The following is a 134,303-nucleotide window of genomic DNA, read 5'->3' on the forward strand; positions in this document are numbered from 1 at the left end:
GCACGATACTGCTTTGTGTATGCAGATCGGCCAATGCTAGTGAGTTGTAAAAACCCAAACAGGTGAGTATAGAGCGTCCCTTTCTGTCCTGAGGCACATGAGGCGCAGGTTCTGACACGATATGTGATCTTCTTCGTGTACTCACGACAACGTGGTCTGCCGCAGGGAATCCCTCCAAGCGGCTGCCGCGTCCGGAGAGCTAGCAGGCTGTCGCGTGTCAGGGTCAACGGCCAGCCCCACTTTCGCTTGTGGCGGGGCGAGGGTCCCGTGTAATCCCTCAGGTAAGCAGCCGGGTGACTGTCAGCGTGTAGGACGGGACGCTCGCCCTTTAGCAGGTAGCCGAAGACCTCTTGTTTTTGCGCTGGCTGGCCTCTGCATTGCCACGTTCCTCGTCATCTGTACAATTCTTACAAAAGTCTTATGCCTAACTTTTTCCCATGACCTTCTATGTTATAATAAATTTACCTAATGAAACATTGATGGTCTGTCATTTCAGACACTCTTATTTTACTTTTATAGTTATTAATCTATGGCAATCATTATAACATCTAATCTAGACATGGAAATAATTTATTTTGATATACGTGTAGAGACCGATCTCAGTAAGTACATGGTGTGTGATAACTGATGCTTTGTAATGGATGAACAACTAAATGTGCGGGCCCGCACTAATATTACTATTAATTATATAGATCGACAGTAGACATGCTACAAGAATTAACTACCATATCCCAACGATCTACATTCTACGTCTTTTAATTAAATTATGTTGTTATGCAGGTCTAAGTTTTACTGTGCTATAAAGAACATGCTACTACGCTACTTTCGCTCGCCTGTCGTCCCTCCATCTCGGGTCTGTGGTTTGGTGACCTGAAAAATAGCAACTCAACAGGCGCGCGCCACACTTGTGGTAGAAAACCCCCACAATATTAATCTAGTTATTGTTAAATCCTACAGTTTAACTTATCCTAGTATCGTACTTTCCCTTTTATTTATTTATTTATTTATTTTATTTATTTATTTATTTATTTATTTATTTATTTATTTTTTTATTTACCTTATACAATACCCTTACATAGTTCCTGTTACGCTGAGATGTCTTGCTGCTCGCCGCTATTGACGACAGTGATGTGCGCGCCGTACGACATGACCTCCGAGTTTTCATTACGCCTCACTGAAACTCCAGAGACTGGGTTAGCCATGGCTATACACGACAATAAATTTATAGTTGCAACTTCCTTCTCTATGTGAAGCGGTTTTCGCGATCGAAGTACACCTTTCCAGAAGCAATGTAATATGACCAAGCCAGGACTGGTTCCTGTTGAGGATTCAGACACCCAACACACGCCAGCTACACAGTATGTCACGAATATCCAAGTACAATTCCTTGGTGATTCATCTGTGACAAAAACGAGCAGCACGCTAAATCCCCAACCAGCACATTAGCATGGTACGCTTTTATGCCCTCATTTCTCTCGTCTAGGGCACCATTAGAGTCAAATGCTCACAGGTTCACCCCGACTTGCAAGACAACGATACCGGCGCAGCTCTGCAAAAACTATACTGCCCATATTCACCCTCGAAATCGCGCAATATACCACAATCGTGCAGTGCACTGACGCGTGCCTGCAAGCATTGGTATGAACGTCTCACGAACTGGTTGTGGCCGCTATGGAGCGTATCACGACCTCTCAGAACGCTTCTAAGAGCACGTTCTTGTATGCGCCCGTTTGTGCGACGTCTCGTCACTCATCCTTATCCCTTAACATGGACACCAGATAGGAAAGGACAAAAACATTGCTCATGAAAAGGTAGTGTCTCCTACTCCATCGACATTGGAGATCGCAAACATAAACAAAAAGAGGATAGCAGCAGTAAATTCTTATGCAAGACAACGCAGCGTGTTAACACTTTAGCAATCTTAATCTATTAATGCAACGGTTATTGTTCCCCGAAAAAAGGTTCATATCTTTGCCTATTCTACTATGTACATTTCTTACACTACTACTATTCTACGAACTCCTTTGTGTGAGAGAAGTGGTGGAGTCCTATGGACTAGCGTCAATCCCTTCTTAGACTCCCCCTCCTCTGACGTGCATTAGGATTTGGAGGTCTAATTTCAATCTCCTGGTTCTCCTGTTGTCCTTGATTTCGCTCCCTCCAATTACGGTCGCTTTGCCGTTCGTCATTCCTCCTGTCCCAGATTGCTTGTCTGGATTGACCCTGTTCCCTGACGTTCTGGTTTCCGTGTCTCTGGTTTCCATAACCTTGAATAGCGTAACCTTGATCTCGGTAACCCTGGTTTCCTAACTGACCAGTGCGATTATGCGATCTGTTGTCGTCTTCCCTTGCTGGCCCGTGGTATTTGTTATTTTGCGCCTTCTTCCTGTCCTTTGCGTCTTGTTTATCGAAGACTACTTCGAGTTCGCGCAGTAGACTCTTGAATGCATCTATGTCAGATCCACACTTCCCGACAAGTGTCTGTTGATACCTAACTGGCAATTTCGAAAAGCAAAATTTAATAATTTCTCCGTTGCTGTATGGACTATCTAAAAACTGATTCTTCTTGAGTAAGTCATCAAAAAAATTTGGTTGCGCTCTTATGCCCGGACACTTCCAGTTCAGGACAAAATATTATTTCCTCTTTAATCCTGTCTTGCGTTTCCTTTGACCAGTAGGTCCGCAGGAATGCACCAACAAATTCCTGATAAGTCCGACACGTCGCTGCCACGCCCCGCATCTTTTCCGCGGCTTGGCCTTCGATGTGTCCACACATGAATTCTAATTTGGCCTGGGTTGGCCATGACGGCGGTAATGAATTAGTAAATTGCATCACCCAGCTCTTCGGATGCATCGAAAAGTATCGATATATATCGAATAGTATCGATATATATCGAAAAGTATCGATATATATCGAAAAGTATCTATATATATAAGGAAAAGTATCGATATATAATGAAATGTATCGATATATAATGAAAAGTATCGATATATAATGAAAAGTATCGATATATAATGATAAGTATGGATATATAATGATAAGTATCGATATATAATGATAAGTATCGATATATAATGATAAGTATCGATATATAATGATAAGTATCGATATATAATGAAAGGTATCGATATATAATAAAAAGTATCGATATATAATGAATAGTATCGAAAAGATATCGAAAAGTATCGAAAAGATATCGAAAAGTATCGAAAAGATCGAAGAAAAGATATCGAAACGTATCGATATATCGAAAAGTATCGATATATCGAAAAGTATCGATATATCGATAGGTATCGATATATCGATAGGTATCGATATATCGATACTTTTCGATATATCGATAAGTATCGATATATCGATAAGTATCGATATATTGATAAGTATCGATATATCGCAAAGTATCGATATATCGAAAAGTATCGATATATCGAAAAGTACCGATACATCGATAAGTACCGATATATCGAAAAGTACCGAAAAGATATCGAAAAGTATCGAAAAGATATCGAAAAGTATCGAAAAGATATCGAAAAGTAGCGAAATAATATCGAAAAGTATCGAAAAGATATCGAAAAGTATCGAAAAGATATCGAAAAGTATCGAAAAGATATCGAAAAGTGTCTATATATAATGAAAAGTATCTATATATAATAAAAAGTATCGATATATAATGAAAAGTATCGATATATAATGTGAAAAGTATCGAAAAGATATCGATAAGTATCGAAAAGATATCGATAAGTATCGAAAAGATATCGATAAGTATCGAAAAGATATCGATAAGTATCGAAAAGATATAGATAAGTTTCGAAAAGATATCGAAAAGTATCGAAAAGACATCGAAAAGTATCGAAAAGTTATCGAAAAGTATCGAAAAGATATCGAAAAGTATCGAAAAGTTATCGAAAAGTATCGAAAAGATATCGAAAAGTATCGAAAAGATATCGAAAAGTATCGAAAAGATATCGAAAAGTATCGAAAAGATATCGAAAAGTATCGAAAAGATATCGAAAAGTATCTATATATATCGAAAAGTATCTATATATATCGAAAAGTATCTATATATATCGAAAAGTATATATAATGAAAAGTATCGATATATAATTAAAAGTATCGATATATAATGAAAAGTATCGATATATAATGATAAGTATCGATATATAATGATAAGTATCGATATATAAGTACCGAAAAGATATCGAAAAGTACCGAAAAGATATCGAAAAGTACCGAAAAGATATCGGAAAGTATCGAAAAGATATCGAAAAGTATCGAAAATATATCGAAAAGTATCGAAAAGATATCAAAAAGTATCGATATATCGATAAGTATCGAAAAGATATCGAAAAGTATCGATATATCGATAAGTATCGATATATCGAAAAGTATCGATATATCGAAAAGTATCGATATAACGAAAAGTATCGATATATCGAAAAGTATCGATATATCGATAAGTATCGATATATCGAAAAGTATCGATATATCGATAAGTATCGATATATCGAAAAGTATCGATATATCGATAAGTATCCATATATCGATAAGTATCGATATATCGATAAGTATCGATATATCGATTGATAAGTATCGATATATCGAAAAGTATCGATATATCGATAAGTATCCATATATCAATAAGTATCGATATATCGATATATCGATAAGTATCGATAAATCGATAAGTATCGATATATCGAAAAGTATCGATATATCGAGAAGTATCGATTTATCGAAAAGTATCGATATATAGAAAAGTATCGATATATCGAAAAGTATCGATATATCCGATATATCGGTAAGAATCGATACATCGAAAACTATCGATATATCGAAAAGTATCGATATATCGAAAAGTATCGATATATCGAAAAGTATCGATATATCGAAAAGTATCGATATATCGATAAGTATCGATAAGATATCGAAAAGTACCGATAAGATATCGAAAAGTACCGAAAAGATATCGAAAAGTATAGAGATATATCGAATAGTATCGATATATATCGAAAAGTATTGATATATATCGAAAAGTATCTATATATAAGGAAAAGTATCGATATATAAGGAAAACTATCGATATATAATGAAAAGTATCGATATATAATGAAAAGTATCGATATATACTGATAAGTATGGATATATAATGATAAGTATCGATATATAATGATAAGTATCGATATATAATGATAAGTATCGATATATAAAGATAAGTATCGATATATAATAAAATGTATCGATATATAATGAAAAGTATCGAAAAGATATCGAAAAGTTTCGAAAAGATATCGAAAAGTATCGAAAAGATATCGAAAAGTATCATAAAGATCGAAAAGTATCGAAAAGATATCGAAAAGTATCGATATATCGAAAAGTATCGATATATCGAAAAGTATCGATATATCGATAAGTATCGATATATCCGATATATCGATAAGTATCGATATATCGAAAACTATCGATATATCGAAAAGTATTGATATATCGAAAAGTATCGATATATCGAAAAGTATCGATATATCGAAAAGTATCGATATATCGGTAAGTATCGATATATCGATAAGTATCGATATATCGAAAAGTATCGATATATCGAAAAGTATCGATATATCGATAAGTATCGATATATCGATAAGTATCGATATATCGAAAAGTATCGATATATCGATAAGTATCGATATATCGCAAAGTATCGATATATCGATAAGTATCGATACATCGATAAGTAACGATATGTCGATAAGTATCTATATATCGATAAGTACAGAAAAGGTATCGAAAAGTACCGAAAAGATATCGAAAAGTACCGGAAAGATATCGAAAAGTACCGAAAAGATATCGAAAAGTGCCGAAAAGATATCGAAAAGTACCGAAAAGATATCGAAAAGTATCGAAAAGATATCGAAAAGTATCGAAAAGATATCGAAAAGTATCGAAATGATATCGAAAAGTATCGAAAAGATATCGAAATGTATATATATATATAATAGTATCGATATATCGAATAGTATCATTATATCGTTAAGTATCGATATATCGAAAAGTACCGATATATCGAAAAGTACCGATATATCGATAAGTATCGATATATCGTTAAGTATCGATAAGTATCGATATATCGATATGTATCGATATTTCGATAAGTATCGATATATCGATAAGTATCGATATATCGATAAGAATCGATATGTCGATAAGTATCGATATATCGATAAGTATCGATATATCGAAAAGTATCGATATATCGAAAAGTATCGATATATCGTAAAGAATCGATATATCGAAAAGTACCGATATATCGAAAAGTACCGAAAAGATATCGAAAAGTACCGAAAAGATATCGAAAAGTACCGAAAAGATATCCAAAAGTACCGAAAAGATATCGAAAAGTACCGAAAAGATATCGAAAAGTACCGAAAAGATATCGAAAAGTACCGAAAAATTTTCGAAAAGTATCGAAAAGATATCGATAAGTATCGAAAAGATATCGATAAGTATTTATATATAATGGAAAGTATCTATATATAATAAAAAGTATCGATATATAATGAAAAGTATCGATATATAATGAAAAGTATCGAAAAGATATCGAAAAGTATCGAAAAGATATCGAAAAGTATCGATATATCGATAAGTATCGATATATCGATAAGTATCGACATATCGATAAGTATCGATATATCGATAAGTATCGACATATCGATAAGTATCGATATATCGATAAGTATCGATGTATCGAAAAGAAGCGTCTGCGCAGAAGCGGCTGCGCAGAAGCGGCTGCGCAGGAGCGGCTGCGCAGGAGCGGCTGCGCAGGAGCGGCTGCGCAGGAGCGGCTGCGCAGGAGCGGCTGCGCAGGAGCGGCTGCGCAGGAGCGTCTGCGCAGGAGCGGCTGCGCAGGAGCGGCTGCGCAGGAGCGGCTGCGCAGGAGCGGCTGCGCAGGAGCGGCTGCGCAGGAGCGGCTGCGCAGGAGCGGCTGCGCAGGAGCGGCTGCGCAGGAGCGGCTGCGCAGGAGCGGCTGCGCAGAAGCGGCTGCGCACAAACGGCTGCGCACAAACGGCTGCGCACAAACGGCTGCGCACAAACGGCTGCGCACAAACGGCTGCGCACAAACGGCTGCGCAGAAACGGCTGCGCAGGAACGGCTGCGCAGGAACGGCTGCGCAGGAACGGCTGCGCAGGAACGGCTGCGCAGGAACGGCTGCGCAGGAACGGCTGCGCATGAACAGCTGCGCCGAAACGGCTGCGCCGAAACGGCTGCGCCGAAACGGCTGCGCCGAAACAGCTGCGCCGAAACGGCTGCGCCGAAACAGCTGCGCAGAAACAGCTGCGCCGAAACAGCTGCGCAGAAACAGCTGCGCCGAAACAGCTGCGCCGAAACAGCTGCGCAGAAACAGTTGCGCCGAAACAGCTGCGCCTAAACAGCTGCGCAGAAACAGCTAGGCAGAAACGGCTGCGCAGAAGCGGCTGCGCAGCAGCGGCTGCGCAGAAGCGGCTGCGCAGAAACGTCTGCGCCGAAACGTCTGCGCCGAAACGGCTGCGCCGAAACGGCTGCGCCGAAACGGCTGCGCCGAAACGGCTGCGCCGAAACGGCTGCGCCGAAACGGCTGCGCAGGAACAGCTGCGCAGAAACAGCTGCGCAGAAACAGCTAGGCAGAAACAGCTGCGCAGAAACAGCTGCGCAGAAACAGCTGCGCAGAAGCAGCTTCGCAGAAGCAGCTTCGCAGAAGCAGCTGCGCAGAAGCAGCTGCGCAGAAGCAGCTGCGCAGAAGCAGCTGCGCAGGAACAGCTGCGCAGGAACAGCTGCGCAGAAGCGGCTGCGCAGGAACGGCTGCGCAGGAACGGCTGCGCAGGAACGGCTGCGCAGGAACGGCTGCGCAGGAACGGCTGCGCAGGAACGGCTGCGCAGGAACGGCTGCGCAGAAACGGCTGCGCAGAAACGGCTGCGCAGAAACGGCTGCGCAGAAACGGCTGCGCCGAAACGGCTGCGCAGAAACGGCTGCGCCGAAACGGCTGCGCCGAAACGGCTGCGCAGAAACGGCTGCGCCGAAACGGCTGCGCCGAAACGGCTGCGCAGAAACGGCTGCGCCGAAACGGCTGCGCCGAAACGGCTGCGCAGAAACGGCTGCGCCGAAACGGCTGCGCCGAAACGGCTGCGCCGAAACGGCTGCGCCGAAACGGCTGCGCCGAAACGGCTGCGCAGAAACGGCTGCGCCGAAACGGCTGCGCAGGAACGGCTGCGCAGAAACAGCTAGGCAGAAACGGCTGCGCAGAAACGGCTGCGCAGAAACGGCTGCGCAGAAACAGCTGCGCAGAAGCAGCTGCGCAGAAACAGCTGCGCAGAAGCAGCTGCGCAGAAGCAGCTGCGCAGAAGCAGCTGCGCAGAAGCAGCTGCGCAGGAACTGCTGCGCAGGAACGGCTGCGCAGGAACGGCTGCGCAGGAACGGCTGCGCAGGAACGGCTGCGCAGGAACGGCTGCGCAGGAACGGCTGCGCAGGAACGGCTGCGCAGGAACGGCTGCGCAGGAACGGCTGCGCAGGAACGGCTGCGCAGCAACGGCTGCGCAGCAACGGCTGCGCAGCAACGGCTGCGCAGCAACGGCTGCGCAGCAACGGCTGCGCAGGAACGGCTGCGCAGGAACGGCTGCGCAGGAACGGCTGCGCAGGAACGGCTGCGCAGAAACGTCTGAGCAGAAACGGCTGCGCAGAAGCGGCTGCGCAGAAGCGGCTGCGCAGAAGCGTCTGCGCAGAAGCGTCTGCGCAGAAGCGGCTGCGCAGAAGCGGCTGCGCAGAAGCGGCTGCGCAGAAGCGGCTGCGCAGAAGCGGCTGCGCAGAAGCGGCTGCGCAGAAGCGGCTGCGCAGATGCGGCTGCGCAGAAGCGGCTGCGCAGAAGCGGCTGCGCAGAAGCGGCTGCGCAGAAGCGGCTGCGCAGAAGCGGCTGCGCAGAAGCGGCTGCGCAGAAGCGGCTGCGCAGAAGCGGCTGCGCAGAAGCGGCTGCGCAGAAACGGCTGCGCAGAAACGGCTGCGCACAAACGGCTGCGCACAAACGGCTGCGCACAAACGGCTGCGCACAAACGGCTGCGCACAAACGGCTGCGCACAAACGGCGGCGCAGAAACGGCTGCGCAGGAACGGCTGCGCAGGAACGGCTGCGCAGGAACGGCTGCGCAGGAACGGCTGCGCAGGAACGGCTGCGCAGGAACGGCTGCGCATGAACGGCTGCGCCGAAACGGCTGCGCCGAAACGGCTGCGCCGAAACGGCTGCGCCGAAACGGCTGCGCAGGAACAGCTGCGCAGAAACGGCTGCGCAGAAACAGCTAGGCAGAAACAGCTGCGCAGAAACAGCTGCGCAGAAACAGCTGCGCAGAAGCAGCTGCGCAGAAGCAGCTGCGCAGAAGCAGCTGCGCAGAAGCAGCTGCGCAGAAGCAGCTGCGCAGGAACAGCTGCGCAGGAACAGCTGCGCAGAAGCAGCTGCGCAGGAACAGCTGCGCAGAAGCGGCTGCGCAGGAACGGCTGCGCAGGAACGGCTGCGCAGGAACGGCTGCGCAGGAACGGCTGCGCAGGAACGGCTGCGCAGGAACGGCTGCGCAGGAACGGCTGCGCAGAAACGGCTGCGCAGAAACGGCTGCGCCGAAACGGCTGCGCAGAAACGGCTGCGCCGAAACGGCTGCGCCGAAACGGCTGCGCCGAAACGGCTGCGCCGAAACGGCTGCGCCGAAACGGCTGCGCAGAAACGGCTGCGCCGAAACGGCTGCGCCGAAACGGCTGCGCCGAAACGGCTGCGCAGAAACGGCTGCGCAGGAACGGCTGCGCAGGAACGGCTGCGCAGAAACAGCTAGGCAGAAACAGCTGCGCAGAAACAGCTGCGCAGAAGCAGCTGCGCAGAAGCAGCTGCGCAGAAACAGCTGCGCAGAAGCAGCTGCGCAGAAGCAGCTGCGCAGAAGCAGCTGCGCAGAAGCAGCTGCGCAGAAGCAGCTGCGCAGGAACTGCTGCGCAGGAACGGCTGCGCAGGAACGGCTGCGCAGGAACGGCTGCGCAGGAACGGCTGCGCAGGAACGGCTGCGCAGGAACGGCTGCGCAGGAACGGCTGCGCAGGAACGGCTGCGCAGCAACGGCTGCGCAGGAACGGCTGCGCAGGAACGGCTGCGCAGGAACGGCTGTGCAGAAACGTCTGAGCAGAAACGGCTGCGCAGAAGCGTCTGCGCAGAAGCGTCTGCGCAGAAGCGTCTGCGCAGAAGCGTCTGCGCAGAAGCGTCTGCGCAGAAGCGTCTGCGCAGAAGCGTCTGCGCAGAAGCGTCTGCGCAGAAGCGGCTGCGCAGAAGCGGCTGCGCAGAAGCGGCTGCGCACAAACGGCTGCGCACAAACGGCGGCGCACAAACGGCTGCGCAGGAACGGCTGCGCAGGAACGGCTGCGCAGGAACGGCTGCGCAGGAACGGCTGCGCAGGAACGGCTGCGCATGAACGGCTGCGCCGAAACAGCTGCGCCGAAACAGCTGCGCCGAAACAGCTGCGCCGAAACAGTTGCGCCTAAACAGCTGCGCAGAAACAGCTAGGCAGAAACGGCTGCGCAGAAGCGGCTGCGCAGAAGCGGCTGCGCAGAAGCGGCTGCGCAGAAGCGGCTGCGCAGGAACGGCTGCGCAGGAACGGCTGCGCAGGAACGGCTGCGCAGGAACGGCTGCGCAGGAACGGCTGCGCAGGAACGGCTGCGCAGGAACGGCTGCGCAGAAGCGGCTGCGCAGAAGCGGCTGCGCAGAAGCGGCTGCGCAGAAGCGGCTGCGCAGAAGCGGCTGCGCAGAAGCGGCTGCGCAGAAGCGGCTGCGCAGAAGCGGCTGCGCAGAAGCGGCTGCGCAGAAGCGGCTGCGCAGAAGCGGCTGCGCAGAAGCGGCTGCGCAGAAGCGGCTGCGCAGAAGCGGCTGCGCAGAAGCGGCTGCGCAGAAGCGGCTGCGCAGAAGCGGCTGCGCAGAAGCGGCTGCGCAGAAGCGGCTGCGCAGAAGCGGCTGCGCAGAAGCGGCTGCGCAGAAGCGGCTGCGCAGAAGCGGCTGCGCAGAAGCGGCTGCGCAGGAACGGCTGCGCAGGAACGGCTGCGCAGGAACGGCTGCGCAGGAACGGCTGCGCAGGAACGGCTGCGCAGGAACGGCTGCGCAGGAACGGCTGCGCAGGAACGGCTGCGCAGGAACGGCTGCGCAGGAACGGCTGCGCAGGAACGGCTGCGCAGGAACGGCTGCGCAGGAACGGCTGCGCAGGAACGGCTGCGCAGTAACGGCTGCGCAGGAACGGCTGCGCAGGAACGGCAGCGCAGGAACGGCTGCGCAGGAACGGCTGCGCAGGAACGGCTGCGCAGGAACGGCTGCGCAGGAACGGCTGCGCAGAAACGGCTGCGCAGAAACGGCTGCGCAGAAGCGGCTGCGCAGAAGCGGCTGCGCAGAAGCGGCTGCGCAGAAGCGGCTGCGCAGGAACAGCTGCGCAGGAACAGCTGCGAAGAAGCGGCTGCGCAGAAGCGGCTGCGCAGGAACGGCTGCGCAGGAACGGCTGCGCAGGAACGGCTGCGCAGGAACGGCTGCGCAGGAACGGCTGCGCAGAAACGGCTGCGCCGAAACGGCTGCGCAGAAACGGCTGCGCAGAAACGGCTGCGCCGAAACGGCTGCGCCGAAACGGCTGCGCCGAAACGGCTGCGCCGAAACGGCTGCGCAGAAACGGCTGCGCCGAAACGGCTGCGCCGAAACGGCTGCGCCGAAAAGGCTGCGCCGAAACGGCTGCGCAGAAACGGCTGCGCCGAAACGGCTGCGCCGAAACGGCTGCGCCGAAACGGCTGCGCCGAAACGGCTGCGCCGAAACGGCTGCGCAGGAACAGCTGCGCAGGAACAGCTGCGCAGAAACAGCTGCGCAGAAACAGCTGCGCAGAAGCAGCTGCGCAGAAGCAGCTGCGCAGAAACAGCTGCGCAGAAACAGCTGCGCAGAAGCAGCTGCGCAGAAGCAGCTGCGCAGAAGCAGCTGCGCAGAAGCAGCTGCGCAGGAACTGCTGCGCAGGAACGGCTGCGCAGGAACGGCTGCGCAGGAACGGCTGCGCAGGAACGGCTGCGCAGGAACGGCTGCGCAGGAACGGCTGCGGAGGAACGGCTGCGCAGCAACGGCTGCGCAGCAACGGCTGCGCAGGAACGGCTGCGCAGGAACGGCTGCGCAGGAACGGCTGCGCAGGAACGGCTGCGCAGAAACGTCTGAGCAGAAGCGGCTGCGCAGAAGCGGCTGCGCAGAAGCGTCTGCGCAGAAGCGTCTGCGCAGAAGCGTCTGCGCAGAAGCGTCTGCGCAGAAGCGGCTGCGCAGAAGCGGCTGCGCAGATGCGGCTGCGCAGAAGCGGCTGCGCAGAAGCGGCTGCGCAGAAGCGGCTGCGCAGAAGCGGCTGCGCAGAAGCGGCTGCGCAGAAGCGGCTGCGCAGAAGCGGCTGCGCAGAAGCGGCTGCGCAGAAGCGGCTGCGCAGAAGCGGCTGCGCAGAAGCGGCTGCGCACAAACGGCTGCGCACAAACGGCTGCGCACAAACGGCTGCGCACAAACGGCTGCGCAGAAACGGCTGCGCACAAACGGCGGCGCAGGAACGGCGGCGCAGGAACGGCTGCGCAGGAACGGCTGCGCCGAAACGGCTGCGCCGAAACGGCTGCGCCGAAACGGCTGCGCCGAAACGGCTGCGCCGAAACGGCTGCGCCGAAACGGCTGCGCCGAAACGGCTGCGCAGAAACAGTTGCGCCTAAACAGCTGCGCAGAAACAGCTAGGCAGAAACGGCTGCGCAGAAGCGGCTGCGCAGAAGCGGCTGCGCAGGAACGGCTGCGCAGGAACGGCTGCGCAGGAACGGCTGCGCAGGAACGGCTGCGCAGAAGCGGCTGCGCAGAAGCGGCTGCGCAGAAGCGGCTGCGCAGAAACGGCTGCGCAGAAACGGCTGCGCAGAAACGGCTGCGCAGAAGCGGCTGCGCAGAAACGGCTGCGCAGAAGCGGCTGCGCAGAATCGGCTGCGCAGAATCGGCTGCGCAGAATCGGCTGCGCAGAAGCGGCTGCGCAGAAGCGGCTGCGCAGAAGCGGCTGCGCAGAAGCGGCTGCGCAGAAGCGGCTGCGCAGTAGCGGCTGCGCAGAAGCGGCTGCGCAGGAACGGCTGCGCAGGAACGGCTGCGCAGTAACGGCTGCGCAGTAACGGCTGCGCAGTAACGGCTGCGCAGTAACGGCTGCGCAGTAACGGCTGCGCAGTAACGGCTGCGCAGTAACGGCTGCGCAGTAACGGCTGCGCAGGAACGGCTGCGCAGGAACGGCTGCGCAGTAACGGCTGCGCAGTAACGGCTGCGCAGTAACGGCTGCGCAGGAACGGCTGCGCAGGAGCGGCTGCGCAGGAGCGGCTGCGCAGGAGCGGCTGCGCAGGAGCGGCTGCGCAGGAGCGGCTGCGCAGGAGCGGCTGCGCAGGAACGGCTGCGCAGGAACGGCTGCGCAGGAACGGCTGCGCAGAAGCGGCTGCGCAGAAGCGGCTGCGCAGAAGCGGCTGCGCAGAAGCGGCTGCGCAGAAACGGCTGCGCAGAAACGGCTGCGCAGAAACGGCTGCGCAGGAGCGGCTGCGCAGGAGCGGCTGCGCAGGAGCGGCTGCGCAGGAGCGGCTGCGCAGGAACGGCTGCGCAGGAACGGCTGCGCAGGAACGGCTGCGCAGGAACGGCTGCGCAGGAACGGCTGCGCAGGAACGGCTGCGCAGGAACGGCTGCGCAGTAACGGCTGCGCAGGAACGGCTGCGCAGGAACGGCTGCGCAGGAACGGCTGCGCAGAAGCGGGTGCGCAGAAGCGGGTGCGCAGAAGCGGGTGCGCAGAAGCGGGTGCGCAGAAGCGGGTGCGCAGAAGCGGGTGCGCAGAAGCGGGTGCGCAGAAGCGGGTGCGCAGAAGCGGGTGCGCAGAAGCGGGTGCGCAGAAGCGGGTGCGCAGAAGCGGGTGCGCAGAAGCGGGTGCGCAGAAGCGGGTGCGCAGAAGCGGGTGCGCAGAAGCGGGTGCGCAGAAGCGGCTGCGCAGAAGCGGCTGCGCAGAAGCGGCTGCGCAGAAGCGGCTGCGCAGAAGCGGCTGCGCAGAAGCGGCTGCGCAGAAGCGGCTGCGCAGAAGCGGCTGCGCAGGAACGGCTGCGCAGGAACGGCTGCGCAGGAACGGCTGCGCAGGAACGGCTGCGCAGGAACGGCTGCGCAGGAACGGCTGCGCAGGAACGGCTGCGCAGGAACGGCTGCGCAGGAACGGCTGCGCAGGAACGGCTGCGCAGGAACGGCTGCGCAGGAACGGCTGCGCAGGAACGGCTGCGCAGGAACGGCTGCGCAGGAACGGCTGCGCAGGAACGGCTGCGCAGGAACGGCTGCGCAGGAACGGCAGCGCAGGAACGGCTGCGCAGGAACGGCTGCGCAGGAACGGCTGCGCAGAAACGGCTGCGCAGAAACGGCTGCGCAGAAACGGCTGCGCAGAAGCGGCTGCGCAGAAGCGGCTGCGCAGAAGCGGCTGCGCAGGAACAGCTGCGCAGGAACAGCTGCGCAGAAGCGGCTGCGCAGAAGCGGCTGCGCAGGAACGGCTGCGCAGGAACGGCTGCGCAGGAACGGCTGCGCAGGAACGGCTGCACAGGAACGGCTGCGCAGGAACGGCTGCGCAGGAACGGCTGCGCAGGAACGGCTGCGCAGGAACGGCTGCGCAGAAACGGCTGCGCAGAAACGGCTGCGCCGAAACGGCTGCGCAGAAACGGCTGCGCAGAAACGGCTGCGCCGAAACGGCTGCGCCGAAACGGCTGCGCCGAAACGGCTGCGCCGAAACGGCTGCGCCGAAACGGCTGCGCAGAAACGGCTGCGCCGAAACGGCTGCGCCGAAACGGCTGCGCCGAAACGGCTGCGCAGAAACGGCTGCGCCGAAACGGCTGCGCCGAAACGGCTGCGCAGAAACGGCTGCGCCGAAACGGCTGCGCCGAAACGGCTGCGCCGAAACGGCTGCGCCGAAACGGCTGCGCCGAAACGGCTGCGCAGAAACGGCTGCGCCGAAACGGCTGCGCAGGAACGGCTGCGCAGGAACGGCTGCGCAGAAACGGCTGCGCAGAAACAGCTGCGCAGAAGCAGCTGCGCAGAAGCAGCTGCGCAGAAACAGCTGCGCAGAAACAGCTGCGCAGAAGCAGCTGCGCAGAAGCAGCTGCGCAGAAGCAGCTGCGCAGGAACTGCTGCGCAGGAACGGCTGCGCAGGAACGGCTGCGCAGGAACGGCTGCGCAGGAACGGCTGCGCAGGACGGCTGCGCAGCAACGGCTGCGCAGCAACGGCTGCGCAGCAACGGCTGCGCAGGAACGGCTGCGCAGGAACGGCTGCGCAGGAACTGCTGCGCAGGAACGGCTGCGCGGAAACGTCTGAGCGGAAGCGGCTGCGCGGGAGCGGCTGCGCGGGAGCGGCTGCGCGGGAGCGGCTGCGCGGGAGCGGCTGCGCGGGAGCGGCTGCGCGGGAGCGGCTGCGCGGGAGCGGCTGCGCGGGAGCGGCTGCGCGGGAGCGGCTGCGCGGGAGCGGCTGCGCGGGAGCGGCTGCGCGGGAGCGGCTGCGCGGGAGCGGCTGCGCGGGAGCGGCTGCGCGGGAGCGGCTGCGCGGGAGCGGCTGCGCGGGAGCGGCTGCGCGGGAGCGGCTGCGCGGGAGCGGCTGCGCGGGAGCGGCTGCGCGGGAGCGGCTGCGCGGGAGCGGCTGCGCGGGAGCGGCTGCGCGGGAACGGCTGCGCGGGAACGGCTGCGCGGGAGCGGCTGCGCGGGAACGGCTGCGCGGGAACGGCTGCGCGGGAACGGCTGCGCGGGAACGGCTGCGCGGGAACGGCTGCGCGGTAACGGCTGCGCGGTAACGGCTGCGCGGTAACGGCTGCGCGGTAACGGCTGCGCGGTAACGGCTGCGCGGTAACGGCTGCGCGGGAACGGCTGCGCGGGAACGGCTGCGCGGGAACGGCTGCGCGGGAACGGCTGCGCGGTAACGGCTGCGCAGGAACGGCTGCGCAGGAACGGCTGCGCAGGAACGGCTGCGCAGGAACGGCTGCGCGGAAGCGGCTGCGCGGAAGCGGCTGCGCGGAAGCGGCTGCGCGGAAGCGGCTGCGCGGAAGCGGCTGCGCGGAAGCGGCTGCGCGGAAGCGGCTGCGCGGAAGCGGCTGCGCGGAAGCGGCTGCGCAGTAACGGCTGCGCAGTAACGGCTGCGCAGTAACGGCTGCGCAGTAAGGGCTGCGCAGGAACGGCTGCGCAGGAACGGCTGCGCAGGAACTGCTGCGCAGGAACTGCTGCGCAGGAACTGCTGCGCAGGAACGGCTGCGCAGGAACGGCTGCGCAGGAACGGCTGCGCAGGAACGGCTGCGCAGGAACGGCTGCGCAGGAACGGCTGCGCAGGAACGGCTGCGCAGTAACGGCTGCGCAGTAACGGCTGCGCAGTAACGGCTGCGCAGTAACGGCTGCGCAGTAACGGCTGCGCAGGAACGGCTGCGCAGGAACGGCTGCGCAGAAGCGGCTGCGCAGAAGCGGCTGCGCAGAAGCGTCTGCGCAGAAGCGGCTGCGCAGAAGCGGCTGCGCAGAAGCGGCTGCGCAGAAGCGGCTGCGCAGAAGCGGCTGCGCAGAAGCGGCTGCGCAGAAGCGGCTGCGCAGAAGCGGCTGCGCAGAAGCGGCTGCGCAGAAGCGGCTGCGCAGGAACGGCTGCGCAGGAACGGCTGCGCAGGAACGGCTGCGCAGGTACGGCTGCGCAGGAACGGCTGCGCAGTAACGGCTGCGCAGTAACGGCTGCGCAGTAACGGCTGCGCAGTAACGGCTGCGCAGTAACGGCTGCGCAGGAACGGCTGCGCAGGAACGGCTGCGCAGGAACGGCTGCGCAGGAACGGCTGCGCAGGAACGGCTGCGCAGGAACGGCTGCGCAGGAACGGCTGCGCAGGAACGGCTGCGCAGGAACGGCTGCGCAGAAGCGGCTGCGCAGAAGCGGCTGCGCAGAAGCGGCTGCGCAGGAACGGCTGCGCAGGAACGGCTGCGCAGGAACGGCTGCGCAGGAACGGCTGCGCAGTAACGGCTGCGCAGGAACGGCTGCGCAGGAACGGCTGCGCAGGAACGGCTGCGCAGGAACGGCTGCGCAGGAACGGCTGCGCAGGAACGGCTGCGCAGGAACGGCTGCGCCGAAACGGCTGCGCCGAAACGGCTGCGCCGAAACGGCTGCGCCGAAACGGCTGCGCAGAAACGGCTGCGCCGAAACGGCTGCGCCGAAACGGCTGCGCCGAAACGGCTGCGCCGAAACGGCTGCGCAGAAACGGCTGCGCCGAAACGGCTGCGCCGAAACGGCTGCGCCGAAACGGCTGCGCCGAAACGGCTGCGCAGAAACGGCTGCGCAGGAACAGCTGCGCAGGAACAGCTGCGCAGGAACAGCTGCGCAGAAACAGCTGCGCAGAAGCAGCTGCGCAGAAGCAGCTGCGCAGAAACAGCTGCGCAGAAACAGCTGCGCAGAAGCAGCTGCGCAGAAGCAGCTGCGCAGAAGCAGCTGCGCAGGAACTGCTGCGCAGGAACGGCTGCGCAGGAACGGCTGCGCAGGAACGGCTGCGCAGGAACGGCTGCGCAGGAACGGCTGCGCGGTAACGGCTGCGCGGTAACGGCTGCGCGGTAACGGCTGCGCGGTAACGGCTGCGCGGTAACGGCTGCGCAGTAACGGCTGCGCAGTAACTGCTGCGCAGTAACGGCTGCGCAGGAACGGCTGCGCAGGAACGGCTGCGCAGGAACGGCTGCGCAGGAACGGCTGCGCAGGAACGGCTGCGCAGGAACGGCTGCGCAGGAACGGCTGCGCAGGAACGGCTGCGCAGGAACGGCTGCGCAGGAGCGGCTGCGCAGGAGCGGCTGCGCAGGAGCGGCTGCGCAGGAACGGCTGCGCAGGAACGGCTGCGCAGGAACGGCTGCGCAGGAACGGCTGCGCAGGAACGGCTGCGCAGGAACGGCTGCGCAGGAACGGCTGCGCAGGAACGGCTGCGCAGGAACGGCTGCGCAGGAACGGCTGCGCAGGAACGGCTGCGCAGGAACGGCTGCGCAGGAACGGCTGCGCAGTAACGGCTGCGCAGTAACGGCTGCGCAGTAACGGCTGCGCAGGAACGGCTGCGCAGGAACGGCTGCGCAGGAACGGCTGCGCAGGAACGGCTGCGCAGTAACGGCTGCGCAGTAACGGCTGCGCAGTAACGGCTGCGCAGTAACGGCTGCGCAGTAACGGCTGCGCAGTAACGGCTGCGCAGTAACGGCTGCGCAGTAACGGCTGCGCAGTAACGGCTGCGCAGTAACGGCTGCGCAGGAACGGCTGCGCAGGAACGGCTGCGCAGGAACGGCTGCGCGGAAGCGGCTGCGCGGAAGCGGCTGCGCGGAAGCGGCTGCGCGGAAGCGGCTGCGCGGAAGCGGCTGCGCGGAAGCGGCTGCGCGGAAGCGGCTGCGCGGAAGCGGCTGCGCGGAAGCGGCTGCGCGGAAGCGGCTGCGCGGAAGCGGCTGCGCAGGAACGGCTGCGCAGGAACGGCTGCGCAGGAACGGCTGCGCAGGAACGGCTGCGCAGGAACGGCTGCGCAGGAACGGCTGCGCAGGAACGGCTGCGCAGGAACGGCTGCGCAGTAACGGCTGCGCAGTAACGGCTGCGCAGTAACGGCTGCGCAGTAACGGCTGCGCAGTAACGGCTGCGCAGGAACGGCTGCGCAGGAACGGCTGCGCAGGAACGGCTGCGCAGGAACGGCTGCGCAGGAACGGCTGCGCAGGAACGGCTGCGCAGGAACGGCTGCGCAGTAACGGCTGCGCAGTAACGGCTGCGCAGTAACGGCTGCGCAGGAACGGCTGCGCAGGAACGGCTGCGCAGGAACGGCTGCGCAGGAACGGCTGCGCAGGAACGGCTGCGCAGGAACGGCTGCGCAGGAACGGCTGCGCAGGAACGGCTGCGCAGGAACGGCTGCGCAGAAGCGTCTGAGCAGAAGCGTCTGCGCAGAAGCGTCTGCGCAGAAGCGTCTGCGCAGAAGCGTCTGCGCAGAAGCGTCTGCGCAGAAGCGTCTGCGCAGAAGCGTCTGCGCAGAAGCGTCTGCGCAGAAGCGTCTGCGCAGAAGCGTCTGCGCAGAAGCGTCTGCGCAAAGCGGCTGCGCAGAAGCGGCTGCGCAGAAACGGCTGCGCATAAACGGCTGCGCATAAACGGCTGCGCAGAAACGGCTGCGCAGAAACGGCTGCGCACAAACGGCTGCGCACAAACGGCTGCGCACAAACGGCGGCGCAGAAACGGCTGCGCAGGAACGGCTGCGCAGGAACGGCTGCGCAGGAACGGCTGCGCCGAAACGGCTGCGCCGAAACGGCTGCGCCGAAACGGCTGCGCCGAAACGGCTGCGCCGAAACGGCTGCGCCGAAACGGCTGCGCAGAAACGGCTGCGCCGAAACGGCTGCGCAGAAACAGCTAGGCAGAAACGGCTGCGCAGAAGCGGCTGCGCAGAAGCGGCTGCGCAGAAGCGGCTGCGCAGAAACGGCTGCGCAGAAGCGGCTGCGCAGAAGCGGCTGCGCAGAAGCGGCTGCGCAGGAACGGCTGCGCAGGAACGGCTGCGCAGGAACGGCTGCGCAGGAACGGCTGCGCAGGAACGGCTGCGCAGGAACGGCTGCGCAGGAACGGCTGCGCAGGAACGGCTGCGCAGGAACGGCTGCGCAGGAACGGCTGCGCAGGAACGGCTGCGCAGGAACGGCTGCGCAGGAACGGCTGCGCAGCAACGGCTGCGCAGTAACGGCTGCGCAGGAACGGCTGCGCAGGAACGGCTGCGCAGGAACGGCTGCGCAGGAACGGCTGCGCAGAAGCGGCTGCGCAGAAGCGGCTGCGCAGAAGCGGCTGCGCAGAAGCGGCTGCGCAGAAACGGCTGCGCAGAAGCGGCTGCGCAGAAGCGGCTGCGCAGAAGCGGCTGCGCAGAAGCGGCTGCGCAGAAGCTGCTGCGCAGAAGCGGCTGCGCAGAAGCGGCTGCGCAGAAGCGGCTGCGCAGAAGCGGCTGCGCAGAAGCGGCTGCGCAGAAGCGGCTGCGCAGAAGCGGCTGCGCAGAAGCGGCTGCGCAGAAGCGGCTGCGCAGAAGCGGCTGCGCAGAAGCGGCTGCGCAGAAGCGGCTGCGCAGAAGCGGCTGCGCAGAAGCGGCTGCGCAGAAGCGGCTGCGCCGAAACGGCTGCGCCGAAACGGCTGCGCCGAAACGGCTGCGCCGAAACGGCTGCGCAGAAACGGCTGCGCCGAAACGGCTGCGCCGAAACGGCTGCGCCGAAACGGCTGCGCAGGAACAGCTGCGCAGGAACAGCTGCGCAGAAACAGCTGCGCAGAAACAGCTAGGCAGAAACAGCTGCGCAGAAACAGCTGCGCAGAAACAGCTGCGCAGAAGCAGCTGCGCAGAAGCAGCTGCGCAGAAGCAGCTGCGCAGAAGCAGCTGCCCAGAAACAGCTAGGCAGAAACGGCTGCGCAGAAGCGGCTGTGCAGAAGCGGCTGCGCAGAAGCGGCTGCGCAGAAACGGCTGCGCAGAAGCGGCTGCGCAGAAGCGGCTGCGCAGAAGCGGCTGCGGAGAAGCGGCTGCGCAGAAGCGGCTGCGCAGGAACGGCTGCGCAGGAACGGCTGCGCAGGAACGGCTGCGCAGGAACGGCTGCGCAGGAACGGCTGCGCAGGAACGGCTGCGCAGCAACGGCTGCGCAGGAACGGCTGCGCAGGAACGGCTGCGCAGGAACGGCTGCGCAGGAACGGCTGCGCAGGAACGGCTGCGCAGGAACGGCTGCGCAGGAACGGCTGCGCAGGAACGGCTGCGCAGAAACGGCTGCGCAGAAACGGCTGCGCAGAAGCGGCTGCGCAGAAGCGGCTGCGCAGAAACGGCTGCGCAGAAGCGGCTGCGCAGAAGCGGCTGCGCAGAAGCGGCTGCGCAGAAGCGGCTGCGCAGAAGCGGCTGCGCAGAAGCGGCTGCGCAGAAGCGTCTGCGCAGAAGCGGCTGCGCAGAAGCGGCTGCGCAGAAGCGGCTGCGCAGAAGCGGCTGCGCAGAAGCGGCTGCGCAGAAGCGGCTGCGCAGAAGCGGCTGCGCAGAAGCGGCTGCGCAGAAGAGGCTGCGCAGAAGCGGCTGCGCAGAAGCGGCTGCGCAGAAGCGGCTGCGCAGAAGCGGCTGCGCAGAAGCGGCTGCGCAGAAGCGGCTGCGCAGAAGCGGCTGCGCAGAAGCGGCTGCGCAGAAGCGGCTGCGCAGAAGCGGCTGCGCAGAAGCGGCTGCGCAGAAGCGGCTGCGCAGAAGCGGCTGCGCAGAAGCGGCTGCGCAGAAGCGGCTGCGCAGAAGCGGCTGCGCAGAAGCGGCTGCGCAGAAGCGGCTGCTCAGAAACGGCTGCGCAGAAACGGCTGCGCAGAAACGGCTGCGCATAAACGGCTGCGCATAAACGGCTGCGCATAAACGGCTGCGCAGAAACGGCTGCGCAGAAACGGCTGCGCAGAAACGGCTGCGCAGAAACGGCTGCGCATGAACGGCTGCGCAGGAACGGCTGCGCAGGAACGGCTGCGCAGGAACGGCTGCGCAGGAACGGCTGCGCAGGAACGGCTGCGCAGGAACGGCTGCGCAGGAACGGCTGCGCAGGAACGGCTGCGCAGGAACGGCTGCGCAGGAACGGCTGCGCAGTAACGGCTGCGCAGTAACGGCTGCGCAGGAACGGCTGCGCAGGAACGGCTGCGCAGGAACGGCTGCGCAGGAACGGCTGCGCAGGAACGGCTGCGCAGAAGCGGCTGCGCAGAAGCGGCTGCGCAGAAGCGGCTGCGCAGAAGCGGCTGCGCAGAAGCGGCTGCGCAGAAGCGGCTGCGCAGAAGCGGCTGCGCAGAAGCGGCTGCACAGAAGCGGCTGCGCAGAAGCGGCTGCGCAGAAGCGGCTGCGCAGAAGCGGCTGCGCAGAAGCGGCTGCGCAGAAACGGCTGCGCAGAAACGGCTGCGCAGAAACGGCTGCGCAGAAACGGCTGCGCAGAAACGGCTAGGCAGAAACGGCTGCGCAGAAACGGCTGCGCAGAAACGGCTGCGCAGAAACGGCTGCGCAGAAACGGCTGCGCAGAAACGGCTGCGCAGAAACGGCTGCGCAGAAACGGCTAGGCAGAAACGGCTGCGCAGAAACGGCTGCGCAGAAACGGCTGCGCAGAAACGGCTGCGCAGAAACGGCTGCGCAGAAACGGCTGCGCAGAAACGGCTGCGCAGAAACGGCTGCGCAGAAACGGCTGCGCAGGAACGGCTGCGCAGGAACGGCTGCGCAGGAACGGCTGCGCAGGAACGGCTGCGCAGAAACGGCTGCGCAGGAACGGCTGCGCAGTAACGGCTGCGCAGGAACGGCTGCGCAGGAACGGCTGCGCAGGAACAGCTGCGCAGAAACAGCTGCGCAGGAACAGCTGCGCAGGAACAGCTGCGCAGGAACAGCTGCGCAGGAACTGCTGCGCAGGAACTGCTGCGCAGGAACGGCTGCGCAGGAACGGCTGCGCAGGAACGGCTGCGCAGGAACGGCTGCGCAGGAACGGCTGCGCAGGAACGGCTGCGCAGGAACGGCTGCGCAGGAACGGCTGCGCAGGAACGGCTGCGCAGGAACGGCTGCGCAGGAACGGCTGCGCAGGAACGGCTGCGCAGGAACGGCTGCGCAGGAACGGCTGCGCAGAAACGGCTGCGCAGAAACGGCTGCGCAGTAACGGCTGCGCAGGAACGGCTGCGCAGGAACGGCTGCGCAGGAACGGCTGCGCAGGAACGGCTGCGCAGGAACGGCTGCGCAGGAACGGCTGCGCAGGAACGGCTGCGCAGGAACGGCTGCGCAGCAACGGCTGCGCAGCAACGGCTGCGCAGGAACGGCTGCGCAGGAACGGCTGCGCAGGAACGGCTGCGCAGGAACGGCTGCGCAGGAACGGCTGCGCAGGAACGGCTGCGCAGGAACGGCTGCGCAGGAACGGCTGCGCAGGAACGGCTGCGCAGGAACGGCTGCGCAGGAACGGCTGCGCAGAAACGGCTGCGCAGAAACGGCTGCGCAGAAACGGCTGCGCAGTAACGGCTGCGCAGGAACGGCTGCGCAGAAACGGCTGCGCAGGAACGGCTGCGCAGGAACGGCTGCGCAGGAACGGCTGCGCAGGAACGGCTGCGCAGGAACGGCTGCGCAGCAACGGCTGCGCAGGAACGGCTGCGCAGGAACGGCTGCGCAGAAACGGCTGCGCAGAAACGGCTGCGCAGAAACGTCTGCGCAGAAGCGTCTGCGCAGAAGCGTCTGCGCAGAAGCGTCTGCGCAGAAGCGTCTGCGCAGAAGCGTCTGCGCAGAAGCGTCTGCGCAGAAGCGTCTGCGCAGAAGCGGCTGCGCAGAAGCGGCTGCGCAGAAGCGGCTGCGCAGAAGCGGCTGCGCAGAAGCGGCTGCGCAGAAGCGGCTGCGCAGAAGCGGCTGCGCAGAAGCGGCTGCGCAGAAGCGGCTGCGCAGAAACGGCTGCGCACAAACGGCTGCGCACAAACGGCTGCGCACAAACGGCTGCGCACAAACGGCTGCGCACAAACGGCTGCGCACAAACGGCTGCGCACAAACGGCTGCGCACAAACGGCGGCGCAGAAACGGCTGCGCAGGAACGGCTGCGCAGGAACGGCTGCGCAGGAACGGCTGCGCATGAACGGCTGCGCCGAAACGGCTGCGCCGAAACGGCTGCGCCGAAACAGCTTCGCCGAAACAGCTGCGCCGAAACAGCTGCGCCGAAACAGCTGCGCCGAAACAGCTGCGCAGAAACAGCTGCGCCGAAACAGCTGCGCCTAAACAGCTGCGCAGAAACAGCTAGGCAGAAACGGCTGCGCAGAAGCGGCTGCGCAGAAGCGGCTGCGCAGAAGCGGCTGCGCAGAAGCGGCTGCGCAGAAGCGGCTGCGCAGAAGCGGCTGCGCAGAAGCGGCTGCGCAGAAGCGGCTGCGCAGAAGCGGCTGCGCAGGAACGGCTGCGCAGGAACGGCTGCGCAGGAACGGCTGCGCAGGAACGGCTGCGCAGGAACGGCTGCGCAGGAACGGCTGCGCAGGAACGGCTGCGCAGGAACGGCTGCGCAGGAACGGCTGCGCAGCAACGGCTGCGCAGCAACGGCTGCGCAGCAACGGCTGCGCAGCAACGGCTGCGCAGCAACGGCTGCGCAGCAACGGCTGCGCAGCAACGGCTGCGCAGGAACGGCTGCGCAGGAACGGCTGCGCAGGAACGGCTGCGCAGGAACGGCTGCGCAGGAACGGCTGCGCAGTAACGGCTGCGCAGTAACGGCTGCGCAGTAACGGCTGCGCAGGAACGGCTGCGCAGGAACGGCTGCGCAGGAACGGCTGCGCAGGAACGGCTGCGCAGAAGCGGCTGCGCAGAAGCGGCTGCGCAGAAGCGGCTGCGCAGAAACGGCTGCGCAGAAGCGGCTGCGCAGAAGCGGCTGCGCAGAAGCGGCTGCGCAGAAGCGGCTGCGCAGCAGCGGCTGCGCAGCAGCGGCTGCGCAGAAGCGGCTGCGCAGAAGCGGCTGCGCAGAAGCTGCTGCGCAGAAGCTGCTGCGCAGAAGCGGCTGCGCAGAAGCGGCTGCGCAGAAGCGGCTGCGCAGAAGCGGCTGCGCAGAAGCGGCTGCGCAGAAGCGGCTGCGCAGAAGCGGCTGCGCAGAAGCGGCTGCGCAGAAGCGGCTGCGCAGAAGCGGCTGCGCAGAAGCGGCTGCGCAGAAGCGGCTGCGCAGAAGCGGCTGCGCAGAAGCGGCTGCGCAGAAGCGGCTGCGCAGAAGCGGCTGCGCAGAAGCGGCTGCGCAGAAGCGGCTGCGCAGAAGCGGCTGCGCCGAAACGGCTGCGCCGAAACGGCTGCGCCGAAACGGCTGCGCAGAAACGGCTGCGCCGAAACGGCTGCGCCGAAACGGCTGCGCAGAAACGGCTGCGCAGAAACGGCTGCGCAGAAACAGCTGCGCAGAAACAGCTGCGCAGAAACAGCTGCGCAGAAACAGCTGCGCAGAAACAGCTGCGCAGAAGCAGCTGCGCAGAAGCAGCTGCGCAGAAGCAGCTGCGCAGAAGCAGCTGCGCAGAAGCAGCTGCCCAGAAACAGCTAGGCAGAAACGGCTGCGCAGAAGCGGCTGCGCAGAAGCGGCTGCGCAGAAGCGGCTGCGCAGAAGCGGCTGCGCAGAAGCGGCTGCGCAGAAGCGGCTGCGCAGAAGCGGCTGCGCAGAAGCGGCTGCGCAGGAACGGCTGCGCAGGAACGGCTGCGCAGGAACGGCTGCGCAGGAACGGCTGCGCAGGAACGGCTGCGCAGGAACGGCTGCGCAGGAACGGCTGCGCAGAAACGGCTGCGCAGAAACGGCTGCGCAGAAGCGGCTGCGCAGAAACGGCTGCGCAGAAGCGGCTGCGCAGAAGCGGCTGCGCAGAAGCGGCTGCGCAGAAGCGGCTGCGCAGAAGCGGCTGCGCAGAAGCGGCTGCGCAGAAGCGGCTGCGCAGAAGCGGCTGCGCAGAAGCGGCTGCGCAGAAGCGGCTGCGCAGAAGCGGCTGCGCAGAAGCGGCTGCGCAGAAGCGGCTGCGCAGAAGCGGCTGCGCAGAAGCGGCTGCGCAGAAGCGGCTGCGCAGAAGCGGCTGCGCAGAAGCGGCTGCGCAGAAGCGGCTGCGCAGAAGCGGCTGCGCAGAAGCGGCTGCGCAGAAGCGGCTGCGCAGAAGCGGCTGCGCAGAAGCGGCTGCGCAGAAGCGGCTGCGCAGAAGCGGCTGCGCAGAAGCGGCTGCGCAGAAGCGGCTGCGCAGAAGCGGCTGCGCAGAAGCGGCTGCGCAGAAGCGGCTGCGCAGAAGCGGCTGCGCAGAAGCGGCTGCGCAGAAGCGGCTGCGCAGAAACGGCTGCGCAGAAACGGCTGCGCAGAAACGGCAGCGCCGAAACGGCTGCGACGAAACGGCTGCGCCGAAACGGCTGCGCCGAAACGGCTGCGCCGAAACGGCTGCGGCGAAACGGCTGCGCAGGAACGGCTGCGCAGAAACAGCTGCGCAGAAACAGCTAGGCAGAAACAGCTGCGCAGAAACAGCTGCGCAGAAACAGCTGCGCAGAAGCAGCTGCGCAGAAGCAGCTGCGCAGAAGCAGCTGCGCAGAAGCAGCTGCGCAGAAGCAGTTGCGCAGAAGCAGCTGCGCAGGAACAGCTGCGCAGAAGCAGCTGCGCAGAAGCAGCGCAGGAACAGCTGCGCAGGAACAGCTGCGCAGAAGCGGCTGCGCAGGAACGGCTGCGCAGGAACGGCTGCGCAGGAACGGCTGCGCAGGAACGGCTGCGCAGGAACGGCTGCGCATGAACGGCTGCGCAGGAACGGCTGCGCAGGAACGGCTGCGCCGAAACGGCTGCGCCGAAACGGCTGCGCCGAAACGGCTGCGCCGAAACGGCTGCGCAGAAACGGCTGCGCCGAAACGGCTGCGCCGAAACGGCTGCGCCGAAACGGCTGACCCGAAACGGCTGCGCAGAAACGGCTGCGCCGAAACGGCTGCGCCGAAACGGCTGCGCCGAAACGGCTGCGCCGAAACAGCTGCGCCGAAACAGCTGCGCAGAAACAGCTGCGCAGAAACAGCTAGGCAGAAACAGCTGCGCAGAAACAGCTGCGCAGAAACAGCTGCGCAGAAGCAGCTGCGCAGAAGCAGCTGCGCAGAAGCAGCTGCGCAGAAGCAGCTGCGCAGAAGCAGCTGCGCAGAAGCAGCTGCGCAGAAGCAGCTGCCCAGAAACAGCTAGGCAGAAACGGCTGCGCAGAAGCGGCTGCGCAGAAGCGGCTGCGCAGAAGCGGCTGCGCAGAAGCGGCTGCGCAGAAGCGGCTGCGCAGAAGCGGCTGCCCAGAAGCGGCTGCGCAGAAGCGGCTGCGCAGAAGCGGCTGCGCAGAAGCGGCTGCGCAGAAGCGGCTGCGCAGAAGCGGCTGCGCAGAAGCGGCTGCGCAGGAACGGCTGCGCAGGAACGGCTGCGCAGGAACGGCTGCGCAGGAACGGCTGCGCAGGAACGGCTGCGCAGGAGGAAACGGCTGCGCAGGAACGGCTGCGCAGGAAGCGGCTGCGCAGAAGCCGGCTGCGCAGAAGCGGCTGCGCAGAAGCGGCTGCGCAGAAGCGGCTGCGCAGAAGCGGCTGCGCAGAAGCGGCTGCGCAGAAGCGGCTGCGCAGAAGCGGCTGCGCAGAAGCGCTGCGCAGAAGCGGCTGCGCAGAAACGGCTGCGCCGAAACGGCTGCGCAGAAACGGCTGCGCCGAAACGGCTGCGCAGAAACGGCTGCGCCGAAAACGGCTGCGCCGAAACGGCTGCCGCCCGAAACGGCTGCGCAGGAACAGCTGCGCAAGAAACAGCTGCGCAGAAACAGCTGCGCAGAACAGCTAGGCAGAAACAGCTGCGCAGAAACAGCTGCGCAGAAACAGCTGCGCAGAAGCAGCTGCGCAGAAGCAGCTGCGCAGAAGCAGCTGCGCAGAAGCAGCTGCGCAGAAGCAGCTGCGCAGAAGCAGCTGCGCAGAAGCAGCTGCCCAGAAACAGCTAGGCAGAAACGGCTGCGCAGAAGCGGCTGCGCAGAAGCGGCTGCGCAGAAGCGGCTGCGCAGAAACGGCTGCGCAGAAGCGGCTGCGCAGAAGCGGCTGCGCAGAAACGGCTGCGCAGAAGCGGCTGCGCAGAAGCGGCTGCGCAGAAGCGGCTGCGCAGAAGCGGCCTGCGCAGGAACGGCTGCGCAGGAACGGCTGCGCAGGAACGGCTGCGCAGGAACGGCTGCGCAGGAACGGCTGCGCAGGAACGGCCTGCGCAGGAACGGCTGCGCAGGAACGGCTGCGCAGGAACGGCTGCGCAGGAACGGCTGCGCAGGAACGGCTGCGCAGCAACGGCTGCGCAGCAACGGCTGCGCAGGAACGGCTGCGCAGGAACGGCTGCGCAGGAACGGCTGCGCAGGGAACGGCTGCGCAGGAACGGCTGCGCAGAAACGGCTGCGCTGTAACGGCTGCGCAGTCAGACGGCTGCGCAGGAACGGCTGCGCAGAATCGGCTGCGCAGGAACGGCTGCGCAGGAACGGGCTGCGCAGAAACGGCTGCGCAGAAACGGCCTGCGCAGAAACGGCTGCGCAGAAACGGCTGCGCAGAAGCGGCTGCGCAGAACGGCTGCGCAGAAGCGGCTGCGCAGAAGCGGCTGCGCAGAAGCGGCTGCGCAGAAGCGGCTGCGCAGAAGCGGCTGCGCAGAAGCGGCTGCGCAGAAGCGGCTGCGCAGAAGCGGCTGCGCAGAAGCGGCTGCGCAGAAGCGGCTGCGCAGAAGCGGCTGCGCAGAAGCGGCTGCGCAGAAGCGGCCTGCGCAGAAGCGGCTGCGCAGAAGCGGCTGCGCAGAAGCGGCTGCGCAGAAGCGGCTGCGCAGAAGCGGCTGCGCAGAAGCGGCTGCGCAGAAGCGGGCTGCGCAGAAGAGGCTGCGCAGAAGCGGCTGCGCAGAAGCGGCTGCGCAGAAGCGGCTGCGCAGAAGCGGCTGCGCAGAAGCGGCTGCGCAGAAGCGGCTGCGCAGAAGCGGCTGCGCAGAAGCGGCTGCGCAGAAGCGGCTGCGCAGAAGCGGCTGCGCAGAAGCGGCTGCGCAGAAGCGGCTGCGCAGAAGCGGCCTGCGCAGAAGCGGCTGCGCAGAAGCGGCTGCCCAGAAACAGCTAGGCAGAAAAGGCTGCGCAGAAGCGGCTGCGCAGAAGCGGCTGCGCAGAAGCGGCTGCGGCAGAAACGGCTGCGCAGAAGCGGCTGCGCAGAAGCGGCTGCGCAGAAGCGGCTGCGCAGAAGCGGCTGCGCTGAAGCGGCTGCGCAGAAGCGGGCTGCGCAGAAGCGGCTGCGCAGAAACGGCTGCGCAGAAGCGGCTGCGCAGAAGCGGCTGCGCAGAAGCGGCTGGCTGCGCAGAAGCGGCTGCGCAGGAACGGCTGCGCAGGAACGGCTGCGCAGGAACGGCTGCGCAGGAACGGCTGCGCAGAAGCGGCCTGCGCAGAAGCGGCTGCGCAGAAGCGGCTGCTCAGAAACGGCTGCGCAGAAACGGCTGCGCAGAAACGGCTGCGCATAAACGGCTGCGCATAAACGGCTGCGCATAAACGGACTGCGCAGAAACGGCTGCGCAGAAACGGCTGCGCAGAAACGGCTGCGCAGAAACGGCTGCGCATGAACGGCTGCGCAGGAACGGCTGCGCAGGAACGGCTGCGCAGGAACGGCTGCGCAGGAACGGCTGCGCAGGAACGGCTGCGCAGGAACGGCTGCGCAGGAACGGCTGCGCAGGAACGGCTGCGCAGGAACGGCTTGCGCAGGAACGGCTGCGCAGGAACGGCTGCGCAGGAACGGCTGCGCAAGTAACGGCTGCGCAGTAACGGCTGCGCAGGAACGGCTGCGCAGGAACGGCTGCGCAGGAACGGCTGCGCAGGAACGGCTGCGCAGGAACGGCCTGCGCAGAAGCGGCTGCGCAGAAGCGGCTGCGCAGAAGCGGCTGCGCAGAAGCGGCTGCGCAGAAGCGGCTGCGCAGAAGCGGCTGCGCAGAAGCGGCTGCGCAGAAGCGGCTGCGCAGAAGCGGCTGCACAGAAGCGGCTGCGCAGAAGCGGCTGCGCAGAAGCGGCTGCGCAGAAGCGGCTGCGCAGAAGCGGCTGCGCAGAAACGGCTGCGCAGAAACGGCTGCGCAGAAACGGCTGCGCAGAAACGGCTGCGCAGAAACGGCTAGGCAGAAACGGCTGCGCAGAAACGGCTGCGCAGAAACGGCTGCGCAGAAACGGCTGCGCAGAAACGGCTGCGCAGAAACGGCTGCGCAGAAACGGCTGCGCAGAAACGGCTAGGCAGAAACGGCTGCGCAGAAACGGCTGCGCAGAAACGGCTGCGCAGAAACGGCTGCGCAGAAACGGCTGCGCAGAAACGGCTGCGCAGAAACGGCTGCGCAGAAACGGCTGCGCAGAAACGGCTGCGCAGGAACGGCTGCGCAGGAACGGCTGCGCAGGAACGGCTGCGCAGAAACGGCTGCGCAGGAACGGCTGCGCAGTAACGGCTGCGCAGGAACGGCTGCGCAGGAACGGCTGCGCAGGAACGGCTGCGCAGAAACAGCTGCGCAGGAACAGCTGCGCAGGAACAGCTGCGCAGGAACAGCTGCGCAGGAACTGCTGCGCAGGAACTGCTGCGCAGGAACGGCTGCGCAGGAACGGCTGCGCAGGAACGGCTGCGCAGGAACGGCTGCGCAGGAACGGCTGCGCAGGAACGGCTGCGCAGGAACGGCTGCGCAGGAACGGCTGCGCAGGAACGGCTGCGCAGGAACGGCTGCGCAGGAACGGCTGCGCAGGAACGGCTGCGCAGGAACGGCTGCGCAGGAACGGCTGCGCAGAAACGGCTGCGCAGAAACGGCTGCGCAGTAACGGCTGCGCAGGAACGGCTGCGCAGGAACGGCTGCGCAGGAACGGCTGCGCAGGAACGGCTGCGCAGGAACGGCTGCGCAGGAACGGCTGCGCAGGAACGGCTGCGCAGGAACGGCTGCGCAGCAACGGCTGCGCAGCAACGGCTGCGCAGGAACGGCTGCGCAGGAACGGCTGCGCAGGAACGGCTGCGCAGGAACGGCTGCGCAGGAACGGCTGCGCAGGAACGGCTGCGCAGGAACGGCTGCGCAGGAACGGCTGCGCAGGAACGGCTGCGCAGGAACGGCTGCGCAGGAACGGCTGCGCAGAAACGGCTGCGCAGAAACGGCTGCGCAGAAACGGCTGCGCAGTAACGGCTGCGCAGGAACGGCTGCGCAGAAACGGCTGCGCAGGAACGGCTGCGCAGGAACGGCTGCGCAGGAACGGCTGCGCAGGAACGGCTGCGCAGGAACGGCTGCGCAGCAACGGCTGCGCAGGAACGGCTGCGCAGGAACGGCTGCGCAGAAACGGCTGCGCAGAAACGGCTGCGCAGAAACGTCTGCGCAGAAGCGTCTGCGCAGAAGCGTCTGCGCAGAAGCGTCTGCGCAGAAGCGTCTGCGCAGAAGCGTCTGCGCAGAAGCGTCTGCGCAGAAGCGTCTGCGCAGAAGCGGCTGCGCAGAAGCGGCTGCGCAGAAGCGGCTGCGCAGAAGCGGCTGCGCAGAAGCGGCTGCGCAGAAGCGGCTGCGCAGAAGCGGCTGCGCAGAAACGGCTGCGCAGAAACGGCTGCGCACAAACGGCTGCGCACAAACGGCTGCGCACAAACGGCTGCGCACAAACGGCTGCGCACAAACGGCTGCGCACAAACGGCTGCGCACAAACGGCGGCGCAGAAACGGCTGCGCAGGAACGGCTGCGCAGGAACGGCTGCGCAGGAACGGCTGCGCATGAACGGCTGCGCCGAAACGGCTGCGCCGAAACGGCTGCGCCGAAACGGCTTCGCCGAAACAGCTGCGCCGAAACAGCTGCGCCGAAACAGCTGCGCCGAAACAGCTGCGCAGAAACAGCTGCGCCGAAACAGTTGCGCCTAAACAGCTGCGCAGAAACAGCTAGGCAGAAACGGCTGCGCAGAAGCGGCTGCGCAGAAGCGGCTGCGCAGAAGCGGCTGCGCAGAAGCGGCTGCGCAGAAGCGGCTGCGCAGAAGCGGCTGCGCAGAAGCGGCTGCGCAGAAGCGGCTGCGCAGGAACGGCTGCGCAGGAACGGCTGCGCAGGAACGGCTGCGCAGGAACGGCTGCGCAGGAACGGCTGCGCAGGAACGGCTGCGCAGGAACGGCTGCGCAGGAACGGCTGCGCAGGAACGGCTGCGCAGGAACGGCTGCGCAGCAACGGCTGCGCAGCAACGGCTGCGCAGCAACGGCTGCGCAGCAACGGCTGCGCAGCAACGGCTGCGCAGCAACGGCTGCGCAGCAACGGCTGCGCAGGAACGGCTGCGCAGGAACGGCTGCGCAGGAACGGCTGCGCAGGAACGGCTGCGCAGGAACGGCTGCGCAGTAACGGCTGCGCAGTAACGGCTGCGCAGTAACGGCTGCGCAGGAACGGCTGCGCAGGAACGGCTGCGCAGGAACGGCTGCGCAGGAACGGCTGCGCAGAAGCGGCTGCGCAGAAGCGGCTGCGCAGAAGCGGCTGCGCAGAAACGGCTGCGCAGAAACGGCTGCGCAGAAGCGGCTGCGCAGAAGCGGCTGCGCAGAAGCGGCTGCGCAGCAGCGGCTGCGCAGCAGCGGCTGCGCAGAAGCGGCTGCGCAGAAGCGGCTGCGCAGAAGCTGCTGCGCAGAAGCTGCTGCGCAGAAGCGGCTGCGCAGAAGCGGCTGCGCAGAAGCGGCTGCGCAGAAGCGGCTGCGCAGAAGCGGCTGCGCAGAAGCGGCTGCGCAGAAGCGGCTGCGCAGAAGCGGCTGCGCAGAAGCGGCTGCGCAGAAGCGGCTGCGCAGAAGCGGCTGCGCAGAAGCGGCTGCGCAGAAGCGGCTGCGCAGAAGCGGCTGCGCAGAAGCGGCTGCGCAGAAGCGGCTGCGCAGAAGCGGCTGCGCAGAAGCGGCTGCGCAGAAGCGGCTGCGCAGAAGCGGCTGCGCAGAAGCGGCTGCGCAGAAGCGGCTGCGCAGAAGCGGCTGCGCCGAAACGGCTGCGCCGAAACGGCTGCGCCGAAACGGCTGCGCAGAAACGGCTGCGCCGAAACGGCTGCGCCGAAACGGCTGCGCAGAAACGGCTGCGCAGAAACGGCTGCGCAGAAACAGCTGCGCAGAAACAGCTGCGCAGAAACAGCTGCGCAGAAACAGCTGCGCAGAAACAGCTGCGCAGAAGCAGCTGCGCAGAAGCAGCTGCGCAGAAGCAGCTGCGCAGAAGCAGCTGCGCAGAAGCAGCTGCCCAGAAACAGCTAGGCAGAAACGGCTGCGCAGAAGCGGCTGCGCAGAAGCGGCTGCGCAGAAGCGGCTGCGCAGAAGCGGCTGCGCAGAAGCGGCTGCGCAGAAGCGGCTGCGCAGAAGCGGCTGCGCAGAAGCGGCTGCGCAGGAACGGCTGCGCAGGAACGGCTGCGCAGGAACGGCTGCGCAGGAACGGCTGCGCAGGAACGGCTGCGCAGGAACGGCTGCGCAGGAACGGCTGCGCAGAAACGGCTGCGCAGAAACGGCTGCGCAGAAGCGGCTGCGCAGAAACGGCTGCGCAGAAGCGGCTGCGCAGAAGCGGCTGCGCAGAAGCGGCTGCGCAGAAGCGGCTGCGCAGAAGCGGCTGCGCAGAAGCGGCTGCGCAGAAGCGGCTGCGCAGAAGCGGCTGCGCAGAAGCGGCTGCGCAGAAGCGGCTGCGCAGAAGCGGCTGCGCAGAAGCGGCTGCGCAGAAGCGGCTGCGCAGAAGCGGCTGCGCAGAAGCGGCTGCGCAGAAGCGGCTGCGCAGAAGCGGCTGCGCAGAAGCGGCTGCGCAGAAGCGGCTGCGCAGAAGCGGCTGCGCAGAAGCGGCTGCGCAGAAGCGGCTGCGCAGAAGCGGCTGCGCAGAAGCGGCTGCGCAGAAGCGGCTGCGCAGAAGCGGCTGCGCAGAAGCGGCTGCGCAGAAGCGGCTGCGCAGAAGCGGCTGCGCAGAAGCGGCTGCGCAGAAACGGCTGCGCAGAAACGGCTGCGCAGAAACGTCTGCGCCGAAACGGCAGCGCCGAAACGGCTGCGACGAAACGGCTGCGCCGAAACGGCTGCGCCGAAACGGCTGCGCCGAAACGGCTGCGGCGAAACGGCTGCGCAGGAACAGCTGCGCAGAAACAGCTGCGCAGAAACAGCTAGGCAGAAACAGCTGCGCAGAAACAGCTGCGCAGAAACAGCTGCGCAGAAACAGCTGCGCAGAAGCAGCTGCGCAGAAGCAGCTGCGCAGAAGCAGCTGCGCAGAAGCAGCTGCGCAGAAGCAGTTGCGCAGAAGCAGCTGCGCAGGAACAGCTGCGCAGAAGCAGCTGCGCAGAAGCAGCGCAGGAACAGCTGCGCAGGAACAGCTGCGCAGAAGCGGCTGCGCAGGAACGGCTGCGCAGGAACGGCTGCGCAGGAACGGCTGCGCAGGAACGGCTGCGCAGGAACGGCTGCGCATGAACGGCTGCGCAGGAACGGCTGCGCAGGAACGGCTGCGCCGAAACGGCTGCGCCGAAACGGCTGCGCCGAAACGGCTGCGCCGAAACGGCTGCGCAGAAACGGCTGCGCCGAAACGGCTGCGCCGAAACGGCTGCGCCGAAACGGCTGACCCGAAACGGCTGCGCAGAAACGGCTGCGCCGAAACGGCTGCGCCGAAACGGCTGCGCCGAAACGGCTGCGCCGAAACGGCTGCGCCGAAACAGCTGCGCAGAAACAGCTGCGCAGAAACAGCTGCGCAGAAACAGCTGCGCAGAAACAGCTGCGCAGAAGCAGCTGCGCAGAAGCAGCTGCGCAGAAGCAGCTGCGCAGAAGCAGCTGCGCAGAAGCAGCTGCGCAGAAGCAGCTGCGCAGAAGCAGCTGCCCAGAAACAGCTAGGCAGAAACGGCTGCGCAGAAGCGGCTGCGCAGAAGCGGCTGCGCAGAAGCGGCTGCGCAGAAGCGGCTGCGCAGAAGCGGCTGCGCAGAAGCGGCTGCCCAGAAGCGGCTGCGCAGAAGCGGCTGCGCAGAAGCGGCTGCGCAGAAGCGGCTGCGCAGAAGCGGCTGCGCAGAAGCGGCTGCGCAGAAGCGGCTGCGCAGAAGCGGCTGCGCAGGAACGGCTGCGCAGGAACGGCTGCGCAGGAACGGCTGCGCAGGAACGGCTGCGCAGGAACGGCTGCGCAGGAACGGCTGCGCAGGAACGGCTGCGCAGGAACGGCTGCGCAGAAGCGGCTGCGCAGAAGCGGCTGCGCAGAAGCGGCTGCGCAGAAGCGGCTGCGCAGAAGCGGCTGCGCAGAAGCGGCTGCGCAGAAGCGGCTGCGCAGAAGCGGCTGCGCAGAAGCGGCTGCGCAGAAGCGGCTGCGCAGAAGCGGCTGCGCAGAAACGGCTGCGCCGAAACGGCTGCGCCGAAACGGCTGCGCCGAAACGGCTGCGCAGAAACGGCTGCGCCGAAACGGCTGCGCCGAAACGGCTGCGCCGAAACGGCTGCGCAGGAACGGCTGCGCAGAAACGGCTGCGCAGAAACAGCTGCGCAGAAACAGCTAGGCAGAAACAGCTGCGCAGAAACAGCTGCGCAGAAACAGCTGCGCAGAAGCAGCTGCGCAGAAGCAGCTGCGCAGAAGCAGCTGCGCAGAAGCAGCTGCGCAGAAGCAGCTGCGCAGAAGCAGCTGCGCAGAAGCAGCTGCGCAGAAGCAGCTGCCCAGAAACAGCTAGGCAGAAACGGCTGCGCAGAAGCGGCTGCGCAGAAGCGGCTGCGCAGAAGCGGCTGCGCAGAAACGGCTGCGCAGAAGCGGCTGCGCAGAAGCGGCTGCGCAGAAACGGCTGCGCAGAAGCGGCTGCGCAGAAGCGGCTGCGCAGAAGCGGCTGCGCAGAAGCGGCTGCGCAGGAACGGCTGCGCAGGAACGGCTGCGCAGGAACGGCTGCGCAGGAACGGCTGCGCAGGAACGGCTGCGCAGGAACGGCTGCGCAGGAACGGCTGCGCAGGAACGGCTGCGCAGGAACGGCTGCGCAGCAACGGCTGCGCAGCAACGGCTGCGCAGGAACGGCTGCGCAGGAACGGCTGCGCAGGAACGGCTGCGCAGGAACGGCTGCGCAGGAACGGCTGCGCAGAAACGGCTGCGCTGTAACGGCTGCGCAGTAACGGCTGCGCAGGAACGGCTGCGCAGAATCGGCTGCGCAGGAACGGCTGCGCAGGAACGGCTGCGCAGAAACGGCTGCGCAGAAACGGCTGCGCAGAAACGGCTGCGCAGAAACGGCTGCGCAGAAGCGGCTGCGCAGAAGCGGCTGCGCAGAACCGGCTGCGCAGAAGCGGCTGCGCAGAAGCGGCTGCGCAGAAGCGGCTGCGCAGAAGCGGCTGCGCAGAAGCGGCTGCGCAGAAGCGGCTGCGCAGAAGCGGCTGCGCAGAAGCGGCTGCGCAGAAGCGGCTGCGCAGAAGCGGCTGCGCAGAAGCGGCTGCGCAGAAGCGGCTGCGCAGAAGCGGCTGCGCAGAAGCGGCTGCGCAGAAGCGGCTGCGCAGAAGCGGCTGCGCAGAAGCGGCTGCGCAGAAGCGGCTGCGCAGAAGCGGCTGCGCAGAAGCGGCTGCGCAGAAGAGGCTGCGCAGAAGCGGCTGCGCAGAAGCGGCTGCGCAGAAGCGGCTGCGCAGAAGCGGCTGCGCAGAAGCGGCTGCGCAGAAGCGGCTGCGCAGAAGCGGCTGCGCAGAAGCGGCTGCGCAGAAGCGGCTGCGCAGAAGCGGCTGCGCAGAAGCGGCTGCGCAGAAGCGGCTGCCCAGAAACAGCTAGGCAGAAAAGGCTGCGCAGAAGCGGCTGCGCAGAAGCGGCTGCGCAGAAGCGGCTGCGCAGAAACGGCTGCGCAGAAGCGGCTGCGCAGAAGCGGCTGCGCAGAAGCGGCTGCGCAGAAGCGGCTGCGCTGAAGCGGCTGCGCAGAAGCGGCTGCGCAGAAGCGGCTGCGCAGAAACGGCTGCGCAGAAGCGGCTGCGCAGAAGCGGCTGCGCAGAAGCGGCTGCGCAGAAGCGGCTGCGCAGGAACGGCTGCGCAGGAACGGCTGCGCAGGAACGGCTGCGCAGGAACGGCTGCGCAGGAACGGCTGCGCAGGAACGGCTGCGCAGGAACGGCTGCGCAGGAACGGCTGCGCAGGAACGGCTGCGCAGGAACGGCTGCGCAGGAACGGCTGCGCAGGAACGGCTGCGCAGGAACGGCTGCGCAGGAACGGCTGCGCAGGAACGGCTGCGCAGGAACGGCTGCGCAGGAACGGCTGCGCAGGAACGGCTGCGCAGGAACGGCTGCGCAGGAACGGCTGCGCAGAAGCGGCTGCGCAGAAGCGGCTGCGCAGAAGCGGCTGCGCAGAAGCGGCTGCGCAGAAGCGGCTGCGCAGAAGCGGCTGCGCAGAAGCGGCTGCGCAGAAGCGGCTGCGCAGAAGCGGCTGCGCAGAAGCGGCTGCGCAGAAGCGGCTGCGCAGAAGCGGCTGCGCAGAAGCGGCTGCGCAGAAGCGGCTGCGCAGAAGCGGCTGCGCAGAAGCGGCTGCGCAGAAGCGGCTGCGCAGAAGCGGCTGCGCAGAAGCGGCTGCGCAGAAGCGGCTGCGCAGAAGCGGCTGCGCAGAAGCGGCTGCGCAGAAGCGGCTGCGCAGAAGCGGCTGCGCAGAAGCGGCTGCGCAGAAGCGGCTGCGCAGAAGCGGCTGCGCAGAAGCGGCTGCGCAGAAGCAGCTGCCCAGAAACAGCTAGGCAGAAACAGCTGCGCAGAAGCGGCTGCGCAGAAGCGGCTGCGCAGAAGCGGCTGCGCAGAAACGGCTGCGCAGAAGCGGCTGCGCAGAAGCGGCTGCGCAGAAGCGGCTGCGCAGAAGCGGCTGCGCAGAAGCGGCTGCGCAGAAGCGGCTGCGCAGAAGCGGCTGCGCAGAAGCGGCTGCGCAGAAACGGCTGCGCAGAAACGTCTGCGCCGAAACGGCTGCGACGAAACGGCTGCGCCGAAACGGCTGCGCCGAAACGGCTGCGCCGAAACGGCTGCGCCGAAACGGCTGCGCAGGAACAGCTGCGCAGAAACAGCTGCGCAGAAACAGCTAGGCAGAAACAACTGCGCAGAAACAGCTGCGCAGAAACAGCTGCGCAGAAACAGCTGCGCAGAAGCAGCTGCGCAGAAGCAGCTGCGCAGAAGCAGCTGCGCAGAAGCAGCTGCGCAGAAGCAGCTGCGCAGCAGCAGCTGCGCAGGAACAGCTGCGCAGGAACAGCTGCGCAGAAGCAGCTGCGCAGAAGCAGCGCAGGAACAGATGCGCAGGAACGGCTGCGCAGGAACGGCTGCGCAGGAACGGCTGCGCAGGAACGGCTGCGCAGGAACGGCTGCGCAGGAACGGCTGCGCAGAAACGGCTGCGCAGAAACGGCTGCGCCGAAACGGCTGCGCCGAAACGGCTGCGCAGAAACGGCTGCGCCGAAACGGCTGCGCAGAAACGGCTGCGCCGAAACGGCTGCGCCGAAACGGCTGCGCCGAAACGGCTGCGCCGAAACGGCTGCGCAGGAACGGCTGCGCAGAAGCAGCTGCGCAGAAGCAGCTGCGCAGAAGCAGCTGCGCAGAAGCAGCTGCGCAGAAGCAGCTGCGCAGAAGCAGCTGCGCAGAAGCAGCTGCCCAGAAACAGCTAGGCAGAAACGGCTGCGCAGAAGCGGCTGCGCAGAAGCGGCTGCGCAGAAGCGGCTGCGCAGAAGCGGCTGCGCAGAAGCGGCTGCGCAGAAGCGGCTGCGCTGAAGCGGCTGCGCAGAAGCGGCTGCGCAGGAACGGCTGCGCAGGAACGGCTGCGCAGGAACGGCTGCGCAGGAACGGCTGCGCAGGAACGGCTGCGCAGGAACGGCTGCGCAGGAACGGCTGCGCAGGAACGGCTGCGCAGGAACGGCTGCGCAGGAACGGCTGCGCAGGAACGGCTGCGCAGGAACGGCTGCGCAGCAACGGCTGCGCAGGAACGGCTGCGCAGGAACGGCTGCGCAGGAACGGCTGCGCAGGAACGGCTGCGCAGGAACGGCTGCGCAGAAACGGCTGCGCAGAAACGGCTGCGCAGTAACGGCTGCGCAGTAACGGTTGCGCAGAATCGGCTGCGCAGGAACGGCTGCGCAGGAACGGCTGCGCAGGAACGGCTGCGCAGAAACGGCTGCGCAGAAACGGCTGCGCAGAAACGGCTGCGCAGAAGCGGCTGCGCAGAAGCGGCTGCGCAGAAGCGGCTGCGCAGAAGCGGCTGCGCAGAAGCGGCTGCGCAGAAGCGGCTGCGCAGAAGCGGCTGCGCAGAAACGGCTGCGCAGAAGCGGCTGCGCAGAAGCGGCTGCGCAGAAGCGGCTGCGCAGAAGCGGCTGCGCAGAAGCGGCTGCGCAGAAGCGGCTGCGCAGAAGCGGCTGCGCAGAAGCGGCTGCGCAGAAGCGGCTGCGCAGAAGCGGCTGCGCAGAAGCGGCTGCGCAGAAGCGGCTGCGCAGAAGCGGCTGCGCAGAAGCGGCTGCGCAGAAGCGGCTGCGCAGAAGCGGCTGCGCAGAAGCGGCTGCGCAGAAGCGGCTGCGCAGAAGCGGCTGCGCAGAAGCGGCTGCGCAGAAGCGGCTGCGCAGAAGCGGCTGCGCAGAAGCGGCTGCGCAGAAGCGGCTGCGCTGAAGCGGCTGCGCAGAAGCGGCTGCGCAGAAGCGGCTGCGCAGAAACGGCTGCGCAGAAACGGCTGCGCAGAAACGTCTGCGCCGAAACGGCTGCGCCGAAACGGCTGCGACGAAACGGCTGCGCCGAAACGGCTTCGCCGAAACGGCTGCGCCGAAACGGCTGCGCCGAAACGGCTGCGCAGGAACAGCTGCGCAGGAACAGCTGCGCAGAAACAGCTGCGCAGAAACAGCTAGGCAGAAACAGCTGCGCAGAAACAGCTGCGCAGAAGCGGCTGCGCAGAAGCGGCTGCGCAGAAGCGGCTGCGCAGAAGCGGCTGCGCAGAAGCGGCTGCGCAGGAACGGCTGCGCAGGAACGGCTGCGCAGGAACGGCTGCGCAGGAACGGCTGCGCAGAAGCGGCTGCGCAGAAACGGCTGCGCAGAAGCGGCTGCGCAGAAGCGGCTGCTCAGAAGCGGCTGCGCAGAAGCGGCTGCGCAGAAGCGGCTGCGCAGAAGCGGCTGCGCAGAAGCGGCTGCGCAGAAGCGGCTGCGCAGAAGCGGCTGCGCAGAAGCGGCTGCGCAGAAGCGGCTGCGCAGAAGCGGCTGCGCAGAAGCGGCTGCGCAGAAGCGGCTGCGCAGAAGCGGCTGCGCAGAAGCGGCTGCGCAGAAGCGGCTGCGCAGAAGCGGCTGCGCAGAAGCGGCTGCGCAGAAGCGGCTGCGCAGAAGCGGCTGCGCAGAAGCGGCTGCGCAGAAGCGGCTGCGCAGAAGCGGCTGCGCAGAAGCGGCTGCGCAGAAGCGGCTGCGCAGAAACGGCTGCGCAGAAACGGCTGCGCAGAAACGTCTGCGCCGAAACGGCTGCGCCGAAACGGCTGCGACGAAACGGCTGCGCCGAAACGGCTTCGCCGAAACGGCTGCGCCGAAACGGCTGCGCCGAAACGGCTGCGCAGGAACGGCTGCGCAGAAACGGCTGCGCAGAAACAGCTGCGCAGAAACAGCTAGGCAGAAACAGCTGCGCAGAAGCAGCTGCGCAGAAGCAGCTGCGCAGAAGCAGCTGCGCAGAAGCAGCTGCGCAGAAGCAGCTGCGCAGGAACGGCTGCGCAGGAACGGCTGCGCAGGAACGGCTGCGCAGAAGCGGCTGCGCAGAAGCGGCTGCGCAGAAGCGGCTGCGCAGAAGCGGCTGCGCAGAAGCGGCTGCGCAGAAGCGGCTGCGCAGAAGCGGCTGCGCAGAAGCGGCTGCGCAGAAGCGGCTGCGCAGAAGCGGCTGCGCAGGAACGGCTGCGCAGGAACGGCTGCGCAGGAACGGCTGCGCAGGAACGGCTGCGCAGGAACGGCTGCGCAGGAACGGCTGCGCAGGAACGGCTGCGCAGGAACGGCTGCGCAGGAACGGCTGCGCAGGAACGGCTGCGCAGGAACGGCTGCGCAGGAACGGCTGCGCAGGAACGGCTGCGCAGCAACGGCTGCGCAGGAACGGCTGCGCAGGAACGGCTGCGCAGGAACGGCTGCGCAGGAACGGCTGCGCAGAAACGTCTGAGCAGAAGCGGCTGCGCAGAAGCGGCTGCGCAGAAGCGGCTGCGCAGAAGCGGCTGCGCAGAAGCGTCTGCGCAGAAGCGTCTGCGCAGAAGCGTCTGCGCAGAAGCGTCTGCGCAGAAGCGTCTGCGCAGAAGCGGCTGCGCAGAAGCGGCTGCGCAGAAGCGGCTGCGCAGAAGCGGCTGCGCAGAAGCGGCTGCGCAGAAGCGGCTGCGCAGAAGCGGCTGCGCAGATGCGGCTGCGCAGAAGCGGCTGCGCAGAAGCGGCTGCGCAGAAGCGGCTGCGCAGAAGCGGCTGCGCAGAAGCGGCTGCGCAGAAGCGGCTGCGCAGAAGCGGCTGCGCAGAAGCGGCTGCGCAGAAGCGGCTGCGCAGAAGCGGCTGCGCAGAAGCGGCTGCGCAGAAGCGGCTGCGCAGAAGCGGCTGCGCAGAAGCGGCTGCGCAGAAGCGGCTGCGCAGAAGCGGCTGCGCAGAAGCGGCTGCGCAGAAACGGCTGCGCAGAAACGTCTGCGCCGAAACGGCTGCGCCGAAACGGCTGCGACGAAACGGCTGCGCCGAAACGGCTTCGCCGAAACGGCTGCGCCGAAACGGCTGCGCCGAAACGGCTGCGCAGGAACGGCTGCGCAGGAACGGCTGCGCAGAAACGGCTGCGCAGAAACAGCTAGGCAGAAACAGCTGCGCAGAAACAGCTGCACAGAAGCAGCTGCGCAGAAGCAGCTGCGCAGAAGCAGCTGCGCAGAAGCAGCTGCGCAGAAGCAGCTGCGCAGAAGCAGCTGCGCAGAAGCAGCTGCGCAGGAACGGCTGCGCAGGAACGGCTGCGCAGGAACGGCTGCGCAGAAACGGCTGCGCAGAAGCGGCTGCGCAGAAACGGCTGCGCAGAAGCGGCTGCGCAGAAGCGGCTGCGCAGAAGCGGCTGCGCAGAAGCGGCTGCGCAGAAGCGGCTGCGCAGAAGCGGCTGCGCAGAAGCGGCTGCGCAGGAACGGCTGCGCAGGAACGGCTGCGCAGGAACGGCTGCGCAGGGACGGCTGCGCAGGAACGGCTGCGCAGGAACGGCTGCGCAGGAACGGCTGCGCAGGAACGGCTGCGCAGGAACGGCTGCGCAGGAACGGCTGCGCAGAAGCGGCTGCGCAGAAGCGGCTGCGCAGAAGCGGCTGCGCAGAAGCGGCTGCGCAGAAGCGGCTGCGCAGAAGCGGCTGCGCAGAAGCGGCTGCGCAGAAGCGGCTGCGCAGAAGCGGCTGCGCAGAAGCGGCTGCGCAGAAGCGGCTGCGCAGAAGCGGCTGCGCAGAAGCGGCTGCGCAGAAGCGGCTGCGCAGAAGCGGCTGCGCAGAAGCGGCTGCGCAGAAGCGGCTGCGCAGAAGCGGCTGCGCAGAAACGGCTGCGCAGAAACGTCTGCGCCGAAACGGCTGCGCCGAAACGGCTGCGACGAAACGGCTGCGCCGAAACGGCTTCGTCGAAACGGCTGCGCCGAAACGGCTGCGCCGAAACGGCTGCGCAGGAACAGCTGCGCAGAAACAGCTGCGCAGAAACAGCTGCGCAGAAACAGCTAGGCAGAAACAGCTGCGCAGAAACAGCTGCGCAGAAACAGCTGCGCAGAAGCAGCTGCGCAGAAGCAGCTGCGCAGAAGCAGCTGCGCAGAAGCAGCTGCGCAGAAGCAGCTGCGCAGAAGCAGCTGCGCAGGAACGGCTGCGCAGGAACGGCTGCGCAGGAACGGCTGCGCAGAAACGGCTGCGCAGAAACGGCTGCGCAGAAGCGGCTGCGCAGAAACGGCTGCGCAGAAGCGGCTGCGCAGAAGCGGCTGCGCAGAAGCGGCTGCGCAGAAGCGGCTGCGCAGAAGCGGCTGCGCAGAAGCGGCTGCGCAGAAGCGGCTGCGCAGAAGCGGCTGCGCAGAAGCGGCTGCGCAGAAGCGGCTGCGCAGAAGCGGCTGCGCAGAAGCGGCTGCGCAGAAGCGGCTGCGCAGAAGCGGCTGCGCAGAAGCGGCTGCGCAGAAGCGGCTGCGCAGAAGCGGCTGCGCAGAAGCGGCTGCGCAGAAGCGGCTGCGCAGAAGCGGCTGCGCAGAAGCGGCTGCGCAGAAGCGGCTGCGCAGAAGCGGCTGCGCAGGAGCGGCTGCGCAGGAGCGGCTGCGCAGGAGCGGCTGCGCAGGAGCGGCTGCGCAGAAGCGGCTGCGCAGAAGCGGCTGCGCAGAAGCGGCTGCGCAGAAACGGCTGCGCAGAAACGGCTGCGCAGAAACGTCTGCGCCGAAACGGCTGCGCCGAAACGGCTGCGACGAAACGGCTGCGCCGAAACGGCTTCGCCGAAACGGCTGCGCCGAAACGGCTGCGCCGAAACGGCTGCGCAGGAACAGCTGCGCAGAAACAGCTGCGCAGAAACAGCTGCGCAGAAACAGCTAGGCAGAAACAGCTGCGCAGAAACAGCTGCGCAGAAGCAGCTGCGCAGAAGCAGCTGCGCAGAAGCAGCTGCGCAGAAGCAGCTGCGCAGAAGCAGCTGCGCAGAAGCAGCTGCGCAGGAACAGCTGCGCAGGAACAGCTGCGCAGGAACAGCTGCGCAGAAACAGCTGCGCAGAAGCCGCTGCGCAGAAGCGGCTGCGCAGAAGCGGCTGCGCAGAAGCGGCTGCGCAGAAGCGGCTGCGCAGAAGCGGCTGCGCAGAAGCGGCTGCGCAGAAGCGGCTGCGCAGGAACGGCTGCGCAGGAACGGCTGCGCAGGAACGGCTGCGCAGGAACGGCTGCGCAGGAACGGCTGCGCAGGAACGGCTGCGCAGGAACGGCTGCGCAGGAACGGCTGCGCAGGAACGGCTGCGCAGGAACGGCTGCGCAGCAACGGCTGCGCAGCAACGGCTGCGCAGGAACGGCTGCGCAGGAACGGCTGCGCAGGAACGGCTGCGCAGGAACGGCTGCGCAGGAACGTCTGAGCAGAAACGGCTGCGCAGAAGCGGCTGCGCAGAAGCGTCTGCGCAGAAGCGTCTGCGCAGAAGCGTCTGCGCAGAAGCGTCTGCGCAGAAGCGTCTGCGCAGAAGCGTCTGCGCAGAAGCGGCTGCGCAGAAGCGGCTGCGCAGAAGCGGCTGCGCACAAGCGGCTGCGCAGAAGCGGCTGCGCAGAAGCGGCTGCGCAGATGCGGCTGCGCAGAAGCGGCTGCGCAGAAGCGGCTGCGCAGAAGCGGCTGCGCAGAAGCGGCTGCGCAGAAGCGGCTGCGCAGAAGCGGCTGCGCAGAAGCGGCTGCGCAGAAGCGGCTGCGCAGAAGCGGCTGCGCAGAAGCGGCTGCGCAGAAGCGGCTGCGCAGAAGCGGCTGCGCAGAAGCGGCTGCGCAGAAGCGGCTGCGCAGAAGCGGCTGCGCAGAAGCGGCTGCGCAGAAACGGCTGCGCAGAAACGTCTGCGCCGAAACGGCTGCGCCGAAACGGCTGCGACGAAACGGCTGCGCCGAAACGGCTGCGCAGGAACAGCTGCGCAGAAACAGCTGCGCAGAAACAGCTGCGCAGAAACAGCTAGGCAGAAACAGCTGCGCAGAAACAGCTGCGCAGAAACAGCTGCGCAGAAGCAGCTGCGCAGAAGCAGCTGCGCAGAAGCAGCTGCGCAGAAGCAGCTGCGCAGAAGCAGCTGCGCAGGAACAGCTGCGCAGAAACAGCTGCGCAGAAACAGCTGCGCAGAAGCAGCTGCGCAGAAACGGCTGCGCAGAAGCGGCTGCGCAGAAGCGGCTGCGCAGAAGCGGCTGCGCAGAAGCGGCTGCGCAGAAGCGGCTGCGCAGAAGCGGCTGCGCAGGAACGGCTGCGCAGGAACGGCTGCGCAGGAACGGCTGCGCAGGAACGGCTGCGCAGGAACGGCTGCGCAGGAACGGCTGCGCAGGAACGGCTGCGCAGGAACGGCTGCGCAGAAACGGCTGCGCAGGAACGGCTGCGCAGGAACGGCTGCGCAGGAACGGCTGCGCAGGAACGGCTGCGCAGGAACGGCTGCGCAGGAACGGCTGCGCAGCAACGGCTGCGCAGCAACGGCTGCGCAGGAACGGCTGCGCAGGAACGGCTGCGCAGGAACGGCTGCGCAGGAACGGCTGCGCAGGAACGGCTGCGCAGAAACGTCTGAGCAGAAACGGCTGCGCAGAAGCGGCTGCGCAGAAGCGGCTGCGCAGAAGCGGCTGCGCAGAAGCGTCTGCGCAGAAGCGTCTGCGCAGGAGCGTCTGCGCAGGAGCGTCTGCGCAGGAGCGGCTGCGCAGGAGCGGCTGCGCAGGAGCGGCTGCGCAGATGCGGCTGCGCAGGAGCGGCTGCGCAGAAGCGGCTGCGCAGAAGCGGCTGCGCAGAAGCGGCTGCGCAGAAGCGGCTGCGCAGAAGCGGCTGCGCAGAAGCGGCTGCGCAGAAGCGGCTGCGCAGAAGCGGCTGCGCAGAAGCGGCTGCGCAGAAGCGGCTGCGCAGAAACGGCTGCTCAGAAACGGCTGCGCACAAACGCCTGCGCACAAACGGCTGCGCACAAACGGCTGCACACAAACGGCTGCGCACAAACGGCTGCGCACAAACGGCTGCGCACAAACGGCGGCGCACAAACGGCTGCGCAGGAACGGCTGCGCAGGAACGGCTGCGCAGGAACGGCTGCGCAGGAACGGCTGCGCAGGAACGGCTGCGCAGGAACGGCTGCGCATGAACAGCTGCGCCGAAACAGCTGCGCCGAAACAGCTGCGCCGAAACAGCTGCGCCGAAACAGCTGCGCCGAAACAGCTGCGCCGAAACAGCTGCGCCGAAACAGCTGCGCCGAAACAGCTGCGCAGAAACAGCTGCGCCGAAACAGCTGCGCCGAAACAGTTGCGCCTAAACAGTTGCGCCTAAACAGTTGCGCCTAAACAGCTGCGCAGAAACAGCTAGGCAGAAACGGCTGCGCAGAAGCGGCTGCGCAGAAGCGGCTGCGCAGAAGCGGCTGCGCAGAAACGTCTGCGCCGAAACGGCTGCGCCGAAACGGCTGCGACGAAACGGCTGCGCCGAAACGGCTGCGCCGAAACGGCTGCGCAGGAACAGCTGCGCAGAAACAGCTGCGCAGAAACAGCTGCGCAGAAACAGCTGCGCAGAAACAGCTGCGCAAAAACAGCTGCGCAGAAACAGCTGCGCAGAAGCAGCTGCGCAGAAGCAGCTGCGCAGAAGCAGCTGCGCAGAAGCAGCTGCACAGAAGCAGCTGCGCAGAAGCAGCTGCGCAGGAACAGCTGCGCAGGAACAGCTGCGCAGAAGCAGCTGCGCAGGAACAGCTGCGCAGAAGCGGCTGCGCAGAAGCGGCTGCGCAGGAAAGGCTGCGCAGGAACGGCTGCGCAGGAACGGCTGCGCAGGAACGGCTGCGCAGGAACGGCTGCGCAGGAACGGCTGCGCAGGAACGGCTGCGCAGGAACGGCTGCGCAGGAACGGCTGCGCAGCAACGGCTGCGCAGAAACGGCTGCGCAGAAACGGCTGCGCCGAAACGGCTGCGCCGAAACGGCTGCGCCGAAACGGCTGCGCCGAAACGGCTGCGCCGAAACGGCTGCGCCGAAACGGCTGCGCCGAAACAGCTGCGCCGAAACAGCTGCGCAGAAACAGCTGCCTCGAAACAGCTGCGCAGAAACAGCTGCGCCGAAACAGCTGCGCCGAAACAGCTGCGCAGAAACAGTTGCGCCTAAACGGCTGCGCCTAAACGGCTGCGCAGAAACGGCTAGGCAGAAACGGCTGCGCAGAAGCGGCTGCGCAGAAGCGGCTGCGCAGAAGCGGCTGCGCAGGAACGGCTGCGCAGGAACGGCTGCGCAGGAACGGCTGCGCAGGAACGGCTGCGCAGGAACGGCTGCGCAGGAACGGCTGCGCAGGAACGGCTGCGCAGAAGCGGCTGCGCAGAAGCGGCTGCGCAGAAGCGGCTGCGCAGAAGCGGCTGCGCAGAAGCGGCTGCGCAGAAGCGGCTGCGCAGAAGCGGCTGCGCAGAAGCGGCTGCGCAGAAGCGGCTGCGCAGAAGCGGCTGCGCAGAAGCGGCTGCGCAGAAGCGGCTGCGCAGAAGCGGCTGCGCAGAAGCGGCTGCGCAGAAGCGGCTGCGCAGAAGCGGCTGCGCAGAAGCGGCTGCGCAGAAGCGGCTGCGCAGAAGCGGCTGCGCAGAAGCGGCTGCGCAGAAGCGGCTGCGCAGAAGCGGCTGCGCAGAAGCGGCTGCGCAGAAGCGGCTGCGCAGAAGCGGCTGCGCAGAAGCGGCTGCGCAGAAGCGGCTGCGCAGAAGCGGCTGCGCAGAAGCGGCTGCGCTGAAGCGGCTGCGCTGAAGCGGCTGCGCTGAAGCGGCTGCGCAGAAGCGGCTGCGCAGAAGCGGCTGCGCAGAAGCGGCTGCGCAGAAGCGGCTGCGCAGAAGCGGCTGCGCAGAAACGGCTGCGCAGAAACGGCTGCGCAGAAACGGCTGCGCATGAACGGCTGCGCATGAACGGCTGCGCAGGAACGGCTGCGCAGGAACGGCTGCGCAGGAACGGCTGCGCAGGAACGGCTGCGCAGGAACGGCAGCGCAGGAACGGCTGCGCAGGAACGGCAGCGCAGGAACGGCTGCGCAGGAACGGCTGCGCAGGAACGGCTGCGCAGGAACGGCTGCGCAGTAACGGCTGCGCAGTAACGGCTGCGCAGGAACGGCTGCGCAGGAACGGCTGCGCAGGAACGGCTGCGCAGGAACGGCTGCGCAGGAACGGCTGCGCAGAAACGGCTGCGCAGAAACGGCTGCGCAGAAGCGGCTGCGCAGAAGCGGCTGCGCAGAAGCGGCTGCGCAGAAGCGGCTGCGCAGAAGCGGCTGCGCAGAAGCGGCTGCGCAGAAGCGGCTGCGCAGAAGCGGCTGCGCAGAAGCGGCTGCGCAGAAGCGGCTGCGCAGAAGCGGCTGCGCAGAAGCGGCTGCGCAGAAGCGGCTGCGCAGAAGCGGCTGCGCAGAAGCGGCTGCGCAGAAGCGGCTGCGCAGAAGCGGCTGCGCAGAAGCGGCTGCGCAGAAGCGGCTGCGCAGAAGCGGCTGCGCAGAAGCGGCTGCGCAGAAGCGGCTGCGCAGAAGCGGCTGCGCAGAAGCGGCTGCGCAGAAGCGGCTGCGCAGAAGCGGCTGCGCAGAAGCGGCTGCGCAGAAACGGCTGCGCAGAAACGGCTGCGCAGAAACGGCTGCGCATAAACGGCTGCGCATAAACGGCTGCGCAGAAACGGCTGCGCAGAAACGGCTGCGCAGAAACGGCTGCGCATGAACGGCTGCGCAGGAACGGCTGCGCAGGAACGGATGCGCAGGAACAGATGCGCAGGAACGGCTGCGCAGGAACGGCTGCGCAGGAACGGCTGCGCAGGAACGGCTGCGCAGGAACGGCTGCGCAGGAACGGCTGCGCAGAAACGGCTGCGCAGGAACGGCTGCGCAGGAACGGCTGCGCAGGAACGGCTGCGCAGGAACGGCTGCGCAGGAACGGCTGCGCAGGAACGGCTGCGCAGTAACGGCTGCGCAGTAACGGCTGCGCAGGAACGGCTGCGCAGGAACGGCTGCGCAGGAACGGCTGCGCAGGAACGGCTGCGCAGGAACGGCTGCGCAGGAACGGCTGCGCAGAAACGGCTGCGCAGAAACGGCTGCGCAGAAGCGGCTGCGCAGAAGCGGCTGCGCAGAAGCGGCTGCGCAGAAGCGGCTGCGCAGAAGCGGCTGCGCAGAAGCGGCTGCGCAGAAGCGGCTGCGCAGAAGCGGCTGCGCAGAAGCGGCTGCGCAGAAGCGGCTGCGCAGAAGCGGCTGCGCAGAAGCGGCTGCGCTGAAGCGGCTGCGCGGAAGCGGCTGCGCGGAAGCGGCTGCGCGGAAACGGCTGCGCGGAAACGGCTGCGCGGAAACGGCTGCGCGGAAACGGCTGCGCGGAAACGGCTAGGCAGAAACGGCTGCGCAGAAACGGCTGCGCAGAAACGGCTGCGCATAAACGGCTGCGCATAAACGGCTGCGCATAAACGGCTGCGCGGGAACGGCTGCGCGGGAACGGCTGCGCGGGAACGGCTGCGCGGGAACGGCTGCGCGGGAACGGCTGCGCGGGAACGGCTGCGCGGGAACGGCTGCGCGGGAACGGCTGCGCAGAAACGGCTGCGCAGAAACGGCTGCGCAGGAACGGCTGCGCAGGAACGGCTGCGCAGGAACGGCTGCGCAGGAACGGCTCCGCAGGAACGGCTGCGCAGGAACGGCTGCGCAGGAACGGCTGCGCAGGAACGGCTGCGCAGGAACGGCTGCGCAGGAACGGCTGCGCAGAAGCGGCTGCGCAGAAGCGGCTGCGCAGAAGCGGCTGCGCAGAAGCGGCTGCGCAGAAGCGGCTGCGCAGAAGCGGCTGCGCAGAAGCGGCTGCGCAGAAGCGGCTGCGCAGAAGCGGCTGCGCAGAAGCGGCTGCGCAGAAGCGGCTGCGCAGAAGCGGCTGCGCAGAAGCGGGTGCGCAGAAGCGGCTGCGCAGAAGCGGCTGCGCAGAAGCGGCTGCGCAGAAGCGGCTGCGCAGAAGCGGCTGCGCAGAAGCGGCTGCGCAGAAGCGGCTGCGCAGAAGCGGCTGCGCAGAAGCGGCTGCGCAGAAACGGCTGCGCAGAAACGGCTGCGCAGAAACGGCTGCGCATAAACGGCTGCGCAGAAACGGCTGCGCAGAAACGGCTGCGCATGAACGGCTGCGCATGAACGGCTGCGCATGAACGGCTGCGCAGGAACGGATGCGCAGGAACGGCTGCGCAGGAACGGCTGCGCAGGAACGGCTGCGCAGGAACGGCTGCGCAGGAACGGCTGCGCAGGAACGGCTGCGCAGGAACGGCTGCGCAGAAACGGCTGCGCAGAAACGGCTGCGCAGAAACGGCTGCGCAGGAACGGCTGCGCAGGAACGGCTGCGCAGGAACGGCTGCGCAGGAACGGCTGCGCAGGAACGGCTGCGCAGGAACGGCTGCGCAGGAACGGCTGCGCAGGAACGGCTGCGCAGGAACGGCTGCGCAGAAACGGCTGCGCAGTAACGGCTGCGCAGGAACGGCTGCGCAGGAACGGCTGCGCAGGAACGGCTGCGCAGGAACGGCTGCGCAAAAACGGCTGCGCAGGAACGGCTGCGCAGGAACGGCTGCGCAGGAACGGCTGCGCAGGAACGGCTGCGCAGGAACGGCTGCGCAGGAACGGCTGCGCAGGAACGGCTGCGCAGAAACGGCTGCGCAGAAGCGGCTGCGCAGAAGCGGCTGCGCAGAAGCGGCTGCGCAGAAGCGGCTGCGCAGAAGCGGCTGCGCAGAAGCGGCTGCGCAGAAGCGGCTGCGCAGAAGCGGCTGCGCAGAAGCGGCTGCGCAGAAGCGGCTGCGCAGAAGCGGCTGCGCAGAAGCGGCTGCGCAGAAGCGGCTGCGCAGAAGCGGCTGCGCAGAAGCGGCTGCGCAGAAGCGGCTGCGCAGAAGCGGCTGCGCAGAAGCGGCTGCGCAGGAACGGCTGCTCAGGAACGGCTGCGCAGGAACGGCTGCGCAGGAACGGCTGCGCAGGAACGGCTGCGCAGGAACGGCTGCGCAGGAACGGCTGCGCAGGAACGGCTGCGCAGAAGCGGCTGCGCAGAAGCGGCTGCGCAGAAGCGGCTGCGCAGAAGCGGCTGCGCAGAAGCGGCTGCGCAGAAGCGGCTGCGCAGAAGCGGCTGCGCAGAAGCGGCTGCGCAGAAGCGGCTGCGCAGAAGCGGCTGCGCAGAAGCGGCTGCGCAGAAGCGGCTGCGCAGAAGCGGCTGCGCAGAAGCGGCTGCGCAGAAGCGGCTGCGCAGAAGCGGCTGCGCAGAAACGGCTGCGCAGAAACGGCTGCGCAGCAACGGCTGCGCAGAAACGGCTGCGCAGAAACGGCTGCGCAGAAACGGCTGCGCATAAACGGCTGCGCATAAACGGCTGCGCAGAAACGGCTGCGCAGAAACGGCTGCGCATAAACGGCTGCGCATAAACGGCTGCGCATAAACGGCTGCGCAGGAACGGCTGCGCAGGAACGGCTGCGCAGGAACGGCTGCGCAGGAACGGCTGCGCAGAAGCGGCTGCGCAGAAGCGGCTGCGCAGAAGCGGCTGCGCAGAAGCGGCTGCGCAGAAGCGGCTGCGCAGTAGCGCCTGCGCAGAAACGGCTGCGCAGAAACGGCTGCGCAGCAACGGCTGCGCAGAAACGGCTGCGCAGAAGCGGCTGCGCAGAAGCGGCTGCGCAGAAGCGGCTGCGCAGAAGCGGCTGCGCAGAAGCGGCTGCGCAGAAACGGCTGCGCAGAAACGGCTGCGCAGAAACGGCTGCGCAGAAACGGCTGCGCATAAACGGCTGCGCAGTAACGGCTGCGCCGAAACGGCTGCGCCGAAACGGCTGCGCAGAAACGGCTGCGCAGAAACGGCTAGGCAGAAACAGCTGCGCAGGAACAGCTGCGCAGGAACAGCTGCGCAGGAACAGCTGCGCAGAAACAGCTGCGCAGAAGCGGCTGCGCAGAAACGGCTGCGCAGAAGCGGCTGCGCAGAAGCGGCTGCGCAGAAACGGCTGCGCAGAAGCGGCTGCGCAGAAGCGGCTGCGCAGAAGCGGCTGCGCAGAAGCGGCTGCGCAGAAGCGGCTGCGCAGAAGCGGCTGCGCAGAAACGGCTGCGCAGGAACGGCTGCGCAGGAACGGCTGCGCAGGAACGGCTTCGCAGAAACGGCTGCGCAGCAGCGGCTGCGCAGAAACGGCTGCGCAGAAACGGCTGCGCAGAAGCGGCTGCGCAGAAGCGGCTGCGCAGAAGCGGCTGCGCAGAAGCGGCTGCGCAGAGGCGGCTGCGCAGAGGCGGCTGCGCAGAAGCGGCTGCGCAGAAGCGGCTGCGCAGAAGCGGCTGCGCAGAAGCGGCTGCGCGGAAGCGGCTGCGCGGAAGCGGCTGCGCGGAAACGGCTGCGCGGAAACGGCTGCGCGGAAACGGCTGCGCATAAACGGCTGCGCAGGAACGGCTGCGCAGGAACGGCTGCGCAGGAACGGCTGCGCAGGAACGGCTGCGCAGGAACGGCTGCGCAGGAACGGCTGCGCAGGAACGGCCGCGCAGGAACGGCCGCGCAGGAACGGCCGCGCAGGAACGGCCGCGCAGGAACGGCCGCGCAGGAACGGCCGCGCAGGAACGGCCGCGCAGGAACGGCCGCGCAGGAACGGCTGCGCAGGAACGGCTGCGCAGGAACGGCTGCGCAGAAACGGCTGCGCAGAAACGGCTGCGCAGAAACGGCTGCGCAGAAACGGCTGCGCAGGAACGGCTGCGCAGGAACGGCTGCGCAGGAACGGCTGCGCAGGAACGGCTGCGCAGAAACGGCTGCGCAGGAGCGGCTGCGCAGGAGCGGCTGCGCAGGAGCGGCTGCGCAGGAGCGGCTGCGCAGGAGCGGCTGCGCAGGAGCGGCTGCGCAGAAACGGCTGCGCAGGAGCGGCTGCGCCGAAGCGGCTGCGCAGGAGCGGCTGCGCAGGAGCGGCTGCGCAGAAGCGGCTGCGCAGAAGCGGCTGCGCAGAAGCGGCTGCGCAGAAGCGGCTGCGCAGAAGCGGCTGCGCAGAAGCGGCTGCGCAGAAGCGGCTGCGCAGAAGCGGCTGCGCAGAAGCGGCTGCGCAGAAGCGGCTGCGCAGAAGCGGCTGCGCAGAAGCGGCTGCGCAGAAGCGGCTGCGCAGAAGCGGCTGCGCAGAAGCGGCTGCGCAGAAGCGGCTGCGCAGAAGCGGCTGCGCAGAAGCGGCTGCGCAGAAGCGGCTGCGCAGAAGCGGCTGCGCAGAAGCGGCTGCGCAGAAGCGGCTGCGCAGAAGCGGCTGCGCAGAAACGGCTGCGCAGAAACGGCTGCGCAGAAACGGCTGCGCATAAACGGCTGCGCATAAACGGCTGCGCATAAACGGCTGCGCATAAACGGCTGCGCATAAACGGCTGCGCAGGAACGGCTGCGCAGGAACGGCTGCGCAGGAACGGCTGCGCAGGAACGGCTGCGCAGGAACGGCTGCGCAGGAACGGCTGCGCAGGAACGGCTGCGCAGGAGCAGCTGCGCAGGAACTGCTGCGCAGGAACGGCTGCGCAGGAACGGCTGCGCAGGAACGGCTGCGCAGGAACGGCTGCGCAGGAACGGCTGCGCAGGAACGGCTGCGCAGGAACGGCTGCGCAGTAACGGCTGCGCAGGAACGGCTGCGCAGGAACGGCTGCGCAGGAACGGCTGCGCAGTAACGGCTGCGCAGTAACGGCTGCGCAGAAACGGCTGCGCAGAAACGGCTGCGCAGGAACGGCTGCGCAGGAACGGCTGCGCAGGAACGGCTGCGCAGGAACGGCTGCGCAGGAACGGCTGCGCAGGAACGGCTGCGCAGGAACGGCTGCGCAGGAACGGCTGCGCAGGAACTGCTGCGCAGGAACAGCTGCGCAGGAACGGCTGCGCAGGAACGGCTGCGCAGGAACGGCTGCGCAGGAACGGCTGCGCAGGAACGGCTGCGCAGGAACGGCTGCGCAGGAACGGCTGCGCAGGAACGGCTGCGCAGAAACGGCTGCGCAGGAACGGCTGCGCAGGAACGGCTGCGCAGGAACGGCTGCGCAGGAACGGCTGCGCAGGAACGGCTGCGCAGGAACGGCTGCGCAGGAACGGCTGCGCAGGAACGGCTGCGCAGGAACGGCTGCGCAGGAACGGCTGCGCAGGAACGGCTGCGCAGGAACGGCTGCGCAGGAACGGCTGCGCAGGAACGGCTGCGCAGCAGGGCTGCGCAGAAACGGCTGCGCAGAAACGGCTGCGCAGAAACGGCTGCGCAGGAGCGGCTGCGCAGGAGCGGCTGCGCAGGAGCGGCTGCGCAGGAGCGGCTGCGCAGGAGCGGCTGCGCAGGAGCGGCTGCGCAGGAGCGGCTGCGCAGAAACGGCTGCGCAGGAGCGGCTGCGCCGAAGCGGCTGCGCAGGAGCGGCTGCGCAGGAGCGGCTGCGCAGGAGCGGCTGCGCAGAAGCGGCTGCGCAGAAGCGGCTGCGCAGAAGCGGCTGCGCAGAAGCGGCTGCGCAGAAGCGGCTGCGCAGAAGCGGCTGCGCAGAAGCGGCTGCGCAGAAGCGGCTGCGCAGAAGCGGCTGCGCAGAAGCGGCTGCGCAGAAGCGGCTGCGCAGATGCGGCTGCGCAGAAGCGGCTGCGCAGAAGCGGCTGCGCAGAAGCGGCTGCGCAGAAGCGGCTGCGCAGAAGCGGCTGCGCAGAAGCGGCTGCGCAGAAGCGGCTGCGCAGAAGCGGCTGCGCAGAAGCGGCTGCGCAGAAGCGGCTGCGCAGAAGCGGCTGCGCAGAAGCGGCTGCGCAGAAGCGGCTGCGCAGAAGCGGCTGCGCAGAAGCGGCTGCGCAGAAGCGGCTGCGCAGAAGCGGCTGCGCAGAAGCGGCTGCGCAGAAACGGCTGCGCAGAAACGGCTGCGCATAAACGGCTGCGCAGTAACGGCTGCGCCGAAACGGCTGCGCCGAAACGGCTGCGCAGAAACGGCTGCGCAGAAACGGCTAGGCAGAAACGGCTGCGCAGGAACGGCTGCGCAGGAACAGCTGCGCAGGAACAGCTGCGCAGAAGCGGCTGCGCAGAAGCGGCTGCGCAGAAACGGCTGCGCAGAAGCGGCTGCGCAGAAGCGGCTGCGCAGAAACGGCTGCGTAGAAGCGGCTGCGCAGAAGCGGCTGCGCAGAAGCGGCTGCGCAGAAGCGGCTGCGCAGAAGCGGCTGCGCAGAAACGGCTGCGCAGGAACGGCTGCGCAGGAACGGCTGCGCAGGAACGGCTTCGCAGAAACGGCTGCGCAGCAGCGGCTGCGCAGAAACGGCTGCGCAGAAACGGCTGCGCAGAAGCGGCTGCGCAGAAGCGGCTGCGCAGAGGCGGCTGCGCAGAGGCGGCTGCGCAGAAGCGGCTGCGCAGAAGCGGCTGCGCAGAAGCGGCTGCGCGGAAGCGGCTGCGCGGAAGCGGCTGCGCGGAAGCGGCTGCGCGGAAACGGCTGCGCGGAAACGGCTGCGCGGAAACGGCTGCGCGGAAACGGCTGCGCATAAACGGCTGCGCATAAACGGCTGCGCAGGAACGGCTGCGCAGGAACGGCTGCGCAGGAACGGCTGCGCAGGAACGGCTGCGCAGGAACGGCTGCGCAGGAACGGCTGCGCAGGAACGGCTGCGCAGGAACGGCTGCGCAGGAACGGCTGCGCAGGAACGGCTGCGCAGGAACGGCTGCGCAGGAACGGCTGCGCAGGAACGGCTGCGCAGGAACGGCTGCGCAGGAACGGCTGCGCAGGAACGGCTGCGCAGGAACGGCTGCGCAGAAACGGCTGCGCAGAAACGGCTGCGCAGAAACGGCTGCGCAGGAACGGCTGCGCAGGAACGGCTGCGCAGGAACGGCTGCGCAGGAACGGCTGCGCAGGAACGGCTGCGCAGAAACGGCTGCGCAGGAGCGGCTGCGCAGGAGCGGCTGCGCAGGAGCGGCTGCGCAGGAGCGGCTGCGCAGGAGCGGCTGCGCAGGAGCGGCTGCGCAGAAACGGCTGCGCAGGAGCGGCTGCGCCGAAGCGGCTGCGCAGGAGCGGCTGCGCAGGAGCGGCTGCGCAGAAGCGGCTGCGCAGAAGCGGCTGCGCAGAAGCGGCTGCGCAGAAGCGGCTGCGCAGAAGCGGCTGCGCAGAAGCGGCTGCGCAGAAGCGGCTGCGCAGAAGCGGCTGCGCAGAAGCGGCTGCGCAGAAGCGGCTGCGCAGAAGCGGCTGCGCAGAAGCGGCTGCGCAGAAGCGGCTGCGCAGAAGCGGCTGCGCAGAAGCGGCTGCGCAGAAGCGGCTGCGCAGAAGCGGCTGCGCAGAAGCGGCTGCGCAGAAGCGGCTGCGCAGAAGCGGCTGCGCAGAAGCGGCTGCGCAGAAGCGGCTGCGCAGAAGCGGCTGCGCAGAAGCGGCTGCGCAGAAGCGGCTGCGCAGAAGCGGCTGCGCAGAAACGGCTGCGCAGAAACGGCTGCGCAGAAACGGCTGCGCAGAAACGGCTGCGCAGAAACGGCTGCGCATAAACGGCTGCGCATAAACGGCTGCGCATAAACGGCTGCGCATAAACGGCTGCGCAGGAACGGCTGCGCAGGAACGGCTGCGCAGGAACGGCTGCGCAGGAACGGCTGCGCAGGAACGGCTGCGCAGGAACGGCTGCGCAGGAGCGGCTGCGCAGGAGCGGCTGCGCAGGAACTGCTGCGCAGGAACGGCTGCGCAGGAACGGCTGCGCAGGAACGGCTGCGCAGGAACGGCTGCGCAGGAACGGCTGCGCAGGAACGGCTGCGCAGGAACGGCTGCGCAGTAACGGCTGCGCAGGAACGGCTGCGCAGGAACGGCTGCGCAGGAACGGCTGCGCAGTAACGGCTGCGCAGAAACGGCTGCGCAGAAACGGCTGCGCAGGAACGGCTGCGCAGGAACGGCTGCGCAGGAACGGCTGCGCAGGAACGGCTGCGCAGGAACGGCTGCGCAGGAACGGCTGCGCAGGAACAGCTGCGCAGGAACAGCTGCGCAGGAACTGCTGCGCAGGAACAGCTGCGCAGGAACAGCTGCGCAGGAACAGCTGCGCAGGAACAGCTGCGCAGGAACAGCTGCGCAGGAACAGCTGCGCAGGAACGGCTGCGCAGGAACGGCTGCGCAGGAACGGCTGCGCAGGAACGGCTGCGCAGGAACGGCTGCGCAGGAACGGCTGCGCAGGAACGGCTGCGCAGGAACGGCTGCGCAGGAACGGCTGCGCAGGAACGGCTGCACAGGAACGGCTGCGCAGGAACGGCTGCGCAGGAACGGCTGCGCAGGAACGGCTGCGCAGGAACGGCTGCGCAGGAACGGCTGCGCAGGAACGGCTGCGCAGGAACGGCTGCGCAGGAACGGCTGCGCAGCAGGGCTGCGCAGAAACGGCTGCGCAGAAACGGCTGCGCAGAAACGGCTGCGCAGAAGCGGGTGCGCAGAAGCGGGTGCGCAGAAGCGGGTGCGCAGAAGCGGGTGCGCAGAAGCGGGTGCGCAGAAGCGGGTGCGCAGAAGCGGGTGCGCAGAAGCGGGTGCGCAGAAGCGGGTGCGCAGAAGCGGGTGCGCAGAAGCGGGTGCGCAGAAGCGGGTGCGCAGAAGCGGGTGCGCAGAAGCGGGTGCGCAGAAGCGGGTGCGCAGAAGCGGGTGCGCAGAAGCGGGTGCGCAGAAGCGGGTGCGCATAAACGGCTGCGCATAAACGGCTGCGCATAAACGGCTGCGCATAAACGGCTGCGCATAAACGGCTGCGCATAAACGGCTGCGCATAAACGGCGGCGCAGAAACGGCTGCGCAGAAACAGCTGCGCAGAAACGGCTGCGCAGAAACAGCTAGGCAGAAACGGCTGCGCAGAAACGGCTGCGCAGGAACGGCTGCGCAGGAACAGCTGCGCAGAAGCAGCTGCGCAGAAGCAGCTGCGCAGAAACGGCAGCGCAGAAACGGCTGCGCAGAAGCGGCTGCGCAGGAGCGGCTGCGCAGGAGCGGCTGCGCAGGAGCGGCTGCGCAGGAGCGGCTGCGCCGAAGCGGCTGCGCCGAAGCGGCTGCGCCGAAGCGGCTGCGCAGAAGCGGCTGCGCAGAAGCGGCTGCGCAGAAGCGGCTGCGCAGAAGCGGCTGCGCAGAAGCGGCTGCGCAGAAGCGGCTGCGCAGAAGCGGCTGCGCAGAAGCGGCTGCGCAGAAGCGGCTGCGCAGAAGCGGCTGCGCAGAAGCGGCTGCGCAGAAGCGGCTGCGCAGAAGCGGCTGCGCAGAAGCGGCTGCGCAGAAGCGGCTGCGCAGAAGCGGCTGCGCAGAAGCGGCTGCGCAGAAGCGGCTGCGCAGAAGCGGCTGCGCAGAAACGGCTGCGCAGAAACGGCTGCGCAGAAACGGCTGCGCAGAAACGGCTGCGCATAAACGGCTTCGCATAAACGGCTGCGCAGAAACGGCTGCGCAGAAACGGCTGCGCAGGAACGGCTGCGCAGGAACGGCTGCGCAGGAACGGCTGCGCAGGAACGGCTGCGCAGGAACGGCTGCGCAGAAGCGGCTGCGCAGAAGCGGCTGCGCAGAAGCGGCTGCGCAGAAGCGGCTGCGCAGAAGCGGCTGCGCAGAAGCGGCTGCGCAGAAGCGGCTGCGCAGAAGCGGCTGCGCAGAAGCGGCTGCGCACAAAGCGGCTGCGCACAAAGCGGCTGCGCACAAAGCGGCTGCGCACAAAGCGGCTGCGCACAAAGCGGCTGCGCAGAAGCGGCTGCGCAGAAGCGGCTGCGCAGAAGCGGCTGCGCAGAAGCGGCTGCGCAGAAGCGGCTGCGCAGAAGCGGCTGCGCAGAAGCGGCTGCGCATAAACGGCTGCGCAGAAACGGCTGCGCATAAACGGCTGCGCATAAACGGCTGCGCATGAACGGCTGCGCAGGAACGGCTGCGCAGGAACGGCTGCGCAGGAACGGCTGCGCAGGAACGGCTGCGCAGGAACGGCTGCGCAGGTACGGCTGCGCAGGAACGGCTGCGCAGGAACGGCTGCGCAGGAACGGCTGCGCAGGAACGGCTGCGCAGAAACGGCTGCGCAGGAACGGCTGCGCAGGAACGGCTGCGCAGGAACGGCTGCGCAGGAACGGCTGCGCAGGAACGGCTGAGCAGGAACGGCTGCGCAGGAACGGCTGCGCAGGAACGGCTGCGCAGGAACGGCTGCGCAGGAACGGCTGCGAAGGAACGGCTGCGCAGAAACGGCTGCGCAGTAACGGCTGCGCGGGAACGGCTGCGCGGAAACGGCTGCGCGGGAACGGCTGCGCGGGAACGGCTGCGCGGGAACGGCTGCGCGGAAACGGCTGCGCAGAAGCGGCTGCGCAGAAGCGGCTGCGCAGAAGCGGCTGCGCAGAAGCGGCTGCGCAGAAGCGGCTGCGCAGAAGCGGCTGCGCAGAAGCGGCTGCGCAGAAGCGGCTGCGCAGAAGCGGCTGCGCAGAAGCGGCTGCGCAGAAGCGGCTGCGCAGAAGCGGCTGCGCAGAAGCGGCTGCGCAGAAGCGGCTGCGCAGAAGCGGCTGCGCAGAAGCGGCTGCGCAGGAACGGCTGCGCAGGAACGTCTGCGCAGGAACGTCTGCGCAGGAACGTCTGCGCAGGAACGTCTGCGCAGGAACGTCTGCGCAGGAACGTCTGCGCAGGAACGTCTGCGCAGGAACGTCTGCGCAGGAACGGCTGCGCAGGAACGGCTGCGCAGGAACGGCTGCGCAGGAACGGCTGCGCAGGAACGGCTGCGCAGGAACGGCTGCGCAGGAACGGCTGCGCAGTAACGGCTGCGCAGTAACGGCTGCGCAGTAACGGCTGCGCAGTAACGGCTGCGCAGTAACGGCTGCGCAGTAACGGCTGCGCAGGAACGGCTGCGCAGGAACGGCTGCGCAGTAACGGCTGCGCAGGAACGGCTGCGCAGGAACGGCTGCGCAGGAACGGCTGCGCAGGAACGGCTGCGCAGGAACGGCTGCGCAGGAACGGCTGCGCAGGAACGGCTGCGCAGGAACGGCTGCGCAGGAACGGCTGCGCAGGAACGGCTGCGCAGGAACGGCTGCGCAGAAACGGCTGCGCAGAAACGGCTGCGCAGAAACGGCTGCGCAGGAACGGCTGCGCAGGAACGGCTGCGCAGGAACGGCTGCGCAGGAACGGCTGCGCAGGAACGGCTGCGCAGGAACGGCTGCGCAGGAACGGCTGCGCAGGAACGGCTGCGCAGTAACGGCTGCGCAGTAACGGCTGCGCAGTAACGGCTGCGCAGTAACGGCTGCGCAGTAACGGCTGCGCAGTAACGGCTGCGCAGTAACGGCTGCGCAGTAACGGCTGCGCAGTAACGGCTGCGCAGTAACGGCTGCGCAGGAACGGCTGCGCAGGAACGGCTGCGCAGGAACGGCTGCGCAGAAGCGGCTGCGCAGAAGCGGCTGCGCAGAAGCGGCTGCGCAGAAGCGGCTGCGCAGAAGCGGCTGCGCCGAAGCGGCTGCGCCGAAGCGGCTGCGCAGAAGCGGCTGCGCAGAAGCGGCTGCGCAGAAGCGGCTGCGCAGAAGCGGCTGCGCAGAAGCGGCTGCGCAGAAGCGGCTGCGCAGAACCGGCTGCGCAGAAGCGGCTGCGCAGAAGCGGCTGCGCAGAAGCGGCTGCGCAGAAGCGGCTGCGCAGAAGCGGCTGCGCAGAAGCGGCTGCGCAGAAGCGGCTGCGCAGAAGCGACTGCGCAGAAGCGGCTGCGCAGAAGCGGCTGCGCAGAAGCGGCTGCGCAGAAGCGGCTGCGCAGAAGCGGCTGCGCAGAAGCGGCTGCGCAGAAGCGGCTGCGCAGAAGCGGCTGCGCAGCGGCTGCGCAGGAGCGGCTGCGCAGGAGCGGCTGCGCAGAAACGGCTGCGCAGAAACGGCTGCGCAGAAACGGCTGCGCAGAAACGGCTGCGCAGAAACGGCTGCGCATAAACGGCTGCGCAGAAACGGCTGCGCAGAAACGGCTGCGCATAAACGGCTGCGCAGGAACGGCTGCGCAGGAACGGCTGCGCAGGAACGGCTGCGCAGGAACGGCTGCGCAGGAACGGCTGCGCAGGAACGGCTGCGCAGGAACGGCTGCGCAGGAACGGCTGCGCAGGAACGGCTGCGCAGGAACGGCTGCGCAGTAACGGCTGCGCAGTAACGGCTGCGCAGTAACGGCTGCGCAGTAACGGCTGCGCAGTAACGGCTGCGCAGTAACGGCTGCGCAGGAACGGCTGCGCAGGAACGGCTGCGCAGTAACGGCTGCGCAGGAACGGCTGCGCAGGAACGGCTGCGCAGGAACGGCTGCGCAGGAACGGCTGCGCAGGAACGGCTGCGCAGGAACGGCTGCGCAGGAACGGCTGCGCAGGAACGGCTGCGCAGGAACGGCTGCGCAGGAACGGCTGCGCAGGAACGGCTGCGCAGAAACGGCTGCGCAGAAACGGCTGCGCAGAAACGGCTGCGCAGGAACGGCTGCGCAGGAACGGCTGCGCAGGAACGGCTGCGCAGGAACGGCTGCGCAGGAACGGCTGCGCAGGAACGGCTGCGCAGGAACGGCTGCGCAGGAACGGCTGCGCAGTAACGGCTGCGCAGTAACGGCTGCGCAGTAACGGCTGCGCAGTAACGGCTGCGCAGTAACGGCTGCGCAGTAACGGCTGCGCAGTAACGGCTGCGCAGTAACGGCTGCGCAGTAACGGCTGCGCAGTAACGGCTGCGCAGGAACGGCTGCGCAGGAACGGCTGCGCAGGAACGGCTGCGCAGAAGCGGCTGCGCAGAAGCGGCTGCGCAGAAGCGGCTGCGCAGAAGCGGCTGCGCAGAAGCGGCTGCGCCGAAGCGGCTGCGCCGAAGCGGCTGCGCAGAAGCGGCTGCGCAGAAGCGGCTGCGCAGAAGCGGCTGCGCAGAAGCGGCTGCGCAGAAGCGGCTGCGCAGAAGCGGCTGCGCAGAACCGGCTGCGCAGAAGCGGCTGCGCAGAAGCGGCTGCGCAGAAGCGGCTGCGCAGAAGCGGCTGCGCAGAAGCGGCTGCGCAGAAGCGGCTGCGCAGAAGCGGCTGCGCAGGAACGGCTGCGCAGGAACGGCTGCGCAGGAACGGCTGCGCAGGAACGGCTGCGCAGGAACGGCTGCGCAGGAACGGCTGCGCAGTAACGGCTGCGCAGTAACGGCTGCGCAGAAACGGCTGCGCAGGAACGGCTGCGCAGGAACGGCTGCGCAGGAACGGCTGCGCAGGAACGGCTGCGCAGGAACGGCTGCGCAGAAGCGGCTGCGCAGAAGCGGCTGCGCAGAAGCGGCTGCGCAGAAGCGGCTGCGCAGAAACGGCTGCGCAGAAGCGGCTGCGCAGAAGCGGCTGCGCAGAAGCGGCTGCGCCGAAGCGGCTGCGCCGAAGCGGCTGCGCAGAAGCGGCTGCGCAGAAGCGGCTGCGCAGAAGCGGCTGCGCAGAAGCGGCTGCGCAGAAGCGGCTGCGCAGAAGCGGCTGCGCAGAAGCGGCTGCGCAGAAGCGGCTGCGCAGAAGCGGCTGCGCAGAAGCGGCTGCGCAGAAGCGGCTGCGCAGAAGCGGCTGCGCAGAAGCGGCTGCGCAGAAGCGGCTGCGCAGAAGCGGCTGCGCAGAAGCGGCTGCGCAGAAGCGGCTGCGCAGAAGCGGCTGCGCAGAAGCGGCTGCGCAGAAGCGGCTGCGCAGAAGCGGCTGCGCAGAAGCGGCTGCGCAGAAACGGCTGCGCAGAAACGGCTGCGCAGAAACGGCTAGGCAGAAACGGCTGCGCAGAAACGGCTGCGCATAAACGGCTGCGCAGAAACGGCTGCGCATAAACGGCTGCGCAGAAACGGCTGCGCAGAAACGGCTGCGCATAAACGGCTGCGCATAAACGGCTGCGCAGGAACAGCTGCGCAGGAACAGCTGCGCAGGAACAGCTGCGCAGGAACAGCTGCGCAGGAACAGCTGCGCAGGAACAGCTGCGCAGGAACAGCTGCGCACGAACAGCTGCGCAGGAACAGCTGCGCAGGAACAGCTGCGCAGGAACAGCTGCGCAGGAACAGCTGCGCAGGAACGGCTGCGCAGGAACGGCTGCGCACGAACGGCTGCGCAGGAACGGCTGCGCAGGAACGGCTTCGCAGGAACGGCTGCGCATAAACGGCTGCGCATAAACGGCTGCGCAGAAGCGGCTGCGCAGAAGCGGCTGCGCAGAAGCGGCTGCGCAGGAACAACTACGCAGAAGCAGCTGCGCAGAAGCAGCTGCGCAGGAACAGCTGCGCAGGAACAGCTGCGCAGGAACGGCTGCGCAGGAACGGCTGCGCAGGAACGGCTGCGCAGGAACGGCTGCGCAGGAACGGCTGCGCAGGAACGGCTGCGCAGGAACGGCTGCGCAGGAACGGCTGCGCAGGAACGGCTGCGCAGGAACGGCTGCGCATAAACGGCTGCGCATAAACGGCTGCGCAGAAGCGGCTGCGCAGAAGCGGCTGCGCAGAAGCGGCTGCGCAGAAGCGGCTGCGCAGGAACAGCTGCGCAGAAGCGGCTGCGCAGAAGCGGCTGCGCAGGAACGGCTGCGCAGGAACGGCTGCGCAGGAACGGCTGCGCAGGAACGGCTGCGCAGGAACGGCTGCGCAGGAACGGCTGCGCAGGAACGGCTGCGCAGGAACGGCTGCGCAGGAACGGCTGCGCAGGAACGGCTGCGCAGGAACGGCTGCGCAGGAACGGCTGCGCAGGAACGGCTGCGCAGGAACGGCTGCGCAGAAGCGGCTGCGCAGAAGCGGCTGCGCAGAAGCGGCTGCGCAGAAGCGGCTGCGCAGAAGCGGCTGCGCAGAAGCGGCTGCGCAGAAGCGGCTGCGCAGAAGCGGCTGCGCAGAAGCGGCTGCGCAGAAGCGGCTGCGCAGAAGCGGCTGCGCAGAAGCGGCTGCGCAGAAGCGGCTGCGCAAAAGCGGCTGCGCAGGAACAGCTGCGCAGAAGCGGCTGCGCAGGAACGGCTGCGCAGGAACGGCTGCGCAGAAACAGCTGCGCAGGAACAGCTGCGCAGGAACAGCTGCGCAGGAACAGCTGCGCAGGAACAGCTGCGCAGAAACGGCTGCGCAGAAACGGCTGCGCAGGAACGGCTGCGCAGAAACGGCTGCGCAGAAACGGCTGCGCAGAAACGGCTGCGCAGGAACGGCTGCGCAGGAACGGCTGCGCAGGAACGGCTTCGCAGGAACGGCTTCGCAGGAACGGCTTCGCAGGAACGGCTGCGCAGGAACGGCTGCGCAGGAACGGCTGCGCAGGAACGGCTGCGCAGGAACGGCTGCGCAGGAACGGCTGCGCAGGAACGGCTGCGCAGTAACGGCTGCGCAGTAACGGCTGCGCAGTAACGGCTGCGCAGAAACGGCTGCGCAGGAACGGCTGCGCAGGAACGGCTGCGCAGGAACGGCTGCGCAGGAACGGCTGCGCAGGAACGGCTGCGCAGGAACGGCTGCGCAGGAACGGCTGCGCAGGAACGGCTGCGCAGGAACGGCTGCGCAGGAACGGCTGCGCAGAAGCGGCTGCGCAGAAGCGGCTGCGCAGAAGCGGCTGCGCAGAAGCGGCTGCGCAGAAGCGGCTGCGCAGAAGCGGCTGCGCAGAAGCGGCTGCGCAGAAGCGGCTGCGCAGAAGCGGCTGCGCAGAAGCGGCTGCGCAGAAGCGGCTGCGCAGAAGCGGCTGCGCAGAAGCGGCTGCGCACAAAGCGGCTGCGCACAAAGCGGCTGCGCACAAAGCGGCTGCGCACAAAGCGGCTGCGCACAAAGCGGCTGCGCACAAAGCGGCTGCGCACAAGCGGCTGCGCACAAGCGGCTGCGCACAAGCGGCTGCGCACAAGCGGCTGCGCAGAAGCGGCTGCGCAGAAGCGGCTGCGCAGGAACGGCTGCGCAGAAGCGGCTGCGCAGGAACAGCTGCGCAGGAACAGCTGCGCAGGAACAGCTGCGCAGGAACAGCTGCGCAGGAACAGCTGCGCAGGAACGGCTGCGCAGGAACGGCTGCGCAGGAACGGCTGCGCAGGAACGGCTGCGCAGGAACGGCTGCGCAGAAACGGCTGCGCAGGAACGGCTGCGCAGGAACGGCTGCGCAGGAACGGCTGCGCAGGAACGGCTGCGCAGGAACGGCTGCGCAGGAACGGCTGCGCAGGAACGGCTGCGCAGGAACGGCTGCGCAGGAACGGCTGCGCAGGAACGGCTGCGCAGGAACGGCTGCGCAGGAACGGCTGCGCAGGAACGGCTGCGCAGGAACGGCTGCGCAGGAACGGCTGCGCAGGAACGGCTGCGCAGGAACGGCTGCGCAGAAGCGGCTGCGCAGAAGCGGCTGCGCAGAAGCGGCTGCGCAGAAGCGGCTGCGCAGAAGCGGCTGCGCAGAAGCGGCTGCGCAGAAGCGGCTGCGCAGAAGCGGCTGCGCAGAAGCGGCTGCGCACAAAGCGGCTGCGCACAAAGCGGCTGCGCACAAAGCGGCTGCGCACAAAGCGGCTGCGCACAAAGCGGCTGCGCAGAAGCGGCTGCGCAGAAGCGGCTGCGCAGAAGCGGCTGCGCAGAAGCGGCTGCGCAGAAGCGGCTGCGCAGAAGCGGCTGCGCATAAACGGCTGCGCAGAAACGGCTGCGCATAAACGGCTGCGCATGAACGGCTGCGCATGAACGGCTGCGCAGGAACGGCTGCGCAGGAACGGCTGCGCAGGAACGGCTGCGCAGGAACGGCTGCGCAGGTACGGCTGCGCAGGAACGGCTGCGCAGGAACGGCTGCGCAGGAACGGCTGCGCAGAAACGGCTGCGCAGGAACGGCTGCGCAGGAACGGCTGCGCAGGAACGGCTGCGCAGGAACGGCTGCGCAGGAACGGCTGAGCAGGAACGGCTGCGCAGGAACGGCTGCGCAGGAACGGCTGCGCAGGAACGGCTGCGCAGGAACGGCTGCGAAGGAACGGCTGCGCAGAAACGGCTGCGCAGTAACGGCTGCGCGGGAACGGCTGCGCGGAAACGGCTGCGCGGGAACGGCTGCGCGGGAACGGCTGCGCGGGAACGGCTGCGCGGGAACGGCTGCGCAGAAGCGGCTGCGCAGAAGCGGCTGCGCAGAAGCGGCTGCGCAGAAGCGGCTGCGCAGAAGCGGCTGCGCAGAAGCGGCTGCGCAGAAGCGGCTGCGCAGAAGCGGCTGCGCAGAAGCGGCTGCGCAGAAGCGGCTGCGCAGAAGCGGCTGCGCAGAAGCGGCTGCGCAGAAGCGGCTGCGCAGAAGCGGCTGCGCAGAAGCGGCTGCGCAGAAGCGGCTGCGCAGAAGCGGCTGCGCAGAAGCGGCTGCGCAGAAGCGGCTGCGCAGAAGCGGCTGCGCAGGAACGGCTGCGCAGAAGCGGCTGCGCAGGAACAGCTGCGCAGGAACAGCTGCGCAGGAACAGCTGCGCAGGAACAGCTGCGCAGGAACAGCTGCGCAGGAACGGCTGCGCAGAAACGGCTGCGCAGGAACGGCTGCGCAGGAACGGCTGCGCAGGAACGGCTGCGCAGGAACGGCTGCGCAGGAACGGCTGCGCAGGAACGGCTGCGCAGGAACGGCTGCGCAGGAACGGCTGCGCAGGAACGGCTGCGCAGGAACGGCTGCGCAGGAACGGCTGCGCAGGAACGGCTGCGCAGGAACGGCTGCGCAGGAACGGCTGCGCAGGAACGGCTGCGCAGGAACGGCTGCGCAGAAGCGGCTGCGCAGAAGCGGCTGCGCAGAAGCGGCTGCGCAGAAGCGGCTGCGCAGAAGCGGCTGCGCAGAAGCGGCTGCGCAGAAGCGGCTGCGCAGAAGCGGCTGCGCAGAAGCGGCTGCGCAGAAGCGGCTGCGCACAAAGCGGCTGCGCACAAAGCGGCTGCGCACAAAGCGGCTGCGCACAAAGCGGCTGCGCACAAAGCGGCTGCGCAGAAGCGGCTGCGCAGAAGCGGCTGCGCAGAAGCGGCTGCGCAGAAGCGGCTGCGCAGAAGCGGCTGCGCAGAAGCGGCTGCGCAGAAGCGGCTGCGCAGAAGCGGCTGCGCAGAAACGGCTGCGCATAAACGGCTGCGCATAAACGGCTGCGCATGAACGGCTGCGCAGGAACGGCTGCGCAGGAACGGCTGCGCAGGAACGGCTGCGCAGGAACGGCTGCGCAGGAACGGCTGCGCAGGTACGGCTGCGCAGGAACGGCTGCGCAGGAACGGCTGCGCAGGAACGGCTGCGCAGGAACGGCTGCGCAGGAACGGCTGCGCAGGAACGGCTGCGCAGGAACGGCTGCGCAGGAACGGCTGCGCAGGAACGGCTGAGCAGGAACGGCTGCGCAGGAACGGCTGCGCAGGAACGGCTGCGCAGGAACGGCTGCGCAGGAACGGCTGCGAAGGAACGGCTGCGCAGAAACGGCTGCGCAGTAACGGCTGCGCGGGAACGGCTGCGCGGAAACGGCTGCGCGGGAACGGCTGCGCGGGAACGGCTGCGCGGGAACGGCTGCGCGGGAACGGCTGCGCGGAAGCGGCTGCGCAGAAGCGGCTGCGCAGAAGCGGCTGCGCAGAAGCGGCTGCGCAGAAGCGGCTGCGCAGAAGCGGCTGCGCAGAAGCGGCTGCGCAGAAGCGGCTGCGCAGAAGCGGCTGCGCAGAAGCGGCTGCGCAGAAGCGGCTGCGCAGAAGCGGCTGCGCAGAAGCGGCTGCGCAGAAGCGGCTGCGCAGAAGCGGCTGCGCAGAAGCGGCTGCGCAGAAGCGGCTGCGCAGAAGCGGCTGCGCAGGAACGGCTGCGCAGGAACGTCTGCGCAGGAACGTCTGCGCAGGAACGTCTGCGCAGGAACGTCTGCGCAGGAACGTCTGCGCAGGAACGGCTGCGCAGGAACGGCTGCGCAGGAACGGCTGCGCAGGAACGGCTGCGCAGGAACGGCTGCGCAGGAACGGCTGCGCAGTAACGGCTGCGCAGTAACGGCTGCGCAGTAACGGCTGCGCAGTAACGGCTGCGCAGTAACGGCTGCGCAGTAACGGCTGCGCAGTAACGGCTGCGCAGTAACGGCTGCGCAGTAACGGCTGCGCAGTAACGGCTGCGCAGTAACGGCTGCGCAGGAACGGCTGCGCAGTAACGGCTGCGCAGGAACGGCTGCGCAGGAACGGCTGCGCAGGAACGGCTGCGCAGGAACGGCTGCGCAGGAACGGCTGCGCAGGAACGGCTGCGCAGGAACGGCTGCGCAGGAACGGCTGCGCAGGAACGGCTGCGCAGGAACGGCTGCGCAGGAACGGCTGCGCAGAAACGGCTGCGCAGAAACGGCTGCGCAGGAACGGCTGCGCAGGAACGGCTGCGCAGGAACGGCTGCGCAGGAACGGCTGCGCAGGAACGGCTGCGCAGGAACGGCTGCGCAGGAACGGCTGCGCAGGAACGGCTGCGCAGGAACGGCTGCGCAGGAACGGCTGCGCAGGAACGGCTGCGCAGGAACGGCTGCGCAGTAACGGCTGCGCAGTAACGGCTGCGCAGTAACGGCTGCGCAGTAACGGCTGCGCAGTAACGGCTGCGCAGGAACAGCTGCGCAGGAACGGCTGCGCAGGAACGGCTGCGCAGGAACGGCTGCGCAGAAGCGGCTGCGCAGAAGCGGCTGCGCAGAAGCGGCTGCGCAGAAGCGGCTGCGCAGAAGCGGCTGCGCCGAAGCGGCTGCGCCGAAGCGGCTGCGCAGAAGCGGCTGCGCAGAAGCGGCTGCGCAGAAGCGGCTGCGCAGAAGCGGCTGCGCAGAAGCGGCTGCGCAGAAGCGGCTGCGCAGAACCGGCTGCGCAGAACCGGCTGCGCAGAAGCGGCTGCGCAGAAGCGGCTGCGCAGAAGCGGCTGCGCAGAAGCGGCTGCGCAGAAGCGGCTGCGCAGAAGCGCGCAGAAGCGACCTGCGCAGAAGCGGACTGCGCAGAAGCGGCTTGCGCAGAAGCTGGCTGCGCAGAAGCGGCTGCGCAGAAGCGGCTGCGCAGAAGCGGCTGCGCAGAAGCGGGGGCTGCGCAGAGACGGCTGCGCAGGAAGCCGGCTGCGCAAGGAGCGGCTGCGCAGAAACGGCTGCGCAGAAACGGCTGCGCAGGAAACGGCTGCGCAGAAACGGCTGCGCAGAAGAACGGCTGCGCATAAACGGCTGCGCAGAAACGGCTGCGCAGAAACGGCTGCGCATAACGGCTGCGCAGGAACGGCTGCGCAGGAACGGCTGCGCAGGAACGGCTGCGCAGGAACGGCTGCGCAGGAACGGCTGCGCAGGAAGAACGGCTGCGCACGAAACGGCTGCGCACGAACGGCTGCGCAGGAACGGCTGCGCAGGAACGGCTGCGCAGGAACGGCTCTGCGCAGGAACGGCTGCGCAGGAACTGCTGCGCAGGAACCGCGCAGAACGGCTGCGCAGGAACGGCTGCGCAGGAACGGCCTGCGCAGGAACGGCTGCGCAGGAACGGCTGCGCAGGAACGGCTGCGCAGAACGGCTGCGCAGTAACGGCTGCGCAGGAACGGCTGCGCAGGAACGGCTGCGCAGGAACGGCTGCGCAGGAACGGCTGCGCAGGAACGCTGCGCAGGAACGGCTGCGCAGAAGCGGCTGCGCAGAAGCGGCTGCGCAGAAGCGGCTGCGCAGAAGCGGCTGCGCAGAAACGGCTGCGCAGAAGCGGCTGCGCAGAAGCGGCTGCGCAGAAGCGGCTGCGCCGAAGCGGCTGCGCCGAAGCGGCTGCGCAGAAGCGGCTGCGCAGAAGCGGCTGCGCAGAAGCGGCTGCGCAGAAGCGGCTGCGCAGAAGCGGCTGCGCAGAAGCGGCTGCGCAGAAGCGGCTGCGCAGAAAGCGGCTGCGCAGAAGCGGCTCTGCGCAGAAGCGGCTGCGCAAAGCGCTGAGCGAAGCGGCTGCGCAGAAGCTGCTGCGCGAGCGGCTGCGCAGAAGCGGCTGCGCAGAAGCGGCTGCGCAGAAGCGGCTGCGCAGAAGCGGCTGCGCAGAAGCGGCTGCGCAGAAGCGGCTGCGCAGAAGCGGCTGCGCAGAAGCGGCTGCGCAGAAGCGGCTGCGCAGAAGCGGCTGCGCAGAAGCGGCCTGCGCAGAAGCGGCTGCGCAGAAACGGCTGCGCAGAAACGGCTGCGCAGAAACGGCTGCGCAGAAACGGCTAGGCAGAAACGGCTGCGCAGAAACGGCTGCGCATAAACGGCTGCGCAGAAACGGCCTGCGCAGAAACGGCTGCGCATAAACGGCTGCGCATAAACGGCTGCGCAGGAACGGCTGCGCAGGAACAGCTGCGCAGGAACAGCTGCGCAGGAACAGCTGCGCAGGAACAGCTGCGCAGGAACAGCTGCGCAGGAACAGCTGCGCACGAACAGCTGCGCAGGAACAGCTGCGCAGGAACAGCTGCGCAGGAACAGCTGCGCAGGAACAGCTGCGCAGGAACGGCTGCGCAGGAACGGCTGCGCACGAACGGCTGCGCAGGAACGGCTGCGCAGGAACGGCTTCGCAGGAACGGCTGCGCATAAACGGCTGCGCATAAACGGCTGCGCAGAAGCGGCTGCGCAGAAGCGGCTGCGCAGAAGCGGCTGCGCAGGAACAACTACGCAGAAGCAGCTGCGCAGAAGCAGCTGCGCAGGAACAGCTGCGCAGGAACAGCTGCGCAGGAACGGCTGCGCAGGAACGGCTGCGCAGGAACGGCTGCGCAGGAACGGCTGCGCAGGAACGGCTGCGCAGGAACGGCTGCGCAGGAACGGCTGCGCATAAACGGCTGCGCATAAACGGCTGCGCAGAAGCGGCTGCGCAGAAGCGGCTGCGCAGAAGCGGCTGCGCAGGAACAGCTGCGCAGAAGCGGCTGCGCAGAAGCGGCTGCGCAGGAACGGCTGCGCAGGAACGGCTGCGCAGGAACGGCTGCGCAGGAACGGCTGCGCAGGAACGGCTGCGCAGGAACGGCTGCGCAGGAACGGCTGCGCAGGAACGGCTGCGCAGGAACGGCTGCGCAGGAACGGCTGCGCAGGAACGGCTGCGCAGGAACGGCTGCGCAGGAACGGCTGCGCAGGAACGGCTGCGCAGAAGCGGCTGCGCAGAAGCGGCTGCGCAGAAGCGGCTGCGCAGAAGCGGCTGCGCAGAAGCGGCTGCGCAGAAGCGGCTGCGCAGAAGCGGCTGCGCAGAAGCGGCTGCGCAGAAGCGGCTGCGCAGAAGCGGCTGCGCAGAAGCGGCTGCGCAGAAGCGGCTGCGCAGAAGCGGCTGCGCAAAAGCGGCTGCGCAGGAACAGCTGCGCAGAAGCGGCTGCGCAGGAACGGCTGCGCAGGAACGGCTGCGCAGAAACAGCTGCGCAGGAACAGCTGCGCAGGAACAGCTGCGCAGGAACAGCTGCGCAGGAACAGCTGCGCAGAAACAGCTGCGCAGAAACGGCTGCGCAGGAACGGCTGCGCAGAAACGGCTGCGCAGAAACGGCTGCGCAGAAACGGCTGCGCAGGAACGGCTGCGCAGGAACGGCTGCGCAGGAACGGCTTCGCAGGAACGGCTTCGCAGGAACGGCTTCGCAGGAACGGCTGCGCAGGAACGGCTGCGCAGGAACGGCTGCGCAGGAACGGCTGCGCAGGAACGGCTGCGCAGGAACGGCTGCGCAGGAACGGCTGCGCAGGAACGGCTGCGCAGGAACGGCTGCGCAGTAACGGCTGCGCAGTAACCGGCTGCGCAGTAACGGCTGCGCAGAAACGGCTGCGCAGGAACGGCTGCGCAGGAACGGCTGCGCAGGAACGGCTGCGCAGGAACGGCTGCGCAGGAACGGCTGCGCAGGAACGGCTGCGCAGGAACGGCTGCGCAGAAGCGGCTGCGCAGAAGCGGCTGCGCAGAAGCGGCTGCGCAGAAGCGGCTGCGCAGAAGCGGCTGCGCAGAAGCGGCTGCGCAGAAGCGGCTGCGCAGAAGCGGCTGCGCAGAAGCGGCTGCGCAGAAGCGGCTGCGCAGAAGCGGCTGCGCAGAAGCGGCTGCGCAGAAGCGGCTGCGCAGAAGCGGCTGCGCACAAAGCGGCTGCGCACAAAGCGGCTGCGCACAAAGCGGCTGCGCACAAAGCGGCTGCGCACAAAGCGGCTGCGCACAAGCGGCTGCGCACAAGCGGCTGCGCACAAGCGGCTGCGCACAAGCGGCTGCGCAGAAGCGGCTGCGCAGAAGCGGCTGCGCAGAAGCGGCTGCGCAGAAGCGGCTGCGCAGAAGCGGCTGCGCAGAAGCGGCTGCGCATAAACGGCTGCGCATAAACGGCTGCGCAGAAACGGCTGCGCATAAACGGCTGCGCATAAACGGCTGCGCATAAACGGCTGCGCAGGAACGGCTGCGCAGAAACGGCTGCGCAGAAACGGCTGCGCAGGAACGGCTGCGCAGGAACGGCTGCGCAGGAACGGCTGCGCAGGAACGGCTGCGCAGGAACGGCTGCGCAGGAACGGCTGCGCAGGAACGGCTGCGCAGAAGCGGCTGCGCAGAAGCGGCTGCGCAGAAGCGGCTGCGCAGAAGCGGCTGCGCAGAAGCGGCTGCGCAGAAGCGGCTGCGCAGAAGCGGCTGCGCAGAAGCGGCTGCGCAGAAGCGGCTGCGCAGAAGCGGCTGCGCAGAAGCGGCTGCGCAGAAGCGGCTGCGCAGAAGCGGCTGCGCAGAAGCGGCTGCGCAGAAGCGGCTGCGCAGAAGCGGCTGCGCAGAAGCGGCTGCGCAAAAGCGGCTGCGCAGGAACGGCTGCGCAGAAGCGGCTGCGCAGGAACAGCTGCGCAGGAACAGCTGCGCAGAAACAGCTGCGCAGGAACAGCTGCGCAGGAACAGCTGCGCAGGAACGGCTGCGCAGGAACGGCTGCGCAGAAACGGCTGCGCAGGAACGGCTGCGCAGAAACGGCTGCGCAGAAACGGCTGCGCAGAAACGGCTGCGCAGGAACGGCTGCGCAGGAACGGCTGCGCAGGAACGGCTTCGCAGGAACGGCTTCGCAGGAACGGCTGCGCAGGAACGGCTGCGCAGGAACGGCTGCGCAGGAACGGCTGCGCAGGAACGGCTGCGCAGGAACGGCTGCGCAGGAACGGCTGCGCAGGAACGGCTGCGCAGGAACGGCTGCGCAGGAACGGCTGCGCAGTAACGGCTGCGCAGTAACGGCTGCGCAGAAACGGCTGCGCAGGAACGGCTGCGCAGGAACGGCTGCGCAGGAACGGCTGCGCAGGAACGGCTGCGCAGGAACGGCTGCGCAGGAACGGCTGCGCAGGAACGGCTGCGCAGAAGCGGCTGCGCAGAAGCGGCTGCGCAGAAGCGGCTGCGCAGAAGCGGCTGCGCAGAAGCGGCTGCGCAGAAGCGGCTGCGCAGAAGCGGCTGCGCAGAAGCGGCTGCGCACAAAGCGGCTGCGCACAAAGCGGCTGCGCACAAAGCGGCTGCGCACAAAGCGGCTGCGCACAAGCGGCTGCGCACAAGCGGCTGCGTACAAGCGGCTGCGCACAAGCGGCTGCGCACAAGCGGCTGCGCAGAAGCGGCTGCGCAGAAGCGGCTGCGCAGAAGCGGCTGCGCAGAAGCGGCTGCGCAGAAGCGGCTGCGCATAAACGGCTGCGCAGAAACGGCTGCGCAGAAACGGCTGCGCAGAAACGGCTGCGCATAAACGGCTGCGCATAAACTGCTGCGCATAAACGGCTGCGCAGGAACGGCTGCGCAGGAACGGCTGCGCAGGAACGGCTGCGCAGAAACGGCTGCGCAGGAACGGCTGCGCAGGAACGGCTGCGCAGGAACGGCTGCGCAGGAACGGCTGCGCAGGAACGGCTGCGCAGGAACGGCTGCGCAGGAACGGCTGCGCAGGAACGGCTGCGCAGGAACGGCTGCGCAGAAGCGGCTGCGCAGAAGCGGCTGCGCAGAAGCGGCTGCGCAGAAGCGGCTGCGCAGAAGCGGCTGCGCAGAAGCGGCTGCGCAGAAGCGGCTGCGCAGAAGCGGCTGCGCAGAAGCGGCTGCGCAGAAGCGGCTGCGCAGAAGCGGCTGCGCAGAAGCGGCTGCGCAGAAGCGGCTGCGCAGAAGCGGCTGCGCAGAAGCGGCTGCGCAGAAGCGGCTGCGCAGAAGCGGCTGCGCAGAAGCGGCTGCGCAGAAGCGGCTGCGCAGAAGCGGCTGCGCAGAAGCGGCTGCGCAGAAGCGGCTGCGCAAAAGCGGCTGCGCAGGAACAGCTGCGCAGAAGCGGCTGCGCAGGAACAGCTGCGCAGGAACAGCTGCGCAGAAACAGCTGCGCAGGAACAGCTGCGCAGGAACAGCTGCGCAGGAACAGCTGCGCAGGAACGGCTGCGCAGAAACGGCTGCGCAGAAACGGCTGCGCAGGAACGGCTGCGCAGAAACGGCTGCGCAGAAACGGCTGCGCAGGAACGGCTGCGCAGGAACGGCTGCGCAGGAACGGCTTCGCAGGAACGGCTTCGCAGGAACGGCTTCGCAGGAACGGCTGCGCAGGAACGGCTGCGCAGGAACGGCTGCGCAGGAACGGCTGCGCAGGAACGGCTGCGCAGGAACGGCTGCGCAGGAACGGCTGCGCAGTAACGGCTGCGCAGTAACGGCTGCGCAGTAACGGCTGCGCAGTAACGGCTGCGCAGAAACGGCTGCGCAGGAACGGCTGCGCAGGAACGGCTGCGCAGGAACGGCTGCGCAGGAACGGCTGCGCAGGAACGGCTGCGCAGGAACGGCTGCGCAGGAACGGCTGCGCAGGAACGGCTGCGCAGAAACGGCTGCGCAGAAACGGCTGCGCAGAAGCGGCTGCGCAGAAGCGGCTGCGCAGAAGCGGCTGCGCAGAAGCGGCTGCGCAGAAGCGGCTGCGCAGAAGCGGCTGCGCAGAAGCGGCTGCGCAGAAGCGGCTGCGCAGAAGCGGCTGCGCAGAAGCGGCTGCGCACAAAGCGGCTGCGCACAAAGCGGCTGCGCACAAAGCGGCTGCGCACAAAGCGGCTGCGCACAAAGCGGCTGCGCACAAAGCGGCTGCGCACAAAGCGGCTGCGCACAAGCGGCTGCGCACAAGCGGCTGCGCACAAGCGGCTGCGCACAAGCGGCTGCGCACAAGCGGCTGCGCAGAAGCGGCTGCGCAGAAGCGGCTGCGCAGAAGCGGCTGCGCAGAAGCGGCTGCGGAGAAGCGGCTGCGCAGAAGCGGCTGCGCATAAACGGCTGCGCATAAACGGCTGCGCAGAAACGGCTGCGCAGAAACGGCTGCGCATAAACGGCTGCGCATAAACGGCTGCGCATAAACGGCTGCGCATAAACGGCTGCGCATAAACAGCTGCACAGGAACAGCTGCGCAGGAACAGCTGCGCAGGAACGGCTGCGCAGGAACGGCTGCGCAGGAACGGCTGCGCAGGAACGGCTGCGCAGGAACGGCTGCGCAGGAACGGCTGCGCAGGAACGGCTGCGCAGGAACGGCTGCGCAGGAACGGCTGAGCAGGAACGGCTGCGCAGGAACGGCTGCGCAGGAACGGCTGCGCAGGAACGGCTGCGCAGGAACGGCTGCGCAGGAACGGCTGCGCAGAAACGGCTGCGCAGTAACGGCTGCGCAGGAACGGCTGCGCAGGAACGGCTGCGCAGGAACGGCTGCGCAGGAACGGCTGCGCAGGAACAACTGCGCAGAAGCAGCTGCGCAGAAGCAGCTGCGCAGGAACAGCTGCGCAGGAACAGCTGCGCAGGAACAGCTGCGCAGGAACAGCTGCGCAGGAACAGCTGCGCAGGAACAGCTGCGCAGGAACAGCTGCGCAGGAACAGCTGCGCAGGAACAGCTGCGCAGGAACGGCTGCGCAGGAACGGCTGCGCAGGAACGGCTGCGCAGGAACGGCTGCGCAGGAACGGCTTCGCAGGAACGGCTGCGCATAAACGGCTGCGCATAAACGGCTGCGCATAAACGGCTGCGCAGAAGCGGCTGCGCAGAAGCGGCTGCGCAGGAACAACTGCGCAGAAGCAGCTGCGCAGAAGCAGCTGCGCAGGAACGGCTGCGCAGGAACGGCTGCGCAGGAACGGCTGCGCAGGAACGGCTGCGCAGGAACGGCTGCGCAGGAACGGCTGCGCAGGAACGGCTGCGCAGGAACGGCTGCGCAGGAACGGCTGCGCAGGAACGGCTGCGCATAAACGGCTGCGCAGGAACGGCTGCGCAGAAGCGGCTGCGCAGAAGCGGCTGCGCAGAAGCGGCTGCGCAGAAGCGGCTGCGCAGAAGCGGCTGCGCTGAAGCGGCTGCGCAGAAGCGGCTGCGCAGAAGCGGCTGCGCAGAAGCGGCTGCGCAGAAGCGGCTGCGCAGAAGCGGCTGCGCAGAAGCGGCTGCGCAGAAGCGGCTGCGCAGAAGCGGCTGCGCAGAAGCGGCTGCGCAGAAGCGGCTGCGCAGAAGCGGCTGCGCAGAAGCGGCTGCGCAGGAACGGCTGCGCAGGAACGGCTGCGCAGGAACGGCTGCGCAGGAACGGCTGCGCAGGAACGGCTGCGCAGGAACAACTGCGCAGAAGCAGCTGCGCAGAAGCAGCTGCGCAGGAACAGCTGCGCAGGAACAGCTGCGCAGGAACAGCTGCGCGGGAACAGCTGCGCAGGAACAGCTGCGCAGGAACAGCTGCGCAGGAACAGCTGCGCAGGAACGGCTGCGCAGGAACGGCTGCGCAGGAACGGCTGCGCAGGAACGGCTGCGCACGAACGGCTGCGCAGGAACGGCTGCGCAGGAACGGCTTCGCATAAACGGCTGCGCAGAAGCGGCTGCGCAGAAGCGGCTGCGCAGAAGCGGCTGCGCAGAAGCGGCTGCGCAGGAACAACTGCGCAGAAGCAGCTGCGCAGAAGCAGCTGCGCAGGAACAGCTGCGCAGGAACAGCTGCGCAGGAACAGCTGCGCAGGAACGGCTGCGCAGGAACGGCTGCGCAGGAACGGCTGCGCAGGAACGGCTGCGCAGGAACGGCTGCGCATAAACGGCTGCGCATAAACGGCTGCGCAGAAGCGGCTGCGCAGAAGCGGCTGCGCAGGAACAGCTGCGCAGAAGCAGCTGCGCAGAAGCAGCTGCGCAGGAACAGCTGCGCAGGAACAGCTGCGCAGGAACGGCTGCGCAGGAACGGCTGCGCAGGAACGGCTGCGCAGGAACGGCTGCGCAGGAACGGCTGCGCAGGAACGGCTGCGCAGGAACGGCTGCGCAGGAACGGCTGCGCAGGAACGGCTGCGCAGGAACGGCTGCGCAGGAACGGCTGCGCAGGAACGGCTGCGCAGGAACGGCTGCGCAGGAACGGCTGCGCAGGAACGGCTGCGCAGGAACGGCTGCGCAGGAACGGCTGCGCAGGAACGGCTGCGCAGAAGCGGCTGCGCAGAAGCGGCTGCGCAGAAGCGGCTGCGCAGAAGCGGCTGCGCAGAAGCGGCTGCGCAGAAGCGGCTGCGCAGAAGCGGCTGCGCAGAAGCGGCTGCGCAGAAGCGGCTGCGCAGAAGCGGCTGCGCAGAAGCGGCTGCGCAGAAGCGGCTGCGCAGAAGCGGCTGCGCAGAAGCGGCTGCGCAGAAGCGGCTGCGCAGAAGCGGCTGCGCAGAAGCGGCTGCGCAGAAGCGGCTGCGCAGAAGCGGCTGCGCAGAAGCGGCTGCGCAGAAGCGGCTGCGCAGAAGCGGCTGCGCAGAAGCGGCTGCGCAGAAGCGGCTGCGCAGAAGCGGCTGCGCAGAAGCGGCTGCGCAGAAGCGGCTGCGCAGAAGCGGCTGCGCAGAAGCGGCTGCGCAGAAGCGGCTGCGCAGAAGCGGCTGCGCAGAAGCGGCTGCGCAGAAGCGGCTGCGCAGAAGCGGCTGCGCAGAAGCGGCTGCGCAGAAGCGGCTGCGCAGAAGCGGCTGCGCAGAAGCGGCTGCGCAGAAGCGGCTGCGCAGAAGCGGCTGCGCATAAGCGGCTGCGCATAAGCGGCTGCGCATAAGCGGCTGCGCAGAAGCGGCTGCGCAGAAGCGGCTGCGCAGAAGCGGCTAGGCAGAAACGGCTGCGCAGAAACGGCTGCGCAGAAACGGCTGCGCATAAACGGCTGCGCAGAAACGGCTGCGCAGAAACGGCTGCGCATGAACGGCTGCGCAGGAACGGCTGCGCAGGAACGGCTGCGCAGGAACGGCTGCGCAGGAACGGCTGCGCAGGAACGGCTGCGCAGGAACGGCTGCGCAGGAACGGCTGCGCAGGAACGGCTGCGCAGGAACGGCTGCGCAGGAACGGCTGCGCAGGAACGGCTGCGCAGGAACGGCTGCGCAGGAACGGCTTCGCAGGAACGGCTGCGCAGGAACGGCTGCGCAGGAACGGCTGCGCAGGAACGGCTGCGCAGGAACGGCTGCGCAGGAACGGCTGCGCAGGAACGGCTGCGCAGGAACGGCTGCGCAGGAACGGCTGCGCAGGAACGGCTGCGCAGGAACGGCTGCGCAGAAACGGCTGCGCAGGAACGGCTGCGCAGGAACGGCTGCGCAGGAACGGCTGCGCAGGAACGGCTGCGCAGGAACGGCTGCGCAGGAACGGCTGCGCAGGAACGGCTGCGCAGAAGCGGCTGCGCAGAAGCGGCTGCGCAGAAGCGGCTGCGCAGAAGCGGCTGCGCAGAAGCGGCTGCGCAGAAGCGGCTGCGCAGAAGCGGCTGCGCAGAAGCGGCTGCGCAGAAGCGGCTGCGCAGAAGCGGCTGCGCAGAAGCGGCTGCGCAGAAGCGGCTGCGCAGAAGCGGCTGCGCAGAAGCGGCTGCGCAGAAGCGGCTGCGCAGAAGCGGCTGCGCAGAAGCGGCTGCGCAGAAGCGGCTGCGCAGAAGCGGCTGCGCATAAGCGGCTGCGCAGAAGCGGCTGCGCAGAAGCGGCTGCGCAGAAGCGGCTGCGCAGAAGCGGCTGCGCAGAAGCGGCTGCGCAGAAGCGGCTGCGCAGAAACGGCTAGGCAGAAACGGCTGCGCAGAAACGGCTGCGCAGAAACGGCTGCGCATAAACGGCTGCGCAGAAACGGCTGCGCAGAAACGGCTGCGCATAAACGGCTGCGCATAAACGGCTGCGCAGGAACGGCTGCGCAGGAACGGCTGCGCAGGAACGGCTGCGCAGGAACGGCTGCGCAGGAACGGCTGCGCAGGAACGGCTGCGCAGGAACGGCTGCGCAGGAACGGCTGCGCACGAACGGCTGCGCAGGAACGGCTGCGCAGGAACGGCTGCGCAGGAACGGCTGCGCAGGAACGGCTGCGCAGGAACTGCTGCGCAGGAACGGCTGCGCAGTAACGGCTGCGCAGTAACGGCTGCGCAGTAACGGCTGCGCAGTAACGGCTGCGCAGGAACGGCTGCGCAGGAACGGCTGCGCAGGAACGGCTGCGCAGGAACGGCTGCGCAGAAGCGGCTGCGCAGAAGCGGCTGCGCAGAAGCGGCTGCGCAGAAGCGGCTGCGCAGAAGCGGCTGCGCAGAAGCGGCTGCGCAGAAGCGGCTGCGCAGAAGCGGCTGCGCAGAAGCGGCTGCGCAGAAGCGGCTGCGCAGAAGCGGCTGCGCAGAAGCGGCTGCGCAGAAGCGGCTGCGCAGAAGCGGCTGCGCAGAAGCGGCTGCGCAGAAGCGGCTGCGCAGAAGCGGCTGCGCAGAAGCGGCTGCGCAGAAGCGGCTGCGCAGAAGCGGCTGCGCAGAAGCGGCTGCGCAGAAGCGGCTGCGCAGAAGCGGCTGCGCAGAAGCGGCTGCGCAGAAGCGGCTGCGCAGAAGCGGCTGCGCAGAAGCGGCTGCGCAGAAGCGGCTGCGCAGAAGCGGCTGCGCAGAAGCGGCTGCGCAGAAGCGGCTGCGCAGAAGCGGCTGCGCAGGAACAGCTGCGCAGGAACGGCTGCGCAGGAACGGCTGCGCAGGAACGGCTGCGCAGGAACGGCTGCGCAGGAACGGCTGCGCAGGAACGGCTGCGCAGGAACGGCTGCGCAGGAACGGCTGCGCAGGAACGGCTGCGCAGAAACGGCTGCGCAGAAACGGCTGCGCAGGAACGGCTGCGCAGGAACGGCTGCGCAGGAACGGCTGCGCAGGAACGGCTGCGCAGGAACGGCTGCGCAGGAACGGCTGCGCAGGAACGGCTGCGCAGGAACGGCTGCGCAGGAACGGCTGCGCAGGAACGGCTGCGCAGGAACGGCTGCGCAGGAACGGCTGCGCAGGAACGGCTTCGCAGGAACGGCTGCGCAGGAACGGCTGCGCAGGAACGGCTGCGCAGGAACGGCTGCGCAGGAACGGCTGCGCAGGAACGGCTGCGCAGGAACGGCTGCGCAGGAACGGCTGCGCAGTAACGGCTGCGCAGGAACGGCTGCGCAGGAACGGCTGCGCAGGAACGGCTGCGCAGAAGCGGCTGCGCAGAAGCGGCTGCGCAGAAGCGGCTGCGCAGAAGCGGCTGCGCAGAAGCGGCTGCGCAGAAGCGGCTGCGCAGAAGCGGCTGCGCAGAAGCGGCTGCGCAGAAGCGGCTGCGCAGAAGCGGCTGCGCAGAAGCGGCTGCGCAGAAGCGGCTGCGCAGAAGCGGCTGCGCAGGAACAGCTGCGCAGGAACGGCTGCGCAGGAACGGCTGCGCAGGAACGGCTGCGCAGGAACGGCTGCGCAGGAACGGCTGCGCAGGAACGGCTGCGCAGGAACGGCTGCGCAGGAACGGCTGCGCAGGAACGGCTGCGCAGGAACGGCTGCGCAGGAACGGCTGCGCAGGAACGGCTGCGCAGGAACGGCTGCGCAGGAACGGCTGCGCAGGAACGGCTGCGCAGAAGCGGCTGCGCAGAAGCGGCTGCGCAGAAGCGGCTGCGCAGAAGCGGCTGCGCAGAAGCGGCTGCGCAGAAGCGGCTGCGCAGAAGCGGCTGCGCAGAAGCGGCTGCGCAGAAGCGGCTGCGCAGAAACGGCTGCGCAGAAACGGCTAGGCAGAAACGGCTGCGCAGAAACGGCTGCGCAGAAACGGCTGCGCAGAAACGGCTGCGCATAAACGGCTGCGCATAAACGGCTGCGCATAAACGGCTGCGCAGGAACGGCTGCGCAGGAACGGCTGCGCAGGAACGGCTGCGCAGGAACGGCTGCGCAGGAACGGCTGCGCAGGAACGGCTGCGCACGAACGGCTGCGCAGGAACGGCTGCGCAGGAACGGCTGCGCAGGAACGGCTGCGCAGGAACGGCTGCGCAGGAACTGCTGCGCAGGAACGGCTGCGCAGGAACGGCTGCGCAGGAACGGCTGCGCAGGAACGGCTGCGCAGTAACGGCTGCGCAGTAACGGCTGCGCAGTAACGGCTGCGCAGTAACGGCTGCGCAGGAACGGCTGCGCAGGAACGGCTGCGCAGAAGCGGCTGCGCAGAAGCGGCTGCGCAGAAGCGGCTGCGCAGAAGCGGCTGCGCAGAAGCGGCTGCGCAGAAGCGGCTGCGCAGAAGCGGCTGCGCAGAAGCGGCTGCGCAGAAGCGGCTGCGCAGAAGCGGCTGCGCAGAAGCGGCTGCGCAGAAGCGGCTGCGCAGAAGCGGCTGCGCAGAAGCGGCTGCGCAGAAGCGGCTGCGCAGAAGCGGCTGCGCAGAAGCGGCTGCGCAGAAGCGGCTGCGCAGAAGCGGCTGCGCAGAAGCGGCTGCGCAGAAGCGGCTGCGCAGAAGCGGCTGCGCAGAAGCGGCTGCGCAGAAGCGGCTGCGCAGAAGCGGCTGCGCAGAAGCGGCTGCGCAGAAGCGGCTGCGCAGAAGCGGCTGCGCAGAAGCGGCTGCGCAGAAGCGGCTGCGCAGAAGCGGCTGCGCAGAAGCGGCTGCGCGGATACGGCTGCGCGGAAACGGCTGCGCGGAAACGGCTGCGCGGAAACGGCTGCGCGGAAACGGCTGCGCGGAAACGGCTGCGCGGAAACGGCTGCGCGGAAGCGGCTGCGCGGAAGCGGCTGCGCGGAAGCGGCTGCGCGGAAGCGGCTGCGCGGAAGCGGCTGCGCGGAAGCGGCTGCGCGGAAGCGGCTGCGCGGAAGCGGCTGCGCGGAAGCGGCTGCGCAGAAGCGGCTGCGCAGAAGCGGCTGCGCAGAAGCGGCTGCGCAGATACGGCTGCGCAGATACGGCTGCGCAGATACGGCTGCGCGGAAACGGCTGCGCGGAAACGGCTGCGCGGAAACGGCTGCGCGGAAGCGGCTGCGCGGAAGCGGCTGCGCGGAAGCGGCTGCGCGGAAGCGGCTGCGCGGAAGCGGCTGCGCGGAAGCGGCTGCGCGGAAGCGGCTGCGCAGAAGCGGCTGCGCAGAAGCGGCTGCGCAGAAGCGGCTGCGCAGAAGCGGCTGCGCAGAAGCGGCTGCGCAGAAGCGGCTGCGCAGAAGCGGCTGCGCAGAAGCGGCTGCGCTGAAGCGGCTGCGCAGAAGCGGCTGCGCTGAAGCGGCTGCGCAGAAGCGGCTGCGCAGAAGCGGCTGCGCAGAAGCGGCTGCGCAGAAGCGGCTGCGCAGAAGCGGCTGCGCAGAAACGGCTGCGCAGAAACGGCTGCGCAGAAGCGGCTGCGCAGATACGGCTGCGCAGATACGGCTGCGCAGAAACGGCTGCGCAGAAACGGCTGCGCAGAAGCGGCTGCGCAGAAGCGGCTGCGCAGAAGCGGCTGCGCGGAAGCGGCTGCGCGGAAGCGGCTGCGCGGAAACGGCTGCGCGGAAACGGCTGCGCGGAAACGGCTGCGCGGAAGCGGCTGCGCGGAAGCGGCTGCGCGGAAGCGGCTGCGCGGAAGCGGCTGCGCGGAAGCGGCTGCGCGGAAGCGGCTGCGCGGAAGCGGCTGCGCGGAAGCGGCTGCGCGGAAGCGGCTGCGCAGAAGCGGCTGCGCAGAAGCGGCTGCGCAGAAGCGGCTGCGCAGAAGCGGCTGCGCAGAAGCGGCTGCGCAGAAGCGGCTGCGCAGAAGCGGCTGCGCAGAAGCGGCTGCGCAATAGCGGCTGCGCAGAAGCGGCTGCGCAGAAGCGGCTGCGCAGAAGCGGCTGCGCAGAAGCGGCTGCGCAGAAACGGCTGCGCAGAAACGGCTGCGCGGAAACGGCTGCGCGGAAACGGCTGCGCGGAAACGGCTGCGCGGAAACGGCTGCGCAGAAGCGGCTGCGCAGAAGCGGCTGCGCAGTAGCGGCTGCGCAGAAGCGGCTGCGCAGAAGCGGCTGCGCAGAAACGGCTGCGCAGAAGCGGCTGCGCAGAAGCGGCTGCGCAGAAGCGGCTGCGCAGAAGCGGCTGCGCAGAAGCGGCTGCGCAGAAGCGGCTGCGCAGAAGCGGCTGCGCAGAAGCGGCTGCGCAGCAGCGGCTGCGCAGAAGCGGCTGCGCAGAAGCGGCTGCGCAGAAGCGGCTGCGCAGAAGCGGCTGCGCAGAAGCGGCTGCGCAGAAACGGCTGCGCAGAAACGGCTGCGCAGAAACGGCTGCGCAGGAACGGCTGCGCAGGAACGGCTGCGCAGAAACGGCTGCGCAGAAACGGCTGCGCAGAAACGGCTGCGCAGAAACGGCTGCGCAGAAACGGCTGCGCAGAAACGGCTGCGCAGAAACGGCTGCGCAGAAACGGCTGCGCAGAAGCGGCTGCGCAGAAGCGGCTGCGCAGAAGCGGCTGCGCAGAAGCGGCTGCGCAGAAGCGGCTGCGCAGAAGCGGCTGCGCAGAAGCGGCTGCGCAGAAGCGGCTGCGCAGAAGCGGCTGCGCAGAAGCGGCTGCGCAGAAACGGCTGCGCAGAAACGGCTGCGCAGAAACGGCTGCGCAGAAACGGCTGCGCAGAAACGGCTGCGCAGAAGCGGCTGCGCAGAAGCGGCTGCGCAGAAGCGGCTGCGCAGAAGCGGCTGCGCAGAAGCGGCTGCGCAGAAGCGGCTGCGCAGAAGCGGCTGCGCAGAAGCGGCTGCGCAGAAGCGGCTGCGCAGAAGCGGCTGCGCAGAAGCGGCTGCGCAGAAACGGCTGCGCAGAAACGGCTGCGCAGAAACGGCTGCGCAGAAACGGCTGCGCAGAAACGGCTGCGCAGAAACGGCTGCGCAGAAACGGCTGCGCAGGAACGGCTGCGCAGGAACGGCTGCGCAGGAACGGCTGCGCAGGAACGGCTGCGCAGGAACGGCTGCGCAGGAGCGGCTGCGCAGGAGCGGCTGCGCAGGAGCGGCTGCGCAGAAGCGGCTGCGCAGAAGCGGCTGCGCAGAAGCGGCTGCGCAGAAGCGGCTGCGCAGAAGCGGCTGCGCAGAAGCGGCTGCGCAGAAGCGGCTGCGCAGAAGCGTCTGCGCAGTAGCGGCTGCGCAGTAGCGGCTGCGCTGAAGCGGCTGCGCAGAAGCGGCTGCGCAGAAGCGGCTGCGCAGAAGCGGCTGCGCAGAAACGGCTGCGCAGAAACGGCTGCGCAGAAACGGCTGCGCAGAAACGGCTGCGCAGAAACGGCTGCGCAGAAACGGCTGCGCAGGAACGGCTGCGCAGGAACGGCTGCGCAGGAACGGCTGCGCAGGAACGGCTGCGCAGGAACGGCTGCGCAGGAACGGCTGCGCAGGAACGGCTGCGCAGAAGCGGCTGCGCAGAAGCGGCTGCGCAGAAGCGGCTGCGCAGAAGCGGCTGCGCAGAAGCGGCTGCGCAGAAGCGGCTGCGCAGAAGCGGCTGCGCAGAAACGGCTGCGCAGAAACGGCTGCGCAGAAACGGCTGCGCAGGAACGGCTGCGCAGGAACGGCTGCGCAGGAACGGCTGCGCAGGAACGGCTGCGCAGGAACGGCTGCGCAGGAACGGCTGCGCAGAAACGGCTGCGCAGAAACGGCTGCGCAGAAACGGCTGCGCAGAAACGGCTGCGCAGAAACGGCTGCGCAGAAACGGCTGCGCAGAAACGGCTGCGCAGAAACGGCTGCGCAGAAACGGCTGCGCAGAAGCCGCTGCGCAGAAGCGGCTGCGCAGAAGCGGCTGCGCAGAAGCGGCTGCGCAGAAGCGGCTGCGCAGAAGCGGCTGCGCAGAAACGGCTGCGCAGAAACGGCTGCGCAGATACGGCTGCGCAGATACGGCTGCGCAGAAACGGCTGCGCAGAAACGGCTGCGCAGAAACGGCTGCGCAGAAACGGCTGCGCCGAAACGGCTGCGCCGAAACGGCTGCGCCGAAACGGCTGCGCCGAAACGGCTGCGCCGAAACGGCTGCGCCGAAACGGCTGCGCCGAAACTGCTGCGCCGAAACTGCTGCGCCGAAACTGCTGCGCCGAAACTGCTGCGCCGAAACTGCTGCGCCGAAACTGCTGCGCCGAAACAGCTGCGCCGAAACAGCTGCGCCGAAACAGCTGCGCCGAAACAGCTGCGCCGAAACAGCTGCGCCGAAACAGCTGCGCCGAAACAGCTGCGCCGAAACAGCTGCGCAGAAACAGCTAGGCATAAGCAGCTGCGCAGAAACAGCTGCGCAGAAACAGATGCGCAGAAACAGCTGCGCAGAAACAGCTGCGCAGAAACAGCTGCGCAGAAACAGCTGCGCAGAAACAGCTGCGCAGAGACCGCTGCGCAGAGACAGCTGCGCAGAGACAGCTGCGCAGAGACAGCTGCGCAGAGACAGCTGCGCAGAGACAGCTGCGCAGAAACAGCTGCGCAGAAACAGCTGCGCAGAAACAGCTGCGCAGAAACAGCTGCGCAGAAACAGCTGCTCAGAAACAGCTGCGCAGAAACAGCTGCGCAGAAACAGCTGCGCAGAGACAGCTGCGCAGAAACAGCTGCGCAGAAACAGCTGCGCAGAAACAGCTGCGCAGAAACAGCGGCGCAGAAACAGCGGCGCAGAAACACTCTATAGCCTCCGGTTACAGGAGCGTACATCCATGTTCAATGTTTTTTGGGCAGTTGAACATGTAAAGTTGAATCCCGTACGCGCATGGTAGGATCTCTAGACCACGCGCGCGTACGGAGTTCGTCACCCATGCTGTTGCAGTGAAGTCTCATCAGAAAATCAGAAACAGCTGCGCGGAGACGGCTGCGCGGAAGCGGCTGCGCGGAAGCGGCTGCGCGGAAGCGGCTGCGCGGAAGCGGCTGCGCGGGAACGGCTGCGCGGGAACGGCTGCGCGGGAACGGCTGCGCCGAAACGGCTGCGCAGAAACGGCTGCGCAGAAGCGGCTGCGCAGAAGCGGCTGCGCAGAAGCGGCTGCGCAGAAGCGGCTGCGCAGAAGCGGCTGCGCAGAAGCGGCTGCGCAGAAGCGGCTGCGCAGAAGCGGCTGCGCAGAAGCGGCTGCGCAGAAGCGGCTGCGCAGAAGCGGCTGCGCAGAAGCGGCTGCGCAGAAGCGGCTGCGCAGAAGCGGCTGCGCAGAAACGGCTGCGCAGAAACGGCTGCGCAGGAACGGCTGCGCAGGAACGGCTGCGCAGGAACGGCTGCGCAGGAACGGCTGCGCAGGAACGGCTGCGCAGGAACGGCTGCGCAGAAGCGGCTGCGCAGAAGCGGCTGCGCAGAAGCGGCTGCGCAGAAGCGGCTGCGCAGAAACGGCTGCGCAGAAGCGGCTGCGCAGAAGCGGCTGCGCAGAAGCGGCTGCGCAGAAGCGGCTGCGCAGAAGCGGCTGCGCAGAAGCGGCTGCGCAGAAGCGGCTGCGCAGAAGCGGCTGCGCAGAAGCGGCTGCGCAGAAACGGCTGCGCAGAAGCGGCTGCGCAGAAGCGGCTGCGCAGAAGCGGCTGCGCAGAAACGGCTGCGCAGAAACGGCTGCGCGGATACGGCTGCGCGGATACGGCTGCGCGGAAACGGCTGCGCGGAAACGGCTGCGCGGAAACGGCTGCGCGGAAACGGCTGCGCGGAAACGGCTGCGCAGAAACGGCTGCGCAGAAGCGGCTGCGCAGAAGCGGCTGCGCAGAAACGGCTGCGCAGATACGGCTGCGCAGAAACGGCTGCGCAGAAACGGCTGCGCAGAAACGGCTGCGCAGAAACGGCTGCGCAGAAACGGCTGCGCAGAAACGGCTGCGCAGAAACGGCAGCGCAGAAACGGCTGCGCAGTAACGGCTGCGCAGAAACGGCTGCGCAGAAACGGCTGCCCAGAAACGGCTGCGCAGAAACGGCTGCGCAGAAACGGCTGCGCAGAAACGGCTGCGCAGAAACGGCTGCGCAGAAACGGCTGCGCAGAAACGGCTGCGCAGAAACAGCTGCGCAGAAACAGCTGCGCAGAAACAGCTGCGCAGAAACAGCTGCGCATAAACAGCTGCGCAGAAACAGCTGCGCAGAAACAGCTGCGCAGAAACAGCTGCGCAGAAACAGCTGCGCAGAAACAGCTGCGCAGAAACAGCTGCGCAGAAACAGCTGCGCAGAAACAGCTGCGCAGAAACAGCTGCGCAGAATCAGCTGCGCAGAAACAGCTGCATAGAATCAGCTGCGCAGAATCAGCTGCGCAGGAACAGCTGCGCAGGAACAGCTGCGCAGAAACAGCTGCGCAGGAACAGCTGCGCAGGAACAGCTGCGCAGGAACAGCTGCGCAGGAACAGCTGCGCAGGAACAGCTGCGCAGGAACAGCTGCGCAGGAACAGCTGCGCAGGAACAGCTGCGCAGGAACAGCTGCGCAGAAACAGCTGCGCAGGAACAGCTGCGCAGGAACAGCTGCACAGAAACAGCTGCGCCGAAACAGCTGCGCGGAAACAGCTGCGCGGAAACAGCTGCGCGGTAACAGCTGCGCGGAAACAGCTGCGCGGAAACAGCTGCGCAGAAACAGCTGCGCAGAAACAGCTGCGCAGAAACAGCTGCGCAGAAACAGCTGCGCAGAAACAGCTGCGCAGAAACAGCGGCGCAGAAACAGCGGCGCAGAAACACTCTATAGCCTCCGGTTACAGGAGCGTACCTCCATGTTCAATGTTTTTTGGGCAGTTGAACATGTAAAGTTGAATCCCGTACGCGCGTGGTAGGATCTCTAGACCACGCGCGCGTACGGAGTTCGTCACCCATGCTGTTGCAGTGAAGTCTCATCAGAAAATCAGAAACGGCTGCGCAGAAGCGGCTGCGCAGAAGCGGCTGCGCAGAAGCGGCTGCGCAGAAGCGGCTGCGCAGAAGCGGCTGCGCAGAAGCGGCTGCGCAGAAGCGGCTGCGCAGAAGCGGCTGCGCAGAAGCGGCTGCGCAGAAGCGGCTGCGCAGAAGCGGCTGCGCAGAAGCGGCTGCGCAGAAGCGGCTGCGCAGAAGCGGCTGCGCAGAAACGGCTGCGCAGAAACGGCTGCGCAGATACGGCTGCGCAGAAACGGCTGCGCAGAAACGGCTGCGCAGAAAGGGCTGCGCAGGAACGGCTGCGCAGGAACGGCTGCGCAGGAACGGCTGCGCAGGAAAGGCTGCGCAGGAACGGCTGCGCAGAAGCGGCTGCGCAGAAGCGGCTGCGCAGAAGCGGCTGCGCAGAAGCGGCTGCGCAGAAGCGGCTGCGCAGAAGCGGCTGCGCAGAAGCGGCTGCGCAGAAGCGTCTTCGCAGAAGCGGCTGCGCAGAAGCGGCTGCGCAGTAGCGGCTGCGCAGTAGCGGCTGCGCAGAAGCGGCTGCGCAGAAGCGGCTGCGCAGAAGCGGCTGCGCAGAAGCGGCTGCGCAGAAGCGGCTGCGCAGAAGCGGCTGCGCAGAAGCGGCTGCGCAGAAACGGCTGCGCAGAAACGGCTGCGCAGAAACGGCTGCGCAGAAACGGCTGCGCAGAAACGGCTGCGCAGAAACGGCTGCGCAGAAACGGCTGCGCAGAAACGGCTGCGCAGAAACGGCTGCGCAGAAGCGGCTGCGCAGAAACGGCTGCGCAGAAGCAGCTGCGCAGAAGCAACTGCGCAGAAGCAGCTGCGCAGAAGCAGCTGCGCAGAAGCAGCTGCGCAGAAGCAGCTGCGCAGAAACAGCTGCGCAGATACAGCTGCGCAGATACAGCTGCGCAGAAACAGCTGCGCAGAAACAGCTGCGCAGAAACAGCTGCGCAGAAACAGCTGCGCAGATACGGCTGCGCAGAAACGGCTGCGCAGAAACGGCTGCGCAGAAGCGGCTGCGCAGAAGCGGCTGCGCAGAAGCGGCTGCGCAGAAGCGGCTGCGCAGAAGCGGCTGCGCAGAAGCGACTGCGCAGAAGCGGCTGCGCAGAAGCGGCTGCGCAGAATCGGCTGCGCAGAAACGGCTGCGCAGATACGGCTGCGCAGAAACGGCTGCGCAGAAACGGCTGCGCAGAAACGGCTGCGCAGAAACGGCTGCGCAGAAACGGCTGCGCAGAAACGGCTGCGCAGAAACGGCTGCGCAGAAACGGCTGCGCAGAAACGGCTGCGCAGTAACGGCTGCGCAGAAACGGCTGCGCAGAATCGGCTGCGCAGTAACGGCTGCGCAGAAACGGCTGCGCAGAAACGGCTGCGCAGAAACGGCTGCGCAGAAACGGCTGCGCAGAAACGGCTGCGCAGAAACGGCTGCGCAGAAACGGCTGCGCAGAAACAGCTGCGCAGAAACGGCTGCGCAGAAACAGCTGCGCAGAAACAGCTGCGCAGAAACAGCTGCGCAGAAACAGCTGCGCAGGAACAGCTGCGCAGAAACAGCTGCGCAGAAACAGTGCGCAGAAACAGTGCGCAGAAACAGCTGCGCAGAAACAGCTGCGCAGGAACAGCTGCGCAGAAACAGCTGCGCAGAAACAGCTGCGCAGAATCAGCTGCGCAGAATCAGCTGCGCAGAAACAGCTGCGCAGAAACAGCTGCGCAGGAACAGCTGCGCAGGAACAGCTGCGCAGAAACAGCTGCGCAGAAACAGCTGCGCAGAAACAGCTGCGCAGGAACAGCTGCGCAGGAACAGCTGCGCAGGAACAGCTGCGCAGGAACAGCTGCGCAGAAACAGCTGCGCAGAAACAGCTGCGCGGAAACAGCTGCGCGGAAACAGCTGCGCGGAAACAGCTGCGCGGAAACAGCTGCGCGGAAACAGCTGCGCGGAAACAGCTGCGCGGAAACAGCTGCGCGGAAACAGCTGCGCGGAAACAGCTGCGCGGAAACAGCTGCGCAGAAACAGCTGCGCAGAAACAGCTGCGCAGAAACAGCTGCGCAGAAACAGCTGCGCAGAAACAGCTGCGCAGAAACAGCGGCGCAGAAACAGCGGCGCAGAAACACTCTATAGCCTCCGGTTACAGGAGCGTACCTCCATGTTCAATGTTTTTTGGGCAGTTGAACATGTAAAGTTGAATCCCGTACGCGCGTGGTAGGATCTCTAGACCACGCGCGCGTACGGAGTTCGTCACCCATGCTGTTGCAGTGAAGTCTCATCAGAAAATCAGAAACAGCTGCGCAGAAGCGGCTGCGCAGAAGCGGCTGCGCAGAAGCGGCTGCACAGAAGCGGCTGCGCAGAAACGGCTGCGTAGGAACGGCTGCGCAGGAACGGCTGCGCAGGAACGGCTGCGCAGGAACGGCTGCGCAGGAACGGCTGCGCAGAAACGGCTGCGCAGAAACAGCTGCGCAGAAACGGCTGCGCATAAACGGCTGCGCATAAACGGCTGCGCATAAACGGCTGCGCATAAACGGCTGCGCATAAACGGCTGCGCAGAAACGGCTGCGCATAAACGGCTGCGCATAAACGGCTGCGCATAAACGGCTGCGCATAAACGGCTGCGCATAAACGGCTGCGCAGGAACGGCTGCGCAGGAACGGCTGCGCAGAAACGGCTGCGCAGAAACGGCTGCGCAGAAACGGCTGCACAGAAACGGCTGCGCAGAAACGGCTGCGCAGAAACGGCTGCGCAGAAACGGCTGCGCAGAAGCGGCTGCGCAGAAGCGGCTGCGCAGAAACGGCTGCGCAGATACGGCTGCGCAGAAACGGCTGCGCAGAAACGGCTGCGCAGAAACGGCTGCGCAGAAACGGCTGCGCAGAAACGGCTGCGCAGAAACGGCTGCGCAGAAACGGCTGCGCAGAAACGGCTGCGCAGAAGCGGCTGCGCAGAAGCGGCTGCGCAGAAACGGCTGCGCAGATACGGCTGCGCAGAAACGGCTGCGCAGAAACGGCTGCGCAGAAACGGCTGCGCAGAAACGGCTGCGCAGAAACGGCTGCGCAGAAACGGCTGCGCAGAAACGGCTGCGCAGTAACGGCTGCGCAGAAACGGCTGCGCAGAAACGGCTGCGCAGAAACGGCTGCGCAGAAACGGCTGCGCAGAAACGGCTGCGCAGAAACGGCTGCGCAGAAACGGCTGCGCAGAAACGGCTGCGCAGAAACGGCTGCGCAGAAACGGCTGCGCAGAAACGGCTGCGCAGAAACAGCTGCGCAGAAACAGCTGCGCAGAAACAGCTGCGCAGAAACAGCGGCGCAGAAACAGCTGCGCAGAAACAGCTGCGCAGAAACAGCTGCGCAGAAACAGCTGCGCAGAAGCAGCTGCGCAGAAACAGCTGCGCAGAAACAGCTGCGCAGAAACAGCTGCGCAGAAACAGTGCGCAGAAACAGCTGCGCAGAAACAGCTGCGCAGAAACAGCTGCGCAGGAACAGCTGCGCAGAAACAGCTGCGCAGAAACAGCTGCGCAGAAACAGCTGCGCAGAATCAGCTGCGCAGAATCAGCTGCGCAGAAACAGCTGCGCAGAAACAGCTGCGCAGGAACAGCTGCGCAGGAACAGCTGCGCAGAAACAGCTGCGCAGAAACAGCTGCGCAGAAACAGCTGCGCAGGAACAGCTGCGCAGGAACAGCTGCGCAGGAACAGCTGCGCAGGAACAGCTGCGCAGGAACAGCTGCGCAGGAACAGCTGCGCAGAAACAGCTGCGCAGGAACAGCTGCGCAGGAACAGCTGCGCAGGAACAGCTGCGCAGAAACAGCTGCGCGGAAACAGCTGCGCGGAAACAGCTGCGCGGAAACAGCTGCGCGGAAACAGCTGCGCGGAAACAGCTGCGCGGAAACAGCTGCGCGGAAACAGCTGCGCGGAAACAGCTGCGCAGAAACAGCTGCGCAGAAGCAGCTGCGCAGAAACAGCTGCGCAGAAACAGCTGCGCAGAAACAGCTGCGCAGAAACAGCTGCGCAGAAACAGCTGCGCAGAAACAGCGGCGCAGAAACAGCGGCGCAGAAACACTCTATAGCCTCCGGTTACAGGAGCGTACCTCCATGTTCAATGTTTTTTGGGCAGTTGAACATGTAAAGTTGAATCCCGTACGCGCGTGGTAGGATCTCTAGACCACGCGCGCGTACGGAGTTCGTCACCCATGCTGTTGCAGTGAAGTCTCATCAGAAAATCAGAAACAGCTGCGCAGAAGCGGCTGCGCAGGAACAGCTGCGCAGGAACAGCTGCGCAGAAACAGCTGCGCATAAACAGCTGCGCATAAACAGCTGCGCATAAACAGCTGCGCATGAACAGCTGCGCATGAACAGCTGCGCATGAACAGCTGCGCAGAAACAGCTGCGCAGAAACAGCTGCGCAGAAACAGCTGCGCAGAAACAGCTGCGCAGGAACAGCTGCGCAGGAACAGCTGCGCAGGAACAGCTGCGCAGGAACAGCTGCGCAGAAACAGCTGCGCAGGAACAGCTGCGCAGGAACAGCTGCGCAGAAACAGCTGCGCAGAAACAGCTGCGCAGGAACAGCAGCACAGGAACAGCCGCGCAGGAACAGCCGCGCAGGAACAGCCGCGCAGGAACAGCCGCGCAGGAACAGCCGCGCAGGAACAGCCGCGCAGGAACAGCCGCGCCGAAACAGCCGCGCCGAAACAGCCGCGCCGAAACAGCCGCGCCGAAACAGCCGCGCCGAAACAGCCGCGCCGAAACAGCCGCGCCGAAACAGCCGCGCCGAAACAGCCGCGCCGAAATAGCCGCGCCGAAAAAGCCGCGCCGAAAAAGCCGCGCCGAAACAGCCGCGCCGAAACAGCCGCGCCGAAACAGCCGCGCCGAAACAGCCGCGCCGAAACAGCCGCGCCGAAACAGCCGCGCCGAAACAGCCGCGCCGAAACAGCCGCGCCGAAACAGCCGCGCCGAAACAGCCGCGCCGAAACAGCCGCGCCGAAACAGCCGCGCCGAAACAGCCGCGCCGAAACAGCCGCGCCGAAACAGCCGCGCCGAAACAGCCGCGCCGAAACTGCCGCGCCGAAACTGCCGCGCCGAAACTGCCGCGCCGAAACTGCCGCGCCGTAACTGCCGCGCCGAAACTGCCGCGCCGAAACTGCCGCGCCGAAACTGCCGCGCCGAAACAGCCGCGCCGAAACAGCCGCGCCGAAACAGCCGCGCCGAAACAGCCGCGCCGAAACAGCCGCGCCGAAACAGCCGCGCCGAAACAGCCGCGCCGAAACAGCCGCGCCGAAACAGCCGCGCCGAAACAGCCGCGCCGAAACAGCCGCGCCGAAACTGCCGCGCCGAAACTGCCGCGCCGAAACTGCCGCGCCGAAACTGCCGCGCCGAAACTGCCGCGCCGAAACTGCCGCGCCGAAACTGCCGCGCCGAAACTGCCGCGCCGAAACTGCTGCGCCGAAACAGCTGCGCCGAAACAGCTGCGCCGAAACAGCTGCGCAGAAACAGCTAGGCATAAGCAGCTGCGCAGAAACAGCTGCGCAGAAACAGCTGCGCAGAAACAGATGCGCAGAAACAGCTGCGCAGAAACAGCTGCGCAGAAACAGCTGCGCGGAAACAGCTGCGCGGAAACAGCTGCGCGGAAACAGCTGCGCGGAAACAGCTGCGCGGAAACAGCTGCGCGGAAACAGCTGCGCGGAAACAGCTGCGCGGAAACAGCTGCGCAGAAGCAGCTGCGCAGAAACAGCTGCGCAGAAACAGCTGCGCAGAAACAGCTGCGCAGAAACAGCTGCGCAGAAACAGCTGCGCAGAAACAGCTGCGCAGAAACAGCTGCGCAGAAACAGCGGCGCAGAAACAGCGGCGCAGAAACACTCTATAGCCTCCGGTTACAGGAGCGTACCTCCATGTTCAATGTTTTTTGGGCAGTTGAACATGTAAAGTTGAATCCCGTACGCGCGTGGTAGGATCTCTAGACCACGCGCGCGTACGGAGTTCGTCACCCATGCTGTTGCAGTGAAGTCTCATCAGAAAATCAGAAACAGCTGCGCAGAAGCGGCTGCGCAGGAACAGCTGCGCAGGAACAGCTGCGCAGAAACAGCTGCGCAGAAACAGCTGCGCATAAACAGCTGCGCATAAACAGCTGCGCATAAACAGCTGCGCATAAACAGCTGCGCATGAACAGCTGCGCATGAACAGCTGCGCATGAACAGCTGCGCAGAAACAGCTGCGCAGAAACAGCTGCGCAGAAACAGCTGCGCAGAAACAGCTGCGCAGGAACAGCTGCGCAGGAACAGCTGCGCAGAAACAGCTGCGCAGGAACAGCTGCGCAGGAACAGCTGCGCAGAAACAGCTGCGCAGGAACAGCAGCACAGGAACAGCTGCGCAGGAACAGCTGCGCAGGAACAGCTGCGCAGGAACAGCTGCGCAGGAACAGCCGCGCAGGAACAGCCGCGCAGGAACAGCCGCGCCGAAACAGCCGCGCCGAAACAGCCGCGCCGAAACAGCCGCGCCGAAACAGCCGCGCCGAAACAGCCGTGCCGAAACAGCCGCGCCGAAACAGCCGCGCCGAAACAGCCGCGCCGAAACAGCCGCGCCGAAAAAGCCGCGCCGAAAAAGCCGCGCCGAAACAGCCGCGCCGAAACAGCCGCGCCGAAACAGCCGCGCCGAAACAGCCGCGCCGAAACAGCCGCGCCGAAACAGCCGCGCCGAAACAGCCGCGCCGAAACAGCCGCGCCGAAACAGCCGCGCCGAAACAGCCGCGCCGAAACAGCCGCGCCGAAACAGCCGCGCCGAAACAGCCGCGCCGAAACAGCCGCGCCGAAACAGCCGCGCCGAAACAGCCGCGCCGAAACAGCCGCGCCGAAACAGCCGCGCCGAAACTGCCGCGCCGAAACTGCCGCGCCGAAACTGCCGCGCCGAAACTGCCGCGCCGTAACTGCCGCGCCGAAACTGCCGCGCCGAAATTGCCGCGCCGAAACTGCCGCGCCGAAACAGCCGCGCCGAAACAGCCGCGCCGAAACAGCCGCGCCGAAACAGCGGCGCCGAAACAGCCGCGCCGAAACAGCCGCGCCGAAACAGCCGCGCCGAAACAGCCGCGCCGAAACAGCCGCGCCGAAACAGCCGCGCCGAAACAGCCGCGCCGAAACTGCCGCGCCGAAACTGCCGCGCCGAAACTGCCGCGCCGAAACTGCCGCGCCGAAACTGCCGCGCCGAAACTGCCGCGCCGAAACTGCTGCGCCGAAACTGCTGCGCCGAAACAGCTGCGCCGAAACAGCTGCGCCGAAACAGCTGCGCAGAAACAGCTAGGCATAAGCAGCTGCGCAGAAACAGCTGCGCAGAAACAGCTGCGCAGAAACAGATGCGCAGAAACAGCTGCGCAGAAACAGCTGCGCAGAAACAGCTGCGCAGAAACAGCTGCGCAGAAACAGCTGCGCAGAAACAGCTGCGCAGAAACAGCTGCGCAGAGACAGCTGCGCAGAGACAGCTGCGCAGAGACAGCTGCGCAGAGACAGCTGCGCAGAAACAGCTGCGCAGAAACAGCTGCGCAGAAACAGCTGCGCAGAAACAGCTGCGCAGAAACAGCTGCGCAGAAACAGCTGCGCAGAAACAGCTTCGCAGAAACAGCTGCGCAGAAACAGATGCGCAGAAACAGCTGCGCAGAAACAGCTGCGCAGAAACAGCGGCGCAGAAACACTCTATAGCCTCCGGTTACAGGAGCGTACCTCCATGTTCAATGTTTTTTGGGCAGTTGAACATGTAAAGTTGAATCCCGTACGCGCGTGGTAGGATCTCTAGACCACGCGCGCGTACGGAGTTCGTCACCCATGCTGTTGCAGTGAAGTCTCATCAGAAAATCAGAAACAGCTGCGCGGAGACGGCTGCGCAGAAGCGGCTGCGCAGAAGCGGCTGCGCGGAAGCGGCTGCGCGGAAGCGGCTGCGCGGAAGCGGCTGCGCGGAAGCGGCTGCGCGGAAGCGGCTGCGCGGAAACGGCTGCGCGGAAACGGCTGCACGGAAACGGCTGCGCGGGAACGGCTGCGCGGGAACAGGTGCGCGGGAACAGGTGCGCGGGAACAGGTGCGCGGGAACAGCTGCGCAGGAACAGCTGCGCAGGAACAGCTGCACAGGAACAGGTGCGCAGGAACAGCTGCGCAGGAACAGCTGCGCAGGAACAGGTGCGCAGGAACAGGTGCGCAGAAACAGCTGCGCCGAAACAGCTGCGCAGAAACAGCGGCGCAGAAACAGCGGCGCAGAAACAGCGGCGCAGAAACAGCGGCGCAGAAACACTCTATAGCCTCCGGTTACAGGAGCGTACCTCCATGTTCAATGTTTTTTGGGCAGTTGAACATGTAAAGTTGAATCCCGTACGCGCGTGGTAGGATCTCTAGACCACGCGCGCGAACGGAGTTCGTCACCCATGCTGTTGCAGTGAAGTCTCATCAGAAAATCAGAAACAGCTGCGCAGAAGCGGCTGCGCGGAAGCGGCTGCGCGGAAGCGGCTGCGCGGAAGCGGCTGCGCGGAAGCGGCTGCGCGGAAGCGGCTGCGCGGAAGCGGCTGCGCGGAAGCGGCTGCGCGGAAGCGGCTGCGCGGAAGCGGCTGCGCGGAAGCGGCTGCGCAGATACGGCTGCGCAGAAACGGCTGCGCAGAAACGGCTGCGCAGAAACGGCTGCGCAGAAACGGCTGCGCAGAAACGGCTGCGCAGAAACGGCTGCGCAGAAACGGCTGCGCAGAAACGGCTGCGCAGAAACGGCTGCGCAGAAACGGCTGCGCAGAAGCGGCTGCGCAGAAACGGCTGCGCAGAAACAGCTGCGCAGAAACAGCTGCGCAGAAACAGCTGCGCAGAAACAGCTGCGCAGAAACAGCTGCGCAGAAGCAGCTGCGCAGAAACAGCTGCGCAGAAACAGCTGCGCAGAAACAGCTGCGCAGAAACAGCTGCGCAGAAACAGCTGCGCAGAAACAGCTGCGCAGAAACAGCTGCGCAGGAACAGCTGCGCAGAAACAGCTGCGCAGGAACAGCTGCGCAGGAACAGCTGCGCAGGAACAGCTGCGCAGAAACAGCTGCGCAGGAACAGCTGCGCAGGAACAGCTGCGCAGGAACAGCTGCGCAGGAACAGCTGCGCAGAAACAGCTGCGCAGAAACAGCTGCGCAGAAACAGCTGCGCAGAAACAGCTGCGCAGGAACAGCTGCGCAGAAACAGCTGCGCAGAAACAGTGCGCAGAAACAGCTGCGCGGAAACAGCTGCGCAGAAACAGCTGCGCAGGAACAGCTGCGCAGAAACAGCTGCGCAGAAACAGCTGCGCAGAATCAGCTGCGCAGAATCAGCTGCGCAGAAACAGCTGCGCAGAAACAGCTGCGCAGGAACAGCTGCGCAGGAACAGCTGCGCAGAAACAGCTGCGCAGAAACAGCTGCGCAGAAACAGCTGCGCAGGAACAGCTGCGCAGGAACAGCTGCGCAGGAACAGCTGCGCAGGAACAGCTGCGCAGGAACAGCTGCGCAGAAACAGCTGCGCGGAAACAGCTGCGCGGAAACAGCTGCGCGGAAACAGCTGCGCGGAAACAGCTGCGCGGAAACAGCTGCGCGGAAACAGCTGCGCGGAAACAGCTGCGCGGAAACAGCTGCGCAGAAACAGCTGCGCAGAAACAGCTGCGCAGAAACAGCTGCGCAGAAACAGCTGCGCAGAAACAGCGGCGCAGAAACAGCGGCGCAGAAACACTCTATAGCCTCCGGTTACAGGAGCGTACCTCCATGTTCAATGTTTTTTGGGCAGTTGAACATGTAAAGTTGAATCCCGTACGCGCGTGGTAGGATCTCTAGACCACGCGCGCGTACGGAGTTCGTCACCCATGCTGTTGCAGTGAAGTCTCATCAGAAAATCAGAAACAGCTGCGCAGAAGCGGCTGCGCAGAAGCGGCTGCGCAGAAGCGGCTGCACAGAAGCGGCTGCGCAGAAACGGCTGCGCAGGAACGGCTGCGCAGGAACGGCTGCGCAGGAACGGCTGCGCAGGAACGGCTGCGCAGGAACGGCTGCGCAGGAACGGCTGCGCAGAAACGGCTGCACAGAAACAGCTGCGCAGAAACAGCTGCGCATAAACGGCTGCGCATAAACGGCTGCGCATAAACGGCTGCGCATAAACGGCTGCGCATAAACGGCTGCGCAGAAACGGCTGCGCATAAACGGCTGCGCATAAACGGCTGCGCATAAACGGCTGCGCATAAACGGCTGCGCATAAACGGCTGCGCAGGAACGGCTGCGCAGGAACGGCTGCGCAGAAACGGCTGCGCAGAAACGGCTGCGCAGAAACGGCTGCGCAGAAACGGCTGCGCAGAAACGGCTGCGCAGAAACGGCTGCGCAGAAACGGCTGCGCAGAAACGGCTGCGCAGAAGCGGCTGCGCAGAAGCGGCTGCGCAGAAACGGCTGCGCAGATACGGCTGCGCAGAAACGGCTGCGCAGAAACGGCTGCGCAGAAACGGCTGCGCAGAAACGGCTGCGCAGAAACGGCTGCGCAGAAACGGCTGCGCAGAAACGGCTGCGCAGAAACGGCTGCGCAGAAGCGGCTGCGCAGAAGCGGCTGCGCAGAAACGGCTGCGCAGATACGGCTGCGCAGAAACGGCTGCGCAGAAACGGCTGCGCAGAAACGGCTGCGCAGAAACGGCTGCGCAGAAACGGCTGCGCAGAAACGGCTGCGCAGTAACGGCTGCGCAGAAACGGCTGCGCAGAAACGGCTGCGCAGAAACGGCTGCGCAGAAACGGCTGCGCAGAAACGGCTGCGCAGAAACGGCTGCGCAGAAACGGCTGCGCAGAAACGGCTGCGCAGAAACGGCTGCGCAGAAACAGCTGCGCAGAAACAGCGGCGCAGAAACAGCTGCGCAGAAACAGCTGCGCAGAAGCAGCTGCGCAGAAGCAGCTGCGCAGAAACAGCTGCGCAGAAACAGCTGCGCAGAAACAGCTGCGCAGAAACAGTGCGCAGAAACAGCTGCGCAGAAACAGCTGCGCAGAAACAGCTGCGCAGGAACAGCTGCGCAGAAACAGCTGCGCAGAAACAGCTGCGCAGAATCAGCTGCGCAGAATCAGCTGCGCAGAAACAGCTGCGCAGAAACAGCTGCACAGGAACAGCTGCGCAGGAACAGCTGCGCAGAAACAGCTGCGCAGAAACAGCTGCGCAGAAACAGCTGCGCAGGAACAGCTGCGCAGGAACAGCTGTGCAGGAACAGCTGCGCAGGAACAGCTGCGCAGGAACAGCTGCGCAGGAACAGCTACGCAGGAACAGCTGCGCAGGAACAGCTGCGCAGAAACAGCTGCGCAGGAACAGCTGCGCAGGAACAGCTGCGCAGGAACAGCTGCGCAGAAACAGCTGCGCGGAAACAGCTGCGCGGAAACAGCTGCGCGGAAACAGCTGCGCGGAAACAGCTGCGCGGAAACAGCTGCGCGGAAACAGCTGCGCGGAAACAGCTGCGCGGAAACAGCTGCGCGGAAACAGCTGCGCAGAAACAGCTGCGCAGAAGCAGCTGCGCAGAAACAGCTGCGCAGAAACAGCTGCGCAGAAACAGCTGCGCAGAAACAGCTGCGCAGAAACAGCTGCGCAGAAACAGCGGCGCAGAAACAGCGGCGCAGAAACACTCTATAGCCTCCGGTTACAGGAGCGTACCTCCATGTTCAATGTTTTTTGGGCAGTTGAACATGTAAAGTTGAATCCCGTACGCGCGTGGTAGGATCTCTAGACCACGCGCGCGTACGGAGTTCGTCACCCATGCTGTTGCAGTGAAGTCTCATCAGAAAATCAGAAACAGCTGCGCAGAAGCGGCTGCGCAGGAACAGCTGCGCAGGAACAGCTGCGCAGAAACAGCTGCACAGAAACAGCTGCGCATAAACAGCTGCGCATAAACAGCTGCGCATAAACAGCTGCGCATAAACAGCTGCGCATAAACAGCTGCGCATGAACAGCTGCGCATGAACAGCTGCGCATGAACAGCTGCGCAGAAACAGCTGCGCAGAAACAGCTGCGCAGAAACAGCTGCGCAGAAACAGCTGCGCAGGAACAGCTGCGCAGGAACAGCTGCGCAGAAACAGCTGCGCAGGAACAGCTGCGCAGGAACAGCTGCGCAGGAACAGCTGCGCAGAAACAGCTGCGCAGGAACAGCAGCGCAGGAACAGCTGCGCAGGAACAGCTGCGCAGGAACAGCTGCGCAGGAACAGCCGCGCAGGAACAGCCGCGCAGGAACAGCCGCGCAGGAACAGCCGCGCCGAAACAGCCGCGCCGAAACAGCCGCGCCGAAACAGCCGCGCCGAAACAGCCGCGCCGAAACAGCCGCGCCGAAACAGCCGCGCCGAAACAGCCGCGCCGAAACAGCCGCGCCGAAACAGCCGCGCCGAAACAGCCGCGCCGAAACAGCCGCGCCGAAAAAGCCGCGCCGAAAAAGCCGCGCCGAAACAGCCGCGCCGAAACAGCCGCGCCGAAACAGCCGCGCCGAAACAGCCGCGCCGAAACAGCCGCGCCGAAACAGCCGCGCCGAAACAGCCGCGCCGAAACAGCCGCGCCGAAACAGCCGCGCCGAAACAGCCGCGCCGAAACAGCCGCGCCGAAACAGCCGCGCCGAAACAGCCGCGCCGAAACAGCCGCGCCGAAACAGCCGCGCCGAAACAGCCGCGCCGAAACAGCCGCGCCGAAACAGCCGCGCCGAAACAGCCGCGCCGAAACTGCCGCGCCGAAACTGCCGCGCCGAAACTGCCGCGCCGAAACTGCCGCGCCGTAACTGCCGCGCCGAAACTGCCGCGCCGAAACTGCCGCGCCGAAACTGCCGCGCCGAAACAGCCGCGCCGAAACAGCCGCGCCGAAACAGCCGCGCCGAAACAGCCGCGCCGAAACAGCCGCGCCGAAACAGCCGCGCCGAAACAGCCGCGCCGAAACAGCCGCGCCGAAACAGCCGCGCCGAAACAGCCGCGCCGAAACAGCCGCGCCGAAACAGCCGCGCCGAAACTGCCGCGCCGAAACTGCCGCGCCGAAACTGCCGCGCCGAAACTGCCGCGCCGAAACTGCCGCGCCGAAACTGCCGCGCCGAAACTGCCGCGCCGAAACTGCCGCGCCGAAACTGCCGCGCCGAAACTGCTGCGCCGAAACAGCTGCGCCGAAACAGCTGCGCCGAAACAGCTGCGCCGAAACAGCTGCGCAGAAACAGCTAGGCATAAGCAGCTGCGCAGAAACAGCTGCGCAGAAACAGCTGCGCAGAAACAGATGCGCAGAAACAGCTGCGCAGAAACAGCTGCGCGGAAACAGCTGCGCGGAAACAGCTGCGCGGAAACAGCTGCGCGGAAACAGCTGCGCGGAAACAGCTGCGCGGAAACAGCTGCGCGGAAACAGCTGCGCGGAAACAGCTGCGCAGAAACAGCTGCGCAGAAGCAGCTGCGCAGAAACAGCTGCGCAGAAACAGCTGCGCAGAAACAGCTGCGCAGAAACAGCTGCGCAGAAACAGCTGCGCAGAAACAGCTGCGCAGAAACAGCTGCGCAGAAACAGCGGCGCAGAAACAGCGGCGCAGAAACACTCTATAGCCTCCGGTTACAGGAGCGTACCTCCATGTTCAATGTTTTTTGGGCAGTTGAACATGTAAAGTTGAATCCCGTACGCGCGTGGTAGGATCTCTAGACCACGCGCGCGTACGGAGTTCGTCACCCATGCTGTTGCAGTGAAGTCTCATCAGAAAATCAGAAACAGCTGCGCAGAAGCGGCTGCGCAGGAACAGCTGCGCAGGAACAGCTGCGCAGAAACAGCTGCGCAGAAACAGCTGCGCATAAACAGCTGCGCATAAACAGCTGCGCATAAACAGCTGCGCATAAACAGCTGCGCATAAACAGCTGCGCATGAACAGCTGCGCATGAACAGCTGCGCATGAACAGCTGCGCAGAAACAGCTGCGCAGAAACAGCTGCGCAGAAACAGCTGCGCAGAAACAGCTGCGCAGAAACAGCTGCGCAGGAACAGCTGCGCAGGAACAGCTGCGCAGAAACAGCTGCGCAGGAACAGCTGCGCAGGAACAGCTGCGCAGAAACAGCTGCGCAGAAACAGCAGCGCAGGAACAGCTGCGCAGGAACAGCTGCGCAGGAACAGCCGCGCAGGAACAGCCGCGCAGGAACAGCCGCGCAGGAACAGCCGCGCAGGAACAGCCGCGCCGAAACAGCCGCGCCGAAACAGCCGCGCCGAAACAGCCGCGCCGAAACAGCCGCGCCGAAACAGCCGCGCCGAAACAGCCGCGCCGAAACAGCCGCGCCGAAACAGCCGCGCCGAAACAGCCGCGCCGAAACAGCCGCGCCGAAAAAGCCGCGCCGAAAAAGCCGCGCCGAAAAAGCCGCGCCGAAACAGCCGCGCCGAAACAGCCACGCCGAAACAGCCGCGCCGAAACAGCCGCGCCGAAACAGCCGCGCCGAAACAGCCGCGCCGAAACAGCCGCGCCGAAACAGCCGCGCCGAAACAGCCGCGCCGAAACAGCCGCGCCGAAACAGCCGCGCCGAAACAGCCGCGCCGAAACAGCCGCGCCGAAACAGCCGCGCCGAAACAGCCGCGCCGAAACAGCCGCGCCGAAACAGCCGCGCCGAAACAGCCGCGCCGAAACAGCCGCGCCGAAACTGCCGCGCCGAAACTGCCGCGCCGAAACTGCCGCGCCGAAACTGCCGCGCCGTAACTGCCGCGCCGAAACTGCCGCGCCGAAATTGCCGCGCCGAAACTGCCGCGCCGAAACAGCCGCGCCGAAACAGCCGCGCCGAAACAGCCGCGCCGAAACAGCCGCGCCGAAACAGCCGCGCCGAAACAGCCGCGCCGAAACAGCCGCGCCGAAACAGCCGCGCCGAAACAGCCGCGCCGAAACAGCGGCGCCGAAACTGCCGCGCCGAAACTGCCGCGCCGAAACTGCCGCGCCGAAACTGCCGCGCCGAAACTGCCGCGCCGAAACTGCCGCGCCGAAACTGCCGCGCCGAAACTGCTGCGCCGAAACAGCTGCGCCGAAACAGCTGCGCCGAAACAGCTGCGCCGAAACAGCTGCGCAGAAACAGCTAGGCATAAGCAGCTGCGCAGAAACAGCTGCGCAGAAACAGCTGCGCAGAAACAGATGCGCAGAAACAGCTGCGCAGAAACAGCTGCGCAGAAACAGCTGCGCAGAAACAGCTGCGCAGAAACAGCTGCGCAGAAACAGCTGCGCAGAAACAGCTGCGCAGAGACAGCTGCGCAGAGACAGCTGCGCAGAGACAGCTGCGCAGAAACAGCTGCGCAGAAACAGCTGCGCAGAAACAGCTGCGCAGAAACAGCTGCGCAGAAACAGCTTCGCAGAAACAGCTGCGCAGAAACAGATGCGCAGAAACAGCTGCGCAGAAACAGCTGCGCAGAAACAGCGGCGCAGAAACACTCTATAGCCTCCGGTTACAGGAGCGTACCTCCATGTTCAATGTTTTTTGGGCAGTTGAACATGTAAAGTTGAATCCCGTACGCGCGTGGTAGGATCTCTAGACCACGCGCGCGTACGGAGTTCGTCACCCATGCTGTTGCAGTGAAGTCTCATCAGAAAATCAGAAACAGCTGCGCGGAGACGGCTGCGCAGAAGCGGCTGCGCGGAAGCGGCTGCGCGGAAGCGGCTGCGCGGAAGCGGCTGCGCGGAAGCGGCTGCGCGGAAGCGGCTGCGCGGAAGCGGCTGCGCGGAAACGGCTGCGCGGAAACGGCTGCGCGGAAACGGCTGCACGGAAACGGCTGCGCGGGAACGGCTGCGCGGGAACAGGTGCGCGGGAACAGGTGCGCGGGAACAGGTGCGCGGGAACAGCTGCGCAGGAACAGCTGCGCAGGAACAGCTGCACAGGAACAGGTGCGCAGGAACAGCTGCGCAGGAACAGCTGCGCAGGAACAGGTGCGCAGGAACAGGTGCGCAGAAACAGCTGCGCCGAAACAGCTGCGCAGAAACAGCGGCGCAGAAACAGCGGCGCAGAAACAGCGGCGCAGAAACAGCGGCGCAGAAACACTCTATAGCCTCCGGTTACAGGAGCGTACCTCCATGTTCAATGTTTTTTGGGCAGTTGAACATGTAAAGTTGAATCCCGTACGCGCGTGGTAGGATCTCTAGACCACGCGCGCGAACGGAGTTCGTCACCCATGCTGTTGCAGTGAAGTCTCATCAGAAAATCAGAAACAGCTGCGCAGAAGCGGCTGCGCGGAAGCGGCTGCGCGGAAGCGGCTGCGCGGAAGCGGCTGCGCGGAAGCGGCTGCGCGGAAGCGGCTGCGCGGAAGCGGCTGCGCGGAAGCGGCTGCGCGGAAGCGGCTGCGCGGAAGCGGCTGCGCGGAAGCGGCTGCGCGGAAACGGCTGCGCAGATACGGCTGCGCAGAAACGGCTGCGCAGAAACGGCTGCGCAGAAACGGCTGCGCAGAAACGGCTGCGCAGAAACGGCTGCGCAGAAACGGCTGCGCAGAAACGGCTGCGCAGAAACGGCTGCGCAGAAACGGCTGCGCAGAAACGGCTGCGCAGAAGCGGCTGCGCAGAAACGGCTGCGCAGAAACGGCTGCGCAGAAACGGCTGCGCAGAAACAGCTGCGCAGAAACAGCTGCGCAGAAACAGCTGCGCAGAAACAGCTGCGCAGAAACAGCTGCGCAGAAACAGCTGCGCAGAAGCAGCTGCGCAGAAACAGCTGCGCAGAAACAGCTGCGCAGAAACAGCTGCGCAGAAACAGCTGCGCAGAAACAGCTGCGCAGAAACAGCTGCGCAGAAACAGCTGCGCAGATACAGCTGCGCAGATACAGCTGCGCAGATACAGCTGCGCAGAAACAGCTGCGCAGAAACAGCTGCGCAGAAACAGCTGCGCAGAAACAGCTGCGCAGGAACAGCTGCGCAGGAACAGCTGCGCAGGAACAGCTGCGCAGGAACAGCTGCGCAGGAACAGCTGCGCAGAAACAGCTGCGCAGGAACAGCTGCGCAGGAACAGCTGCGCAGGAACAGCTGCGCAGGAACAGCTGCGCAGAAACAGCTGCGCAGGAACAGCTGCGCAGGAACAGCTGCGCAGGAACAGCTGCGCAGAAACAGCTGCGCAGAAACAGCTGCGCAGAAACAGCTGCGCAGAAACAGCTGCGCAGAAACAGCTGCGCAGAAACAGCGGCGCAGGAACAGCGGCGCAGAAACAGCGGCGCAGAAACACTCTATAGCCTCCGGTTACAGGAGCGTACCTCCATGTTCAATGTTTTTTGGGCAGTTGAACATGTAAAGTTGAATCCCGTACGCGCGTGGTAGGATCTCTAGACCACGCGCGCGTACGGAGTTCGTCACCCATGCTGTTGCAGTGAAGTCTCATCAGAAAATCAGAAACAGCTGCGCAGAAGCGGCTGCGCAGAAGCGGCTGCGCAGAAGCGGCTGCGCAGAAGCGGCTGCGCAGAAGCGGCTGCGCAGAAGCGGCTGCGCAGAAGCGGCTGCGCAGAAGCGGCTGCGCAGTAGCGGCTGCGCAGAAGCGGCTGCGCAGAAGCGGCTGCGCAGAAGCGGCTGCGCAGAAGCGACTGCGCAGAAGCGGCTGCGCAGAAGCGGCTGCGCAGAAGCGGCTGCGCAGAAGCGGCTGCGCAGAAGCGGCTGCGCAGAAACGGCTGCGCAGAAACGGCTGCGCAGAAACGGCTGCGCAGAAACGGCTGCGCAGAAGCGGCTGCGCAGAAGCGGCTGCGCAGAAGCGGCTGCGCAGAAGCGGCTGCGCAGAAGCGGCTGCGCAGAAGCGGCTGCGCAGAAGCGGCTGCGCAGAAGCGGCTGCGCAGAAGCGGCTGCGCAGAAGCGGCTGCGCAGAAGCGGCTGCGCAGAAACGGCTGCGCAGAAACGGCTGCGCAGAAACGGCTGCGCAGAAACGGCTGCGCAGATACGGCTGCGCAGAAACGGCTGCGCAGAAACGGCTGCGCAGAAACGGCTGCGCAGATACGGCTGCGCAGAAACGGCTGCGCAGAAACGGCTGCGCAGAAACGGCTGCGCAGAAACGGCTGCGCAGGAACGGCTGCGCAGGAACGGCTGCGCAGGAACGGCTGCGCAGGAACGGCTGCGCAGGAACGGCTGCGCAGGAACGGCTGCGCAGGAACGGCTTCGCAGAAGCGGCTGCGCAGAAGCGGCTGCGCAGATGCGGCTGCGCAGAAGCGGCTGCGCAGAAGCGGCTGCGCAGAAGCGGCTGCGCAGAAGCGGCTGCGCAGAAGCGGCTGCGCAGAAGCGGCTGCGCAGAAGCGGCTGCGCAGAAGCGGCTGCGCAGAAGCGGCTGCGCAGAAGCGGCTGCGCAGAAGCGGCTGCGCAGAAACGGCTGCGCAGAAACGGCTGCGCAGAAACGGCTGCGCAGAAACGGCTGCGCAGAAACGGCTGCGCAGAAACGGCTGCGCAGGAACGGCTGCGCAGGAACGGCTGCGCAGAAACGGCTGCGCAGAAACGGCTGCGCAGAAACGGCTGCGCAGAAACGGCTGCGCATAAACGGCTGCGCAGAAACGGCTGCGCAGAAACGGCTGCGCAGAAACGGCTGCGCAGAAACGGCTGCGCAGAAACGGCTGCGCAGAAACGGCTGCGCAGAAACGGCTGCGCAGAAACAGCTGCGCAGAAACAGCTGCGCAGAAACAGCTGCGCAGGAACAGCTGCACAGAAACAGCTGCGCAGAAACAGCTGCGCAGAAACAGCTGCGCAGGAACAGCTGCGCAGGAACAGCTGCGCAGAAACAGCTGCGCAGGAACAGCTGCGCAGGAACAGCTACGCAGGAACAGCTGCGCAGGAACAGCTGCGCAGGAACAGCTGCGCAGGAACAGCTGCGCAGGAACAGCTGCGCAGGAACAGCTGCGCAGAAACAGCTGCGCAGGAACAGCTGCGCAGAAACAGCTGCGCAGGAACAGCTGCGCAGAAACAACTGCGCAGAAACAACTGCGCAGAAACAGCTGCGCAGGAACAGCTGCGCAGAAACAGCTGCGCAGAAACAGCTGCGCAGAAACAGCTTCGCAGAAACAGCTGCGCAGAAACAGCTGCGCAGAAACAGCTGCGCAGGAACAGCTGCGCAGGAACAGCTGCGCAGAAACAGCTGCGCAGAAACAGCTGCGCAGAAACAGCTGCGCAGGAACAGCTGCGCAGAAACAGCTGCGCAGAAACAGCTGCGCAGAAACAGCTGCGCAGAAACAGCTGCGCAGAAACAGCTGCGCAGAAACAGCTGCGCAGAAACAGCTGCGCAGAAACAGCTGCGCAGAAACAGCTGCGCAGAAACAGCTGCGCAGGAACAGCTGCGCAGGAACAGCTGCGCAGGAACAGCTGCGCAGGAACAGCTGCGCAGGAACAGGTGCGCAGGAACAGGTGCGCAGGAACAGGTGCGGAGGAACAGGTGCGCAGGAACAGCTGCGCAGGAACAGGTGCGCAGGAGCAGGTGCGCAGGAACAGCTGCGCAGGAACAGCTGCGCAGGAACAGCTGCGCAGGAACAGCTGCGCAGGAACAGCTGCGCAGGAACAGCTGCGCAGGAACAGCTGCGCAGGAACAGCTGCGCAGGAACAGGTGCGCAGGAACAGCTGCGCAGAAACAGCTGCGCAGAAACAGCTGCGCAGAAACAGCTGCGCAGAAACAGCTGCGCAGAAACAGCTGCGCAGAAACAGCTGCGCAGAAACAGCAGCGCAGAAACAGCTGCGCAGAAACAGCTCCGCAGAAACAGCTGCGCAGAGACAGCTGCGCAGAGACAGCTGCGCAGATACAGCTGCGCAGAAACAGCTGCGCAGAAACAGCTGCGCAGAAACAGCTGCGCAGAAACAGCTGCGCAGAAACAGCTGCGCAGAAACAGCTGCGCAGAAACAGCTGCGCAGAAACAGCTGCGCAGAAACAGATGCGAAGAAACAGCTGCGCAGAAACAGCTGCGCAGAAACACCTGCGCAGAAACAGCGGCGCAGAAACAGCGGCGCAGAAACAGCTGCGCAGGAACAGCTGCGCAGAAACAGCTGCGCAGAAACAGCTGTGCAGGAACAGCTGCGCAGGAACAGCTGCGCAGAAACAGCTGCGCAGAAACAGCTGCGCAGAAACAGCTGCGCAGGAACAGCTGCGCAGGAACAGCTGCGCAGAAACAGCTGCGCAGAAACAGCTGCGCAGAAACAGCTGCGCAGGAACAGCTGCGCAGGAACAGCTGCGCAGAAACAGCTGCGCAGAAACAGCTGCGCAGAAACAGCTGCGCAGAAACAGCTGCGCAGAAACAGCTGCGCAGAAACAGCTGCGCAGAGACAGCTGCGCAGAGACAGCTGCGCAGAAACAGCTGCGCAGAAACAGCTGCGCAGAAACAGCTGCGCAGAAACAGCTGCGCAGAAACAGCTGCGCAGAAACAGCTGCGCAGAAACAGCTGCGCAGAAACAGCGGCGCAGAAACAGCGGCGCAGAAACAGCGGCGCAGAAACACTCTATAGCCTCTGGTTACAGGAGCGTACCTCCATGTTCAATGTTTTTTGGGCAGTTGAACATGTAAAGTTGAATCCCGTACGCGCGTGGTAGGATCTCTAGACCACGCGCGCGTACGGAGTTCGTCACCCATGCTGTTGCAGTGAAGTCTCATCAGAAAATCAGAAACAGCTGCGCGGAGACGGCTGCGCAGAAGCGGCTGCGCGGAAGCGGCTGCGCGGAAACGGCTGCGCGGAAACGGCTGCGCGAGAACAGCTGCGCGAGAACAGGTGCGCGGGAACAGGTGCGCAGGAACAGCTGCGCAGGAACAGCTGCGCAGGAACAGCTGCGCAGGAACAGGTGCGCAAAAACAGGTGCGCAAAAACAGGTGCGCAGGAACAGCTGCGCAGGAACAGCTGCGCAGGAACAGCTGCGCAGGAACAGCTGCGCAGGAACAGCTGCGCAGAAACAGCTGCGCAGGAACAGCTGCGCAGGAACGGCTGCGCAGAAACGGCTGCGCAGAAACGGCTGCGCAGAAACGGCTGCGCAGAAACGGCTGCGCAGAAACGGCTCCGCAGAAACGGCTGCGCAGAAACGGCAGCGCAGGAACGGCTGCGCAGGAACGGCTGCGCAGAAACGGCTGCGCAGAAACGGCTGCGCAGAAACGGCTGCGCAGAAACGGCTGCGCAGAAACGGCTGCGCAGAAACGGCTGCGCAGAAACGACTGCGCAGAAACGGCTGCGCAGAAACGGCTGCGCAGAAACGGCTGCGCAGAAACAGCTGCGCAGAAACAGCTGCGCAGAAACAGCTGCGCAGAAGCAGCTGCGCAGAAACGGCTGCGCAGAAACGGCTGCGCAGAAACGGCTGCGCAGAAACGGCTGCGCAGAAACGGCTGCGCAGAAACGGCTGCGCAGAAACGGCTGCGCAGAAACGGCTGCGCAGAAACAGCTGCGCAGAAACAGCTGCGCAGAAACAGCTGCGCAGAAGCAGCTGCGCAGAAGCAGCTGCGCAGAAGCAGCTGCGCAGAAGCAGCTGCGCAGAAGCAGCTGCGCAGAAGCAGCTGCGCAGAAACAGCTGCGCAGAAACAGCTGCGCAGAAACAGCTGCGCAGATACAGCTGCGCAGAAACAGCTGCGCAGAAACAGCTGCGCAGAAACAGCTGCGCAGGAACAGCTGCGCAGGAACAGCTGCGCAGGAACAGCTGCGCAGGAACAGCTGCGCAGGAACAGCTGCGCAGAAACAGCTGCGCAGGAACAGCTGCGCAGGAACAGCTGCGCAGGAACAGCTGCGCAGGAACAGCTGCGCAGGAACAGCTGCGCAGAAACAGCTGCGCAGAAACAGCTGCGCAGAAACAGCTGCGCAGAAACAGCTGCGCAGGAACAGCTGCGCAGGAACAGCTGCGCAGGAACAGCTGCGCAGGAACAGCTGCGCAGGAACAGCTGCGCAGGAACAGCTGCGCAGGTACAGCTGCGCAGGAACAGCTGCGCAGGAACAGCTGCGCAGGAACAGCTGCGCAGGAACAGCTGCGCAGGAACAGCTGCGCAGGTACAGCTGCGCAGGAGCAGCTGCGCAGGAACAGCTGCGCAGGAACAGCTGCGCAGAAACAGCTGCGCAGGAACAGCTGCGCAGAAACAGCTGCGCAGAAACAGCTGCGCAGGAACAGCTGCGCAGGAACAGCTGCGCAGGAACAGCTGCGCAGGAACAGCTGCGCAGGAACAGCTGCGCAGAAACAGCTGCGCAGAAACAGCTGCGCAGAAACAGCTGCGCAGGAACAGCTGCGCAGGAACAGCTGCGCAGGAACAGCTGCGCAGGAACAGCTGCGCAGAAACTGCTGCGCAGAAACTGCTGCGCAGAAACAGCTGCGCAGAAACAGCTGCGCAGGAACAGCTGCGCAGGAACAGCTGCGCAGGAACAGCTGCGCAGGAACAGCTGCGCAGAAACAGCTGCGCAGGAACAGCTGCGCAGAAACAGCTGCGCAGGAACAGCTGCGCAGAAACAACTGCACAGAAACAACTGCGCAGAAACAGCTGCGCAGGAACAGCTGCGCAGAAACAGCTGCGCAGAAACAGCTGCGCAGAAACAGCTTCGCAGAAACAGCTGCGCAGAAACAGCTGCGCAGAAACAGCTGCGCAGGAACAGCTGCGCAGGAACAGCTGCGCAGAAACAGCTGCGCAGAAACAGCTGCGCAGGAACAGCTGCGCAGAAACAGCTGCGCAGAAACAGCTGCGCAGGAACAGCTGCGCAGAAACAGCTGCGCAGAAACAGCTGCGCAGAAACAGCTGCGCAGAAACAGCTGCGCAGAAACAGCTGCGCAGGAACAGCTGCGCAGAAACAGCTGCGCAGGAGCAGCTGCGCAGGAACAGCTGCGCAGGAACAGCTGCGCAGGAACAGCTGCGCAGGAACAGCTGCGCAGGAACAGCTGCGAAGGAACAGGTGCGCAGGAACAGGTGCGGAGGAACAGGTGCGCAGAAACAGCTGCGCAGGAGCAGGTGCGCAGGAACAGCTGCGCAGGAACAGCTGCGCAGGAACAGGTGCGCAGGAACAGGTGCGCAGGAACAGGTGCGCAGGAACAGCTGCGCAGAAACAGCTGCGCAGAAACAGCTGCGCAGAAACAGCTGCGCAGAAACAGCTGCGCAGAAACAGCTGCGCAGAAACAGCTGCGCAGAAACAGCTGCGCAGAAACAGCTCCGCAGAAACAGCTGCGCAGAGACAGCTGCGCAGAGACATCTGCGCAGTTACAGCTGCGCAGAAACAGCTGCGCAGAAACAGCTGCGCAGAAACAGCTGCGCAGAAACAGCTGCGCAGAAACAGCTGCGCAGAAACAGCTGCGCAGAAACAGCTGCGCAGAAACAGCTGCGCAGAAACAGCTGCGCAGAAACAGCTGCGCAGAAACAGCTGCGCAGAAACAGATGCGAAGAAACAGCTGCGCAGAAACAGCTGCGCAGAAACAGCGGCGCAGAAACAGCGGCGCAGAAACAGCTGCGCAGGAACAGCTGCGCAGGAACAGCTGCGCAGAAACAGCTGCGCAGAAACAGCTGCGCAGGAACAGCTGCGCAGAAACAGCTGCGCAGAAACAGCTGCGCAGAAACAGCTGCGCAGGAACAGCTGCGCAGGAACAGCTGCGCAGAAACAGCTGCGCAGAAACAGCTGCGCAGAAACAGCTGCGCAGAAACAGCTTCGCAGAAACAGCTGCGCAGGAACAGCTACGCAGAAACAGCTGCGCAGAAACAGCTGCGCAGAAACAGCTGCGCAGAAACAGCTGCGCAGAAACAGCTGCGCAGAAACAGCTGCGCAGAAACAGCTGCGCAGAAACAGCTGCGCAGAAACAGCTGCGCAGAAACAGCTGCGCAGAAACAGATGCGAAGAAACAGCTGCGCAGAAACAGCTGCGCAGAAACAGCGGCGCAGAAACAGCGGCGCAGAAACAGCTGCGCAGGAACAGCTGCGCAGGAACAGCTGCGCAGAAACAGCTGCGCAGAAACAGCTGCGCAGGAACAGCTGCGCAGAAACAGCTGCGCAGAAACAGCTGCGCAGAAACAGCTGCGCAGGAACAGCTGCGCAGGAACAGCTGCGCAGAAACAGCTGCGCAGAAACAGCTGCGCAGAAACAGCTGCGCAGAAACAGCTTCGCAGAAACAGCTGCGCAGGAACAGCTACGCAGAAACAGCTGCGCAGAAACAGCTGCGCAGAAACAGCTGCGCAGAAACAGCTGCGCAGAAACAGCTGCGCAGAAACAGCTGCGCAGAAACAGCTGCGCAGAAACAGCTGCGCAGAAACAGCTGCGCAGAGACAGCTGCACAGAGACAGCTGCGCAGAAACAGCTGCGAAGAAACAGCTGCGCAGAAACAGCTGCGCAGAAACAGCTGCGCAGAAACAGCTGCGCAGAAACAGCTGCGCAGAAACAGCTGCGCAGAAACAGCTGCGCAGAAACAACTGCGCAGAAACAGCGGCGCAGAAACAGCGGCGCAGAAACACTCTATAGCCTCCGGTTACAGGAGCGTACCTCCATGTTCAATGTTTTTTGGGCAGTTGAACATGTAAAGTTGAATCCCGTACGCGCGTGGTAGGATCTCTAGACCACGCGCGCGTACGGAGTTCGTCACCCATGCTGTTGCAGTGAAGTCTCATCAGAAAATCAGAAACAGCTGCGCGGAGACGGCTGCGCAGAAGCGGCTGCGCGGAAGCGGCTGCGCGGAAACGGCTGCGCGGAAACGGCTGCGCGGAAACGGCTGCGCGAGAACAGCTGCGCGAGAACAGGTGCGCGGGAACAGCTGCGCGGGAACAGCTGCGCAGGAACAGCTGCGCAGGAACAGGTGCGCAAAAACAGGTGCGCAGGAACAGCTGCGCAGGAACAGCTGCGCAGGAACAGCTGCGCAGGAACAGCTGCGCAGGAACAGCTGCGCAGAAACAGCTGCGCAGAAACAGCTTCGCAGAAACAGCTGCGCTGGAACGGCTGCGCAGAATCGGCTGCGCTGAAACGGCTGCGCAGAAACGGGTGCGCAGAAACGGCTGCGCAGAAACGGCTGCGCAGAAACGGCTGCGCAGAAACGGCTGCGCAGAAACGGCTGCGCAGAAACAGCTGCGCAGAAGCAGCTGCGCAGAAGCAGCTGCGCAGAAGCAGCTGCGCAGAAGCAGCTGCGCAGAAGCAGCTGCGCAGAAACAGCTGCGCAGATACAGCTGCGCAGATACAGCTGCGCAGAAACAGCTGCGCAGAAACAGCTGCGCAGAAACAGCTGCGCAGAAACAGCTGCGCAGGAACAGCTGCGCAGGAACAGCTGCGCAGGAACAGCTGCGCAGGAACAGCTGCGCAGGAACAGCTGCGCAGGAACAGCTGCGCAGGAACAGCTGCGCAGGAACAGCTGCGCAGGAACAGCTGCGCAGGAACAGCTGCGCAGGAACAGCTGCGCAGGTACAGCTGCGCAGGAACAGCTGCGCAGGAACAGCTGCGCAGGAACAGCTGCGCAGGAACAGCTGCGCAGGAACAGCTGCGCAGGAACAGCTGCGCAGGTACAGCTGCGCAGGAACAGCTGCGCAGGAACAGCTGCGCAGGAACAGCTGCGCAGGAACAGCTGCGCAGAAACAGCTGCGCAGGAACAGCTGCGCAGAAACAGCTGCGCAGGAACAGCTGCGCAGAAACAGCTGCGCAGGAACAGCAGCGCAGGAACAGCTGCACAGGAACAGCAGCGCAGGAACAGCTGCGCAGGAACAGCTGCGCAGGAACAGCTGCGCAGGAACAGCTGCGCAGGAACAGCTGCGCAGGAACAGCTGCGCAGAAACAGCTGCGCAGGAACAGCTGCGCAGAAACAGCTGCGCAGAAACAGCTGCGCAGAAACAGCTGCGCAGGAGCAGCTGCGCAGGAACAGCTGCGCAGGAACAGCTGCGCAGAAACAGCTGCGCAGGAACAGCTGCGCAGAAACAGCTGCGCAGAAACAGCTGCGCAGAAACAGCTGCGCAGAAACAGCTGCGCAGAAACAGCTTCGCAGAAACAGCTGCGCAGGAACAGCTGCGCAGAAACAGCTGCGCAGAAACAGCTGCGCAGGAACAGCTGCGCAGAAAAAGCTGCGCAGAAACAGCTGCGCAGGAACAACTGCGCAGAAACAGCTGCGCAGAAACAGCTGCTCAGGAACAGCTGCGCAGAAACAGCTGCGCAGAAGCAGCTGCGCAGAAGCAGCTGCGCAGAAGCAGCTGCGCAGAAGCAGCTGCGCAGAAGCAGCTGCGCAGAAACAGCTGCGCAGAAACAGCTGCGCAGATACAGCTGCGCAGATACAGCTGCGCAGAAACAGCTGCGCAGAAACAGCTGCGCAGAAACAGCTGCGCAGGAACAGCTGCGCAGGAACAGCTGCGCAGGAACAGCTGCGCAGGAACAGCTGCGCAGGAACAGCTGCGCAGGAACAGCTGCGCAGGAACAGCTGCGCAGGAACAGCTGCGCAGGAACAGCTGCGCAGGAACAGCTGCGCAGGAACAGCTGCGCAGGAACAGCTGCGCAGAAACAGCTGCGCAGAAACAGCTGCGCAGAAACAGCTGCGCAGGAACAGCTGCGCAGGAACAGCTGCGCAGGAACAGCTGCGCAGGAACAGCTGCGCAGGAACAGCTGCGCAGGAACAGCTGCGCAGGTACAGCTGCGCAGGAACAGCTGCGCAGGAACAGCTGCGCAGGAACAGCTGCGCAGGAACAGCTGCGCAGGTACAGCTGCGCAGGAACAGCTGCGCAGGAGCAGCTGCGCAGGAACAGCTGCGCAGGAACAGCTGCGCAGGAACAGCTGCGCAGGAACAGCTGCGCAGAAACAGCTGCGCAGAAACAGCTGCGCAGGAACAGCTGCGCAGGAACAGCTGCGCAGGAACAGCTGCGCAGGAACAGCTGCGCAGGAGCAGCTGCGCAGAAACAGCTGCGCAGAAACAGCTGCGCAGAAACAGCTGCGCAGGGACAGCTGCGCAGGAACAGCTGCGCAGTAACAGCTGCGCAGGAACAGCTGCGCAGAAACTGCTGCGCAGAAACTGCTGCGCAGAAACTGCTGCGCAGAAACAGCTGCGCAGAAACAGCTGCGCAGGAACAGCTGCGCAGAAACAGCTGCGCAGAAACAGCTGCGCAGAAACAGCTGCGCAGAAACAGCTGCGCAGAAACAGCTGCGCAGAAACAGCTGCGCAGAAACAGCTGCGCAGGAACAGCTGCGCAGGAACAGCTGCGCAGAAACAGCTGCGCAGAAACAGCTGCGCAGGAACAGCTGCGCAGGAACAGCTGCGCAGGAACAGCTGCGCAGGAACAGCTGCGCAGGAACAGCTGCGCAGGAACAGCTGCGCAGAAACAGCTGCGCAGGAACGGCTGCGCAGGAACGGCTGCGCAGGAACAGCTGCGCAGGAACAGCTGCGCAGGAACAGCTGCGCAGGAACAGCTGCGCAGGTACAGCTGCGCAGAAACAGCTGCGCAGAAACAGCTGCGCAGAAACAGCTGCGCAGAAACAGCTGCGCAGGAACGGCTGCGCAGGAACGGCTGCGCAGGAACGGCTGCGCAGGAACGGCTGCGCAGAAACGGCTGCGCATAAACGGCTGCGCATAAACGGCTGCGCATAAACGGCTGCGCATAAACGGCTGCGCATAAACGGCTGCGCATAAACGGCTGCGCAGAAACGGCTGCGCATAAACGGCTGCGCATAAACGGCTGCGCATAAACGGCTGCGCATAAACGGCTGCGCATAAACGGCTGCGCATAAACGGCTGCGCAGGAACGGCTGCGCAGGAACGGCTGCGCAGAAACGGCTGCGCAGAAACGGCTGCGCAGAAACGGCTGCACAGAAACGGCTGCGCAGAAACGGCTGCGCAGAAACGGCTGCGCAGAAACGGCTGCGCAGAAACGGCTGCGCAGAAGCGGCTGCGCAGAAGCGGCTGCGCAGAAACGGCTGCGCAGATACGGCTGCGCAGAAACGGCTGCGCAGAAACGGCTGCGCAGAAACGGCTGCGCAGAAACGGCTGCGCAGAAACGGCTGCGCAGAAACGGCTGCGCAGAAGCGGCTGCGCAGAAGCGGCTGCGCAGATACGGCTGCGCAGAAACGGCTGCGCAGAAACGGCTGCGCAGAAACGGCTGCGCAGAAACGGCTGCGCAGAAACGGCTGCGCAGAAACGGCTGCGCAGTAACGGCTGCGCAGAAACGGCTGCGCAGAAACGGCTGCGCAGAAACGGCTGCGCAGAAACGGCTGCGCAGAAACGGCTGCGCAGAAACGGCTGCGCAGAAACGGCTGCGCAGAAACAGCTGCGCAGAAACAGCTGCGCAGAAACAGCTGCGCAGAAACAGCTGCGCAGAAACAGCTGCGCAGAAACAGCTGCGCAGAAACAGCTGCGCAGAAACAGCTGCGCAGAAGCAGCTGCGCAGAAGCAGCTGCGCAGAAACAGCTGCGCAGAAACAGCTGCGCAGAAACAGTGCGCAGAAACAGCTGCGCAGAAACAGCTGCGCAGAAACAGCTGCGCAGGAACAGCTGCGCAGAAACAGCTGCGCAGAAACAGCTGCGCAGAAACAGCTGCGCAGAATCAGCTGCGCAGAATCAGCTGCGCAGAAACAGCTGCGCAGAAACAGCTGCGCAGGAACAGCTGCGCAGGAACAGCTGCGCAGAAACAGCTGCGCAGAAACAGCTGCGCAGAAACAGCTGCGCAGGAACAGCTGCGCAGGAACAGCTGCGCAGGAACAGCTGCGCAGGAACAGCTGCGCAGGAACAGCTGCGCAGGAACAGCTGCGCAGGAACAGCTGCGCAGGAACAGCTGCGCAGGAACAGCTGCGCAGGAACAGCTGCGCAGAAACAGCTGCGCAGAAACAGCTGCGCAGAAACAGCTGCGCGGAAACAGCTGCGCGGAAACAGCTGCGCGGAAACAGCTGCGCGGAAACAGCTGCGCGGAAACAGCTGCGCGGAAACAGCTGCGCGGAAACAGCTGCGCAGAAACAGCTGCGCAGAAGCAGCTGCGCAGAAACAGCTGCGCAGAAACAGCTGCGCAGAAACAGCTGCGCAGAAACAGCTGCGCAGAAACAGCTGCGCAGAAACAGCTGCGCAGAAACAGCGGCGCAGAAACAGCGGCGCAGAAACACTCTATAGCCTCCGGTTACAGGAGCGTACCTCCATGTTCAATGTCTTTTGGGCAGTTGAACATGTAAAGTTGAATCCCGTACGCGTGTGGTAGGATCTCTAGACCACGCGCGCGTACGGAGTTCGTCACCCATGCTGTTGCAGTGAAGTCTCATCAGAAAATCAGAAACAGCTGCGCAGAAGCGGCTGCGCAGGAACAGCTGCGCAGGAACAGCTGCGCAGAAACAGCTGCGCAGAAACAGCTGCGCAGAAACAGCTGCGCAGAAACGGCTGCGCATAAACGGCTGCGCATAAACGGCTGCGCATAAACGGCTGCGCAGAAACGGCTGCGCATAAACGGCTGCGCATAAACGGCTGCGCATAAACGGCTGCGCATAAACGGCTGCGCATGAACGGCTGCGCATGAACGGCTGCGCAGAAACGGCTGCGCAGAAACGGCTGCGCAGAAACGGCTGCGCAGAAACGGCTGCGCAGAAACGGCTGCGCAGAAACGGCTGCGCAGAAACGGCTGCGCAGAAACGGCTGCGCAGAAACGGCTGCGCAGAAGCGGCTGCGCAGAAGCGGCTGCGCAGAAACGGCTGCGCAGATACGGCTGCGCAGAAACGGCTGCGCAGAAACGGCTGCGCAGAAACGGCTGCGCAGAAACGGCTGCGCAGAAACGGCTGCGCAGAAACGGCTGCGCAGTAACGGCTGCGCAGAAACGGCTGCGCAGAAACGGCTGCGCAGAAACGGCTGCGCAGAAACGGCTGCGCAGAAACGGCTGCGCAGAAACGGCTGCGCAGAAACGGCTGCGCAGAAACGGCTGCGCAGAAACGGCTGCGCAGAAACAGCTGCGCAGAAACAGCTGCGCAGAAACAGCTGCGCAGAAACAGCTGCGCAGAAACAGCTGCGCAGAAACAGCTGCGCAGAAACAGCTGCGCAGAAACAGCTGCGCAGAAACATCTGCGCAGAAACAGCTGCGCAGAAACAGCTGCGCAGAAGCAGCTGCGCAGAAGCAGCTGCGCAGAAACAGCTGCGCAGAAACAGCTGCGCAGAAACAGCTGCGCAGAAACAGTGCGCAGAAACAGCTGCGCAGAAACAGCTGCGCAGGAACAGCTGCGCAGGAACAGCTGCGCAGAAACAGCTGCGCAGAAACAGCTGCGCAGAAACAGCTGCGCAGAATCAGCTGCGCAGAATCAGCTGCGCAGAAACAGCTGCGCAGAAACAGCTGCGCAGGAACAGCTGCGCAGGAACAGCTGCGCAGAAACAGCTGCGCAGAAACAGCTGCGCAGAAACAGCTGCGCAGGAACAGCTGCGCAGGAACAGCTGCGCAGGAACAGCTGCGCAGGAACAGCTGCGCAGGAACAGCTGCGCAGGAACAGCTGCGCAGGAACAGCTGCGCAGGAACAGCTGCGCAGGAACAGCTGCGCAGAAACAGCTGCGCAGGAACAGCTGCGCAGGAACAGCTGCGCAGGAACAGCTGCGCAGAAACAGCTGCGCAGAAACAGCTGCGCGGAAACAGCTGCGCGGAAACAGCTGCGCGGAAACAGCTGCGCGGAAACAGCTGCGCGGAAACAGCTGCGCGGAAACAGCTGCGCGGAAACAGCTGCGCGGAAACAGCTGCGCGGAAACAGCTGCGCGGAAACAGCTGCGCGGAAACAGCTGCGCAGAAACAGCTGCGCAGAAGCAGCTGCGCAGAAACAGCTGCGCAGAAACAGCTGCGCAGAAACAGGTGCGCAGAAACAGCTGCGCAGAAACAGCTGCGCAGAAACAGCGGCGCAGAAACAGCGGCGCAGAAACACTCTATAGCCTCCGGTTACAGGAGCGTACCTCCATGTTCAATGTTTTTTGGGCAGTTGAACATGTAAAGTTGAATCCCGTACGCGCGTGGTAGGATCTCTAGACCACGCGCGCGTACCGAGTTCGTCACCCATGCTGTTGCAGTGAAGTCTCATCAGAAAATCAGAAACAGCTGCGCAGAAGCGGCTGCGCAGGAACAGCTGCGCAGGAACAGCTGCGCAGAAACAGCTGCGCAGAAACAGCTGCGCAGAAACAGCTGCGCAGAAACAGCTGCGCAGAAACAGCTGCGCATAAACAGCTGCGCATAAACAGCTGCGCATAAACAGCTGCGCATAAACAGCTGCGCATAAACAGCTGAGTATAAACAGCTGAGCATAAACAGCTGCGCATAAACAGCTGCGCATAAACAGCTGCGCATAAACAGCTGCGCATGAACAGCTGCGCATGAACAGCTGCGCATGAACAGCTGCGCAGAAACAGCTGCGCAGAAACAACTGCGCAGAAACAGCTGCGCAGAAACAGCTGCGCAGAAACAGCTGCGCAGAAACAGCTGCGCAGAAACAGCTGCGCAGAAACAGCTGCGCAGAAACAGCTGCGCAGAAACAGCTGCGCAGAAACAGCTGCGCAGAAACAGCGGCGCAGAAACAGCGGCGCAGAAACACTCTATAGCCTCCGGTTACAGGAGCGTACCTCCATGTTCAATGTTTTTTGGGCAGTTGAACATGTAAAGTTGAATCCCGTACGCGCGTGGTAGGATCTCTAGACCACGCGCGCGTACGGAGTTCGTCACCCATGCTGTTGCAGTGAAGTCTCATCAGAAAATCAGAAACAGCTGCGCAGAAGCGGCTGCGCAGGAACAGCTGCGCAGGAACAGCTGCGCAGAAACAGCTGCGCATAAACAGCTGCGCATAAACAGCTGCGCATAAACAGCTGCGCATGAACAGCTGCGCATGAACAGCTGCGCATGAACAGCTGCGCATGAACAGCTGCGCAGAAACAGCTGCGCAGAAACAACTGCGCAGAAACAGCTGCGCAGAAACAGCTGCGCAGGAACAGCTGCGCAGGAACAGCTGCGCAGAAACAGCTGCGCAGGAACAGCTGCGCAGGAACAGCTGCGCAGCAACAGCTGCGCAGAAACAGCTGCGCAGGAACAGCTGCGCAGGACCAGCTGCGCAGGAACAGCTGCGCAGGAACAGCCGCGCAGGAACAGCCGCGCAGGAACAGCCGCGCAGGAACAGCCGCGCAGGAACTGCCGCGCAGGAACAGCCGCGCCGAAACAGCCGCGCCGAAACAGCCGCGCCGAAACAGCCGCGCCGAAACAGCCGCGCCGAAACAGCCGCGCCGAAACAGCCGCGCCGAAACAGCCGCGCCGAAACAGCCGCGCCGAAACAGCCGCGCCGAAACAGCCGCGCCGAAACAGCCGCGCCGAAACAGCCGCGCCGAAACAGCCGCGCCGAAACAGCCGCGCCGAAACAGCCGCGCCGAAACAGCCGCGCCGAAACAGCCGCGCCGAAACAGCCGCGCCGAAACAGCCGCGCCGAAACAGCCGCGCCGAAACAGCCGCGGCGAAACAGCCGCGCCGAAACAGCCGCGCCGAAACAGCCGCGCCGAAACTGCCGCGCCGAAACTGCCGCGCCGAAACTGCCGCGCCGTAACTGCCGCGCCGAAACTGCCGCGCCGAAACTGCCGCGCCGAAACTGCCGCGCCGAAACTGCCGCGCCGAAACTGCCGCGCCGAAACAGCCGCGCCGAAACAGCCGCGCCGAAACAGCCGCGCCGAAACAGCCGCGCCGAAACAGCCGCGCCGAAACAGCCGCGCCGAAACAGCCGCGCCGAAACAGCCGCGCCGAAACAGCCGCGCCGAAACAGCCGCGCCGAAACAGCCGCGCCGAAACAGCCGCGCCGAAACAGCCGCGCCGAAACTGCCGCGCCGAAACTGCCGCGCCGAAACTGCCGCGCCGAAACTGCCGCGCCGAAACTGCCGCGCCGAAACTGCCGCGCCGAAACTGCCGCGCCGAAACTGCCGCGCCGAAACTGCCGCGCCGAAACTGCTGCGCCGAAACTGCTGCGCCGAAACAGCTGCGCCGAAACAGCTGCGCCGAAACAGCTGCGCAGAAACAGCTAGGCATAAGCAGCTGCGGAGAAACAGCTGCGCAGAAACAGCTGCGCAGAAACAGATGCGCAGAAACAGCTGCGCAGAAACAGCTGCGCAGAAACAGCTGCGCAGAAACAGCTGCGCAGAAACAGCTGCGCAGAAACAGCTGCGCAGAGACAGCTGCGCAGAGACAGCTGCGCAGAGACAGCTGCGCAGAAACAGCTGCGCAGAAACAGCTGCGCAGAAACAGCTGCGCAGAAACAGCTGCGCAGAAACAGCTGCGCAGAAACAGCTGCGCAGAAACAGCTGCGGAGAAACAGCTGCGCAGAAACAGCTGCGCAGAAACAGCTGCGCAGAAACAGATGCGCAGAAACAGCTGCGCAGAAACAGCTGCGCAGAAACAGCGGCGCAGAAACACTCTATAGCCTCCGGTTACAGGAGCGTACCTCCATGTTCAATGTTTTTTGGGCAGTTGAACATGTAAAGTTGAATCCCGTACGCGCGTGGTAGGATCTCTCGACCACGCGCGCGTACGGAGTTCGTCACCCATGCTGTTGCAGTGAAGTCTCATCAGAAAATCAGAAACAGCTGCGCGGAGACGGCTGCGCAGAAGCGGTTGCGCAGAAGCGGCTGCGCGGAAGCGGCTGCGCGGAAGCGGCTGCGCGGAAGCGGCTGCGCGGAAACGGCTGCGCGGAAACGGCTGCGCGGAAACGGCTGCACGGAAACGGCTGCGCGGGAACGGCTGCGCGGGAACAGGTGCGCGGGAACAGGTGCGCGGGAACAGGTGCGCGGGAACAGCTGCGCGGGAACAGCTGCGCAGGAACAGCTGCGCAGGAACAGCTGCACAGGAACAGGTGCGCAGGAACAGCTGCGCAGGAACAGCTGCGCAGGAACAGGTGCGCAGGAACAGGTGCGCAGAAACAGCTGCGCAGAAACAGCTGCGCAGAAACAGCGGCGCAGAAACAGCGGCGCAGAAACAGCGGCGCAGAAACAGCGGCGCAGAAACACTCTATAGCCTCCGGTTACAGGAGCGTACCTCCATGTTCAATGTTTTTTGGGCAGTTGAACATGTAAAGTTGAATCCCGTACGCGCGTGGTAGGATCTCTAGACCACGCGCGCGAACGGAGTTCGTCACCCATGCTGTTGCAGTGAAGTCTCATCAGAAAATCAGAAACAGCTGCGCAGAAGCGGCTGCGCAGAAGCGGCTGCGCGGAAGCGGCTGCGCGGAAGCGGCTGCGCGGAAGCGGCTGCGCGGAAGCGGCTGCGCGGAAGCGGCTGCGCGGAAGCGGCTGCGCGGAAGCGGCTGCGCGGAAGCGGCTGCGCAGAAACTGCTGCGCAGATACGGCTGCGCAGAAACGGCTGCGCAGAAACGGCTGCGCAAAAACGGCTGCGCAGAAACGGCTGCGCAGAAACGGCTGCGCAGAAACGGCTGCGCAGAAACGGCTGCGCAGAAACGGCTGCGCAGAAACGGCTGCGCAGAAACGGCTGCGCAGAAACAGCTGCGCAGAAACAGCTGCGCAGAAACAGCTGCGCAGAAACAGCTGCGCAGAAACAGCTGCGCAGAAACAGCTGCGCAGAAACAGCTGCGCAGAAACAGCTGCGCAGAAACAGCTGCGCAGAAACAGCTGCGCAGAAACAGCTGCGCAGAAACAGTGCGCAGAAACAGCTGCGCAGAAACAGCTGCGCAGAAACAGCTGCACAGATACAGCTGCGCAGATACAGCTGCGCAGATACAGCTGCGCAGAAACAGCTGCGCAGAAACGTCTGCGCAGAAACGGCTGCGCAGAAACGGCTGCGCAGGAACAGCTGCGCAGAAACAGCTGCGCAGAAACAGCTGCGCAGGAACAACTGCGCAGGAACAGCTGCGCAGGAACAGCTGCGCAGAAACAGCTGCGCAGGAACAGCTGCGCAGGAACAGCTGCGCAGGAACAGCTGCGCAGAAACAGCTGCGCAGAAACAGCTGCGCAGAAACAGCTGCGCAGAAACAGCTGCGCAGAAACAGCTGCGCAGAAACAGCGGCGCAGAAACAGCGGCGCAGAAACACTCTATAGCCTCCGGTTACAGGAGCGTACCTCCATGTTCAATGTTTTTTGGGCAGTTGAACATGTAAAGTTGAATCCCGTACGCGCGTGGTAGGATCTCTAGACCACGCGCGCGTACGGAGTTCGTCACCCATGCTGTTGCAGTGAAGTCTCATCAGAAAATCAGAAACAGCTGCGCAGAAGCGGCTGCGCAGAAGCGGCTGCGCAGAAACGGCTGCGCAGAAACGGCTGCGCATAAGCGGCTGCGCATAAGCGGCTGCGCAGAAGCGGCTGCGCTGAAGCGGCTGTGCAGAAGCGGCTGCGCAGAAGCGGCTGCGCAGAAGCGGCTGCGCAGAAGCGGCTGCGCAGAAGCGGCTGCGCAGAAGCGGCTGCGCAGAAGCGGCTGCGCAGAAGCGGCTGCGCAGAAGCGGCTGCGCAGAAGCGGCTGCGCAGTAGCGGCTGCGCAGTAGCGGCTGCGCAGAAGCGGCTGCGCAGAAGCGGCTGCGCAGAAGCGGCTGCGCAGAAGCGGCTGCGCAGAAGCGGCTGCGCAGAAGCGGCTGCGCAGAAGCGGCTGCGCAGAAGCGGCTGCGCAGAAACGGCTGCGCAGAAACGGCTGCGCAGAAGCGGCTGCGCAGAAGCGGCTGCGCAGAAGCGGCTGCGCAGAAGCGGCTGCGCAGAAGCGGCTGCGCAGAAGCGGCTGCGCAGAAGCGGCTGCGCAGAAGCGGCTGCGCAGAAGCGGCTGCGCAGAAGCGGCTGCGCAGAAGCGGCTGCGCAGAAGCGGCTGCGCAGAAGCGGCTGCGCAGAAGCGGCTGCGCAGAAACGGCTGCGCAGAAACGGCTGCGCAGAAACGGCTGCGCAGAAACGGCTGCGCAGATACGGCTGCGCAGAAACGGCTGCGCAGAAACGGCTGCGCAGAAACGGCTGCGCAGATACGGCTGCGCAGAAACGGCTGCGCAGAAACGGCTGCGCAGAAACGGCTGCGCAGGAACGGCTGCGCAGGAACGGCTGCGCAGGAACGGCTGCGCAGGAACGGCTGCGCAGGAACGGCTGCGCAGGAACGGCTGCGCAGGAACGGCTTCGCAGAAGCGGCTGCGCAGAAGCGGCTGCGCAGATGCGGCTGCGCAGAAGCGGCTGCGCAGAAGCGGCTGCGCAGAAGCGGCTGCGCAGAAGCGGCTGCGCAGAAGCGGCTGCGCAGAAGCGGCTGCGCAGAAGCGGCTGCGCAGAAGCGGCTGCGCAGAAGCGGCTGCGCAGAAGCGGCTGCGCAGAAGCGGCTGCGCAGAAGCGGCTGCGCAGAAACGGCTGCGCAGAAACGGCTGCGCAGAAACGGCTGCGCAGAAACGGCTGCGCAGAAACGGCTGCGCAGAAACGGCTGCGCAGGAACGGCTGCGCAGGAACGGCTGCGCAGAAACGGCTGCGCAGAAACGGCTGCGCATAAACGGCTGCGCATAAACGGCTGCGCATAAACGGCTGCGCATAAACGGCTGCGCAGAAACGGCTGCGCAGAAACGGCTGCGCAGAAACGGCTGCGCAGAAACGGCTGCGCAGAAACGGCTGCGCAGAAGCAGCTGCGCAGAAGCAGCTGCGCAGAAGCAGCTGCGCAGAAACAGCTGCGCAGAAACAGCTGCGCAGAAACAGCTGCGCAGATACAGCTGCGCAGATACAGCTGCGCAGAAACGGCTGCGCAGAAACGGCTGCGCAGAAACGGCTGCGCTGATACGGCTGCGCAGAAACGGCTGCGCAGAAACGGCTGCGCAGAAACGGCTGCGCAGAAGCGGCTGCGCAGAAGCGGCTGCGCAGAAGCGGCTGCGCAGAAGCGGCTGCGCAGAAGCGGCTGCGCAGAAACGTCTGCGCAGAAACGGCTGCGCAGAAGCATCTGCGCAGAAACAGCTGCGCAGAAGCAGCTGCGCAGAAACAGCTGCGCAGAAACAGCTGCGCAGAAACAGCTGCGCAGAAACAGTGCGCAGAAACAGCTGCGCAGAAACAGCTGCGCAGAAACAGCTGCGCAGATACAGCTGCGCAGAAACAGCTGCGCAGAAACAGCTGCGCAGATACAGCTGCGCAGATACAGCTGCGCAGAAACAGCTGCGCAGAAACAGCTGCGCAGAAACAGCTGCGCAGAAACAGCTGCGCAGAAACAGCTGCGCAGAAACAGCTGCGCAGGAACAGCTGCGCAGAAGCAGCTGCTCAGGAACAGCTGCGCAGAAACAGCTGCGCAGAAACAGCTGCGCAGGAACAGCTGCGCAGGAACAGCTGCGCAGGAACAGCTGCGCAGGAACAGCTGCGCAGAAACAGCTGCGCAGGAACAGCTGCGCAGGAACAGCTGCGCAGGAACAGCTGCGCAGAAACAGCTGCGCAGAAACAGCTGCGCAGAAACAGCTGCGCAGAAACAGCTGCGCAGAAACAGCTGCGCAGAAACAGCGGCGCAGAAACAGCGGCGCAGAAACAGCGGCGCAGAAACACTCTATAGCCTCCGGTTACAGGAGCGTACCTCCATGTTCAATGTTTTTTGGGCAGTTGAACATGTAAAGTTGAATCCCGTACGCGCGTGGTAGGATCTCTAGACCACGCGCGCGTACGGAGTTCGTCACCCATGCTGTTGCAGTGAAGTCTCATCAGAAAATCAGAAACAGCTGCGCAGAAGCGGCTGCGCAGAAGCGGCTGCGCAGAAGCGGCTGCGCAGAAGCGGCTGCGCAGAAGCGGCTGCGCAGAAACGGCTGCGCAGAAACAGCTGCGCAGAAACAGCTGCGCAGGAACAGCTGCGCAGGAACAGCTGCGCAGATACGGCTGCGCAGAAACAGCTGCGCAGAAACAGCTGCGCAGAAACAGCTGCGCAGGAACAGCTGCGCAGGAACAGCTGCGCAGGAACAGCTGCGCAGGAACAGCTGCGCAGGAACAGCTGCGCAGAAACAGCTGCGCAGAAACAGCTGCGCAGGAACAGCTGCGCAGAAACAGCTGCGCAGAAACAGCTGCGCAGAAACAGCTGCGCAGAAACAGCTGCGCAGAAACAGCTGCGCAGAAACAGCTGCGCGGAAACAGCTGCGCGGAAACAGCTGCGCGGAAACAGCTGCGCGGAAACAGCTGCGCGGAAACAGCTGCGCGGAAACAGCTGCGCGGAAACAGCTGTGCAGAAACAGCTGCGCAGAAGCAGATGCGCAGAAACAGCTGCGCAGAAACAGCTGCGCAGAAACAGCTGCGCAGAAACAGCTGCGCAGAAACAGCTGCGCAGAAACAGCTGCGCAGAAACAGCTGCGCAGAAACAGCGGCGCAGAAACAGCGGCGCAGAAACAGCGGCGCAGAAACAGCGGCGCAGAAACACTCTATAGCCTCCGGTTACAAGAGCGTACCTCCATGTTCAATGTTTTTTGGGCAGTTGAACATGTAAAGTTGAATCCCGTACACGCGTGGTAGGATCTCTAGACCACGCGCGCGTACGGAGTTCGTCACCCATGCTGTTGCAGTGAAGTCTCATCAGAAAATCAGAAACAGCTGCGCAGAAGCGGCTGCGCAGAAGCGGCTGCGCAGGAACGGCTGCGCAGGAACGGCTGCGCAGAAACAGCTGCGCAGAAACAGCTGCGCAGAAACAGCTGCGCAGAATCAGCTGCGCATAAACAGCTGCGCATAAACAGCTGCGCATAAACAGCTGCGCATAAACAGCTGCGCATAAACAGCTGCGCATAAACAGCTGCGCCGAAACAGCTGCGCCGAAACAGCTGCGCCGAAACAGCTGCGCCGAAACAGCTGCGCCGAAACAGCTGCGCCGAAACTGCTGCGCCGAAACTGCTGCGCCGAAACTGCTGCGCCGAAACTGCTGCGCCGAAACTGCTGCGCCGAAACTGCTGCGCCGAAACTGCTGCGCCGAAACTGCTGCGCCGAAACTGCTGCGCCGAAACTGCTGCGCCGAAACTGCTGCGCCGAAACAGCTGCGCCGAAACAGCTGCGCCGAAACAGCTGCGCCGAAACAGCTGCGCCGAAACAGCTGCGCCGAAACAGCTGCGCCGAAACAGCTGCGCAGAAACAGCTAGGCATAAGCAGCTGCGCAGAGACAGCTGCGCAGAGACAGCTGCGCAGAAACAGATGCGCAGAAACAGCTGCGCAGAAACAGCTGCGCAGAAACAGCTGCGCAGAAACAGCTGCGCAGAGACAGCTGCGCAGAGACAGCTGCGCAGAGACAGCTGCGCAGAGACAGCTGCGCAGAGACAGCTGCGCAGAAACAGCTGCGCAGAAACAGCTGCGCAGAAACAGCTGCGCAGAAACAGCTGCGCAGAAACAGCTGTGCAGAAACAGCTGCGCAGAAACAGATGCGCAGAAACAGCTGCGCAGAAACAGCTGCGCAGAAACAGCGGCGCACAAACAGCGGCGCAGAAACACTCTATAGCCTCCGGTTACAGGAGCGTACCTCCATGTTCAATGTTTTTTGGGCAGTTGAACATGTAAAGTTGAATCCCGTACGCGCGTGGTAGGATCTCTAGACCACGGGCGCGTACGGAGTTCGTCACCCATGCTGTTGCAGTGAAGTCTCATCAGAAAATCAGAAACAGCTGCGCGGAGACGGCTGCGCAGAAGCGGCTGCGCAGAAGCGGCTGCGCAGAAGCGGCTGCGCGGAAGCAGCTGCGCGGAAGCGGCTGCGCGGAAGCGGCTGCGCGGAAACGGCTGCGCATAAACGGCTGCGCAGAAACGGCTGCGCAGAAACGGCTGCGCAGAAACGGCTGCGCAGAAACGGCTGCGCAGAAACGGCTGCGCAGAAACGGCTGCGCAGAAACGGCTGCGCAGAAACAGCTGCGCAGAAACAGCTGCGCAGAAACAGCTGCGCAGGAACAGCTGCACAGAAACAGCTGCGCAGAAACAGCTGCGCAGAAACAGCTGCGCAGGAACAGCTGCGCAGGAACAGCTGCGCAGAAACAGCTGTGCAGGAACAGCTGCGCAGGAACAGCTACGCAGGAACAGCTGCGCAGGAACAGCTGCGCAGGAACAGCTGCGCAGGAACAGCTGCGCAGGAACAGCTGCGCAGGAACAGCTGCGCAGAAACAGCTGCGCAGGAACAGCTGCGCAGAAACAGCTGCGCAGGAACAGCTGCGCAGAAACAACTGCGCAGAAACAACTGCGCAGAAACAGCTGCGCAGGAACAGCTGCGCAGAAACAGCTGCGCAGAAACAGCTGCGCAGAAACAGCTTCGCAGAAACAGCTGCGCAGAAACAGCTGCGCAGAAACAGCTGCGCAGGAACAGCTGCGCAGGAACAGCTGTGCAGAAACAGCTGCGCAGAAACAGCTGCGCAGAAACAGCTGCGCAGGAACAGCTGCGCAGAAACAGCTGCGCAGAAACAGCTGCGCAGAAACAGCTGCGCAGAAACAGCTGCGCAGAAACAGCTGCACAGAAACAGCTGCGCAGAAACAGCTGCGCAGAAACAGCTGCGCAGAAACAGCTGCGCAGAAACAGCTGCGCAGAAACAGCTGCGCAGAAACAGCTGCGCAGGAACAGCTGCGCAGGAACAGCTGCGCAGGAACAGCTGCGCAGGAACAGCTGCGCAGGAACAGGTGCGCAGGAACAGGTGCGCAGGAACAGGTGCGGAGGAACAGGTGCGCAGGAACAGCTGCGCAGGAACAGGTGCGCAGGAGCAGGTGCGCAGGAACAGCTGCGCAGGAACAGCTGCGCAGGAACAGCTGCGCAGGAACAGCTGCGCAGGAACAGCTGCGCAGGAACAGCTGCGCAGGAACAGCTGCGCAGGAACAGCTGCGCAGGAACAGGTGCGCAGGAACAGCTGCGCAGAAACAGCTGCGCAGAAACAGCTGCGCAGAAACAGCTGCGCAGAAACAGCTGCGCAGAAACAGCTGCGCAGAAACAGCTGCGCAGAAACAGCTGCGCAGAAACAGCTGCGCAGAAACAGCTCCGCAGAAACAGCTGCGCAGAGACAGCTGCGCAGAGACAGCTGCGCAGATACAGCTGCGCAGAAACAGCTGCGCAGAAACAGCTGCGCAGAAACAGCTGCGCAGAAACAGCTGCGCAGAAACAGCTGCGCAGAAACAGCTGCGCAGAAACAGCTGCGCAGAAACAGCTGCGCAGAAACAGATGCGAAGAAACAGCTGCGCAGAAACAGCTGCGCAGAAACACCTGCGCAGAAACAGCGGCGCAGAAACAGCGGCGCAGAAACAGCTGCGCAGGAACAGCTGCGCAGAAACAGCTGCGCAGAAACAGCTGCGCAGGAACAGCTGCGCAGGAACAGCTGCGCAGAAACAGCTGCGCAGAAACAGCTGCGCAGAAACAGCTGCGCAGGAACAGCTGCGCAGGAACAGCTGCGCAGAAACAGCTGCGCAGAAACAGCTGCGCAGAAACAGCTGCGCAGGAACAGCTGCGCAGGAACAGCTGCGCAGAAACAGCTGCGCAGAAACAGCTGCGCAGAAACAGCTGCGCAGAAACAGCTGCGCAGAAACAGCTGCGCAGAAACAGCTGCGCAGAGACAGCTGCGCAGAGACAGCTGCGCAGAAACAGCTGCGCAGAAACAGCTGCGCAGAAACAGCTGCGCAGAAACAGCTGCGCAGAAACAGCTGCGCAGAAACAGCTGCGCAGAAACAGCTGCGCAGAAACAGCTGCGCAGAAACAGCTGCGCAGAAACAGCGGCGCAGAAACAGCGGCGCAGAAACAGCGGCGCAGAAACACTCTATAGCCTCTGGTTACAGGAGCGTACCTCCATGTTCAATGTTTTTTGGGCAGTTGAACATGTAAAGTTGAATCCCGTACGCGCGTGGTAGGATCTCTAGACCACGCGCGCGTACGGAGTTCGTCACCCATGCTGTTGCAGTGAAGTCTCATCAGAAAATCAGAAACAGCTGCGCGGAGACGGCTGCGCAGAAGCGGCTGCGCGGAAGCGGCTGCGCGGAAACGGCTGCGCGGAAACGGCTGCGCGAGAACAGCTGCGCGAGAACAGGTGCGCGGGAACAGGTGCGCGGGAACAGCTGCGCAGGAACAGCTGCGCAGGAACAGCTGCGCAGGAACAGGTGCGCAAAAACAGGTGCGCAAAAACAGGTGCGCAGGAACAGCTGCGCAGGAACAGCTGCGCAGGAACAGCTGCGCAGGAACAGCTGCGCAGGAACAGCTGCGCAGGAACAGCTGCGCAGAAACAGCTGCGCAGGAACAGCTGCGCAGGAACAGCTGCGCAGAAACAGCTGCGCAGAAACAGCTGCGCAGAAACGGCTGCGCAGAAACGGCTGCGCAGAAACGGCTTCGCAGAAACGGCTGCGCAGAAACGGCAGCGCAGGAACGGCTGCGCAGAAACGGCTGCGCAGAAACGGCTGCGCAGAAACGGCTGCGCAGAAACGGCTGCGCAGAAACGGCTGCGCAGAAACGGCTGCGCAGAAACGGCTGCGCAGAAACGGCTGCGCAGAAACGGCTGCGCAGAAACGGCTGCGCAGAAACGGCTGCGCAGAAACGGCTGCGCAGAAACGGCTGCGCAGAAACAGCTGCGCAGAAACAGCTGCGCAGAAACAGCTGCGCAGAAGCAGCTGCGCAGAAGCAGCTGCGCAGAAGCAGCTGCGCAGAAGCAGCTGCGCAGAAGCAGCTGCGCAGAAGCAGCTGCGCAGAAACAGCTGCGCAGAAACAGCTGCGCAGAAACAGCTGCGCAGATACAGCTGCGCAGAAACAGCTGCGCAGAAACAGCTGCGCAGAAACAGCTGCGCAGGAACAGCTGCGCAGGAACAGCTGCGCAGGAACAGCTGCGCAGGAACAGCTGCGCAGAAACAGCTGCGCAGGAACAGCTGCGCAGGAACAGCTGCGCAGGAACAGCTGCGCAGGAACAGCTGCGCAGGAACAGCTGCGCAGAAACAGCTGCGCAGAAACAGCTGCGCAGAAACAGCTGCGCAGGAACAGCTGCGCAGGAACAGCTGCGCAGGAACAGCTGCGCAGGAACAGCTGCGCAGGAACAGCTGCGCAGGAACAGCTGCGCAGGTACAGCTGCGCAGGAACAGCTGCGCAGGAACAGCTGCGCAGGAACAGCTGCGCAGGAACAGCTGCGCAGGAACAGCTGCGCAGGTACAGCTGCGCAGGAGCAGCTGCGCAGGAACAGCTGCGCAGGAACAGCTGCGCAGAAACAGCTGCGCAGGAACAGCTGCGCAGCAACAGCTGCGCAGAAACAGCTGCGCAGGAACAGCTGCGCAGGAACAGCTGCGCAGGAACAGCTGCGCAGGAACAGCTGCGCAGGAACAGCTGCGCAGAAACAGCTGCGCAGAAACAGCTGCGCAGAAACAGCTGCGCAGGAACAGCTGCGCAGGAACAGCTGCGCAGGAACAGCTGCGCAGGAACAGCTGCGCAGAAACTGCTGCGCAGAAACTGCTGCGCAGAAACAGCTGCGCAGAAACAGCTGCGCAGGAACAGCTGCGCAGGAACAGCTGCGCAGGAACAGCTGCGCAGGAACAGCTGCGCAGGAACAGCTGCGCAGGAACAGCTGCGCAGGAACAGCTGCGCAGAAACAGCTGCGCAGGAACAGCTGCGCAGAAACAGCTGCGCAGGAACAGCTGCGCAGAAACAACTGCACAGAAACAACTGCGCAGAAACAGCTGCGCAGGAACAGCTGCGCAGAAACAGCTGCGCAGAAACAGCTGCGCAGAAACAGCTTCGCAGAAACAGCTGCGCAGAAACAGCTGCGCAGAAACAGCTGCGCAGGAACAGCTGCGCAGAAACAGCTGCGCAGAAACAGCTGCGCAGGAACAGCTGCGCAGAAACAGCTGCGCAGAAACAGCTGCGCAGGAACAGCTGCGCAGAAACAGCTGCGCAGAAACAGCTGCGCAGAAACAGCTGCGCAGAAACAGCTGCGCAGAAACAGCTGCGCAGAAACAGCTGCGCAGGAACAGCTGCGCAGAAACAGCTGCGCAGGAGCAGCTGCGCAGGAACAGCTGCGCAGGAACAGCTGCGCAGGAACAGCTGCGCAGGAACAGCTGCGCAGGAACAGCTGCGCAGGAACAGGTGCGCAGGAACAGGTGCGGAGGAACAGGTGCGCAGAAACAGCTGCGCAGGAGCAGGTGCGCAGGAACAGCTGCGCAGGAACAGCTGCGCAGGAACAGCTGCGCAGGAACAGGTGCGCAGGAACAGGTGCGCAGGAACAGGTGCGCAGGAACAGCTGCGCAGAAACAGCTGCGCAGAAACAGCTGCGCAGAAACAGCTGCGCAGAAACAGCTGCGCAGAAACAGCTGCGCAGAAACAGCTGCGCAGAAACAGCTGCGCAGAAACAGCTCCGCAGAAACAGCTGCGCAGAGACAGCTGCGCAGAGACATCTGCGCAGTTACAGCTGCGCAGAAACAGCTGCGCAGAAACAGCTGCGCAGAAACAGCTGCGCAGAAACAGCTGCGCAGAAACAGCTGCGCAGAAACAGCTGCGCAGAAACAGCTGCGCAGAAACAGCTGCGCAGAAACAGCTGCGCAGAAACAGCTGCGCAGAAACAGCTGCGCAGAAACAGATGCGAAGAAACAGCTGCGCAGAAACAGCTGCGCAGAAACAGCGGCGCAGAAACAGCGGCGCAGAAACAGCTGCGCAGGAACAGCTGCGCAGGAACAGCTGCGCAGAAACAGCTGCGCAGAAACAGCTGCGCAGGAACAGCTGCGCAGAAACAGCTGCGCAGAAACAGCTGCGCAGAAACAGCTGCGCAGGAACAGCTGCGCAGGAACAGCTGCGCAGAAACAGCTGCGCAGGAACAGGTGCGCAGGAGCAGGTGCGCAGGAACAGCTGCGCAGGAACAGCTGCGCAGGAACAGCTGCGCAGGAACAGCTGCGCAGGAACAGCTGCGCAGGAACAGCTGCGCAGGAACAGCTGCGCAGGAACAGCTGCGCAGGAACAGGTGCGCAGGAACAGCTGCGCAGAAACAGCTGCGCAGAAACAGCTGCGCAGAAACAGCTGCGCAGAAACAGCTGCGCAGAAACAGCTGCGCAGAAACAGCTGCGCAGAAACAGCTGCGCAGAAACAGCTGCGCAGAAACAGCTCCGCAGAAACAGCTGCGCAGAGACAGCTGCGCAGAGACAGCTGCGCAGATACAGCTGCGCAGAAACAGCTGCGCAGAAACAGCTGCGCAGAAACAGCTGCGCAGAAACAGCTGCGCAGAAACAGCTGCGCAGAAACAGCTGCGCAGAAACAGCTGCGCAGAAACAGCTGCGCAGAAACAGATGCGAAGAAACAGCTGCGCAGAAACAGCTGCGCAGAAACACCTGCGCAGAAACAGCGGCGCAGAAACAGCGGCGCAGAAACAGCTGCGCAGGAACAGCTGCGCAGAAACAGCTGCGCAGAAACAGCTGCGCAGGAACAGCTGCGCAGGAACAGCTGCGCAGAAACAGCTGCGCAGAAACAGCTGCGCAGAAACAGCTGCGCAGGAACAGCTGCGCAGGAACAGCTGCGCAGAAACAGCTGCGCAGAAACAGCTGCGCAGAAACAGCTGCGCAGGAACAGCTGCGCAGGAACAGCTGCGCAGAAACAGCTGCGCAGAAACAGCTGCGCAGAAACAGCTGCGCAGAAACAGCTGCGCAGAAACAGCTGCGCAGAAACAGCTGCGCAGAGACAGCTGCGCAGAGACAGCTGCGCAGAAACAGCTGCGCAGAAACAGCTGCGCAGAAACAGCTGCGCAGAAACAGCTGCGCAGAAACAGCTGCGCAGAAACAGCTGCGCAGAAACAGCTGCGCAGAAACAGCTGCGCAGAAACAGCTGCGCAGAAACAGCGGCGCAGAAACAGCGGCGCAGAAACAGCGGCGCAGAAACACTCTATAGCCTCTGGTTACAGGAGCGTACCTCCATGTTCAATGTTTTTTGGGCAGTTGAACATGTAAAGTTGAATCCCGTACGCGCGTGGTAGGATCTCTAGACCACGCGCGCGTACGGAGTTCGTCACCCATGCTGTTGCAGTGAAGTCTCATCAGAAAATCAGAAACAGCTGCGCGGAGACGGCTGCGCAGAAGCGGCTGCGCGGAAGCGGCTGCGCGGAAACGGCTGCGCGGAAACGGCTGCGCGAGAACAGCTGCGCGAGAACAGGTGCGCGGGAACAGGTGCGCGGGAACAGCTGCGCAGGAACAGCTGCGCAGGAACAGCTGCGCAGGAACAGGTGCGCAAAAACAGGTGCGCAAAAACAGGTGCGCAGGAACAGCTGCGCAGGAACAGCTGCGCAGGAACAGCTGCGCAGGAACAGCTGCGCAGGAACAGCTGCGCAGGAACAGCTGCGCAGAAACAGCTGCGCAGGAACAGCTGCGCAGGAACAGCTGCGCAGAAACAGCTGCGCAGAAACAGCTGCGCAGAAACGGCTGCGCAGAAACGGCTGCGCAGAAACGGCTTCGCAGAAACGGCTGCGCAGAAACGGCAGCGCAGGAACGGCTGCGCAGAAACGGCTGCGCAGAAACGGCTGCGCAGAAACGGCTGCGCAGAAACGGCTGCGCAGAAACGGCTGCGCAGAAACGGCTGCGCAGAAACGGCTGCGCAGAAACGGCTGCGCAGAAACGGCTGCGCAGAAACGGCTGCGCAGAAACGGCTGCGCAGAAACGGCTGCGCAGAAACGGCTGCGCAGAAACAGCTGCGCAGAAACAGCTGCGCAGAAACAGCTGCGCAGAAGCAGCTGCGCAGAAGCAGCTGCGCAGAAGCAGCTGCGCAGAAGCAGCTGCGCAGAAGCAGCTGCGCAGAAGCAGCTGCGCAGAAACAGCTGCGCAGAAACAGCTGCGCAGAAACAGCTGCGCAGATACAGCTGCGCAGAAACAGCTGCGCAGAAACAGCTGCGCAGAAACAGCTGCGCAGGAACAGCTGCGCAGGAACAGCTGCGCAGGAACAGCTGCGCAGGAACAGCTGCGCAGAAACAGCTGCGCAGGAACAGCTGCGCAGGAACAGCTGCGCAGGAACAGCTGCGCAGGAACAGCTGCGCAGGAACAGCTGCGCAGAAACAGCTGCGCAGAAACAGCTGCGCAGAAACAGCTGCGCAGGAACAGCTGCGCAGGAACAGCTGCGCAGGAACAGCTGCGCAGGAACAGCTGCGCAGGAACAGCTGCGCAGGAACAGCTGCGCAGGTACAGCTGCGCAGGAACAGCTGCGCAGGAACAGCTGCGCAGGAACAGCTGCGCAGGAACAGCTGCGCAGGAACAGCTGCGCAGGTACAGCTGCGCAGGAGCAGCTGCGCAGGAACAGCTGCGCAGGAACAGCTGCGCAGAAACAGCTGCGCAGGAACAGCTGCGCAGCAACAGCTGCGCAGAAACAGCTGCGCAGGAACAGCTGCGCAGGAACAGCTGCGCAGGAACAGCTGCGCAGGAACAGCTGCGCAGGAACAGCTGCGCAGAAACAGCTGCGCAGAAACAGCTGCGCAGAAACAGCTGCGCAGGAACAGCTGCGCAGGAACAGCTGCGCAGGAACAGCTGCGCAGGAACAGCTGCGCAGAAACTGCTGCGCAGAAACTGCTGCGCAGAAACAGCTGCGCAGAAACAGCTGCGCAGGAACAGCTGCGCAGGAACAGCTGCGCAGGAACAGCTGCGCAGGAACAGCTGCGCAGGAACAGCTGCGCAGGAACAGCTGCGCAGGAACAGCTGCGCAGAAACAGCTGCGCAGGAACAGCTGCGCAGAAACAGCTGCGCAGGAACAGCTGCGCAGAAACAACTGCACAGAAACAACTGCGCAGAAACAGCTGCGCAGGAACAGCTGCGCAGAAACAGCTGCGCAGAAACAGCTGCGCAGAAACAGCTTCGCAGAAACAGCTGCGCAGAAACAGCTGCGCAGAAACAGCTGCGCAGGAACAGCTGCGCAGAAACAGCTGCGCAGAAACAGCTGCGCAGGAACAGCTGCGCAGAAACAGCTGCGCAGAAACAGCTGCGCAGGAACAGCTGCGCAGAAACAGCTGCGCAGAAACAGCTGCGCAGAAACAGCTGCGCAGAAACAGCTGCGCAGAAACAGCTGCGCAGAAACAGCTGCGCAGGAACAGCTGCGCAGAAACAGCTGCGCAGGAGCAGCTGCGCAGGAACAGCTGCGCAGGAACAGCTGCGCAGGAACAGCTGCGCAGGAACAGCTGCGCAGGAACAGCTGCGCAGGAACAGGTGCGCAGGAACAGGTGCGGAGGAACAGGTGCGCAGAAACAGCTGCGCAGGAGCAGGTGCGCAGGAACAGCTGCGCAGGAACAGCTGCGCAGGAACAGCTGCGCAGGAACAGGTGCGCAGG

General features: G+C 64.7%; 5 protein-coding genes across 5 annotated transcripts; all 5 read left to right on the plus strand.

Moving 5' to 3' along the window:
• The first annotated feature begins 6,731 nt into the window (after nt 1-6,731).
• Nucleotides 6,732-28,969, plus strand: LOC126232319 (uncharacterized). The gene is made up of 15 exons (XM_049942599.1): nt 6,732-7,393; nt 7,459-8,224; nt 8,271-10,436; nt 10,567-12,727; nt 12,779-13,155; nt 13,339-15,828; nt 16,460-16,711; nt 16,810-17,592; nt 17,706-18,068; nt 19,175-21,382; nt 21,485-21,965; nt 22,213-24,213; nt 24,257-26,265; nt 26,542-27,903; nt 28,007-28,969. Exons 1-15 carry the CDS (start codon nt 6,732-6,734, stop codon nt 28,967-28,969), a joined length of 19,044 nt encoding a protein of 6,347 aa, XP_049798556.1.
• A 95-nt stretch (nt 28,970-29,064) lies between these two features.
• On the plus strand, nt 29,065-46,704 carry LOC126232320 (uncharacterized). Its single transcript, XM_049942600.1, has 10 exons — nt 29,065-29,249; nt 29,307-31,342; nt 31,394-31,812; nt 31,856-33,892; nt 34,037-35,505; nt 35,633-37,697; nt 37,786-38,355; nt 38,458-40,491; nt 40,614-45,266; nt 45,346-46,704. Exons 1-10 carry the CDS (start codon nt 29,065-29,067, stop codon nt 46,702-46,704), a joined length of 16,827 nt encoding a protein of 5,608 aa, XP_049798557.1.
• A 10,990-nt stretch (nt 46,705-57,694) lies between these two features.
• On the plus strand, nt 57,695-64,384 carry LOC126232322 (uncharacterized). The gene is made up of 7 exons (XM_049942601.1): nt 57,695-58,591; nt 58,663-59,011; nt 59,153-59,918; nt 60,494-61,469; nt 61,642-62,127; nt 62,202-63,068; nt 63,140-64,384. Exons 1-7 carry the CDS (start codon nt 57,695-57,697, stop codon nt 64,382-64,384), a joined length of 5,586 nt encoding a protein of 1,861 aa, XP_049798558.1.
• LOC126232323 (uncharacterized) lies at nt 64,381-83,827 on the plus strand. The gene is made up of 17 exons (XM_049942602.1): nt 64,381-65,727; nt 65,802-66,626; nt 66,810-67,172; nt 67,258-68,118; nt 68,206-68,787; nt 68,919-69,376; nt 69,437-70,872; nt 70,969-72,192; nt 72,303-73,169; nt 73,241-73,845; nt 73,898-74,475; nt 74,522-75,245; nt 75,334-76,483; nt 76,636-77,810; nt 77,896-79,440; nt 79,548-79,770; nt 79,842-83,827. Exons 1-17 carry the CDS (start codon nt 64,381-64,383, stop codon nt 83,825-83,827), a joined length of 17,949 nt encoding a protein of 5,982 aa, XP_049798559.1.
• Nucleotides 83,828-83,865: 38 nt separating this feature from the next.
• Nucleotides 83,866-91,854, plus strand: LOC126232324 (trichohyalin-like). The gene is made up of 6 exons (XM_049942603.1): nt 83,866-84,253; nt 84,372-86,296; nt 86,412-87,670; nt 87,770-88,511; nt 89,002-90,433; nt 90,731-91,854. The coding sequence occupies exons 1-6, from the start codon at nt 83,866-83,868 to the stop codon at nt 91,852-91,854; spliced, it is 6,870 nt and encodes a 2,289-aa protein (XP_049798560.1).
• Nucleotides 91,855-134,303: the final 42,449 nt, after the last annotated feature.

Source organism: Schistocerca nitens, unplaced genomic scaffold (assembly GCF_023898315.1).
Source record: "Schistocerca nitens isolate TAMUIC-IGC-003100 unplaced genomic scaffold, iqSchNite1.1 HiC_scaffold_468, whole genome shotgun sequence".
Classification (NCBI taxonomy): domain Eukaryota; kingdom Metazoa; phylum Arthropoda; class Insecta; order Orthoptera; family Acrididae; genus Schistocerca; species Schistocerca nitens.

What these genes read in the sequence shown, in the direction of transcription:
- LOC126232319 (XM_049942599.1), top strand. Translation starts at nt 6,732, where the DNA reads ATGTATCGAAAAGAAGCGTCTGCGCAGAAGCGGCTGCGCAGAAGCGGC. An exon ending in GGCTGCGCAGGAACGGCTGC is followed by an intron (nt 10,437 to 10,566) that starts GCAGGAACGGCT and finishes ACGGCTGCGCAG; the next exon opens with AAGCGGCTGCGCAGAAGCGG. An exon ending in GGCTGCGCAGGAACGGCTGC is followed by an intron (nt 26,266 to 26,541) that starts GCAGGAACGGCT and finishes GCGCAGAAACAG; the next exon opens with CTGCGCAGAAACAGCTGCGC.
- LOC126232323 (XM_049942602.1), top strand. Translation starts at nt 64,381, where the DNA reads ATGAACGGCTGCGCAGGAACGGCTGCGCAGGAACGGCTGCGCAGGAAC. An exon ending in GGCTGCGCAGAAGCGGCTGC is followed by an intron (nt 65,728 to 65,801) that starts GCAGAAGCGGCT and finishes ACGGCTGCGCAG; the next exon opens with GAACGGCTGCGCAGGAACGG. An exon ending in GCAGAAGCGGCTGCGCATAA is followed by an intron (nt 76,484 to 76,635) that starts GCGGCTGCGCAT and finishes ACGGCTGCGCAG; the next exon opens with AAACGGCTGCGCATGAACGG.
- LOC126232324 (XM_049942603.1), top strand. Translation starts at nt 83,866, where the DNA reads ATGCGCAGAAACAGCTGCGCAGAAACAGCTGCGCAGAAACAGCTGCGC. An exon ending in TAGCCTCCGGTTACAGGAGC is followed by an intron (nt 84,254 to 84,371) that starts GTACATCCATGT and finishes ATGCTGTTGCAG; the next exon opens with TGAAGTCTCATCAGAAAATC. An exon ending in TGCGCAGAAACGGCTGCGCA is followed by an intron (nt 87,671 to 87,769) that starts GTAACGGCTGCG and finishes ACGGCTGCGCAG; the next exon opens with AAACGGCTGCGCAGAAACGG.
- LOC126232322 (XM_049942601.1), top strand. Translation starts at nt 57,695, where the DNA reads ATGAACGGCTGCGCAGGAACGGCTGCGCAGGAACGGCTGCGCAGGAAC. An exon ending in GGCTGCGCAGAAGCGGCTGC is followed by an intron (nt 61,470 to 61,641) that starts GCAGAAACGGCT and finishes ACGGCTGCGCAG; the next exon opens with GAACAGCTGCGCAGGAACAG. An exon ending in TGCGCAGGAACGGCTGCGCA is followed by an intron (nt 63,069 to 63,139) that starts GTAACGGCTGCG and finishes ACGGCTGCGCAG; the next exon opens with GAACGGCTGCGCAGGAACGG.
- LOC126232320 (XM_049942600.1), top strand. Translation starts at nt 29,065, where the DNA reads ATGAACGGCTGCGCAGGAACGGCTGCGCAGGAACGGCTGCGCAGGAAC. An exon ending in TGCGCAGGAACGGCTGCGCA is followed by an intron (nt 31,813 to 31,855) that starts GTAACGGCTGCG and finishes ACGGCTGCGCAG; the next exon opens with GAACGGCTGCGCAGGAACGG. An exon ending in GGCTGCGCAGGAACGGCTGC is followed by an intron (nt 33,893 to 34,036) that starts GCAGGAACGGCT and finishes ACGGCTGCGCAG; the next exon opens with AAACGGCTGCGCCGAAACGG.